Source organism: Microtus pennsylvanicus, chromosome 1 (assembly GCF_037038515.1).
Source record: "Microtus pennsylvanicus isolate mMicPen1 chromosome 1, mMicPen1.hap1, whole genome shotgun sequence".
NCBI classification, from domain to species: Eukaryota; Metazoa; Chordata; class Mammalia; order Rodentia; family Cricetidae; genus Microtus; species Microtus pennsylvanicus.
Genome location: NC_134579.1, coordinates 48,170,919 through 48,292,814, shown reverse-complemented (window position 1 = coordinate 48,292,814; position 121,896 = coordinate 48,170,919). Strand labels below are relative to the sequence as shown.

General features: G+C 42.8%; 1 protein-coding gene across 1 annotated transcript; it reads left to right on the top strand.

Annotated features, from left to right (window-relative positions):
* The first annotated feature begins 1,028 nt into the window (after positions 1-1,028).
* On the top strand, positions 1,029-60,763 carry Plcxd2 (phosphatidylinositol specific phospholipase C X domain containing 2). The gene is made up of 4 exons (XM_075963964.1): positions 1,029-1,775; positions 35,865-36,325; positions 43,942-44,183; positions 54,882-60,763. The coding sequence occupies exons 1-4, from the start codon at positions 1,613-1,615 to the stop codon at positions 55,036-55,038; spliced, it is 1,023 nt and encodes a 340-aa protein (XP_075820079.1). The 5' UTR covers positions 1,029-1,612; the 3' UTR covers positions 55,039-60,763.
* The last annotated feature ends 61,133 nt before the right edge of the window (positions 60,764-121,896 follow it).

Genomic DNA, 121,896 nt, shown 5'->3' with positions numbered 1-121,896 from the left:
CCCTCCTCGGTCTCCAGGGCCCTTCCTACCATCAAGGCCACCTCATTTTAAAATAAATTTGCCTGTTTGCAAATTACCAGTGCGATTCTTCTTTAACTGGCCAGATCCCTGGGATCCCCATCATGGAAGGAGTGAGGGGAAGCATTCACATTCAATCCGCTGAACTTCACATGGACATGCTCATAGATAAACACATACAAGAAATCTGCAAATGTAATATGAGTTCTAAGCAATCAGATCAGGTCATGGAATTCTGTACTACATTTAAGTACTATTTGAAGTGGGAACATTTCAGCCAGCAGAGAAATGGGTCTGTGCTCTACAGACCAGGTTAGGGGAAAGAGGTTAGGGAAATTTCAAAATGAGGTTTGCACAGACTGTCCCATGTGACCTGCCTCGGGCTTGTTTCATCCATTAGAAGGAAGTGTTTCAGCAACCCTTTCTGCTTTGTGGTAATACGGCGGAGAGCAGATGGGACAAGCAATTCAAAAGAAGGTTCCAAACATCGCAATTCAAATGTAAAGCACCATTTTTTGCCCCTCTGTAAAGTGGGAATAATGACACCGACGGGCTGCAAGCCGGCTGCGTAGGGGAACTGTCAGTTTGTAACGTCTCAAACACAAACCGTCCTTTGATAGCTCTCATCCAAATACCAGCCGCAGCACCTCTCTAGCTCTCCCGTTCCGGCTGCTTTCGTGGTTTGCGGAAAATGGAGTGCTTCCTGGGTAATTTTCACCACAGTGAGTGCAAGGCGGAGGGAAAGGGGAGAACTATTTGTGGTCGCCTCAAAGATCCAGCTGGAACGATCAATCTGAAGACAGCCGGCACAGTGCACATTTCCCCTTAGGGGACAGCAGGCCGCAGCTCAGCCAGTCCACACGCAAGGGGTCTGGAGTGGAGAAGGGAGGAGCTAACAGGCAGGGGAGGCGTGGGAGCGGGATGCAGGGGCGGGCCCCCAGAGCGTCGACCAATCATAGCGCACTCCGTCGACGGCCAATCACAGCTCGCCTAGCCGGGCAAATCTGCCCGGCAGTGCGGGGCGGGGCCGCCAGAGTCCCGGGGCCGCCGGTTACTCTTCAGAGAGCCTTTCAGGAAAGCACAGGGCAGGGGGCAGAGAAGCTGGGGAGACGGGTGGCAGGCAGGCCCAGCTTGTGTACTAGCCCAGCGACACCCACGGAAGCACCCGTGAACTAGAGATGGTGCAACCCGGGCGCGCACGTGTGTGCAGCCCTCTGGCATGTCTCTATGCCCTGTGGGCACCTGTCGTGTGAGTAGCTGCGGGTGTGGCTGTTCCTGGATGCCGTGAGTGTCAGTGAGGTTTGTGTGTCTTCGGGCCTGCCTCCCCCGTCTCCAGAGGGGGACTAAGAAGTTTAACTGAACAGGGACACTGAGGAGATTAAAGGAGTGGATCTCAGAGGCGAGGCGGAGAGGGTGGGGACTGCGGGCTCAGCGGGTAGGGAAGCACCTATTTAACCCTTCTCCCAGGCAGAAAAGCATCTTGAAAAGGCTGGCGTGACCCATGTGGCTCTGAAATGTCTAGAGAGCCCCGAGTGGTGATGATCACAGAGTGACTGGCTCAAGGCTGAGCCTGTCTAATTCGTGGACAAGAGGGATGCTAGCATTTAGAAAGGCCAGGAGGAAACTCAGGATGGGGACCATCTGCTCTCCCAATCCCAGCGGGACAAAGGCGGCCTCGGAGGTCTGCAATGCCGACTGGATGGCCTCGCTCCCCCCTCACCTCCACAACGTCCCTCTTTCCAATCTGGCAATCCCAGGTACTCATCTATAACTACTTGTTCACATTGTGTTTAATTCTGCCATTTTAGTGTTTGTTAATGGGCTGGGTTGTTTGCTGTTGTGTTGATAAAAACAATAATTGTCAGTGATCTCTTTTATTTCCAAATAAAAAACTTAACAGGAAGGTTAAGATTTAAAGAGGGGCAAGCAGACTGCATCACTAGCAAAAGGGACAGACGGAAGAAAGGTACACGGCACTGCTGTTTTGTTGTTTTTATTCTGTTTATACATACAGCCTTGATCTAAGAATGCTAACCTTCTTAAGACTGAGCCCCAGGTATGTGAAGGGCTCCTTGTCTTGAATCATTTAAGGAAATGGGGGGGGATCAAAGATGATGGATAAAAAGTCGTTAATAATCTTAGCTCTGGATCAAAATTGAAGCTGAAAAAATATATCTTTTCTTGTTTATCTGCCCTTGTGTGAAAAAAAAAGTCAGATAAATGTTCGAAAATAGGTTCAAACTCGGGGCTGGATATGAAGACACATAGTTTTGTGTTGGGAAAAGCCAGAAATAGAGGATGCAAGCTGTCCTCTCAGGCAGTCATTAGGTGTGATGAAGTGATGGTGTTTGAAGCTTTGTCTATATATACACAGGTGTCTGCCTGGCTGGTCTAGAACTGTAGCCTTGAAAATTACCTCTGCTCCTGCCGCATTCCCTGCCAGAGGCTTTACAGCTTGACTCTCGGGCAATTGCTTAATCTTTTCACTAAATGCATTGTTAGGGCATAGTTATCTTGGGAAGAATTTTGAGACCACACTGAGTTTGGCTTGATGAGATGAGCCCAGTCCTGTGATGCTGGCACTTAGAAGGGACTCGAGGAGCAAAGGATGGACCTGTTCTTTCTCTTTCCTGGACATGTAGCAGTTAAAGTTCACCTTTAGAGTGTAAGACAAACTCACAAGCATTCCCTGGATCGGTCTGCTGTTGTCTGCCTTAAAAGATGACCTCATGCCACCTCCGTCTGCTTTCTATGCACGGGGAAGAGGAATGCTGGCTGTGGATGCAGGTTTTGCTTGGCTCACCTCTTCTTTTGGAGCTCTTCCAGGATCTTTGTCCTCATGGGCCTTCGCTGCTGCTGAACAAGGGAAAGGTTGAAAAATCTTGTTACAGTTACGATCCCTTCTGTTTTACTGGCCCTTAACTACAGTTCCTTGGGAAATGCCAGATGGCCATGCTTTAGAACATGCCTTTTCCATGTTTAATTGATGCCTATGGAGTCATCTCCAAAACGATGCATGGGACACTTTTAACATGACTCATTTGCCTCTGGGCTCTTCCATGGAATTATTTCTTCTGTGTGATATGGCAGGTGGTTCATGTTTGCAAACAGAATGGCATCTTAGGCAGGTCCTAAATGACCCTGTCACTCAGCGCATGTCCAGGTAGGCTGACTTCCTTCTTCCTTGTACTTTGGACAGTTCAAACTGTAGCTCTACTGGGCTTGACTGTGCATTCCGACCGACTCTACAAAGAATCTACGTGTTAGTTCCTGCTCTATACTGTATTTCAGTTACTAGAATTGCCAGAGGAAACAGAATTCTTGAGAACCGCCACCATACTGGGAACTCAGTATTAGTTCTGTGAAGCACTCAGGGTTTGTTGACCCTACTTTGTGAAGCTAAGTGGAAAAAGAAAATAGTGCTCCCGACTCCCATAAACACGCCACATTTACTACCATGAGGTGTTTTCCCCCAGGAATGGAAGAAACATATGTAGGTAAGTCAGCTCAGAACAGGAAACTGAAACACTAAGTACTATCTGTGAACACTCCATCCCTCATTGCAGGTTATCTTTACTGTGCCCTGATTTTAATACGTCCTGGAGAGAGGCTGACGAGAAATTAAAATATATGGAAGGTGTTCAGGAAGGAGCCATCATCTGCCCCTTTATCTGCATTATTGCTAACTTCATCATAACCACCACAACCCCCAAAACATACACACTTTTTTTTTCTAGCCTTTCTTTGTAGCTTCTATGTAGCTTAGCCTAGCTTCAACCTTGATGGCCTCCTGTTCTGCCTTCCAAATTGCAGCCTTGGGCCACCATGCCTGGTAATAGCTACCCATTACTGAGTTCCACCCTGATATACCCACTGGCATACAGTACCTCAAATACTAATACTTCCCATGAAATCAATAGATATTAATAGCACCATTTTTGAAAAAGGAAATTAGGGGTTGGAGTGTGGCTCTGTTGGTAGAGTACTTGCCTAGCATGGATAAAGTCTGCAGCCTGATCCCTAGCAACATAGAAATGGGGCAGAGAACAAGCAGGAAGATTAGGAGTTCAAGGTCACCCCCTATCTATTGCATAGTGAGTTCGAAACCTGTCTCAAAAAAAAAGAAAGAAAGAAAGAAAGAAAGAAAGAAAGGAAGAAAGAAATTATCATCCCGAAAATTTACCTTTTTTTCCCCCATGTATGCTGAGTGGCAGAACTAGTATTTAGACGCTTATGTAATAAAAACACTTGCTCACTGCCTCAGTGCCCTTGAGGGGCCTCGGAAAGTACAGAGCAATAGAGATGGATTCTGGCTGGAAAGGCAGATTTCCCAGCCCATACTCTGCAGGATGGGAAAGGAAACTGGGTGGGCTTTTGTTGTTGTTGTTCATTTGTTTGCTTGTGACAATCTCGTGTAGCCTTGGCTGACCTGGGACTCCTGATCCTTCTGCCTCTCTCTCTCAAACGCCGGGGATGCCAGGCCTGTTGCACCACACCCAGCCTGAATTCACTGCTTCTCATCTGAGCAGTCATATATCAGTTTGAATGTGAGCTAGATGCAGAGGAAAGCTGTCTAGAGAGATGATAGATAGATAGATAGATAGATAGATAGATAGATAGATAGATACATACATACATACATACATACATACATACATACATACATAGATGGATACATAGAGACATAGATAGATACATAGATAGATACATAGATGGATAGAGACAGACAGACAGATAGATGATAGATTGAGAGATGAATAGAGGTAGATAGATAGACAGACAGAAGGATAGACAGACAGATTTGTTTGAATTGGAACCCAGTAAGACTGAAATTCAGAACTGATTCTTTGATCCCATGTGTCTGAATGCTGAGCCAGATCCATCAGGAGGGGGACATTAGAGGACAGCTTTCCTCTGTATCTAGCTCACATTCAAACTGATATATGACTGCTCAGATGAGAAGCAGTGAATTCAGGCTGGGTGTGGTGCAACAGGCCTACCATCCCCGGCGTTTGAGAAAGAGAGGCAGAAGGATCAGCAGCAGTGATATGGGAGAGGTCAGGGAACGGATGAGGGATCTGGTGATCATAGATCTGGATGGTTTTAATTGTGTCAGATGTGGGAACTGCTGCCTTGCCTAGGCATTGATGAGAGACCACACATGTGGCTGTGTGCTCTCAACAGAGCCCTGGTGGATTACTACTCTTCCGAAACTGTGAGCCCCACCTGTTAAGCCCCACGGTCACTCAAACACATTGAAATATCTCAGAGGAGAATCTCAGAGTTATTCTCATTCCCAACTGTATCTAGTCATTTGATCTCTACAAAGTAAAAGGTCTTAAAATTATAAATGCTACTTTTTAAAAATTAAAGTTTACTATACAAATACCTTCCTTGATGTTATTGACATTTTCTGAAAGGGAAAAGGTTTTTTTTTTCTTTTTCTTTTCTTTTTTTTTTTTTTTTGGTTTTTCGAGACAGGGTTTCTCTGTAGTTTTGGAGCCTGTCCTGGAACTAGCTCTTGTAGACCAGGCTGGACTCGAACTCACAGAGATCCACCTGCCTCTGCCTCCCAAGTGCTGGGATTAAAGGCGTGTGCCACCACTGCCCGGCTTTTCTTTCCTTTTTTAAGTATATAATGTATACTGTTTTTCTTTCCTTCTTTTTATTTTCTTTTTTTCTCTTTATAAACATGGTTTCACCCTGTAGCCCAGGCTGGCCTGGAGCTTACCAAAATCATCTTCTGCCTCCCTTCTGGTTGGGACTACAGTGTGAACCACCACACTTGGCTGTATACTGATTTTGAGTGAATTCATTTTCTCTGTGTATATTACTGCGCTACCTTTTTTTTCCTTTTTTTAAGTTTGTGTTGTTATTTAGTTTTTAACAATGTTCTTTCTCCTTTATTCAAGGTAAGATATTTGGTCTATTGGGAAGAGCCTTCTTGAGTTTAAAGGTCTTAGGTTGTGCTGTTGATTCTGACTCTGTGGTACAAAGTAGCAGTTTTCTACTTGTGATTAAGGGACTGGGTGTGGTGAGTCACGTTTATAATCCCAGAGTTTGAGAAGTTAAACAGGTGAATTGCTGCAAGCTCTAAGTCAGTCTGAACTACATAGTAAGTTTCAGGCCAGTCTGGGGTACAAAATGAGACTCATCTCAAAAAGTAAGCATATTAAGAAATATACTAAGTTCAATGAAATACTTAATCGTTTTCAGATTAAAGATTAATTTAGGGTTTGGGGTTCTTTTGTTTGTTTGTTTAGTTGGTTGGTTGGTTTGTTGTTGTCGTTTTTCAAGACAGGGCTTCTCTGTGAACCAGTCCTGGCTGTCCTGGAACTGGCTTTGTAGACCAGTTCTGAGCTGGAACTCACAGAGAACCACATGCCTCTGCCTCCCGAGTGCTGGGATTAAAGGTGTTGTGTTCACCACCACAATCCAGCTTGATTTAGGGTTTTTAAAACCTATTCTTTGTTAAAATAGAACTATTGGAAAGGATTGCTGAGTCCTTTTAGGTCTGAAGAACATTTTTTTATATCCCTTTAAAACCAGAAATTAATTTTGGTTTCAACAAGAACATAGTTGTTTAAAAGAAGCAGGATCCACTTTAGCCTCCTCATTTTCACCTCATTATATCCCGAGTGTATTTTAAGAAAACCCTACTTCTAAAGACGCTTATAACCCAGCAATGTCTAGCTACTTCTGAGGACCTCCCCACCATACACAGTTCAGAACAACCAGCGATAAACGTCAAAATAGATACAGAGGATGTGTCGCAGAGGCACACAGGATGGGCAGAGCATTCCCGTCTCGTATTCTCAGCTTTGTTGGGAAAATGGTATTTAAGAATTGGTCAGAGTGGGGTAGGGTAGCTCCACCCTCTGACTCCAGCCCCGGAGAGGCTGGGGTACCAGGAAGGTCTCTGTGGATGTGAGGCCACTCTGGGCCACAGAGTGAATTCTAAAATTCTAAGCCTGGGATAGGGAGAGAGAGAGAGAGAGAGAGAGAGAGAGAGAGAGAGAGAGAGAGAGAGAGAGAAGGTTAGTAAGTGGGTCAGGAAGAGACACTACTCGAAGATTAGGGCTGGGAAGGGGTAGGTCTCAATAAAATAGTCTAATTGAGCTACGTGATGGGGGAAGTGGATGGAGGCACCTCCTTCTTCCACCCCTATGGCCCTTGACAGTCCTGCCTTGTGAAGTTCTCACCGTGCTGTTTTTCCTACGGTCTGTGAATTCCTAAGGTCTGTGAATTAGTTGCTGGAAGTGTCTTTGTCTCCATTTATGACCCCAATTCAATGGAGTCAGCAGTAGAGGAGCAGACACTGGTGACTGGTGACTGAATAATTCAGAAGGCGGCAGAGGGAGAACGTCGGTGTCCGATTGATTGTCGTCATTTGCTGCTGTGTTGTGTTGGTCGTTTTTACTTTTAACGTTCTGAGACAAAGGGCTCACACTGTACCCCATGCCAGACTCGAACTCACTATATAGCCAAGTCTGACTTCCGTTTGAAGCTATCCTCCTGCCTCAGTCTCCAGAGCCCAGCTCCTTCTCCAGCGTGGTCAGAGCTAAACTGAATAGACCGCCTAGGTTTGCCTTTGGTGGAAAGCCACACCAGGCCATGTGGAAACTTTTGAACCCATTTCTTGTTGGTATGCACTGTATTCCTGAAGTCACAAGCACCCTAGCAAATGAAAATTCTAGGCCAAAGAGATGGATGGGAGAGTTAGAAAAGAAACAGGCTTTGGGCCCAGCACCCTTTCTGCTTTCCTTCTTCCCTTGCCAGCCTGGAGCGTCTCACCTTCCCGCTGCTGTCTCTCCCTGCTCTGGTTTCTCCGTCCCCTTGTCACCTTTCTCCCACTGACCTGGTCTGCCTCTGCCTTACCCACCTTCCTCGGGGCCATCCTGTCTTGGGTGACTGTGACAGTTCCAGTTTCCAGATGGCTCTGTTTTCTCGGGTTGCTGGCTTCTCTTGCTTCCTACCCTTGTGGGATCGTGTCCATTTCCATGAAGTTGAGCTAATGACCACTTGGTGATTTCCGTAACTCTCCTCCCTGTGGGTACACACTTTCTTCTCCCCTGGGTGACACAGAGATGAAGTCACTGGGGATGAGAGGGACCAGGATGAAGGGGTCATTGCTCAGATTTGGAAGTCACACCAAGTGTGGTGCATCTAAAAGAAATTCAGCGATCATTTCAAAAGTGGACAAGCAGACTGTGTAACAGCGTTGGGCTGATCCAGAGCTCTGAGTTAAACCCAGAACCCATCCATTCTTCTGGTAGACTTGAGGCTAAGGAAAAGCAAGGGCATAATCAAACCAAATAATGCTGATTCCATAATTAAAACATATAAGAAAAAAAGTGATTTCAGCAGGAATGCTTTTTGTTTGTTTGTTTTGTTTGTTTTTATAGTTCTGGAGAATGAACCCAGAACCTACACATGCAAATAGGCACTTGGCCACCAACCTGTCTCCCCAGCCATTTTTTCACTTCTTATTTGGAGAATGGGTCTCATTAGATTGCCCAGGCAGGCTTTGTTTAGACTCGCTATCTTCTCGCCCAGCATCCTGAGTAACTAGTGTCACAACCCTGTGCCACCAGTCTGGCTTTGTTTTCACTTTGGGTGGTCGTGGTGGAGACAGAGCAGCTTCAGCATCAGCACCTTCAACTAACAGTCTTCTCTCCCGAGATAATTCTTCACTTCCTGGATGCCTGTCCCAACATCACAGAACAGGGGCAAGAATTCAGCAATCTCCTGTATGTTAGAAGTGGGATCCCAGACAGTACCTGCAGTGCTGAAGACCTGCAGATCATAGCAACTGTAAGGAAGTGCATGCGTGGAGTGTGTGGGAAAGATCTCAACATTATCTCAATATTAAAGAACCTGAGAAAGGAAGCGCTTAAGTTTAAAGCCATACTGGGCTATGTAGCAAGACACTGTCTCCAAACACCAAAAGCCGAGAGGCTGTAACTGGTGGAACACTGGCCTAGCAGACACCAAGCCCCAGGTTTAGTGTCCAATAGCACCACAAAGTAATTATAAATAAAAATACATGCATACATACATACATACATACATGCATGCATGCACACAGGCAGGATTGTGAATTGGTTAATATAAGTACCCTGCCCCACTGCCTGAATTTACCCCTCCCAAGGACTGAAACCTTGATAAAAATATCCCACTTTATTTGCTGAAGGTGAGAAGTAAGTCATACGGTATGCCTTCTGGTACAAATAAATTCCATACAATTATTATTATGTGACTTTTTAAAGCCACTCACGAGATCCAAAGCCTGAGCCTAGAAGGAACAAGGAAAAAGGCCTGAGTTGCAATCTCTACCCTCAGGTAATTTACAGTCTAATTAAGGAGCCCACTATCCAATTAAACCCTGAGAGTCCCTCTGATCAGATTACCATAATTTGACAGGCCATGCCCCTAGGAGGGTTAGCCTTAGGAACAGGATGGAGGCCAATGGCTGCCTACCTGGGAACAGCAAGGGAGTCTTAAACACCACATAAACAACTGGTCAAGAGAGCTGGAAAAGTCTCCTTTAGCTATTGGCTCTGTCTTGTCCACCTATTCCTAACTCAGCTGCCAGACCTTGTCATCTGCCGACGTCCAAAGCCTGTGGGAAAGACTCTCTTGGACGAACCAGGCCATGTTTGAGGTGCTTCTCCTGTCACTCATTCCCTTAGCCCTCACCCTCCTTGACCCCGCAATATTGCTTCCTGTCCTGGCATGAAGTATTGCAGAGTGCGTTCCTGTGAACTTACCTTTCTTCGCTTACAGCCCCTGCCTCGTGACTGTAGAGTGCATACACCATCCACTCAAACAGATGCCTCAGCCTCCACACACCACCACGCATGCACTCCCCCACAGTTAACGCACAATTGCTATGATCTCGGCCTCCTCCTGAGAGGGTCCAAATTCTGATGTCTCTTACTGCTCATGCCTCATGAACATCCTGCTACCCTGCCCACCGACAGTTGCGGGGCTCTCTCCTGCATGCACCTCTGCCAGACATCCTTTGGAAGCGAGATTTGGTGTCTGACACATGCTTTGACCTGGTCTCTGCCAGGTGTGACAGATCACCCACCTCCACCTCTCTCCAGCCCCGAGGAGCTTCTGAGCACAGGCACAGTAAAGCCATATAGGTGATGTGCTTCAGCTTCCTGGAACTTTGCCTTTGGGAATGATCTCAAGCAACTCTACCGATTTTGACTCAGTTACAGCTTCAAATCAGGCCTCCCGAGATCAGTTATAGACATTATAACTCAAGGAACAAATTCAGGTGCTAGGACTCTATCACTAGATCTGTGTGTTTATAAATATGGCTAAGTAGGAGGCCAGCCATGTCCTCCTTGTCTCAATTGTGTTGTTAAAAGTTTCTGTGCTTTATGTTGCTAAACAGCCCTGCTAATCAAATAGTATGGGAGGAGTACCTTTGCAGATCTGCAGGGAACTCCAGGAGGAAACAACTTGGCTTACAGAGGCCAGCAGCGCTCTCTCAGTGTGACATCTAAGTCACGCAGTTCTTGAGACAGAGCCCCTCCTTTGTGAATACATTGTCTTCTGGGAACAGAAAATTTCTAAAAGAATAACTGTTGGTTTACATTCTCTGCTTGCTCTAGAATTTTGTGTGTGTGTGTGTGTGTGTGTGTGTGTGTTTGTGCGTGCGTGCGTGCGCCATGTGCGCGCAATCTTTATATTCTACCAGTATTTTTTCTGAACAGAAATTAAAATTAAAAAAAAAATAGAGCCAAGTAAGGTGGTCCGCACCAGTTGGAAGTCAGAAGTAGGTGGGTTGCTGCAGAGTTGAGGACAGCCTGGGCTACACAGTGAGGTCCAAGCCCGCAAAGATGAAAGAACGAGAGAATGAAGGAGCCCTTTGTACCCCATAAGTGTTCTGCAGCACAGCCATAGTCTGCAGTAATGGAGGAACTCAAATATTCAGGACTCTGTCAGACCTAGATGAATATTTTATGAACATGTATTATTTGAAGTCTTATGTTCTAATGCAATGTTCTTAAAGCGCGACTGGAAACGGGAAGAATGCCGATCAGAGTCAGGTGAAGACGGGAACTGCTCAGTCTTTCTTAGAGTTGAGTTTAGATCGAGCACAGAGAGTTTGTGTGGAGCCTCCCGAGTAGTAATGAGCATGCGCCATTAACTTGACTTGAAGTAGCAGCGTTTTTAACCATTTGTCTTTTCTGGTTCTCATTGGTTATATAGAAAAATATAACTCACTTAAAGGAAAGTCGTGAATTCACAGTATTTATCGTTGTGCCACATACTGTGGCATATCAGGCAGAATATTCTTCTCTCTATTCTTCATGAAATGATTATCTTACAAAAAAATCTAAAATTCCAACGTAACAGAGAAGAATACACAGAATCTATAGCACCCCGGAAGCTGGATCCCAGTCCTGTTCCCGGAAGGAAAGCAAGGCAGGAGATTGCCCATGGCTGGTGGAGCTGGGGTCAGGAACCATTACACACCTCAGAGCGTTCCTTCCAGAAACACTGCTCCTCACCAGCATCCTTGGCTTTGCCGCAAGATGTCAGGATCAGCCAGTATGAAACAGAGTTGAAGTTTACTTTGTTTTACTTTCTTATTTGGGTTGGGGTTGAGACAGACTGTAAACTCAGTGTACAGTTGAGGCTAGCCTTGAATTCCTGATCTTCCTTTTTCTGTCTTCCAAGTGCTGTGATTGAAGGAGGGGACCAAGAGTATGCCAATGTGCCCGACTGGGCTTTAGACTTTTGACGTAGACTAGAGTGTGCCAGTGTGCCCGGCTGGGCTTTAGACTTTTGACGTAGATTAGAGTGTGCTAGTGTGCCCAGCTGGGCTTTAGACTTTTGACGTAGACTAGAGTGTGCCAGTTAATAGGAAGAGAAGTGCTTAGGAAAAGAGTAAACATGGTCTTGATTGCAGGCATCTCTAGAAAGTCATAATTAAATGTCTTCACAATAGGCATGTACGTGATTTAGTGGCTCCTGAAGGTACATCGCAAAAGGTTTCAAGGACATTAAAAGAAATCATAGTGTGGTTTCTGGAATGTATTGGCGAAAATCACAACTGAGAAGGTAAGACTTGTTATTGCTATAAAGACAGGTTAGTTTACAAGTCTTGTTGGTGAAAAACATTCAAAATTACATGTTTATGTCTGGGAAAGGAGAAAGGCCCCACTCAAAAGTCATAAATGCTTAAGTATCTTTGGGGTCTATTTTAACTTCCCATCTGAAAAGGTCTACATATAAAAGGAACGTTGTGTAGACAACTTTTCCAGCAAATATCAAATATGCTGAAACTCTGAACCCTCAGCTACTAGGAAACTTCAGCCAGATTCTCCGATTTGAAGTCTCCTCTCTCTTGCTGAGTCCCTCAATCTTTCTTTTCTTATTACCCTACTTCAAGGTGACCTTTGAGTAGAAATAACAAACTGGAAGGTGTTGCAGGGAGAGGGAGGAGAGTCATGTGCAAGAGGAATTGAGGGACAGAAGATGATGATGACCTTGAAGAAACCTAGACAATCTGCTGTGATCAGAATAGATTTCATTTAAACGAAGGGATGGAGATGAGGCTGGAAAAGCAGGAAGAAGCAGGGTCCTAGGAACTTGGTATGGCATGCCGAAATTGAGCTCTGTGCTCAAGTCAGCCGCTGGAATTGATGGAAGACCACTGACTGCATTAGTACGAAATGAATCAAAATGACTCCTCTGCTGTTAGAGCTAGCTGGGCAGGGGGAGGGAGGGGAGAGAAAGAAAGAAGGAAAGGAAGGAAGGAGGGAGGGAGGGAAGAAAGGAAGGAAGGAAGAAGGGAAGGAAGGAAGGAAGGAAGGAAGGAAGGAAGGAAGGAAGGAAGGAAGGAAGGAAGGAAGGAAGGGGAGAGAGAGAGAGCAGAGAAAAGCAGCTTTGGCTTTGTTTCACTTACTATGTTCAATCCATCTGTTGATTACCTTCTGTACAGCAGGCTCTCTCCCAGACACTAGTAATCCCGTGACTATCAATAAGAGCATGGGCACTGCCTTCAAAGAGCTGGTTGAAGAAAAGCACATTTAATCAGCCCCTCACAGCATAATATGCATATAAGATAATAGGGGAGGCTCGGCTGCATCTGGAAGAGCATATGGCAAGGGCGTCCTAACAAGACCTGGGAGTTCAGAGAGGCCCATTGATGCACTGAAATAAATCATTATAGATGCATCTCAGTTGACAAAGGGGAAAGTATAGGGGTTGAGGTCATAAAGTACGTAGAGAACCAATAATCTGCGGTAGGGGCTTAACTTCTCCCTAACAAGAAGAATATGAAGGGGTCCTGGGGTTAGAGCTTAGTTGTGAGAACCCCGGAAAAGCACACACAATGCTCTAGTGTAGCTAGTGTGTAAGTAGAGCACAGTGGTCCAAATCTGTAGTCCCAGAACTCAAGAGGAGATCATCCTAGTCTCCATAGTGAGTATGGGGCCAGCAAAGGCTACCTGAGACTGTCTCAAGGAAGCAAACAGTGGGGTGAGGAGTGTACACGAAAATGTCAGCCCTGTGGTTCAAAAGCGCATGCTGCCTGCAGTTCAAAACGTATGGGAACAAGTGACAGCTGTAACCAAGGCACGTGTCAGGGGGTCATCCAAGCAGGAAGCAACCTGACCCAAGTGACAACGTGGACCACAGAAAGGGGACAGAAGCTGGAGACGCTTAGGAGGGAAACGTCAGCTGGACTTAGTGATTAGCCAGAAAGAGAAGCAGGTGTGAAGATGACCTGGATAGCGAGGAGGAGGAGGAGGAGGAAGAGGAAGAGGAGGAGGAATTCTCCAAATACCTGTTCTGGTGAGCCAGCAGCTGTGAGCATGGATGAGAAACCTGTTGAGCTTCAGGTAGGGGAGGGGCATTTCAGACTTGGTGTAGTGGAGATGATTTCAGAGCTAAGTCTTAACTGCACCTTTGGCCCATCTCCCTGTAGTCACCGAAGCTATTCTGTGCAATATCAGATGATTCAAGTTTTAAACTGCCATCCCTGTTTTGTTTTATTGCATTATTTTTTTGGAACAAATTCCTACACATTCCAGACTGGCCTTGAACTCTTTTTGCAACCAAGGATGATCCTCGGGGCTCCAGCTCTTGAGTGCCATGTGTCACCATGCTTAGTTTTATGCAGCCAGTGCTGGGGGTCGAACCCAGCGCTCCAAGGAATGTCATGAGAATGTTGTTACTGAGCCACATTCTTAGTGACCGCTCCTTTAGAGTATACAACTTTGTTTAGAATTTAACTAAGATTTTTACCTATTTTAAGAAATAAGTTCTGGATGTCAAGTCTCAGAGAGCTGGTTCTTTTGTGAGCTGATTGAGTCTTCTACCTGTTTTTCTTGGATCCAGTCATTTCCTGTTGAACTCTTGCCCCAACCACGCCTTTTGCAGCACTGAGGGTGGGAGTGGGTGGCAGTTGTCTCTGCACCGCACAAGCTTTCTGCAAGTGGAAACTGGGCTTGAGAAGGATCCCTTCTATGAGGGGTGACTCTCTTAAAGGTAGTGTCCTCTACTTGGAGGCAGAGTGGGACATATGTGAGCAGAACCGACGAGGATTTCTTTGAAGTGAGTTATTTAGACCAGCAGTGTTCCATCTGTAGCTCGCAACACCCCTTTGGGGGATCAAACAGCCTTCCACAGAGGCTGAATATCAGCTATCCTGCATTCACAGCATGACTCATAACAGTAGAAAAATGATAGTTATGCAGTAGTAATGAAATTAATTTTAGGTCAGGGGAGCACCACAGCCTGAGGAACTATAGTAAAGGGTCCCAGCATTAGGAAGGTGAGAACCACTGATTTTGACAGTGTTGATTTTGGATGAGTATCAGAGTCTACTGGACATTTGAAGACCAGGAAAATCTTTTGAAAGACAATAGACACCCATGCTTGTGGAAAGAGCTTTACCATGCCTCTCAGGGGTGATATTGGAACCCCTTAAACCTGGGATAATCAGGATATGGGGGCTGCATTGGAGACCATCTGGGATAATGACTCCCTGCGGAGTCACTGGGACAGAAGGGTTGGTACAATCTTTCTGTTTCTTAGAACAGCTCAGGCAAAGACTGTAGCCTTTGGAGTAGTGCCTGTGGCCAGGAAAGCTCTTCTTATGTGTGTTTTACAAATAAACATTTCATTTGAAAATCCTTTAGATCTAGGGAACACCCACGAAACCACTCCTTCCTATGACTTCCTTCCAGCCAGGCACTGGTAGGCCAGATCCCTGGGCTATGTCTCTTCATAGACAGCGGGGAGGCCTCTTGGCTTCTCCACACTTAAAAGCAATGTGTTGATGAAGGCCTTCTGTTTCCAGGTTTCGGCTTTACAGGTTGCTTTGGTGTATTGTGACTAATTATGAATTCAATAGGCAACTGATTAAAAATTAAATTGGCCACATGGCTCGCTCAGATTTTGCTGGCAGTTTGATGGTTATTATTAACACTGTCCCACATGGCTCATGAAAAATAATCAAACTGGAGAGTTGAAGTTTATCCCCTTAGACTGGCAATGAGGTATAATGATGTTCTTATTATTGGGAGACTCCTAAATGGTTCCCCTGATCCCAAGTCTTGGCTCTGTTGGTTATCTCTGACTATCCTAAGGATGCCTAGTCCTGTGTACAGCTACTCCACAAATGCTGCATTTCTCCAGGGACCTACTGGGCGTGTGACATACATGGGAGGCCCCAGGCGATGCTATGAGGAACTAACTCAGGAAATCTAGTCTCTAGGACTTTTCTTTTTAAATTGTTCACAGCGGATTTTTTTTTAATTATAGCTGCCATTTTTGTTATCCTTTCCGGTTTATTTTTATCCTCTATGTCTTCTGGCACATTCCTCTTCGTTGCCCTAGATAAACCAGAAGGACCAATGGCGATAAACAGAGCCAGGGGTAAACAGGTGTCTGAGGTCAAAAGGTAGCTAGAAGAAGCTCTCTCTGTAAGAGGAAAATGAACAGACCTAAGAGAGGTTTGCAAAAGGGTCAGGGGACCAAAGCTTACTGGTATTAAGCAGGGCTCTAAGCATCTGTCCCTTCAGGTAGTGTTTGCATGTCCTCTGTTTACGTGTACTCGGTACCTTAGAGAATAGAGAGATGGATGCATATTACACATGACCCTGTCTTGTCTGTCTTAGAGGTGAGAGATGAAGACAGACATGGAGATTCTTCCCACGCAGTGACCTCAGTCCACCAAGGATGTGCTCAGTACCAGCAGGGCACAGAGGGAAGAGAGGGCACTTAGCAGGACATCCTGGTGTCAGATGAATTGGGTCACATGGAAGTAATTAAGATGGAAAGGCCAGGTACAATAAAATAGCTTCCAAGAATGGTGAGGAATTTCCTAAGTGAGTCTTTTGCTGTAGTTTCTAACCATAAGGCTCATTTCTCACATACAGCTTTGTAAATTGCTCTATTTTCAGCTCAGACCACTGAAATAATTCAACATGCAAATTGATTTATTCATATCAAATTTGTAGAGATTAAATGCCTGGGTTGTGAGACAAAATACTTCTCTGTAAACACTGTCTTGTCCATGCAGGATGGCTCAAATTGATACATCAGAGCCATCCAGGACTGACATAGTATGAGGTCATCCTGGTACACATAGAAAGTTCCAGGCCAGCCCAACCTACAGAGTGAGAGCCTGTTCCCAAAAATCCAAACATGGAACATAATGAAAGTGATATAATCTGTCTTAGTCTCAGCACTGAATTAAGCCAAGAGATTCCAAACTTGAGGTCAATCTGGTCTACACTGTAACACTTTGTCTTATCTGTTTTCCATCCGAAACACCTGTCCTAAACACCACCATTTAAGAATATACGTTCATATTTATATGTTTTAAATATTTTTGTATCTTATGCTATTTTCTTATTATTTTAACTGCTATATAACAGTTGCACATATTTTCCAGGCACACTGTGATACTGTATACATGATGCTACATGTATACATTGTGTCCCTCTTTAGGAGTTTGAAGTTTTTTTGTTTCAGTTTTGTTAATTTGCCTGTGTACCTGTATATGTATGTGTTGGGGTGTGGGAGGGTTGTGTTTTTGTGTGTCTGTATGTATATGATATGTGTATGGGACTGTATGGGTCTCCACTGGCGTGTGGAGGTCAGAGGACCACTTCATGGAGTTGGTTCTCTCCTTCTACATTTATGAGGGTCTCAGGCATCAAATATAGCTTGCCCATATAGAAGGAGCTGCAGGCAGGCCTGCTTTTCATCCCGCCCGGCTCCTGCATGGTTAGCTTTGCCCCAGAAATAACAACACAGAAATTGTATTCATTTAAACACTGCCTGGCCCATTAGTTCCAGCCTCTTCTTAGCTAACTCTCACATCTTGACTAACCCATTTCTAATAATCTGTGTAGCACCACGAGGTGGCGGCTTACCGGGAAAGATTCAGCATGTCTGACCTGGCGACTGGCTTCTTGGCAACTGCCTCATTTCCTTCTTCCCAGCATTCTGTTTTGTCTACTTCGCCTATCTAAGCTGCTATCCTATCAAAGGCCAAGGCAGTCTCTTTATTAACCAATGAAAGTAACACATAGACAGATGACCCTCCCACATCATGCCCAGGCTTGCTTGACAAGCCCCTTTACCCAGAGCCAATCATTGGCCTATTTTTATTTGCCTGTAAAGAGGTACAGCAGCATCCATCATTCAAGGTGTAATGTCTGCTCCTAGTGCCTGTAGGTTTAGCAGCTACTTGACCTTTGAGTGAAAGCTTTGTCTTTCTGCGATGTAGGTTACCTGTCTGTCAAATGGAGGGAATTATAATATCTGGGCCAAGTTACACAATCCAGAAGCTTGCCTATACCCTGACAATGCAAGATTCCCTTTTGCCTGATAATTTGCTAAGATTCATAGAACGCACTGACAGCTGTGTGTTCCTGTTTACTGTTTGTTTCCATGCAAGCGTATAGGTTATCGTCAACTCAGGAAGGGTTCATAGAACTCAGTATAAAAAGATTCCAAATGTGTTACTTCCAGTTGCTCATTCCCTATGGGGTCGCAGACAGCATGACTTCCCCAGGATGGATACGTGACAGTTTATGAAGCATTGCCAGACACCTGGCCTCCTGTGCACACATGTGACCGGGCCACACAGCTGAGGTCAATATTTAACCCTTTCAAAATCCCATCTAAAGTCACATCCTTAGACTTTTCCATGAGACCACGGAACCGCTAGGGAATGCAGGTCAAGACTATACTTCCTAGTAAACTCAAATTCTTTTGTCTGTTTGTTAGGGAAACAAGGTTTTCTCGTAGCCTTGGTTGATCCAGAGCTGATGATATAGACCAGGTTGCTTCAGACTTGAAATAGCATGCTTCATGCCTCTACTTATAAATTCTGGGATTTGGGGATTTTTGTTTGTTTGAGACTGGCCTTGAACACCTGATCCCCCTGTCTCTACTTCCCAAGTGCTAATTGAATAGATACCACCATGTCTAGTTGGGTATGGCTAAACTCTTTACATAGAAAAAAATGAAGGATTTAATAAACAGGACACGTCTATAATCTCAGAAGTCAGGAGGCTGAAGCAGAGCTGTCACCATAAACCTGAGGCCATTCTGATCTATATAGTGAGCAGTAGGCCAGTCAGGGCTGCATAGCTGGACCACAGCTCAAAAGCCCTCAAAGATGAAATGAGAATTAAGTGCAGTGTAATAGAACACTATCTAGCACCAAAGAAATCTAATATTTTATATAGCTACTATGAACCATCCTTTCCGATTACCTCATTTTATACCTAATGGCATCGTGGATGCTCTACCAAATTCTAAGTGAGAGCCACAGTTCATATACATGTAAGCAATATCCAGCAGTTGGAACGAGGCCAGCAAACTCAGACTATGGCCAGTACTTCCAAAATCAATACCAGCTGGGCCAGAGGATGTCAAGCAAGGGCGCTTGCTTCCTGGTACAGTCCGCTACAGCATACCTTTGAGGAAGTGAGACCCAGGAGCAAGATTTGACTCCTAGAAGGATACAGAAGGAAGTAAATGAGAGTAATTAGAAACAGGGGCACAAGGCACCTTCAGGAACTAGGAAGGGGTGACATGGTGAGATGCAGAAGTGACAGGTGAAAGAGGTGGGGAAATCGGGTAGAAATGGAGTCCAGCCTGTTTAAAGAGGTGTCCAGCATTGGATTTGTTTGTATCCTATATGGAGTCAGACAGTTTAGGGCCTAAAGAAAACTCCCACAGTAAGTATGATCATTTTATGACCCCAGTCTGTGAATTGCTCTTTTCTCCACCCTCCCACCAACACCTCTGCTTCAGCTGGCTAGTGACAATTCATCCCGCAGGAACCGCCTCAGGAGTGACTCCTTCGTGTATCCCCACTACATGTGTACCCCTGGGACTGTTCCCTGTTTCTCTCTCTACCACACACATGCCATGTTTCATCATCCCAGTATATACTTGGTGTCTGCTTCAGAACAGGCATCTAATTAAAAAGGTGGCAGGAGAGAGAGACAGAGGAGGCGAGAGACACAGAATCCAGAAATATCGACAGAACTTAGGCATGAGGGATGAGGGTTTCTAGTTGTCGTAAGGAGAAACTAGGACAAGCAGAAAGCAGGCACCAATGCCTAGGATGTGAAAAAACTTGTAGCTACACTGCCAAGTCTTAAGAGGCTCAACACTTGATATAACGAGTATGAAAAGGCCAGCAGGAGGAGAGGGATAACTTACTTAGTAATACTAATATAAGATTAACTAGGACTCCTGCATTGGTTTCCTTGTCTTACATAAGCCTTGTTAAATACTTTCAACAGCTCAGTGATGGAGGTGCATTCTCCCCAATTTACACACTAATAAATTGAGACACAAAGGAATTAAACATATTGTCAAAAACAAGACTCTAGATATCAGTGGTAGAACTGTGAAAACTGACTCTTGTCAAATTTGTTTTACCACATCTAAATAAAAGGCTATTATGGAGCTGGCGTCTGAACCCTGTTGGGCTAAAACTTCAGTTCTTTTTGTTGGATGTAATGAAGGCTAATTTTCTTTTCATCTGGGACTGTCTGATTCCATGCCAGGCTTCTAAAGCACGCTACCATGATGTTGGTGATGTATGAAGGACCACCCACTGACCTGTTCTTCTGAACAAGTTGCATTTTTTTCCCCTTCTCGAAGATCAGACATCCAAGAGGCTTTTTATTGACTCAGAACAAAAACAGCCTGTCGGTTTAAGTACTCTGTGTAGTGATCAACAGCAAGGCTTCTGCAAAAAGAAACTTTCTGCACTAGACAGAATGAGCAGCATGAAGCATTAGCCAACTAGCTCTTTAGAGAGCCAGTCTTCAGGGATGAGATATGTTTGCGTTCACTTTCCCTGCTGAGGTGAGGGTACAGATTCACTATAATCCTACCATTTGGTGTAATTTAGACACTTCTTATTGGATTTCCCCTCCTCCTTTATTTGGGGACCAACCTTGATAAAAAAAAAAATACCTCTTGCCAGGTACTTTTACAGCAGATAAATGCTGCTAGTGTTTTTACTAGAGGTATGGGGATTTAGAAAATATTAGTAAAGAATATGAAGATGCGAATGAAATAATAAAACAGAGAAACGTATAGAATAGTATCGGGAGGGAGTTGCATTGAGGTAGAAGCATATCTACTTCCCTATTCTTGAAATACGCTCTGACTATTAGCTACACCTGCTGACAATGACCTTGAGAGAGCAGAACTCTCTGATCTAAATCTAGATGGGACCTTTGTTTGTTGAGGTAGAAGTACAATAACCTTGAAGGACTAGAGGTAAGTTCCAACTCTCCCACCTTGATCAATGTGGAAACAGGCTCACATTTTTGGGCCTCCACATCCTTCCATCCCGCAGAGCACTTGTCTTAGGATTTCATTCGCAGAATAGAAGGAAGACCCTGGCTGGTCTTGGAAGAGATCTGGATTTCATTTGTGGGGAGAAGGCAAGTGCAGGTATGAATATGGAGGCCTTCAGACCATAAGAGGGCTTGGGATCTTCTGGACCTGGAGTTACAGGTGGCTGTGAAAGGACCAATGTGAGTGTTAGGGAACCAAACTCAGTTCCCCAGAGCAAGTGAAATGCATGCATGTTCTTCATTGCTGAGCCAACTTTGTAGTCCCGTCAAAGGAATTCTGCCCTACCAACCCTGTGGAAGAGTCAACTAACTAGATGACTAGGAAGGAGCTGGTTTGGGGGTTTGGAGTCTCCCCTCCCCCCAGAGTATTAATGCCAGCCACAAAGCTGTGAGACAACAGCCTTTGGAATGAAGGGGAACAATCACAAATGTTAGGAATTGGATGGACCACCAGGGGAGGCGAGGTGCTGTCCAGCCATTGTCAACCAACATAAAGATACTCACTGCAGAGCTGTAGGAGGGGACAGATTTCTCCAGCAATTTACCCAGTTCTCAGATGAACCAAAAATAAATGCACACAGCCTTAGTTTCAGGTATGGTTTGCTGTTTTGCAAAGATGGTTAAGTTAAATCTATAAACGTGTTTTCTGTTTAAATATAGTTAGAAATAAATTAATGTAGCTTAAAATGTTTATTTGTGTTGATATGTGTACTTGTGCAACACGTATGCGTAACACATGTGTGCAGGTGTCCATGGAGACCAGAAAAGGACAGCATATCCTTTGTAACTAGAGTTACAGGGGTTTGTGGGCTGTTGGATGTGGGTGCTGGAAACTGAACCCAGCTCTTCTGCTAGAGCAGTAAGAATGCATAACAACCAAGCCATCTCTCCAGCCTCAAAACCTTGTCTTTGCAATGGCCAATAGAGCCCTAAATTTCTTACATGAACAGCTAATGAGTGGAAGTAGCCAACTCTTGAGAGAAGAGATGCTAAGGCTTATTCCTCAGCCGTCCTAAGTTTAGGAATGGGGAGGCTGAAGTCCAAGAAAAGCATTTGTGCCAAAACTGTGAGCTATGAAAGTCCCAGAAAATGTTTCTTTAACTGAGAGAAGGTTAGAGTGCCCTCATGTGTTCCTAAACAGAAATGTTTTCAGTTCTATCCTTTTTGTCCTTTTTTTTTTTTTTTTTTTTGCTTGTCAGGAGAGGATTTCTCTGTAGCTTTGGAGCCTGTCCTGGAACTATCTCTTGTAGACCAGGCTGGCCTTGAACTCACAGAAATTTGCCTGTTTCTGCCTCCCAAGTGCTGGCATTAAAGGCATGCACACCACCGACCACCCAACTTCTTTACAAAACTTTAAAAAGCTTTCATCTCTTCCTTGATCTTTCGGCACTTGGGTGAGGACTCAGCAGTAAAGGCAGGCCAAAGGATGTCACCAGATGTAAGTGAGCAGCATATTTGACTTGCTTAGATGCTCAGGCAACAGAAGCAACAGTGTCATCCCTATGATATCCTGGCGTAGCACCAATTATCAAGCCCTGGATCTGTCCCAGGCAGCCATTTGCAAACTTTGCATCTCTGAAGCCATGGCAAAGCCAGTCTGAGGCTCAGTTTCTTCACCTATAATAAACTTATGGAACCGCTGCCTTCAAGATTATGACAGAGCATAAATGATAGAAGCAACATGTCTAAGCCTGCCATTGGCTCAGGAGAAACTGAAAAAGTTTCTTTTCAAACCAGAGCCCGTGTGAGGGACCAGGGACAGGTTAGTGGTGAAGCCTGAGGTTCAAGCATTGCGGAAGTAACGTCTTTCTAGTCTTGACTACACGTTTTTCACAAGTACTGTGTGTGTATGAATGCCAGAGATGCTTTGACAAGCTATGTGGCCAAATACGTGATTTCTCCAAGATAAATTACTTTTCTTTTTCATTTTTCTTTTGTTGGTTGGTTTTTCGAGACGGGGTTTTTCCATGTAGTCCTAGCTGTCTAGGAACTTGCTCTGTAGATCAGGCTGCCCTTGAACTCACAGAGATGTGCTTGCCTCTGCCTCCCAAGTGCTGGGACTAAAGGTGTGCACCACCACCCAGCTAAATTACTTTTAAATAGGGAAATATGAGTGAAATTAGCCATGTGCCCTTTCCACAGATGGCAGCTTCCAGAGGTAGCATATACCTGATCTCTGGAACTAAGATCTGAGCAGCCAAAAAGACCCTAGAGGGCTGCCTTTATAGCCCAGTGGTAGAGCTTGCCTCATGGACCAAGACTCTGAGTTTCTTAGCACCACAAAATGAAAAAGAATAAGGAAAAGAGGCCTGCTATAAAATAAGATATTTGAAAACTGGATTTGATATCTGCCATTGATCAGTTCTTAAAGTTCTTACTCTGTTGATTAAGAAGCTGCTGGGCAGAGGTGGCTCATGCCTTTAATCCCAGCATTCAGGAGGCAGAGGCAAGAGGATCACTGTGAGTTCAAGGCCTGGTCTACAAAAGCTTGTTCCAGGACAGGACCCAAAGCTACAGAGAAACCCTGTCTTGAAAAACAAAACGAAAATCAATAAAAATCAGGGGGAAACAATAGTTGGGTGCGTTTATCCTTTTAGTTTATTTTTATTTCATTTATTTTATTTTTTATTTGTCTGTGACAAAAGCTTTCTCAGCTAAAGCGTTAGCAAAATTGCAGCAAACGAAGTCTTTTTAGCTCAATGAGCTCACAGCTATCCTTCTCAGATGTGTGGAAGGGAAATATCATTGTTTGTGATACAATGAGATCTGACCTTTAAATGTCAACACAGTACAGGGTCTGGCCATCTCTTCTGTATCTTCCTCCTGCCTATCAGAGCATTGAGGAAAGTGGTTTAATAGCATCTAAACTGAGAAAGGGTGGGGGTCAGAGGAACACCTCAGTAGAGCCTCTCTTTCCCTTGTATAACCAGGGAAGAGAGAAGGAAGTGTTCATCTGGTTCAGGGCTTCTAAATTTGTAGGCAGAGGCTGCTCGTTAGTTCCAAGCCTTTCAGACCTGAAATAATCATACAGAAACTATATTAGTGACAACACTACTTGGCCAATAACTTAGGCTTCTTATTAACTAACTCTTACATTTTAAATTATGCCATTCTTATTATTTTATATTTCACCCTGAGGTATCTGTCTCCTTTGGCAGCTACATGGCATCTCCCTGACTCTGCCTTCTTTTCTCCTCTATCTCTGCTTGGAATTCCTGCCTTGCTCTATTCTGCACTGCCATAGGCCCAAAGCAGCTTCTTTATTAACCAATAGTAATAAAACATATTCACCACATACAGAGGGAAATCCCACATCACATGAGGCTGAGGCATTTATTACTAATGGGAAGTTTCTCATCAGCTGCATCTGTGGGTGTGGAACCCCTGTTCCTATACCTCGAAAACCTGAAACAACTGCACTACCTCAGTATTCTTCAGGGCAGTGAGAAGCTTCCGATGGTCCTTCTCAGTGGTCAGAATTCTGTTGTCAGCTGCTGCAAAGAGGTCCCCTGCCTCATGCTTGGGCAAGTTAGTCGAACAATACATTTTCTTGGCATTGTGCTTACTTCAGTACTCTTCGTCCAATGTTGCTTCTGGTAGTTTCTTGTAACTTCCCACTTTCTCTTTGCGCATTTATGTTATACATTACATTTGTTCTTAGAGTGCTTCTTACGTCTCTATCAGTTGCTTATAATACATTGCTATCCTTTATATAATTAAGGTTTAAATTCCAGTATATCACAAAGAGAACTGTGAGCCTTTGAAGAGTCCGTTTTGACCAGAGGATCATTCTTCTTGCACGTTTCCCTGCATGTCTGCCCTGCCTGTGGCACTGCCGTCAATCTAAGCTAGATCTGCAGCTGCCCGAGGACTTTGGTTCCAATTCAACCAGCCAATGGTGTCGTCCCACAGAGCAAAGCTTCCGATAGATAGAGACCTCAGGCAGAGTTGGACTGAGACCCATGTGTGCTTCCAGACAGATTAATGTTTGGCCCCCCATGCACATGCTCATTTTCAAAGCCGTCTTTGCTTTATGAGAAAGGGAGATGTGAAATCATTGAAAGCTCTCCCCTGGGTCTCCTCTCTGAAGTTCTCTCCTCAGCCCCACAGACCTCTAGGATGTCCTCCCTAACCCTGACTCCCAGCATCCTCCGCTTCACTTCTCTGCTTTTGTCCGCTTCTTATCAGAGTGGATGAAGTCTTCCCAGTTTTCTTTCTCCCTCCACACGTGCCTATCCACCCCCCCCCCCATGCTGGCGTTGGTTATTTTAGCTATACATAGCAAATGGAAGATACCAGAGTTACCCAGAATCTTTGTGCTTGGAGGATTACAAATGAGTTGCTTTTCTTTATCACGTGTCTATATTCAAGGTTTTCTACGACTTTCCTCCTAAGTGTCTCATAAAATAGTGCTTTTTGTTTTGTCTTACCACTGTGCCCCATTTCATAAGGAGTCACTAGTGAAACCCTGCACCAACCAGCCCTAGGCTTACTTCAGTACCCTGGCCTCTTCTGTTGCTGCTCCACTGGTGTGCCTCTCCACATGGCCGGACCTAGAAACCCCAAACCCTACAGAGCTGACAGCTGTCACGAGTCAGGAAGATGCTGGAAAATGAAGTGGAATAGCCAGAGTCTCCAGAGGAAGTCAGGGCCTTACACACTAGGGCATCCAGCTGGTGCCCTCCGCAGGGTCTGCGATGCATCTGAGTCCTTGTTAGCACTTTAGTCTGAGAGTATAGGCACATGCTGAGGAGTGAGCACTTTCCAAATGGTTCTTCAACCCGAAGCTTAGCCTTGCTCACTAACTCCATACTGAGACATACTTGTTTAGTCATTTGTAAAACAGCAGTGTGTCCTTCAGACCTTAGAAAAACATTCAGAGCTTGGAATCAAAGGAGATTGCATAGAAACATTGGGGCCGGGAGCACAGGACTGATAACTGAACCTAGGACCTCATGTGTGCAAAGAGAGTGTTCGGCTAACTCTACATCCCCAACGCTGAGTGGGTACATATGCTTAATACTTAAACTTTAATATGTTTGAGTTTTGGAGGAATTTCTTTAAAACAATAGTCCCTTAAGCACTTTGAGTGAGATAATGTATTGGAGGACATGAACCTCCTCTTATGTCTTGCAGTTCTGGGGCTCAAATTCACAACCTTGTACCTGCTAAGGCAGGTACTTTATCACTGAGCCATTCTAGCCCTCTTAGATTTTAGAAACTGATTCTTATTAATAGCCTAGACTCACCTTGAATCTCAGACCCTCCTTCCCCAGCCTCCTGAATGCTTAGATCACAAGCACTTCCATCGCTCCCATCATGAGATATTTTTAATGGAAATTCCACATGGACACTGTCTTCCAGCCTCTGTTTGAATCAAGCATGAGCCCCAAGAAACCAAGCTATCAAAACTTCTGAAACTTGGCATTAGAACATCCATCTGAGCTAGTGTTCAGCTGAATCTCTCCTTTTCTGATTCCAGTTCCAGTTAGGGTCTATTCTTTTCTCCTTTAAGAGATGGAAGCAAACTACTTGTCAGTCTTTGGCTTAGACCCCAATGGCTTGTCTCTGCACAGTATGTCACTACGTTGTCTCTTACTGTTTACACAAAGCATCAGAAAGCCCAGCTTTGTCTTCATGGCTACCCAGAAGCCAATGACTGGCCATCAGTATCATGTGGCTGATGTAGCTTAGCTAAGATAAAGTATGAGCAAAACTTTTGGTCTTCTGTGTTTGGGCATTTTTAAGATTTCTTAATTTTGTTGGACTGGGACAGAAAGAGGTCCCTGTGGCTAAAATCTTATTAATTTTCCTAGGACGTATAACTTGTATGCTCCACATTTATTTTAGAAAAAAAACACTTGACATTCAGTTTAATTTTTGAAAGTTATCTGTAACCAGTGGGCTTTTTATATGGTTTGACGTGGAGTTTTGTTCAAGCTGCTTACATTACTGTGGCCTCATATGACAAGGTATAGATTAATAGTCGGGGAACGAACATCCAAATCACACATCACAGAAAGTAACATTCAGACTGAGGTAATATAGCTGAGCCCTAACTGAGTGCTGCAACTGGACCAGTCCGTCTTACTTGCAATAGAAATGATATGCTTCTGTTTTATTCTGGCTTTATGTTTGTTGTCCTGACCAAAAACAACTTAGGGGAGGAAAGGCTTTATTCCCTTCCCTCATTAAAGTGAAATCAAGCCAGGAACCCAAGCAGCTGGTCATACCCCATCCACAGTCAGGAGTAGAGAGAAGCAAATGGAAGATTTCTTGTTTGGTTGCTTGCTTGCTTGGACTACTTAGCTAGCTTTTTCTATCCCTACACAAGCCAGAGGGTCAGCCCTTGAAGTAATGCCACCCAGTAGGCTGAGTCAATTTAACAAGCAAGAGAAACTTTGACAGACTCATCCACAAGCCAGTCTGATCTAAGCAATACCTCAACTAAGACTCCCTTCATGAGCAATCCTAGTTTGTATTAAGTTGATGGTTAAAAGTAACCAGCACAAATTTCAGTAAGAATGCAGCTTTTACATGGAAAAATGTAACTTAGTTAAGTTCTCAAAAAAGAACTTAACTAAGATTGGCTTTGAAATACTGCTTGTAACGTATATATTCCTATACCTTACTTTTGTTGGTGTTAGTAAAAATACTTCCATGAAAGTGGATTTTACTTTAAGCCTTTTAACATATTTTCCCAACTGAAAGGGAGGTGGTTTCTCCCTCTTTGCATGAGGATTGGTTTTGTGTCTCTGTCATTCAGGATTGACCAATCTGAGTGTCCGTTCACAGACATATATGCAGACAGGGAGGTAACAGAGGCCATTAGATGTCAACTGACATATCAATATGCAAATATAACACTACAAAAATCTGATGAAAAAACACAAGATTTTTTAAAATTTGTTTTTCCATAGAATCACTTGAGGATGTCTAATTCCATCCAGCTAGAAGCAGAACATCCCTGGAGTTCTCAATAGCCTGCTTTCACACTGGGTTGTCAGTGTTTATTGACGACTGTTGACGTAAGAGCAGACTGGAGATCACTAATAAGTTTAGTTGGTTTTATAAGTTTAGTGCCGATTTGGGCTCAGATCATGTAATACTGTAATCTAAAGTGATTAGTTTTGTATATAATAAAAACTACATCACTTATACTTGACTTCCTCCCTCCCAGCTTGAAATATTAACCATTTAGAAGCTTGGCAGTTCTCCCACTATAAATATTTGCTGGAAACTCAATGATTTGGTTCTCAAATATAATTGGCAGAGAGAAAGCAATAAATAATGAGTAATGATGAATTTGAGCTGATTTTGTTGTCAGGGACCCCTCTCAGTGCTCACTTAGTCTTTGTAACAAACTAATGAGTGTTGCTAATGTCATTCCCATTTCACAGATGAGGAGACTAAGGCACACCATTCCTGTCACATAGCAAGTAAGCAACAGAGCCAGAATGATGAACGCAGGCATCATGTTACCATGTGGTTACTCTATATTACACTTACTCAGAGCTATGGCTGTTTTCCAAATTAGTTTTTATCATCCATCGCTTGTAAATATCTATGGCCTAAATTAAGAGCTTGTAAACTTTGGTCTTTGAGGTTGAATAGACATAAAAATGACTTATTCTTGGGAAAGATACCTGGGAATACTTTTAAAAAACTGAAGATGAGAGATTTAAATGGTTATCTATTATTATTCTGGAACAAGGGATGGAGGACATTATTTTCCATATAGGGTCTTCTGAGGGATGACCACTGGGAAAGGTTTCTGAAGGGACTGGGAGCATGCCCAATAAGAAAAAGTAAGACAGCCAAGGTGCTATCCAGACAAGCAGGGGTCTCAGTCTAGGGCAGTATTCCTCAGGATGCTCACAAGAGCCTCCTCACCATTGGTCTTTCTGAACATTTTGGTTCTGAACATGTAATTTTCAATACTAAAGCTCTGAAGAGATGGCCAATGAGTGAGAGCTTATACTGCTCTTGCAGAGGACCAAAATTCAATTCCTCACACCCATGTTGGCATCTCACAACTTCCTGTAACTCCAACTCCAGGGCATCCAATGTTCTATTCTGCTCTCCTTGAACACTGTCCACACATGGCCTACAGACACATAAACACAAAAAGACAAAAGTAAAATAGGTTTTTAAATTTAAAAAGTTAAGATTAATGTATATCTGCTTGTGTGCTACACATACAGCTGTGCTTTGAAATAGAGTAAGTTGTTGTTGTTGTTGTTGTTGTTGTTGTTGTTGACTGTTCTCACTCCCTCTAAGAACCAGTTCTTATGATGTTGGGACCTTGAGGCACACTATCTCCAAAAAGAATGGAGAAATCAGACCAAGGGAGGTAGGGCCAGTGAACCACCCAGAGGGCCTACTCAGCTTCAGAATTAGAGGGCTCCCAAAGGCAGAGTTGTGCCTATGGCAGGTGCGAGCAGAGAGGTTCCTAAATATATGAGGTCAGGAGCTCTTCATGTGGGTCACCATCCTTCTCTCCCTGTTGTGGCCCAGAGGTGTGAGTGTTGTAGGAGAAAGGCTGCTTGTTCGTCCCAGCTGCCCTGCTAGCTTAGTTCCAAAATAACCACACAGAAACTGTATTAATTAAAACACTGCTTGGCCATTTGCTCTAGCCTCTTGTTGGCTAACTCTCACATCTTGATTTAACCCATTTCTAGTAATCTGTATATCGCCATGTGGCAGAGGCTTACTGGAAAAGATTCAGCATGTCTGACTCTGGTGGCTCCATGGCAGCTCTCTGACTCTGCTTTCTTCCTCCCAGAATTCAGTTCCATCTTCTCCACCTACCTAAGTTTTGCCCTATTAGGCCAAGGCAGTTTCTTTACTCATTAAGCAATGAAAGCAACACATAGACAGAAGGATGATGAAATTCATCATCCTCCCAGCTTCCTCTTCCTCCATTCTTGCTTCTGTGTCTATAAGGAATGTCACTTTGTTCTGAAGGCCACTGTGGTACAATGTGATGTCTCACGGCAGACTGTGTTGTCTGGATCATTTATGTGTTATTTAGAATGTCTCAGGACATTCGCTTTAAATTCCTTTTAACTGAGCTCAGAAAATGACTAGTCCTCCAATCTGTGAGGACTAGGGAAGGGCAGTGCATTAACTAAACGCTGCTGGGTGCTCATCTGAGCTCTTGAATCCCCAAGAAACAATCAGCAGAAAGAAGGGAGCAGAGATCTGTGTTCCAGATAAGGAACACACTGGCTGTCTCCGGAACTCACACGGCCAGCTCATTTTCTTATTCCTAGCCTCTTAGATGATCCCGTCCAGCAATGCTGTCCTAGAGGGAGTAACCATGAGTCTGATGAAAGACACGGCCAGCCTTTCCCCCATTCCATTCTCTCTTCCTCCGTGACTTGGCTTGCTCCACTGTCTCTGTTGTGAACTCACACAGGCCATAACCAAACTTAAACCACCTATCCAGTCACCCCTAGAAAGCACAATAGTGAATGTCAGGCCTCCTGATAGCCTCTTCTCCCTAGTAAGCTGTAGCTATTCAGTTGGTCAAAGGGGACCTTCGTGGGTCAGTGACATAATAAACGAGGTATTCTTAGGTATAAGAAAGCCTAGCCACCAGAATAGTGCTTCAAGATTTGAAAGCATTCTAGGAACAACCTAAACATGTTAGGCAAGGATAATCTTACGTTCGTGGCAGTGAATGCCAAACCTGGGAATTCAACAGCATCATTTGGGGGGTTTTTGACCCCCACATCAAAGAGATTCTGAGTTGGTGTTTCTGGGGTGGAATTCTGGCGCTGGTACTTTTTAAAGCCCTGAGATTCTGCTATATGACCCAAACTGAGAATCACGGTTTACCTTTATAAACTAGCGTTACATATATGAAGGAGTCCCTGAAGGTATCATAAAGGGATTCAAACCACTCGAAGTGATAAGAATAAAAACCCCATGCAGACTGGATCATACTTCCAGGAGTTTAATAACAAGTGGTTTATTCCCAATGTATTTAAGACCAGTATAATTTGGAAAAAAAAAAAAAAACTTCCCTGATATAAGACAATCCCTGTCTCACAATGAAGTGTAATTACATTGAAACTCAACTCAGGGTATATGTCGTTTCTTCCAAGAAGATGGGTTCTGGAGATACACTAGCTGTACTAGCTTAAGGGCCTAAGGGCCTGGTCTTGGTCATACAGATAGCAGGAAGGCATTTGGGCTATTAGTTACATCTAGTCCTTGTTGTGGGAGGGAGCTGGGGGGAATGTCTGGCTATCAGGTCATTTAGATTACCTGCCACCTCCAGCCTTGGCTGTAAGAGCTTGGTACGGCCTGGACCAACAGGTCACCATGCTGTTTATCACTCCCTCTTCTCAGCTTTCTGGATGGAAGTGCAGGTTTTCAACTTTCCCATTGGAATGACTGTCCTGTGTGCTTGACATCCTGGTTTCTTCAGAGATCTGTGGGCGCAAGGACCTCTGTGCTATGCTCCCAACACATGTACGTTCCAGGGTTTCACATACATGAAGAGGAAAATGAAACATAAAGTGATGTGGTGTTATAAAATAAATAAGAAGAAATGATTATAAAATAACTATAAAACTAAAGAAATTGCAGACAACTAAATTTTTAGAACTAGGAGAAAAAAATCTTCATCTTTTAGAAATGACTCATGTATTTTTATTTTTATGTATATTTCTGTAAGCCTGCATGAATATGTGTGTGTGTGTGTGTGTGTGTGTGTGTGTGTGTGTGTGTGTGTGCAGGAGCCCGTGGAGGTCAGAAGACGATGTCTGCTTCCTTAGAACTGGAGCTGCAGGTAATTGTGAGCCACCATGTGGGAGCTGGGAACTGAACTCTGACTCTCTGCAAGAGCAGGAAGAGCGCTTCATAACTGAGTCATCTCTCCAGCCCCACCTCTCTCCTCTGTAAAGGCTAAAATTAGTCCTGGAAGGACAGACCATGAAGGAGGGACTCATTTATCCAAAGATTTTGCTATGCATTATGTAGTCCAGGTGGCATGAAACTGGTGGCATCCTCCTGCCTCTGCCTCCTGGGTACTGGGATTACAGGTGTGAGTTCTATGGTTCCAGTTTCCTGTGGAAGGCGCCACCTGGTGGTCTGAACACTCAACGAATGACTTATTTCTAAAGCCTACTGTTGATGTCACCCTCAGGAAGTATTTGTTAGTTCCCCCATTTCCCCACCTCCCTATCCCCTACAAAGTACTCTGGAACTTCTGCCAATAAAAAAATCGAGTCACAGGGACTTGGTGTTTGGGACTAGATTTAAAGTCTTTCCTCCCCCTAATCCCGTCCCCTTTGCCTGGCCAGATACCAGAACTTAACACTGTTTTCACTGTTATTTTATCCACTCTATGTTAACAAAAGTTTTCTGGGGTGGGGGGAACATAAGTAAAAAAAGCAAAAATATTGAAAATACGTCGTAATGGATGATGGTTGCTTTTGACTTCTGGGGACATAGGTGAGACAATCCCTGAAAAGCATTGGGCCGTCTACACCAACACCATACGCTGCAGACAACAGGTGGGGTGAAGGACAGAGCACTGGGTGTTTGGATGGTTGGGAGATTGAAACGAAGACAAAGAGTCAAAGGGAGACTGGCTGTTCTGCTGGCTCTCACTCCTGTGGGGTGGGCTTCTCTTTCTTCGGTGGAGTGGACTGGGAATGGTGTGCGTCCTGTGCAATCAGAAATGGCCCCTTGGGTCCCATGGCTGTCACATTTCTGCACAGTTCTCAGCTGAGCAAAACACTGGAGGTTGTTAGCACATCTCCCTGCGGAGCTAAAACTGGGCTCAGCACCAGCAAGCACACTCCAGAGGAGATTTGCCTGTCCTCCCTGCTTGGCTAACAGCTATTCCCTGGTGCCTGGGCAAGAATTAAGTTGACTGTGTGCCTTGCACTCTGTTATATGCTGTGTCCCAAACAGCTGGCTCATTAATGCAATTTAGAAGAAAGACAGAACTAGCTGTTCACCGTTATATCTACGGGATTTGTAATAAATCTCTCAATAAGGAGGTATAAAAATTCCCTGTTTCTGCACAGCCAAAGGAAGCAGAGCATTAAGCAGAACTCAGTGGGCCTCATTAGCTACAGGATCCAATGCAGAAGGCCCAGAGGGACTCGCCCCACATTCCTGTTAGCAATCGCTTCTCTTTAACCTGAAATATGCTGGGAATTTTCTCACTTGTGAAATTCGGTTCATCGAAAGGTTAACAAATGTACTGTTCCTTAATATTTGACTGAATCTCTTCCATGCTCCGGATGCAACAGACAAATAAAGCACCATTTCTGTCCTGTCTTTCTTTTGTTCACTCTTACTTCTGAGACATTGGGATAACGCCTGTAGAGGGTAATTCCCAGAAGAAGGAAATAATGTCACCAACTGTCTTTGGTTATTTTGTTACATGCATGTATGTGTATACGTATGTTCGTATGAAACAGTTGCTTTAGAATTCAGTCCCATAGAGAGCTGATGACAACGCGGTATGAATAAAAGCACCCAGGTGGGATAGTGAAGGACCAGGTTATCATAGAGAGTGAGGGCCTGCGGCCAGGTGTGATAGTCAAGGACCAGGTTATCATAGTTAGAGTGAGGGCCTGCGGTCAGAGGATTGCAGGCCTTGCTGGTCCCCAGCCTGGGTTCCAGGTTCAGTGAGAGTCTGTTGCAAGGTTCTGGCCTCTGTGCACACAAATAAGCAAATTTCTCCATCCCAACACACACACATGCATACATGCCGTGTATTTGTAAGCCTTGTGTTCTGTTTTTATGCCCTAGTCCTGGTGCCTTCTGGTTAAACACAAGGGCTAGCGAGTGCAATCACTTTTAAGGTTACTTTGTTTTGAACTTAAGATAAATTAGAATCAATTAAGTTTTTAAGGAAAGTCAGATTATAGAAGATCAAAATTATGGTTCCAGTCATACACAAATCAGTGTGAGATTAAGTACAGCTTTCTTTTATATAATAGCATTGCATAGTGAAAGACATGCACACATTGCTTAGAGATATATTCCTTTATATTGTATGTACTGTATTTTAAATAAATAGGAAGGGAGAGCCTATTTTACTAGTTCCATCAAAATATTTCAGGTGATTATACAAAACAATAGTGTACTGTGTATTTGAGACAGGTCCTAGAGATTTTCTGTTTTGGTGAACAGTACCGTTCTATACAGGCATTTTCATACATGTATATATAGTACACTGAGCACACACAGTCCCTGCCTCCTTATCCCCCCTTTCTCAGCCCTCCCCACATTAGTCTCTTTTGTCCTCCAATTCAGTTTTGTTTCTACTCTCATGTCCTGCATGCGTATTTCATGTGTTGAATTAAAATCTAGGAACCACAAACGAGAGAGAATGTGTTGAATGTATTTTGGAGACTGGCTTAATTCCCTTACTGTGACTATCGCTAGCGGGCCTTGTTTTCCTGCAGACGACGTAAGTTCATTCTTCCTTACGGCTGGAAGGTGACATGTTCACCACATGGCATCCACTATCCCTCTGCTGTTGGGCGCCTAGATCGGCTTTACGATGGTTGTGTACAGTGCTGCCGTGAACACTGTGACGTGTGTCTGTCGTGTGTTGACTTAAGGACCTTTGGGTAAAAAATATGGTGGCGTTGGGTCATATGGTAGATGTGTTTTGAGTTCTTTTGAGAAACTTCTTTCTGATTTCCATCATGGCTGTACCAAATATTGCTACAATAAAGGCACACAAAGGTTCTATTGTGTCTTTATACTTTTCCAGCCTCTCTTGCTGTTTTCTTAGTGGCTGTCATTCAGACTGGAACATGATGGAATCGCGATGTATTTCTAACTTGCTTTTCTCCGATGGCTAGTGAGCTTAAACGTTCTTCTGCTTATTGGCCATTTGCATTTCACTACTTGAGAGCTGTCTGCCATCTCGTTATTCTGCCAATCTGTGAGCATGAAAGGGCATTCTGTAGTTTAGTATTTTCTTCAGTTTTTCAGCGTTTTATATTTTTCAGTGTGAGCTCCCTTATTTCTTTCATCAGGTTCACTTTAAGGGTGCCTGTGTCCTTGTTTATTTTGAGGCTACTGTAAATATTCTTGTTTCCCTATTTCTTTCTCAAGATATTTGTTATTGGCATTAATATTATCTGTTAATATTATATACTGCCATTCTGCTGAGAAAAACTCTATCAGTCTAAGAATTTTCTAGCAGAACCGTTAGGGTGTTTTATGAACAAAATGACATCATCTGCAGATAAGGTTATTTTGGCTTTTCCCTTTCATATTCCTATACCTTTTATTTCCTTCTCAGTTACAGTGGGCCAGCTAAGACTTCAGAATAAGAGCTGCTCTCCATTTGGCGTAGCGGTGGCTGTGGGTTGCTGTAGACAGCCTTAACTGTGCTGAAACGTATTCTTCTAGTCCTGGTCTTTCCAGACTTTTATTATGATGGCATCGGGAATGATTATTATTCTTTACTGAAATGCCTGCCCCAACATTCCTGAGCTCAGCACAATGTTCCTATACCCTTCCACACTTCCACGGAATGAATACCAGGGACAAACAGTCTATGAGAAACACTTAAGCCTCCCCCTGTTCACGTCTATTGTCATAGCCTCTGGCTGCCATCTTTGTTTCTTCCAAAGGTTTGAGTTTATTTCCTGCAGAGTAGCTTCCCTGAAATGAAATTACTAGATCAAAATGCAATGAATATTTTAAAGCCCTGATTTCTAAGCATATTTCTAAAGAGCTTTCTAAAAAGTTATTAATTTACCTTACACTAGCAATATGTGAGAATTATGGTATTACCCTTGGCTTAACGAGCTGCTAATAAGACTGCATTACTTTCATTTTTGTTTATTTCATTCCCAGCAGGCCAGAAAGTTTTTGCAAGTGCTTATTTATAATGTATTTGCGCTCTTGTTTCTTATCTGTTGTCTTATCAGCTAAATAGTCTCAACTATGGTTTTCTCCCTTTATTGCTTTATCCAGGCTCCCATGATTCATTCAGTTACTGGGTAGATGAAAAGTCCCCCGTGGGGCCTGACCAAACCCAAGCTGTCAAACGCCTCGCCCGGATCTCCTTGGTAAAGAAGCTAATGAAGAAATGGTCTGTAACTCAGAACCTGACCTTCCGGGAGCAACTGGAAGCTGGGATCCGCTACTTTGACCTACGTGTGTCCTCCAAGCCAGGGGACACTGACCAGGAGATCTACTTCATCCATGGGCTCTTTGGCATCAAGGTTTGGGATGGACTGATGGAGATTGATGCGTTCCTCACTCAGCACCCTCAAGAGATCATCTTCCTGGATTTCAACCACTTCTATGCCATGGATGAGGCCCACCACAAATGCCTGGTTCTGCGGATCCAGGAGGCCTTTGGGAGCAAGCTGTGCCCAGCCTGCAGTGTGGAGAGCATGACGCTGCAAAGCCTGTGGGAGAAGAAGTGCCAGGTAAGAGCGGAGGAGTGATGTGCTTCTGAGAGCAAGAACTTAACTCTTTGCTCTCCTTAGGTTGCCACCTGCAAAATCGTTCAACCCAAGGGTTAGGGGCTGGAAGAATAGATTGGTGGAAGTATTGAGCATGTGTAGAATAGTACCTGGACTCTGGGGTAGCTTAGTGGGGCTGGTAGAAGTGGAATTAATGTTTGATGTCTTTGTTACTTTTTCATTGCTGTGATAAAACACCATGACCAAGGCAACTGATGGAAGAAAGCATTTAATTTGGCTCATGGATCCAAAGGGTTAGCGTCCATGACAGCAAAGCAAAGCAACAGCTAAGAGCTCCCATCTTGACCCACAATCATAAGACAGAGAGAGAAAGCACTGAGAATGGTACACATCTTCTGAAACCTGTAATCCAACCTTCAGTGAGCACTTCCTCCAGCAAGTCCACACATCCTAATCTGGCCCTAATATTTTCAGCAACTGAGGACCAAGAAGGCAATAGGAGCCTACATTAGTCATTCTTATTTTGACTACCACATTCCCCCTCCCTGGTCCTCCCTGGTGACTTGTAGCCACATCATAATGCAAATTGCATCTGATCCGAATTCAAAAGCCCCATAGTCTTTCACAGTCTCAACATTGTTTAAAAGTCTGAAGTCTCTTCTGCGACGCAATGCAATGTCTGAACTATAACCCCTGTGAAATCAAAAGTACAAGGCAAATTACATGCTTTCAACATGCAACAGCACAGAACCTACATGAAGTATTCCTAAAGGGAGGAAAGGAGGCCGGTGTAGTGAAGAAGTACTGAACTAAAGCAAGGCTAAAACCGAGGGGAAAAAACCGTTGACTCCTGTAGCTTCATGTCCAATGTCAAGGGACCTACATGGTTCTGCCCTTCCAGCTTTGCTGCTTGCAGAATACTTGTCTCTCTTGAGCTGGTTCCACTGCCTCCATGCAGCTCTCTTTGGCAGCCATCCTGTGACTCTGGCACCTCTAACACTTCTGTGTCTCTACCACAATCCCAGCTCTACTTCCTCAGCTTCGACCTCTCAGGGCCCCCATCCAGGGAGTCCCTCACCTGGTGCCAAAGTCAGTGGCTCTCCTTCCACATGGAGGAAGATTCCCTAACCCCTTCCACTGGCATCTTTCTTGACTCTAAAGCCAGAACCCCGGGGATGACAGCGCCAAGTCTGACTACCAACTTGGCACCCTGGAATCATATTTGTAGCAGCTTTGATCTGATGCTGCTATTCGGAGCAGAAGCTTCCTTTACATGAGTTGAAAGCTTATCTGGGTGAAGTCACACCCAGAAGGCTCCCCTCCCTTTACTCCACTTCAGATCAGGCCTCTCTTTAATCCTCTTATCTCTGTCAGCACAAGTCTTGGCTCCAACAGTAAATTTCTTGGTGCCCCTTTTCCTCTCTAAACTGTATTTTCTATTTCTCTTTGCGCCAGCTGCTCTTTTCCATTGTAGACCTGTAGAAGAATGATTATCATATTAGCGTGATAAGCACACGACAGAGTCAATATTAAGCTGTCTTGAAATCTCCCCTGCCAAGGAAATTATTTTATTGTCTTCTGTTTAGCCTCAAGAAAATGCACAGGATAAGGTCAAACAGCAGCCACATTCTTTACCAAAATACCAAAACTGGGGCTCTAGCCTAGTTGTTCATATTGTTTCCCTCTGAAACCTCTTGAGCTGAGACAAATGTTTCCACCAACTGGGGACCCAGTGAGCCTGTTGGGGGGCATTCTCATTCAGACCACCACACCTGCCAAATAAAGTTTCTCTGCACTCTAGTTGGCATCTAAATTTACTTGTAGTGCTTGGCTATTATCAGCCCAAGAGAAAACTGCGAAATAAGCCAGTTGTTCAGTAGAAAATCATTCCATCTGCTCTAAGGGCTTAGTATCCTATCCATGTTCCCCAGTAAAGATGGGATTCCAAGCCTACACCCCTGAGGAGCACTCAGTTAAACGATGGGCCCCAGATGCATTCCATTCTGATCCCAGAGCGTGGTAGCAGCAAACAAGAGCTTCAAAAAAACTGATTTGAACTTTCTCTGAGAAAAGCAAAAAGCACACATTCATTCAGAGTTGCTCCCTTTCTTTCAAACGTTGGAGAAGGACCTCAGGCCTTTACACATGCTAGGCAAGCGGCTCCGCCACGGTACAGCCCCATGCCTGGCCCTAAGAACAACTTGGGAAGGAAGTATTTTGGAAGGGCTACAGATCCCAACACCAGCATAAGGAGCAATATGTCCCCCCACAAGTGACTTTACCTCCAGCTCCGGAGCGGGTGGCTCAGGTGGGTCACTGGGGCATGTGAGCTTCCAGCTCAGCTAAGAGTATGTGAATCTCAGGTTCAGGGAGAGACTGTCTCACAGGAACAGGGGAAGAGTGAGTGACAGACGACTCTGGTGTTCTCCTCTGGCCTCAGTGTGCATGCACGGCTCAAATGTGTGTACACTCACAGGCAGGCACACACAGAGAGGCTCACATCTGTGTACACTCACAGACACACACACAGGCTCACATGTATATACACTCACAGGCACACACACACAGAGGCTCACATGTATATACATTCACAGGCACACACACACATGCATAAACAAATAGAAATTTTAAGAAGAAACATTTAACTCAAAGAAGTTTTGTGTTGGAAATAAGCTCAGCCATTTGTTTATAAACATTTGTCCTGCCACACCTATCTTTAATACTGTTCAGACTCATGGGTTTAATTTTGTTTATTTATTTCTTTGTCATGAAGTCTCACTATGTTGCAGCCCAGTCTTACCTGGAACTCTTGGAATACCAACCCAGTTTTATTAATACACCAGAATGTGCTGGATTAGCTTGCGTCATCTTCTCAACACTATGAGATAGGCATTTACCGTTTTGTATCCCTCACCCCCATCCCCACCTGAAGCTGAAGTCCAAACCCAGGGCCTTGTGCTTGCTATGCAAACACTGAGCTTAATCCCAAACCCAGAGATAGCCATTTTACCCCCCCCCCCATTTTACAGATGGGAAAATTGAGAAATGGAGGGTGAAGCAACATGCCCAGGAAGCCCTGTGGGTGGTGTGGCTCGGAACTCCTTCACTGGCTGGCTCCTCTCCAGTATTCCCAAAGCTCCTGCTACTCTCCGAGGATTTGCCAGGGGCCTTGATTTTCACAACTGCTTTCTGGTATTGTGAAACAAAAACACTTTCTTTTCATTAAGAACCTGTTCTCAAAGGGTCCCAGACTGTTCCCATTGAGAAAAGGAGGATGGCATTTGAATGTGGGGGTCAGATAAGGTTAAACTGAGGTCGGGTAACATTGTATAATTTGGTACACAGAAGATATACTCGACGGTTGGCAGATAGGAACAGGCAGGTCCCTGAAAGTTGTTAGTCTGCCAGTCTGGCTAAATATAGCTTTAGATTCATCAAGAGACTCTCTTTTCAAAAAAAAAAAAAAGAGGGTCCCGCACATAAAGGAACTTGCTTCCAACCCAGGACGCACATACAGGTAGAAATAGGAAAATGAACCCTGAACGTTGTCCTCTGACCTCTACATTAAAAAGGTGAAAGGCTATCAAGGAAAGAAACCCAACCTCAAACTCTAGGCTCCACACGTGTGCACACTCAAGCATGTGCACCTGCAAACAAGTACATATGCATGACACGCACGCACACACGTGCACGCACACGAACACACACACACACACACGCACACAAACACACACACCATGTACATACACACACACGCTGATTTAGCTGCATTATCCACTACAAACAGTCTTAAGGTTATGGGGAAAAGAGAGTAGAATGATATATCAGAAAAAGGGACAAGGTCTCCATTGAAATTCTGCGCCTCCCCCATTCCTGTTTCTCCGGTCATGTCTCTTTTTAACAGGAAACAAGAGCACTCAAAGACAGCCACCAGTCACTGGCCCCATGCTGGGCTCTGACACACTTGTGGTCAGGCTTTAAATATTCATTACATAATGAGCTGTCTTGCTCACCCCCCCCCCCCGTGTTTGGTGTTTTATTAGTGGAATTTAATGTCAGGAAGGGCTCTACCACCGCCCCAGTTCATGTACTCCACATGTAATTATGCCCCAGCTCCCAGATTCTGTCTGCATACTTTAGTAGATAAGGTTTTAAGGGCACGGAGAATTAGAGGATTTAGCCTACAGTTTCGGAGTATTTGGGATCTTAATGAGAAGGGAAGAAATACATAATTCTAGGAAAGTACAAAGCAATCAAGCTGGACGTGGTGGTGCACACCTGAACCCTCGGCACCTGGGCTGAGATAACAAGATTGCTCTGAGCTGGAGCTCTGTAGCAAGCTCCCAGTGGAATAGTAAGACTTGTCTCAAAAATCCCAAACGAAAAGGACAGTAAGATGGTTCATGGGTTAAAAGCACTTGTTATGAAAACCTCATGACCCAAGTTCAACCCCTGGAACTCATATTCGAAGGAGAGAACCAATTCCTGAAAGTTACATTCTGATGTCCACATGTGTGCCATGGTAGGCACACACCTGCAGATAATAATAAAAATAAGTCCTAAACATAATTTATCAATCCGTGATAACAATAAACAAAAAGGATCAATATGCAATTGCAGGATAAGATAGCATCTGTTTTTCCGTATGGTATGAAGAGAGGGGTTTTTGGTGTGTGGAAAAGTAGAGCACACGGGAACCTGCATCCCAGAGGCTCCCAGTCAAGCAACCTCTGCAGTGAGAAGAGGTTACCCAAAGGACTGTTCTTAAAGGAAATGAGATTCTCCATCTTAGTCTCAAGAGAAAAACTGAACATGAACTGCTACTGAGCTGGAGGGGAGAGGTTTCCAAGAAAAACAGCACAGGGCGATGGGGAGGGAGGTGGGGAGGGAAATGGGGAGGGGGGTGGGGCAGGAGATGGGGGGAGATGGGGAGGGAGGTGGGGAGGGAGATGGGGGAGATGGGGAGGGAGGTGGGGAGAGAAATGGGGAGGGAGGTGGGGAGGGAGATGGGGGGAGATGGGGAGGGAGTTGGGGAGAGAAATGGGGAGGGAGGTGGGGAGGGAGATGGGGGGAGATGGGGAGGGAGTTGGGGAGAGAAATGGGGAGGGAGGTGGGGAGGGAGATGGGGGGAGATCGGGAGGGAGTTGGGGAGGAAGATGGGGGAGATGGGGAGAGAAATGGGGAGTGAGTTGGGAAGGGAGATGGGAGAAGAGATGGGGAGAGATGCTCTTAAGCTCCATGAATGCCCCTACACCTGTATTCTGTAACCTTAGCCTTGGGGCTGGTCTGCCAGCCCCCCACTGTCAGGAGAGAATCCCAGGAAGCAACCATCAGATCAGACTTCCCAAGAAGCACACCCCACCCCCCAAAGAGGGAAGGACAGAAAACCCCTTTTGTGTCATTTGTACTGAAAACACATTTTCTGCCACAGAGTAAAGTTGTTACTGTCCTCTAGGGCACCTACCCAGGGGCAGATGTCTTGGGTACCACCTGCTGTGCCAATCCCAGGGCTGCCCAGTTTCCTGCCCACCTCCTGCCCCTAGCCCATTCTTCAGGGCAGCTCTCCTTGTGGGTGTCAGCCTTCCAAACCAGCTAGTTACAATGCCAGGAGGAAAATCTTTGGTTCTCCCCAGCAATCTGCTTACAGTGAGCCTGTGATTAACCTCATTAACACCACAGTCAGCATGCTGCTCAGCCTTACTCAGAACATTAAGAACCAGGAGGGTAGACATTACCCCGCTGGCAGCCCTCTGCCTGGCACTCCCTACCTCGGGGCCTTCAAAAGGTCAGTCACCGTCATCATCACCTGAACAGCTGGAAGTGAGAGGAGCAGATGGAATCCCTGCTCCTGGGTGCCTGCAGGACTACTCTGAAGATTACAGTCTACCGTAAACATGAGCTGGGCATTCCTCAGGGAAGAGCTCACCCGTGCCCCAAAGGGGAAAAATGCAGCTCTTCTAGAAAGCCATACAGCAGAACTCACAATTGGGACAATCAGAAGAGCAAGTCTGTTCCCCAGCTGCCTCCCAGAAACTAATTAATGCTATGGATACAGCTTGCTAATTATTTTCAAAATTACCACCATCTCGAGTGGCCCCGCTGGAGGCTCATGGCCTCTGTAAAGTCTTCCCTGATGCTAGTGGGGCATTGGTGCCTTCCCCTGGGAAGGGCAATTTCATCACAGCCAGGGCACACAATTGGAAATCTATTCACTCACAAATGAGTTCACACTGTTTATCTAAACTCCAAGAGCCAAGTGTCAATTCCATGAGCACAGAAGACATGATTTCTGGTACACATGATTTCTGTCCGGGATCTAGAGACTTCCCAGGGAGTATGAGATGGAATTTAATGAGCATGTGTCTGGTTGGTTAAGACAAACAGACAACCATAACAAAAAACTACAGGTTCACTTTTACTCACCTTGAGCTGAAGAGTCCGCGTGGCCACCAGTCACGCGTGCTGGCGGTAATATCCTACTTCTGCAGGCTTGGCCCTGCCTGTCAGTTATCGCAGTGATATAGCCATGTCAGGGTCTCTGCAGATTGTCTTAAAATACATTCATGCTTATCACTAACGCATAGTTAATGGAGATTATTAGACTCTATCAAAATAATTTGATGCATTTATCGTGAGGCTCTACATTCATTTCTTACAGATGTATTTGTCATATGAGTAGGTACAATTCCTTTATATTATGTCAGTTTCCTTTATAATGTTGTCTGTTTTGTGAATTTATCCGAGACAAACTGTGAGGAGGTGGCCTGTGCTTTTCCCACATGCACAGACAAAAAGGAAGTCATTCAATTAGACAGCAAGTTTTAAAAAATAATCAATAGGACCATTGAGATGGCTCAGTGGGTAAGGCATACCCCCAAGATGGATGACCTAAGTTAAATTCCTAGGTCCTATTTGAAGGTGAGAACTAATTCCCAAAAGTCACCACCCCATCCCTCTGCCACGTAAAAATAAACAAATACATAATAAAAAGAAAAATATGACCTGTGCAAAAGACAGCTCTCACTTCAAAGAGACTAAGAAATAGTTTGTTTGTGAACCAAATTGGAAAGGTCTTGGAACACAGACTCAGGTGGCCTGGAATAACATGTTCATTGTGGAAATGGTCACGTGTGATTTGATTAGCCTCGGAAGTAAAGAAAGTCATAAGGCAATGTATTAATCAACGTTGGTAGGTACCACAAATAGGTGGGTTATGGTGGGAGAAGGTACTATAGGTCTCACATGCAGTCAGTGGACCTTTCTGGTCTTGGAAGTTGGTGTTCTGCTATGAATACAGACCAAAGGTTTTAGCCCGTTGGTCAGAAGGATGGCAGGTCTGATACCCGTGTGCGCAGTGAATGGCTACTGAGAGAATCAAGGCTAGCACTAAACAACTCGACTCCAAACTTCAGCATTCTAGCTTCCCACAATCATGAGGTTATACTCTCTCATCCAGCTCCACAAAACCTTGCACAGAGAAGTGACTTTCCTTTATATTTCAGTTTACATGAACAATTCTGTTACTTCTGCGCATGTTTGTCCTCCTCTCTCCCCAACCCCCCATCCCCAGTATTCAGCTTTTATATGTTGGTGACCTTTATCTGCTCTGAACATTCCAGGTTCTCATTTTCTACCACTGTCCTTTCTACAAGCAATACCCATTCCTGTGGCCAGGAAAGAAAATTCCAGCACCCTGGGCAAATACCACAAGTGTGCAGAAACTGATCCTCTTCTTGGAGACCACCCTGAGTGAGCGAGCTCCACGTGGAGCCTTCCATGTCTCCCAGGCCATCCTCACCCCAAGAGTGAAGACCATTGCCCGAGGCCTGGTGGGGGGCCTCAAGAACACACTAGTTCACAGGTAAGAGGTGACTTCACCCCACAGGTAGGGGTTATGTTATTGTTTCATTGGTGGTGGTGGTGGTGGTTGGTTGATTGGTTGGTTTGGTTAGTTGACTGGTTGGTTGGTTGGTTGGCTGATTTGGTTGGTTTCCTGAGACAGTTCAGGCTGGCCTTGAACTCATAACCTACCCTTCTTTGCTTCCCTGATACTGGAACTATAGGTTCAAATGCCCAGCCTCTTCCGGCCTCCCACAGAAGCACAGACACGTGCACTTAAATGAATACACTTGCATGAACACACACACACACACACACACACACACACACACACATTTATCTTGATTTTATTCTAAACACACAACAGTAAAATTCTAGACTTTGAGAATTACAAAAACAAACAAACACAAAACTTATAAAGTATACTGTTGAAAGCTGTGGGTTCTAGGAGGAATTTCATGAGTAGTACCCAAAGAATCTTGGGACACTTTGCTAAAATGTTTGCATTATTCCATAAATACTCACTCTGATTTGATACCATGACAAACACTCTGAGTCAACGTCGCTGTGTGTTTACTTTATGATGCACACCCGTGGTCCTGTTACAGCCCGTGCAGTTGGCTGTTTAAGCAGTAAACAAGCTGCTGCACTCTGTGCTCGGGACTGAAAGCTGGTCCTTCGGGAATTGGTTCTTCTGTGGTGACTGTGAGTCTCGAGATCCATGCCACAGCCTCCAATACTCCCTTGAGACAGAATTAGGCTTGATATACAGTTAAGCAGGGATCTTGTAGTCATTTTGTATGAGATGATGTTCTTTGTCCTGGGCACCAGTGATTAATGGATAGAGGATGTCAAGAGAGTATATTACATGTCTATGCACGTGTGGGTATATGATGCAGGCTGCAGAAACTAATGTATTTGTGTCTTCGAAAAGTTATGTTCACAAGCATCTGTTTCGAGTTCTGGGTGGTGACTGCAGTTCAGCTAGTGAAAGCTTTGGCCAGTCACGTGGCCAGTCACATGGCCAGTCACATGGCCAGGTAATCTCATCTGGTTCTGAGTTTGGAGAGCACGGTTTCAGATACGAGTCATGTGCCTATTCAGTAGTTTAACAGGCAAACAGCAACTGTGCTCCTCCTCCCTGCCGAAGACTCCTGATAATGGCCACCATGGACATTCTTAGGCAGTTCTTCCTAGTCTCAACCAAATCAGCTGCATTCAGCACAAACAAAGAAATCTTTGGGCTGGCCATGGTGCTGCACACCCGCGATTCCCAGCACTTGGAAAGCTAAGGCAAGAGGGTTGTGAGTTCAAAGCCAGGAGAGGCTATGACTAGGATAAATGGGAATACTCTCTGGCGGGGATGTGGGGGGGGGCGGTGCGGGGGCAAGGGTGTGGTAGAGGTAGACAAGATCCCACTCTGGAGCCCAGGCTGGCTTCAAACTGACACTCTGCAATCCTCCTGCCTCAGTCTAAGAGTGTTGGGAATATAAATGTGAGCTACTATGTTTAACTAAAACAAAACGAAAGAAAAGAACAAAACAACCCCTTAAACCAGTGTGCTATCTCTTTAAAAGATCTGGACTCACAAACTCTCCTTTCCAAATATTGTACACTCATGTTCCCATTCCATTTCCCTCCTTCTTTTGGTAAATTTGCAGTTTACCACTATTTATTCATTCATTTGATAAACTTTGAAGTGTCAGGAGAAACGGAAAGAGTGCCTAGGAAGAGGCAGGTGTAGAGCCCTGGTGAGTCCTGTAGCCTTGGCTCTGTGGACAGTCTTCCAATAAAAATTAGCATGACCGTTTCTAGAGCAGTGTGATGACCGCCCCACTGCAAACCTGCGTGGGCAGCTGTTCTAAGGAAGTACTTCAGACTCAGGATAAAAGTCCTTTACTCTGAATAAAAGGTGCCTTTTGCAAATGATTGAATCTGATTCTTTTGGACAGCCTCTCAAAGAAGAGCAGGGGGACACTATCTAAGACACTTTTTGTCTTATGTAGGACAGTGTTATGCCTAGATCATGGAGTTCCCTCCAAAACTAACTAGGAGATTGAGTCCTGTATGTGTTAGGAATTTTTCCTAACGCGAGCTCTCTGCCGACGCAAAAATCCCAATCAAGCCGACTCATAACAAGACACATTAAAAAAATATCCAGGTTTAATGGGATTCCTGCGCTCTCAGGTGGCCCTGAGGGGGAACCTGGAAGCTGAGAAGGCCACCACCGAGAAGAGAGGAAAGAGATCATGAGGGGACCTTCATGGGAGCAGTTTAAGTAGATTGGGGGAGTGGTCAAGATTTTAACAGCTTGTCTTGACTCTCCTCTGTGGAGGGATCAAGGCTTGGCGGCACAGGGATGAAGCCTCCAAAGATAGAGGCCAGAGACCAGGACTTGGGACTTACAGTATGTAAAAGCAAAGAGCCTTTATTATTACATAAGTTTGCACACTTGGGCTCTTCATGTGTCTATTGTATTGGAGTGATCGGAGAGCCCTGACATCAATTATGGTTTGGTTTTTGTAGTGGCAAAGGTGGGGGTGAGGGATTGCTAAGGTTTAGCACCCCTGATTGGCTGACATTTGTCTAGGGGTGTCCTGGTGAAAAGCGATGGGTGTGTGTTGGCAGCTGTGTGTTTGAACGTTAGGAATTCCCTTTGGATGGTCTGTTCCTGGGTGGTGTTGTGGTAGTTGCAGTTTGTGGTCTTTCTTGGAACCAGGTATCGCCTTCGGGAAAACTACTGAGACTCAGGCTGCTATTGAGTTTGTCATGGCTGGGTCCTACATTAGTCCTCAGGGAAGCTAAGCGAGGCAGCCCAGCAGAGCTTCCAGGAACCAAGGGTCTGTGGGGACTTCTGGGTGTCAGCCAGTGTAGTGTGAGCACTGGTATGAGCACAGATGGTGCCTGTGCCCTGTTTCTTGGGGTCCCCTTGGAGCCCATGACTGAGTTAGTAGCCTGGATCTGGTCGGCTCACACTGGTTGTAGCTGTTAACCCACAATAGTGCTAGACTTTGTTGCTGCCTCAGTCTGGCTGCTCAAGAATCCCAGCCTCTCTATTTGTTGTAATGAAGATAGCATGAGCCCAAAGGCATGGTCTCCTTGCTGGTAGTGAGAATATCCCTTAAAGGAGTAGCCATGTTGGCTTCCCAGCCCTTTATGGTCATGGGAATATTAAGGGTATGATCCTACATCCCTGTGCCTACACATCAACTGGAAAGAGAAACGTGACCCTGGCCAGAAACCAAATGGCAGCAAATCACATGACTGTCCTTTCACCACAGAGTAATCGTAGGCTCTCCCTCCTGAGCGCCAGCACCCTACGAGGCTGTCCTACCTGACTAACTACACAGGGATCCATGTTGTCTAGTTGATCCTACTGATCCGCAGCTCAAACCTGGGGAAGACTGGGAGTGTCTTTCTACTACAGGAGGTAGTTTTCCTCAGTGGGAAGCTAATCCCCAATTCTCAGATGATCTTTGGACGTGAGATTCTGTTCACTGTGGTTCATCATTTTGGAAGGAAGCCACAAACATACATTGCCCATTTACATTGAACTTCTGGCGTAGTTTTGACTAGAAGAATCCTGAAGTTCGAACTTATAATACTCATAGTAATATGAAATACAGGTAAGTTTTGCCTAAGACTGAGGACCAAATGATCACTGAAACTCTGGAAGATGACAAGCTGAGTCAGGAGGCCTGGGGTTGAAGCTTATAGGATCCCTAAAGTATGTTCCCTCTTTACAAATCCTTGCATTAAAATTCTAATCCAGTCAGTTTGTAATTGTGCCCTCAAAAGGCAGAGGCAGACAGATCTTTGTAAATCTGAGGCCAGCCAGAGCTATATATAGTGAGCCCCTGTCTCAAATTGTAGCAAGTTTTCTTGTTAGACTTTATTGGGGGGCAGCTAGTCAGTCCCCCAGTTGTGACATGGAGACTTATTAATATGAAAGCTTGGCTCTTATAACTTAAATTAGCCTGAACCTATTAATTTATGTTCTGTCATGTGGCTTTTTACCTCTCTTTCATTCTGTATGTCTTCCTCCGCGTCTCATTGGCCTTTCTTGGGCACCTAGCTTCATCTGGAGTCCCCTCTCTCTCCAGAAGTCCCACCTGTTCTCTCCTGACTAGCTATTGGCCATCCAGCTTCCTATTAAACCAATCCAGAGGCACATCTTCACGCAGTGTAAACAAATAAATATACTGTAGCATCAAGTAGAATAAAACCCTAATCCTTTCTCCTTTGAATATGAGTTATTTGAAGAAATGGCCTTTTAAAGTGGTAATTAAGTTGAAAGGCCTTTAGGCCCAATCCCGCTGTGCCCACACTGAAGTCCAAAGGAAATGTAAACCAAGGGGAGACAATAGAAACTAAACAGGCCGCACCAGCCAGTAATCCTGAGACTTCAAGAGGCAACGGATAAGCAGACATTCAAGGTCACCTTGGGATATACTACGCTGTGTCCAAAAACAAACAAAGAGGTCCTAGAGGTCTGTGTAGGTACACTGAGAAAATACCACGGGGTGAGGGGCAGTGGAATTTGGGCAGGAGGAAATGACCTACAAGGCCTCAGATAAAGGCCACCCTGCAGGATCTTAATCTTGTGCTGACAGTCTCTAGAACAGGAGGGCGTAACTTCAGTTCTTTGAAATCACTAGTGTGTGTGTGTGTTGTTTCGGCACCCCAAGTGAATTAACACAGTCCCCCACGGGCAATGGGGTGACCCTGTACAAGTTCTTGAAATCTCTGGGTTGTGATTTGCTTCACCCCTGGGAAATCTGAAAATGCACGTGACGGTGACTGGTAAAGAAATGAGGTGGCCTCAAGGTCGAAGGGAAGTTTGAAGCCAGTGCTGCAGCCCATGGGATTGCTGTCAGCGGATACCTGGCCCAGCCGAGATCTGCAAAGTTCTCTGTTCCTGATCAGTGCCAGCGGGTTCCACGTTTCCCTTTACGTCAACCGGTTCATTTGATACTAGCCCTGGGCAAGCTTGACACACGCTACCCAAAGCTAACACAGACCTCTTTGTCCCTGGAGACCAGGGTTACATAGTTTTTCCCCAAAGCTCCGTTCATGCTCTTGGAATCCTCCAAAGTGTGGCTCTGGCTGCGATGGTGGCGGCGGTGGTGATGGTGGATCCAGGCTGTCGGGCATCATTTTCCCAGAATGACCAGCAGATGGCGTAGGATCTCCAAACATAGGCACTGACAAAGGCTGTTTTCAAATCGTGAATGTAGACAGGCTCACTACCATGTCCTTCATTTAGATTGCTGTGAATTATTGGTCTTTGTCTGTAACAGGGTTCTGTGTTTTTAGTTCCTCTTCTCAGCATTTTGTTGTGTGGATATAGTAAGGAATTTCTTACCCACACTCCTCAAATCTTTCTCTCTCTACTTTTTTACTCATTTGCTGAGGATCTCTTTTCCTTGGCCAAATACATAGCACATGCAGTAAGCGGGCATTTTTCTGAACACTTTCTGTGTATGTACTATTTTACTATCTTTCTGATGCACCCTGTCTCCCAGGGAAGTGGAGCAGAGGGACAAGCAATTTTAGTAAACTAAGTTCTTCAAGAGTCCCAGATAAAAATGAAGGACAATCGTGAGTCACAACCAGCTATTAAAATAAAAATGTAAGTTGATCTATAAGACATTTTTTTAAGTCCTTGGTAAAATGTAGATCCCCTCCCCTCCCCCCCCGAATAAGAGAAGAACTCAGTTTTTATCACCATAAGATGAAGGAAGAGGAGGTGGAAAATGCAGCCATAGTCTAAACATCACTTTAGAAGACCAAGAAAGGAATACACGCCATGGCAGAAGGGAGGGCAGCTTCAAAGGAGAATATAGACATGGGGCAAGTGGCAACCAGGGAGGGCATGAGTCACAGAAGAGAAGAGGCATCCATGTTAGTTAGAGAAATCCAACCCAAAGAATTCCCGGTCCCGCCATCAAATGTGAGCCGGTTTCCACCTTCCTTTGCTGGGGAGCATTTGGTGAGCAGAGCTGTGTTTACCAGGATGTAAGACAGTGAGTAGCCTTGGCTGCTCTCTTCTGCCCTTCTGTGGTTCTTCACATTTAGGTCACATTGGATTGAAAGTGTTGTTTACGTCACTGGCTCTGAGCCTCTGTCACATCGGAAGCCTTCTGTTTATAAAATAACCCCAGCAACTGTATTCGAGAGGCAGCTGATTAAATACTAGTCTGTTACAGGAGGCATGCACAGTACTGGGTTAACTCTCTGTGTGGAAAACAAACCCTGACCCTTACCTTATGCCTTTTGCAAAAATTGACTGCTGTCTTAGGGTTCCTGTCGCTGGGAAGAGACACAGGCCACAACCCCAGCAACTCTCGTAAAGAAAACATTTGATTGGGTGGCTCGCTTATAGTTTCAGAGGTTCAGCCCATTATCATCATGATAGGGAGCATGGCAGCTTACAGGCAGATACTGGGCAGTTTCTTGAGCATAGGAAACCTCAAAGCCAGCCCTCACAGTGACACACTTCATGTAACAAGGCCATGCCCCTACAATAAAGCCACGCCTCCTAATGGTGCTACTTTCTGAGATTATGGGGGTCAGTTGCATTCAAACTATTACACTGGCAATAGCTTTAGAAAGTAAAAGAAAGGAGAAGCCCCTGATGCTTTCAGAAAACAGGGGAGGACATCTTTGGGATCCAATTCCTTTATTTAGATTCTATGAACACCCCTACACACATGCACATACCCTAATAAGGACACAGCACTATTTTTTACATATTTTTAATTTTTTAAAACAATTTTTTCTCATTTTGCATACCAATCCTAGTTCCCACTCCCTCCCCTCTTCCTTCTCCTTCCACTTTTACCCCATTTCCCTCCCAATCCACTCCTCCGAGAGGGTAAGGTTTCCCATGGGGAGTTAACGATATCTGGCACCCAACTTTGAGGTAGGACCAAGGTACTCCCTCTATATCTAGGCTGAGCAAGGTATCCCTCCAAAGAGAATGGGCTCCAAAAAGTCAGGTCAAGCACTAGGAATAAATCCTGGTCCCACAGACTGCCTAAGCCACACAACTGTCACCCATATTCAGAGGGCCTAGTTTGGTCCTATGCAGGTTCCCCTGCTACCAGTCCAGCCAATCCCTCTAGACCAGGTCAGCTGTCTCTGTGGGTATCCCCATCATGGTCTTGACCCCTTTGTTCATATTCTCCCTTCTTCCTCTCTTCAAATGGACTCTGGGAGCTCAGCCCAGTGCTTAGCTGTGGATCTCAGCATCTGCTTCCATCATTTACTGAATGAAGGTTCTATGATGACAGTTAGGGTAGTCAGAAATCTGATTACAGCGGAAAGCCAGTTCAGGCACTCTCTCCGCTTTTGCTTAGGGTCTTAGCTGGGGTCATCCTTGTGGATTCCTGGGAACTTTCCTAGTGCCAGGTTTCTCGATAGCCCCATTCCTTGCTCTTCCTCTCTGCCCTTCTTCCATCTCAACTATCCTATTCCCTCATGTTCTCTACTCCCTTCCCTCCCCCCCCCAATTCCACCCCCACCCCCTGCCATGCTCCTGATTTTATCAGGAGATCTTGTCTATTTTCCCTTCCAAGGGCAATTCATGTTATGTCTCTCTTAGGGTTCTCCTTGTTCCCTAGCTTCTTTGGGGCTGTTGGCTGGCTTTATGTTCCTTTTATTATATTTAGATATGTTCCTTGTATTCCTGATCTCCCCAAGACCTTTGTTGGATTTTGACTAAGGCTTTTTCAGGCTCTAAGGAGATGATAATGTGGGTTTTTTTTTCTTTCAGTTTATTTATATGGTTGATTGCATTGACAGATTTTTGTGTGTTGAACCATCCCTGACTCTCTGGGATGAAGCCAACTTGATTATGGTGGATTTTTTTTGATACATTCTTATATTTGATTTACAAGCATGGTTTATTGAGTATTTTTACATCAATGTTTATGAGATCAGTCTGTAATTCTCGTTCTTAGTTGAGTCTTTGTGTGGTCTGAGTATCAGAGTGACTGTGGCCTAGTAAAAGGAGTTTGGCAATGTTCCTTCTATTCCTATTGTTTGAAACAATTTGAGAGTATAAGTATTAATTCTTCTTTAAAATTTTGGTAGGTAGAATTCTGAAACCATATGTCCCTGGGATTTTTTGTTTGTTTTTTTTTTTGTTTTAATTTTTTTTGGAAGACTTTTAATGACTGCCTTTATTTCCTTAGGGGTGATAGGTCTATTTAAATTATTTATCTGGCGTTGGTTTAATTTTGGTATATGGTATCTACTCAGAAAAATATCCATTTCTGATGTGGGAGTGTCATATATCCGTTGCTTTCATTGGTTAATTAATAAAGAAACTGCTTGGCCTGATAGGTTAGAACATAGGTGGGTGGAATAAACAGAACAGAATGCTGGGAGAAAGAGGAAGTGAGCTTAGACACTATGCTACTTTTCTCTGGGGCAGATGCGAAGAAGCTCCGACCCAAGATGGATGTAGGCTAGAATCTCCCTGGTAAGTCACCACCTCATGGTGCTACACACATTAATAGAAATGGGCCAGGCAGTGTTTATATGAATACAGTTTGTGTGTTATTATTTCGGGTATAAAGCTAGCTGGTGGCCAGAAGCCGGGCGGTGGAACACAGCCTGTAGCTCCTTCAACAGAATGGTGCCCAACGTGGGGCTCGAACCCACGAACCTGAGATTAAGAGTCTCATGCTCTACAGATTGTTTTTATCTTAGTTTTTTGGCTTTCTTTAAGAGATTTATTGATTTCTTCCATTTTCTTATTTTCCTCCATTTCCTTAAGAGAGCTTTTCATTTCTTCCTTAAGGGTCTCTATCATCTTCATAAAGTTATATTTAAAGTTGTTTTTTCCTGCTTCTGGATTAGAAGGTTCAGGTCTTGCTCTTGTAGGACCACTAGGTTCTGGTGTTGCCATTTTGTTCTGGAGGTTATTGAGTATGTTCTTGCATTGGTAGCGACCCATCTCTTCTTCTAATCAGTACAGGCAATGTCTTTGCCTTTTGGTCTAATCCTTGCAATTGGTGTCTGTGTCTTAGGTATCCTCTCTTGGACTGATGGTTGCAGCTGTCTGTGTCTCAGGAGCTGCTCTTGGTCTGTTCTGTGCAGTCTTTGTGTCTCAGAGAGCAGATGAGTTCTCAGGGGATGGGTGGGTTTGGGGGCAGAGAGGAACTTGTAGATTACAGGGTCTGATGGGGTGGTGCTGGAGCAGCCTGTCTGCAGGAGGCTTGCCAGACGACCAGCTAGCTAGGACAGGCGAGGTGGGTGGGAGAAGGGCCTGGGGTTTTGCCCAAGGGCTTATATAGCCTAGAGACTGGGCTGTCCAGGTGGGGGGGGGGGGGGCTAGTCACTCACATCTTGTCTGCGCTGTGCAGTAGCGGTCTGTGTCTCAGTGAGCCACTGAGGTCACAGGTGATGGGTGGGTTTGGAGTCAGAGTAGGACTTGTAGATTATGGGGTTCAAAGGACCACATCAATTTTTTTAAGAGAAAGAAAAATGATTAACAAATTACACTCCATCAAAAATTAAGGAATTCAATCCAATCAAAATATTTCATTGAGAATGTTAAAGGCAAGTTACAGGATAGAAGAAATATTTGCAAAATATTTCGTACAAAACGGTAGTATTTAGAATGTAAACATAATTTCTAAAACTCAACATTTAAAAGAACAAAGGGCAAATACTATCAAAACACATTGCATGAAAGTCTAGAGAACAAATGAAAATACAAAAAGAATATATGAAAATTAAATGGAAAAAATTGTCAAAGTGTTGGATAGGTATAAAGAAGGTACACAGTGGCCGTTAGACCTCCTGCTTCAACCTTCCATGTGCTTGGATTACAGGTATGAGTCCCCATACTTTATTTATAATAACGAGACTTCAAAACACTAGAGAGACCAATTTTTCGGGATAATATTAACTGTCCAGAGCTTTTCTTCTCTGTTGGTGGGACTGGCAGTTTCTTATAAAACTAAATATAAGTAAACCCTCTCACAGGCCAGTTTTGTCCCATGATTTTTATCCAAGAAAAATAAAATGATACCCATAAAAAGACTCATAGAAGAATGCCCATAATAGTTTATTCATAATTACCCAAAATTGAAAACAACTGGTGTATCTAACAATAAGAACATGGGTAAGCTATGTTGTAGTCATACAATGGGATAATATATGGAGCTATAAGAAAAAATGCAATTAATTACATGCACATTGACAGATTTAAGGGTTTTATATGTTTCTAAGTGGAGTATGTCAAAAATAGAAGCAACATTGACAGGAAGATAGTGATGCATGAATAGATATGTAACAAGCAAAATAGTAACATATTAGTGGTAAAAGATGGGGTAGATCCACTTACCACAACAGTTCTTTCAGTTTGCCATATATTTGAGATTTTTCATGAGGAATTCTAAAAACCTAACAACGAGAGGACTGTTGGACTTGGTATTGTGAATCCTGTCATTCTGGCTGTCTTTTGGATCTGTGAGTAGTTTCTTGCATAAGAGAAACCTTGGAAAGATAAGTTCTCAGGTGGGATGATAATTCCATATCCATATCCATGGGAATATAAGGCTTTTGTGAGTCTCACCTCAGGGAGTTGTGTGTTTCTGTTATACTTCCTGTAGTAAGAAAAACAAACATTTTATTTCCATTTCTGGAGTTGTCTAACGACTACTATCTCTCTGTTTTCTTTTCACCCAATACTTCCTCTATGTAGGAATCTCCCTGCCATCCTTGACTGGGTGAAGACTCAAAAGCCTGGAGCCATGGGTGTCAACATCATCACATCTGACTTCGTGGACCTGGTGGACTTTGCCACAACTGTGATTGAACTGAATGACCTTCTAGAGGACCAAGCTCTGACTAAATGTTGAATTAATGCTATGTTTAATTTCATGTTGAGATTGTTGATCTAAGGTAGGATTCTAGAGGGTTCCAGTTAGGATGGCTCACTCCCAGGCAGTCATGGTGAAGTGAGGAAGAGAAAGACACAGAGCCATTTGGATAGAACTCCCGGGATTTTCATGCATTTCCCCAAATGAGACTTTTAAAAACTTAAGTCTAAGGGAAGAGTGCGTATTTTATATGGCCAAGGTCAGGACCTACCTAGTGGCTTTTGGTCACAAATGGAAAAAGGAAGTATGGTTTCCAGGTTCCATGAGCTATGCAACATCTTAATCTAATCGTCCCAACTTCCTGTTATCTTCTGTGGGCATTTGCGCCTGTGTGAAGGCTACATTGGAAAGGCATTCCTGGCCAGAAGAATGGCAATGGCACATACAGGCACGGACCCCCCTCTGGGAGGTCTTTGTCATTAACCTAGAACTCTGAGGGGCTCCTAGGGAGACAAGCACAGGGCCCTCTCTTGAACTGTACAATATCACCACTTCTCTATGGGAGCAAGACGTGTTTATAATGTCACTCTTCAGCCACAGGCTGGCTCTGGAAGTGGTTCCCTTAATTCTTCATGTAAAAAGTACACACTACCCTTGGTTGGCATCAGAAATGTGTTTCCCTATCTGAAAGTATTGGTTCCTTTCATTTCCTTTTGGGCCCATTTTCCCATTTCCTTTTCTTTAAAATGAAAGGAACGGTGGTAGGGAATCTTTTGTGCGAGGGCCCAATAAGAGCTAAACATGCATGTGTGTTGCATGCCAGAATTCTTTGATTTAATCTTGTAGCTCTCTCCCCAAATGACTATCAGGCAAGCACCTGCATCATTTTGGCACTGTCCTATTTGTATGAGGTCTTCACGCAGATACCGGAATCCCATTTTATGGTGGTCTGCCTGGAGCCTGGTCTGCTGCGGGTCACAATGCTAAGCAGAAGTCTGATTGTTCGTTACACAAGGAGGCTGACACAGGACGTGTGGGACCGTGCAATGCATTACAGGAGCAAGCTCCAAGTGCGTTTGGAACTAATCTGCAACTCCATGCAAACAAGACTACCTCGGAGACATTTAGGGTGACTTGTAGATCGCCGAGTGAGAAAGAAAAGCAATGCTGGAACATTTCCACCTGTTTTTCCGTTTGATCTTTTTCCTGTGGATTGTTCTGCCAACCAAGCAGCACTGCATGAGAGCTTGGAAACTCAAGAGAAAAATTTTTTTTAATTGATAAGTGGTGTGTTTTTTTTATTGATAAGAGACCTCTTTCATTTCCTTTGCTTTGTACCTGTATTTATTCATTATTTATTCATAGAGTAAGTATCTGCAGTGCTTACTGCCTCAAGAGCACTCACACAGATGTTTACTGGACTTTTCCTACCCAGGACGGATGCTGCTGTGGTCTTCCACCCCTGCACTGGTTGGTGCACCTCAGGGCTGTGAATGACCTTGTTCTTTGCTGTAGATGTCCTACCCCACCCCCATCTTGATAAGGGTGGTGTATAGGTGTGGATGCGATCCAGGAAGCCACTGCCAAAGGCCTAGATGTAGACCGGGACAGAGGTGAAAGGGTCATGACAAACTACACAGGCATTTCTGTAGAGCATTGGCTAGGAATAACAGCCTAGAAGAAGCATGAGCATGTTTTGGTACCCCTCAGCCCTATCTGAGAATCCCTGAGGAGGTGTCCGATTCCCAGCTCCTAAGGAGGACTATAAAGAGGCAATCCTGAGTGGAGAGAATGCTGGACCCTGTCCGAGAAGTTCTCCTATCTCTACTTCGGTTTCCTAGTCAGAAGTGCATGCTTGCTCTAGTGGGGGTAATCTTGGGTGAGCTATTGAAAACACACGCATGCCCCTCACTGCTGATCATCTGGCCTTTTTTTCTTCCTAAAGTAATTTAGGCCTTGACTTTTTAATCTCCGTAGTTCATGGAGGCCACAGCACAAACACCTCTGGGAATACCTGCTTTAACTTCTCCTGTTCTTGCATACTAATCCCTCCCAGAGGAGGTTTCCAGAATGATCTTGTCAAATTTGATGGAGCCTTCTTTTCTGCACGGAGCTTCTTTAATGGCATTGGAATGTGTACCCTCATTATCTTAATTTTCCTCCAATTATGATACCGAGCCCCTCGGAGAAGCTCTGAAAACCTTGGCTTTTAGTTTTGTTTTTAATTATTGCATTTTGTTTGTTTGGTTTGGTTCGAATTCTCAATCCTTTACCAGGGACTAGATCATTCTCCATCCGTTAACCCTTTGTTACTTGGCAAAGAGGTACGAAGACAAAAATAAGAGGCATTCTGCTCTGTGTAATCGGAGCCTCAGCTTTGCCCAGGTGCTTGGTGCTATGTGGCTCAGTGTGACAGCAGGTATCTGCCCTGGATATGTGTTTCACTTTAAGGCTGTCGACTGTTCAGTGAATTTTTTACTTCATCCATTGTCTCGGTTCTGACATACATAGTTGTACTTCACTTCTGACGTCCACATGCACCTCCGTGTTTGCATGCATAACACAGAAACACAGCACACTTCCACGGCCACGTGCACAGGCCTCCTGCTCCTGTAGTGAGTGCACGTCCAAGCTCTTCCACGCTGCTTTAGGGGCTCAGCCTTGTTGATATGGGAAAGTCTGGGAGGTAGCAGGGAGAGGCTTATTCACAATCTTCCCTAGGAAGTACTCCAATCTCTGCCCTGAGACAAAAGCTTCTTATATGCTGTAAAGGCTGTGGCATGTATTCTGTTCCTTGACGACCAGGCAGAAACTTGGGTGAGCTGGACAGAATAGCAACAGAATATAGGCCCCATGTCTTATTCTGCAATAATGATCAGTAAGAATTCTGACCCAAACATATGACACGTTCTTGAAAATCCTGGGAATCATTCAGATCAAAATAAGGCTCTCAAAATGATTCAGAATCGATTTCAAGAGCAACTAGAATGCTGGTTTACTAACTTAGAATCTGGGCCCATTTTTATCTGATTCTCCGCACCATCCCAACACAGCCATATTTCCTTCATGGCCCAGACCTTTTTAGGTTTCTGTGGCTTGAAACTGTCTCAAAGCCTAAACCTATTGAAAGTTCCATGTATGTTATGGATAGAGACAATGTTCTCAGGACTGAACAGACAGCTCAGGGTGGACCTGATGGAAGGAACTGACGGGTGTTGAGGATGTGGTCTGATATCATGGCAGTCTTAGAAGTCACGCAAAAAAAAAAAAAATTCCTTGTATTTGCTGCTTGATATGCATCATTTCCTTTATTGCCAGGTCTAGACCCCTGATTTTTTTTTTAGAACATTTGATCTAGAATTCAAATCCAGGATTTTATTTACATGCAAAGAAAAGCACAAGATCTGAGCAGGGGCAATGACAAACCTTAAGAATCTCAGGCCTTTCATAATTTCATGTTCACATCTGAAAATTTATGTTTCTTTCCACGAAAGCAAGGAAATGCACATTGCAGCATTCTGAGGTGAAATGGAGCTTTCTGGTGTGTCGGGACAGCCGTGTGGGTTGTTTTCAGTCTTACCAGTAGGAAGTAATCCCAAAGAAACGTGATACAACCCAGTCATTAGCACACAGTGAAAGGTACGAAAGGTTGCTGCTTTTCTCTGAGAAGCAAAAGGGCTACAGAGTGACGTCATTACAGATGTTTTATGATGTACGTGACTGCCTATTAAGTTCTGGGAAGCAGAACAGAAGAATGAAAGGGTCACAGTCACGTGGTCTTTTCTCTTAGCTGAGCAACTGACCCGAGGCTAACCTGTCCTTTGTTCTTTCATCTTTAGTAACGTTGCCAATCTCAGTTTACTAGTTCATGGTGTATATAAGGTCCTAGGGCTTAGATGCCTTGCACTCTGGGCTGTACCTTTGCAAGGATTCTTCCCTCTGTACACATGTGCAGAGAATATGGTTGGGGTCATTGTCCAAGAGTGTGGTACAGCCTGATTGAACTTGACTATGTATTATACTTTCTGGAGTCTGAATAATGTGTGGGGCTCAAAGAAATATGCCAAAATGTATGTTGGCCCCTGAGAGGTGGGCTTTCTCAACATGTCAGCAGGAATCAATAGACACTGAGGATATCAGACATCAGAGCTGACAGGAAGCTCGTTTGGTACAGCATAGAAGAGCATGGATGTCCCTCTAAATCCCATCATCTTCTAGTACATCTTAACCTTCATCTGCAGATGCTTCCTGTAGGTGGTACCCTGGTTTCATGACACAATAGTGTCACCTTGGGACACAGGAGAGTGAACTGAATGAATAACAAGAAGTATTGACATAAACTTCCCCTTAATTCCAGATTGTTCTAATCAGCTCTTTACTGCCCCAAGAGACCTCCTATTTCCACAACCTTTGAATTCCCCAACTTCCTGCTACAAACCCTGGCACTAATGGCCATATGTCTGAGCTAGCCTAACTCGGAAACAACCCTACAGTGATGCTAATGATTTTTTTTTTAAAAAAAGAGCAAAGTTTTAGAAACTGTTAAAAATATTCTGAGATAAGGATATTCTGCTTTAGATAATGTGTTTTAGCATCCACTCTGGCAAACTTGTTCTTAGGATTTATCAAACCCATATTAAAACAAAATGATTTGAATAAACCACTTCCCTCCATTCTTTGGGGAAATTCAGAAGCATGGCTGTGAAGACAACTGCATCACCAGTCTAGAGGCATTTGCTGTCACTCTTCCGCATTCCCTTCATAGAGTGCTACTTCCTCCTATCTCCCAGCATTCCCATCATCTGCCAATGACGTCATCACAAGAGGCTGACAGAAGGTTTCCTCTGACTGTAGTGGTAGCTTTTTTTAGCTTTCTCAATTGCATCCTTCTGCCTCCTGCTTCCACCCAGTCCATAGAACTATGCTTAATTGGAGCCCTGAAGTTGGGACCAATACTTAATTCAGATAGCACAGGCTTGTTCTCAGTGCTAAGCCCACTACAAAGCACAGCACTTTGAAAAGTCACATAGGCCTTTGGCAGCTCTGTACAGTTGCAATGTCACACCTGTTTTCAGTTCATAGCACTAAGGACATGTCAGCTATTGACCTAGAGTATCAAGATGATAAATCTTAGATCATATTTTAGAAATAATATTACCTTGCTGCTACTAATTATTACCCCAGTCAGTATTCATAAGTATTAACTGCAGGTTGTGTATGCATTATTTGTATTGTGAATATACCAACTGTAACACTTAGCCCCTCCTGATCAGTAATTTAAAATCACAGAAATTGTCATAGTAAAAATAAGTCTTGGTCAGTTCAGATAATTCGTATATCTGATAAATACTGTAATGGAGACTGTGTTTTATCTTCTGTTACTTGATTTACACTGCAACGCATGTGGTTTGCTAAACTTAAGAAATAATAATCAGTTTTACCAATTTTAAGGTTAGGGATAAAATTGTGCATATATGCTGCTTGATACTCTGAAATGTATTTGTGGTTTGTCACCTTCATACATATGCCACTTGGCTTCTTTCCCTTTAGGAAATAATTGTTCAATTATATCTCTTTCTTCTTTCTTGTGACCTGGATTAAATCACATGATTCATCCTAAAATATTGTGATGCCACAATACCTCATTTTAACTGTGAAAAAAATGTTAATAGCTCTGATCATATGATGCATTTCCTTGTGTTGGATTTGAGCCACTTATCAAGGTTTAATCTTAGTAATAAACATGAATCTTTAATAGCCGTGATTCCTTGGTTTGAACGAGCGTGTTCTTACTGACCTACGTCTGCCTCTGTTTTAAAGAGCTGAAGAGTCGATATGAAGAAGACCGAGTGTGGAATGTGTTCGCAGCCATGTCTACAAGCCTCCTTCAAGCTTCTCCTTAGCACTTCAATTATTTCTGTTAAAGTTAGCAGAGACTTTAGTGACATCCAGAGTCTCACTGGATCACCATCCCTGGCTCACCCTAATTTGAATGATTGCTGAATGCAAAAATACTCAGCAATAACCTAGCCACACATACAATGAATAAATAAGAGTAATCTGCCATTTCTGCTGCAATGGAGATCACAGTATCTTCTTTTAATTACTTTTAATGGAATATCTAGGTCTACTTCATTTCCTTAAACCACTCCCCATTCTTTTTTTGCCTTATAAGTTTCAAAAAAATCCTTTTTATGAATTTAGCAGAGACCAATTTTAATTTGAGTAGTAATGCATCTCAACAAAACCAAATGTTGGAGCAAGCAATTAGGATTGATGATGTGTCTGTTAAAGCTACCTCTGCAGTTTAAGAACAATGCCAAAGTGGGATTTCTCTGCCTGTATTTAGGTGTTGCTTTAGGAAATCTGCCACACCAGCTCTGACCAACTGTCATGTGCACCGCGATCAGGGATTCCCACTTGTTTTTTAAAACTTGTATTTATGTATAATGTGTGAGTTGTACAAAATGCCATGTTTCAACACTCTAACCTCGTGTATGTGGAATTCTATGACCAGGCTCAAGTCAGTGAAAATGGGTATGATCTATGTGGTGTAAGTGCAGAGATACTTTTCTTCTTCTTCAACTTCTCAGCAAGTACTTCAGTGGAGACATTGCTCTGTGACAAAGAGGCTCTTGCTTTGAGGATGGACTCTGGAATACCTAACCACAGTTTAATTTCTCATGTTACTGCCAGGCTGTAAGCATAGCACATGCACAGACCTGGCTTTCTATATGAACTCCGTCGCCTCCCAACTGGAAGACCTTAGGCAAAGTGTGTATCTGGATCTCTATGTAGAGCTCCTGGTGCTGAGTAAACATGCAGCAGCTATGGCTGGGAGGCTCTGGCTTCGTACCTCTCCTCTCTGAATAGCACCCAAAACATGCCTGACAACACACGTGTTGACTGAATGATTTGTCAGGAACTCACCACCGAGACACAGAAGCAGTAACTTCAGACAGTGTGGTCCACTTATGGGAGCTTTGCAGCGAAAGGCCTAGATGGTGCTGCGAACCTCGACTTAGTTCATTCTCATTCTGCTCACACCCCGATTGTGGGGCAATCAATGGCAAAAAAAAAAAAAAAAATCAGTAGAGTATAAAGAAGATACTGAAGATAATGTCTAGGAAGTCATCATCATTTATATGTCTAGACTCAACCACCAGAAATGGTGATTATTTCTTAGTGTCTATCTTAGAAGGAGTCAGTGAAAATATGTTTTTGGGTGTATAGAAAGTTGTGAAATTCCTGCACCAAGTAAGTGTTCAGACAGTGGGATTCATACCACAGAGACATGCATGGCGATGTGGGTTAAAGGTGGCCATGCCCTTAAATAAAATAATTACCACCAATCATTCAGTAACTACAGTCAGTTAAGAGTGAAGTCATAGCTGAGTGAGGAAACGTTTTAACATATACAAAGAAAGAGGCAGCAGTATCTAGCTAATGGTCTGTACAACTTTGCTTGCATTGTATTATTTCGTGGTTGCCCTTTCTTTGTAAAAGCAGGTTTCCAATAAAGCTAGACACGTCCCTTTCAAGATAGACGTAAGCTTGTTAAAGAGCACGTTGTGGAGAAACTAGAGGGTTAATCTCCCTTTCTGACTCTTTCTAGGTTTCCTTGGGTGGGGCTGCAGCTGATGTTGCCACACACTCTACCCTAGAACTGAGTTAGGCAGCGCTCTTTCTTAGACACTCTTTGCCCAATAAGTACATATGTGGGCTACTATGTGAGAGAAAATCAGCTCTTCTTTTTGTCAGGAGGGAACTTCATGTCTTCTGTCCATCTTCCACATTTGCAACAATTCATACAGAGGGAGGAAAAGGTCTTTGTGTCAGTCACATCCATGGCCACACTGGGTAAATATTGAAGGCAGAGAGCAAATCCCACTCCTTCACCCTTGAAAATGATTCCCTTTCTGTGAATTCCTGCGGCGAAGATGCCTGAAAGTCCTAGGTATTTTAGTTTAAGTGTTATATTTTTCCCCAAATAGAATTCTTCCAACCAGCAGCTTGTTTTTGTTTTCCCCTCTGCAAATCTGTTCCCTGTGACCAAAGGTATGTTATTATTTTTAAGACTTGAAATCTTTCAGTCTCACAGAGGGTGAGATGTTGCCGTATAGGGACAGTCACCGTGTGCTTCAGACCTCACCCAGGATGGCCTGGGCAAGTGTCAGACCAGTGTGTTCTCACAGCTGGCTACAGTTGGGGTAGCATGGAGCTGGGAAGAACAGAGCATCATGTGATAGAAGGCTTGGGCTGTCAGGTGGCTTTACCCAAGGGACCAAGCATCTGAAGGGTGGGATTAATCCTGGAGAGAATGGTACTGAGAAGCGAAGTCCTTATTGCACGGGAGGCCACAGAACGCTATTCTTTGTTTAGCCTGAGAACTCCGCTTTTGTGGGATCTGAAGACATTTTTTTTTGCTTGGTATTCATTGGGTGTTCATTCAGTCTAGGCCCAGGAGACCTCATTTTACCCCTCTTCGAAGCACAGAAGGAGAAGACAGCAGACTGATTTCTGCTAAGGTCACCAGCCTTGTGAACTTACCGCACATCAGAGAACAGTGCAAGGGAGCTGAAATGCTGCAAAGTGATAAAAATAATGTACAGGGATCTTAGCTAAATGTGTGCTTCTTGATGGCAGAGAGGCCATCGCTTTCATTGGATTCTCAAAAGACAGTCTGTATTCCTGGGGCTAGAAGGATGGCTTGGTGGTTAAGGGTCTATAACTGCTCTTCCAGAGGATCCAAGTTTGCTTTCCAACATCCACGTTGGGTGAGACAGAGGCACCTGGAACTTCATCTCCTAGGAATTTGACTTCTTCTGGCCTCCGTGGGCACCAGCATTCACATGCACATACCCACTCACAGACACATACATATGCATTCCATTAAAACAACAGAATAAATCTTTTTTTTAAAAAAAAAAAAGGATCTATGACGCTAAGACGTTACAAACTATTGACTTCCAGTAGCTGTGAAATGAATTATCGCTTAAATTCTGCTAAGCAGATGAGTGTGGCTAATTTAGACTACCACTGGAAAAGCTTGTTCCTCCCTTTTATAAAGAATTAAGACTTGAGTTATGTCATTCAGTCTAGGTGCTCTGTTTTGGGAGGTAAAGTCAGAAAAGTCAGATGAAAAGACCATACTGAGTCTGAAGAGTCACACGGAATAGTCAGATGGCCTGTAGAAAGAGGGGAAGCAGGTTCGCTAGTAGACTGGGGGGCTTGGATGCCTTGTAACATCTGGATACCACCTCACCACAGAGGGAGGTAAATCAGAGCTCTCCAGGGAACATAGCTAGAAGGAAGGATGCAGAAGTCATGTGAGATAGAAAGTGTGGAGAGGAGATATAAAATGGAAACTTTTTATTTGTTTGCTTGTTTGTTTTTTCGAGACAGGGTTTCCCAGTAATGTGGAACCAGTCCTGGAACTCGCTCTGTAGACCAGGCTGCCCTCACACTCACAAAGATCCGCCTGCCTCTGCTTCCTGAGAGCTGGGATTAAAGGCATGTGCCACCACTGCCTAGCAAAAATGGAAATTTAATATGAATTTCTCTAATGTCCTCAAGTTGTTACACGACTTAGAGTTCAGGATTTTTGTTTGTTTGTTTTGGGTGTGTTAGGGGTGTTTTGTTTGTATATGTCTCCACACAATGTGTATGCCCAGTGCCTTCGGAGGCAAGAAGAGGGCACCGAATCCCCTGGAGCGGGAGTTACAGATGGTTGTTAGCAGCTGTGTGTGCTGGAAATCAAACCTGGGTCCTCTGAATGAGCAGTCCAGCTCTCTTAACTGCCAAGCCATCTCTCCAGCCCAGATTTACATTTCAAATTCAAGAGTTGTAAGACTTTAGATGTAGAAGGGGTGAAAGATACTCCCACTGAGAAACCAAACAAGCAAACCCTGATTAGCTAAAGTCCATGTTCTGTGTTTCTTCATGGTGTAGTTTTCCACCATTTCCAGCTGCCTCCCCAGACACCCTGGGTATGGGGAATAACCAGGGCAAGTGGTTACCTTTTCAGCAATTGGGGACTGGCTGAATAAGTGCGTGCCCTGCGGGGAGAGTGCTGAGACTCACTACTATTAAGCAAGGTGTGCACTAGCAATCCCCTCTTCCCACACAAGTTGCACCTAATTTAACAAAAACAACACAAATTCATTATCTTGAAGGTCTCAGGTCAAAGGTTGAAAATGAGCCGCTGAGGGCAGGTTCTGTCTCAGGGTCCTCAAGGAAGACCCACTTCTTTGTCAAGACCATGTCTACATTTATTGACTCGGGGGCTCCTTGTTCACCTTCCATGCTAGTGACAGAGCATTTTTAATATTTGGCTCTGCCTCTGGCATTACATAGCCTCTGATTTTGACCTCTTATGACTATGTAAGATTCCACTTAAGTAAACTATAATAATCTCCCATCTCAAGATCCTTATCTATGAGGCTCCACATTTTCCTAAAGACCTAGAAGCACTTGGCTGCTAGGAGATGGAGAGGCAGTTTCTTCAATGGGGCAGCCACTGGTAAGCTGTCTATGGTCCTATGAGTAACTCTAATTAAATTAATTGGAACATGAAACACACACACATACCACACTCACACACACACTCAACATAATCAAGTGTGAAAAGTCCATTTTTACCGTGTATGGTAACATATTCACAGGTTTTGGGAACCAGGCCTGGATATTCTCTGGAGATATTAGCCAGCCTATTTCAGACTATGTCAAGGGAAGATTAGTGCTGGCATTGCTTTCAGGGCAGATCCGGTCCTAATCCCAGTTTTAGCACAGCCTGCTGGTTGTGTGCCCATAGTCCTATTGGGTTTCTGCTTCTTCACCATAAAAAGGTGGTAAAATATATAGTAATGTATCTAACATATACTGCATCTTCAATACATACAGACCTATTTCTTCAAAGAATTGTAAGATGATTCTCAAAAAATAGTCAATAGAAGAAATTATATTACTAAATTGGAGGTTTAATAAAGGATCCCCCAAATTCCTTCCTGAAGCTGGTAAAATATGCTGGGTAAAGCTCTTCCTTCTCATGTAGATTATTCTCAAGGCCTCTTGTCCATAGACCCAGTGACAAGCTAATTGCTGTCTGCTTTCTGCCACCACCTCCCAGTCCTGCTCTCTGGTTCCGTCACCCAGCTCTGGTTGGATTTGTCGACCTGGTGTGTATTGATTGGTTAGATCTGCCGCCGAGACCAGCACAGACTCCTTCCTTCACATCTGTGCACACCTGACCGTAGGCATGTTGCTGCCTGTGACCAGTAAGGAAGGAGACAACGGGGACACACCGCATTCTAGTATGGGGAGCCTTGGAAGCCTGTGCTGATGCTTCTTGCCCCAGCCCTAGGTTCTTCAGCTGAGTGAGGAAGCTGGGAAAGGATCTGGATTGGAAGGCGGCAGCAGAGGTAGGTAACCTACCCAGTCATTGCTCCCTCTCTCAAGATCACAGCTCAAACGCCTCGCCTCACCTCATAGTTAGGATGTGTTGGACAATGGCCTGCTGAAAGGAGAGGTGGTGGATTTCAGTGTGTCACAGAATAACCAGTTACCTGTCCATTAACATATTCTCGAAAGCAAGCTGTAATTCCTTACATCTTCTCTCCTCTGTAAGTTGTTGGTTGTTCCATGTTTCAAGTTTTGCTGAGATTTATTTTTCTCTTTCATCATGGAATATTGTATTTGTAATTTATTGACAAGTTTTCACCAGCATAGCTCTTTGTTCCAGAACTTTGTTTACTTTCTTCTTACAAGATTACCAGAGGGGACGGTGCGTATATTTCTGAGGGATATCCTGTCCATTCAGAGGGCTATCAATGCCAAGTGACAGACTTTCTCAGAAATCCACATGCGTTTCCCTGTTTTGGAGCCTAAAGGGTTAAAAAGTCCTGACATTACTGGAGCAGAATCAAGTGTGTTTACCTAAGCTTATCACCAGGGCAGCCAGGTCAATCATTCACTGACTGTCCCCTACCTTTAAAGGAGACCACCAAAGTCCTAGTCTAACTGAGTCCCCCTAGAACACAAACGTGGTTATATAGAAGGTATGGTCTGAAGCCAGAGCCCATATGCTTTTGTTAACCCATAAATGACTTTATTCTTTCCGGAGTGGTAAGCACCCCAAGGCCCGTATCAGCTCAGTGATTCATTAACTCAGTAAGACTCACACAGAGACCTGATGCCTAGTTTCACCTCAAGGACAGGAGCCTGTGACTTTGCAGAGAACCTTGTCTGTCACTGCCCAGGAAAGATCGTGTAATGATCCTAAAAGATGTTAACTGATTCTCGGAAGAGAACAAGATTCTAGAGAAATAATGGGGAGGAGTAGAAATTTGAGGAACTTTATTTTTATCAAATAAAAACCACTCTTCTTCAGTCTGATGGTAACTCTGTTAGCTGCAGAAGGGGCACATGGCCATTGCACAGACCTGTAATGATTTCTACCTCTGACAATTATTAGTCAGGTGGTTAGTGGTAGGGAGGCCTAACTCTTCTGAACTCCATTTAGGGAACAGATTGGGCCACACACTAAACAAAGTAATATGTGATATTTATTTGGTCAATCATTTACGGCTACAAAGGGAATCCCCTCAGGTGAAGTTTGTGGCTCAAATTTTTAGTAGTCTTGATGGTTAATTAGAAGCAGGAACCAAAACCAATGCAGACATTAAAACCTGCTTGTGACTTGGAGAAAGCCTGGGCTACCTCCCGCGAATACCTTGGAGAATGATGAAGAACTGAACTCTGTGATGATGCCCTCCAAAATGTTAAATGCATCTCTAGCTGCAATCTCGAATGTGTCTGTGAATGGCATGCATGTGACAGAGGCAGGTTTGGAGACGGCAACTGCATCAGGGTATTCAAATATACTGGCTAGATTCACCCACAGTGCTGTAGGCTGCCTTCCAGGACTTCTTTGTCCTTTCTGCGTAGCATCTAGCTCATACTGGAAGGTCAGTGGGGGTAGATCTGGATTTTCTATACACTGGCTATTAGCAAGGGGGAGACTGTTGTTGAGAGTGAGTGACGTGGGGTAGGCACTGCCATTCCTTTGACATATTAGGAAGTCAGAACCATGGAAGTTAATTGAGTTTACCAGGGTGATGCTGTGGTCAGAGGCGGAGCCAGAATTGGACTCACTTCTGCCTGGTTCCTAATCTGTTGTCTTTCTGGTGAATCATAGACTTGAGCACACAGAATAGCCTAATCTAGAGAGCCAAGCCAGCAAGGTAAACAGTGTTCACCACAGATTCTGCTCTGACCCCTGCTTGTGCCCTCCCTGAGGCCAGTTGGGTGCCACTACAACCAAAAGGCACAAGCAGTGGACCACACACTTCTTTGATGGAGGTAAAGGAAGAAACAGGCAGGGAACAGAAGGAAATATGGCCTAGTGAACTCGGTTCATTCTGAGGTTAGGACTGAGCCCCATTCATTTCATTCCCTTCAAATCCATGGTCCCTATTATAAGTGGAGAACCAAAAGATGAAATGACACCACCACATCTCTGGGAACTCAGGAGTTTACCATCCCATCCGTTCCCACTAATGTCCACTCGCCTAAATACAAGGGATTTAGCAGAATGAAGCTTTAAGAAGGAACCATGAGCAATCCATTCTATCAAAGCTCCACCATCTCCAACTACTTGATGTTGGCTTGAAGTCTGAGAAGCTTGTTGTTTAAGAAATAATTGAGTAATCTACAGCAATAAGCCTTCCTTTGCCGTCCAATCCCAGGTTCTGCTAACTTCACATTTATCTTAAAAATGTTGTTAGCTGTCTGGCACAAATGGTAAAGCCTACACAATTCCCAGTATTTACACAATTAATGTAAAGACAAGTCATGGTACAATGTGGTCAGTTAAACATTGCTGAACAAAGGGTTTTTTTTTAAAAGCCAGCCTGCCCATGCACAACTCAAGATGTGCGCAAAGGCCTTACAAGTAGGGATTTGTATATGAATCACCATGTCCACCTCCTTAGTCAGTTGGCCCCACATGAACCTTACCCCTGTGCTATCATTCTTACCTAAAACATCAGAAGAAACAGTGAAAGCTGACGTAGGAGGCCAGTGTCTCAGAAGAATGAGCCACCAGTATCAAACATTAGATGAAGACTCTATAAAGTTCCATTTACTAATCTTGTTTATTAGCTCTCTTTTTTCCTTTTTTTCTTCCTTCCTTCCTTCCTTTCTTTCTTTTTTTCTTTCTTTCTTTCTTCATTTCTTTCTACTTTTGGTTTTTCAAGACAGGGTTTTTCTGTGTAGTTTTGAGACCAGGCAGGCTAGCCTCTCACACACAGAGATCTGCCTGCCTCTGCCTCCTGAGTGCTGGGATTAAAGGTGTGCGCCACCACCGTCCAGCCTATTAGTTCTAATAGAACAAACCTATCTAACTTGCCCACATTACAGATGCATGAACGTGAGGTAACCTTTGAGTTAGCATGTATCTGGTTCTGAAAGCCCATATTCTGTGCCACTACCCTGGGAAAGAAGTCTACACAATAGAAACAATGCTGGCGGAAAGGGGTGAAAAGTCCTTTTCAAAAGCATTTACTTGGCTCCTCAGAGATGCTGTCTATTCCCCTTCCTGGTCCTCCAGCTGATGCTTTTGACCCTGTAGAGGTAAAGAGCCCTCCCTTCAAGGAAAATGCCATGAAACAACCAGCAATGTCCAAAGATTGCTTTCTGATCCCTTTGAGAAGCTTTTTCTGTCCTTTGTCGCAAACACTCTTTGGTTTGATTATTTGGTTAATTTTTAATGAAATATAGAGGAAACGGTTTTTGTTTATTGTCATAGTATTTGTTTATAGTGTGGTGATGAGGGCTTTGGCAAATGACTTAGCATCCTTGACCCTCTAAAGATTTTTTACAAGTTGATTTCTGTGGTCACATTGGTCCTAGAGAAAACTCAGTTTCTTCAAAACTTTCTTTCTGGTGTGTTGGTTGTTTGATTTAATGTCATAACAACTACTTGAAATGAGCTCTGTGCGCAGGTTCTATCCTTTTAGATAAAAAATTTAAGGCCTGATCCCACTGAGAGATTTTCTCAGTCTCTCTTAATTAACAAGCCCCATGGGCACCTGGACCTCAAATTATTGTGTGTGTGTGTGTGTGTGTGTGTGTGTGTGTGTGTGTGTGTGTGTGTGTTACACAATGATTCTTCTAGATACTTAAGGACTCCAAATGGGAGCAGGGAAGCCTACAGCTATTTTCACCTGTGAAAAACTGCCAAATGATTGCACAATCTATTGTCAGGCTATAGAGACCCATTCAAACAGCAGTTCTCTTGCTTTTTGGCTAGAATTCTATCAGGTCAGAACTCTAATTGCTGTTACTCTAATTAGATTTTGTGGCGTAATGAAAACAAAGGCAGTAATTGTTACTTAACAAAATCTAAGGACCAAAGTCTTTGCCCTTGAGCAAAGTAAGACATCAACGAAGTTCATGCCAGAAATAAATAGATAGATAGATAGATAGATAGATAGATAGATAGATAATAGATAGATAGATAGATAGATAGATAGATAGATAGATAGATAGATAGATAAAAACACTATTTTCCAATCTGTGTTCCTTGAAGTAGCTTGTATTGTTAAGGGTGGGGGACCCACTAGTATATCTATGTAGTCATCTCCCAGTTGGCCTATCAACCAAACATATTCTCAGAGTTGCTGTGGGCCTTGGTTCAGGAGAATCAATAAGCTTGAGGTAAGCAGTAGAGAGAATGAAACTCCTATCCTGGCCCACAGCAACTTCAAAATTGTTGTCCTTCTGTCTCAAACTGCCAGATCAATTTTCTTTATAGGAACAGTAAATGGATTGCAGGTAAAAATAATAATTAATGATAATAATAAACAATGGCAGTTTTCCATAACTTGGAGAGTTTTTCAGAATGTAAAATGAAGATGGGATTTTCACAGAAGACCTCCATCTGTGTTTGAAGGGCAGGATTCAAACAGTTTTAAGTTTCACTCTACACTGTGATGACACTCATAAAATCCTCCCTTTTTTTATATAAAGCCAAAACGTTACCAAAAACACTTCTTGTAAAAATCCTAAGTAAGCCAGATGATCTCCTGTCACCCCTGGATTGCTGTTTTTGTGGGTGCATTTCTTAAGAAAAACCTTGGACAGTGCCTTTGGCTGGTTCTGCAATGAGTTTCTGTGGAATGAGGGTTTCATCCTTGGAGCCACTTTGTGGTGATCTTGTTTGGTGTCACTGAGTGAGCAGCTGAGAGCTTGTGGTTAGGATGCAAGCAGGTTGCCAGAGGAAAGGAAATTCAGAAACCGAGCAGAAGAGCTCGCCAGGAAGACAGTGCAGCAAGCTTCTTGACAGCCTAAGAAAACCTTGTACGAGTCTGCCAGCTCAAGAGCAATGACACCTCAAATTCAAACTCCTGGGTTTCACAGACTAACTTTTTCCTTGGTAGCAATCATGGATATAAGCAGAACTGATTCCCAGAACCTCAGGGGCCTCTATCGAAACTCATCGCGTCTTGCATCTGTCTGCAATAGGGAGATTCCTCACTGTCGACATACAGTGTATGATTGTGGTGGGAACTTGCCAGCTAACAGAAGCACTTGCGGCCGCCAAAGTCATCCTTATCCCAACTCCACCATTGTCTCTCTATCTGGGCTTGTGCTAAGACTTCTTTTGGGTGTCTAGGATTCACTATGTACTCAGATGTGTCTACTTGGATAATCATAAACATCTGTTGACAGGTTTTGCTAAGTTTGGCAACAGACACCTGTTAGATACTGTTTTTAAGAACCATTTTGCAGACCAGGTTTGGTGACATATGAATTTAACCCTAGTGTTAGGAGACAGAGGCAGGAGGATCTCTGTGGGTTGCAAAGGATACACAGTGAGATCCTCTCTTAAAAACAAAATGAAAACAAAAACAAAATTTGTTATCTATCACATGTAAGGGTTAAAGTTAACCCTTAAACAAAACCCCAGTCTCAGAGGGGTGTCTGTGGGGGTGTGTGATTTTAATCACTAATACAGTACCCTTGTATATTTTGGAATCTCAGCAAGTATTTGTGAGTTACATTAAAAAATAAAAAACCATGACTTTAGCAGAGAAAGTGATTTTTAAAAAGATATCGGAGCCAGACATGGTGACACATGCCTTTGTTTCCATCACTTTGGGGACAGAGCCAGGTGGATCTCTTTGAATCCTCTTTGAGGACAGCTTGGTGAACAGATTTTCAAGCCAGCCAGAGGTCCACAGTGAAGCTCTGTCCAAAAGAAGAGGAAGAGAAGATGGTTGGGGAGGCAGGAGGATGACAACGTTGGAAGGCCAGTAAGATGGCCCACTGCTATTTCGCCTCACTATAAACATCCCGTCTTAAGAAGGTTCTCTCCTAAATAGAAGGCTTTAAACTTGGAGGACGCTGCTACACAGCACAGCAACCACTGCTAAAGCCCATGCAAAAAACTTCTCGTCTATGCTCATGCACAAAACCCGGCTCAAAGAGGAAAGGGGGTGAGGCTAGAAGGGACCCTGGTTAGGACATAGGGCAAGAGAGGGAAAGTGACCAAATTACAGCATACAGATGCATGAAAATGTCATAATGAAACCCAGTAGATAGATAGATAGATAGATAGATAGATAGATAGATAGATAGATAGATAGATAGATAGATAGATAGATAGATAGATAGATAGATATACACACACACTAATATACACTAATAAAAAACTGGGTAAATACAGAAATTCTTTTTTTATTCACATTTTTTTATTTTAGAATTTAAAACATTCACTATAACAGTTCTCTTCCTTCACTCTGATTTTGTAATGAAATGGACATTTATCTATTGATCACAGCAAGGAGTCAAGAACTCAAACTATTAAGCAATCTAGGTAACTCTACCTGTCTTGTATTATATATGATTATTGTCTAATCATATATCATGTATCTATCTCTACCAATCAGGTGATGAAAGGCAATCTTACCTTTTCCCTAACTACTTTGAATAAACAGGGAGAAAGAAGCCAAGTGAAGAAAAAGTAGTGTTATCTTTTATCGTTTATGAACTGGACAGTTAATCTCCTCTCATTTATACAACCATGAGCTGTATCCAAGGCCAGGATTGTATTTTATTACTAACTAAATTTGTCCCCTGACAATTTCAGACATCTGTATAATGCATTCTGACTGTTCTCACTCCCCCTCCCAAACCTACAAATGCCACATCCTCCTATGGTCAGGTCTTTTTTTTTTTTTTGTGAGTCACTGAGTTTAACCAGGCCTGTTTGTGTGAACAAGGATTTAGAATTCTCCAATAGAACCCCATGGGCTAATATAACAACTATAATCAATGACTCACTACCCCAGAATCCCCAAGTAGCCATGAAGGAGAGATAGGCTCCTCTAAGCCTCTCTGAGACCCATGAGTGCCTGCTACTGACAGGCCCAGGCTGGTCAGATCCAGTGTGGACAGGATTCGCTGCTGCGAGCTGGCATTTGCAGGGCTGGGTCATGCCCAGGAGATGGCATTTTGCAGTTCTCCCTTCCACCTTCTAACTCTTACATTCTGTCTGCCTCCTGCTCCACAGTGTTCCCTGAGTCTGGGGAGAGAGCGCTCAGTTGTCCCTTATTCTAAGTACTCTGAGCAGCCACGAGTCTCCCCGCACCCCCTTAGGTTATAAGTGTAAGGGATTAGCAAGCGATTTGTCACCACGTTCACTGAGTTGAACAACTGTCTTCCTTAGGGCCTAAGTATCAGACACTGATTCCCTTCTACAGAGAAGGCAAGAAATCTAATCAGAGGGTGCTTGGTTGCCCAAGCAAGTATATGCTAATAAAATCTTTACATAAAGAAAACTCTGAGGGTCTGGAGAGCTGTCTCAGAGATTAAGAGCACTCACTGCTCTTACAGAGGACTCACATGGTGACTCAAAGCTACCCATAACTCCAGTTCCAGAAAAACCTATACCCTTTTCTGGCCTCTGCAGGCTCTGTCCGCACACGGTACACATGACTTCATGCAAGAATACAAATTCATATCAGTAAAACCAGTAAGTCAATTCCTATATCTTGCATGTGTAATTCTGAGCATGCCATGCACTGCGGAGGCTGGCATCTGTGTAAAGAAGGGACCACTCAGCTGTGAGATTGCCGTGAGCCACGCGTGCGTTCGCAACCAGCTGCAACCCTGGCAGAGATGCTGAGCTTTGTCTCACTTGTGGCACGGATGAGCGCTTCAGAAAGCTGTCATTTTCCCTTACTAAAGAAACAGCAGCTCTTACAGGTGACCCGACTTGCCGGAGGTTAAAGACACGTGGCAGAGAGTCAGATGGAACTTAGTGCCATTTGGAGGAGGGGGAGGGGGGTGTGAGCAAAAGGACCAGTATAGGTCTGATTCTTGCCTCCGCTGAGGAACTGAACAATAGCCAAGGGCTGAGGAAGTGTCTGCTCCGGATTCTGAGACCACCCTTGACCCGCTGCCCCTCCCTGAGCCCAGCCTACTGCCTCACCCAGCCTTACTCAGCCAGCTTCTTGCTGACTCACGCCTGAGCTCCTGTTCCTTCTTGTAAGCTCCATGAAAGGCTATTTGTGATGAAGCACAGCACATCAAGAAGTGAGAGCGAGAGCGTGAGAGATCTTCCCCGCGGGCCTGAGCTGGAAGGGCAGTTTGCTGTGGAGAGGTTCTGATTTCTCTCTTATGATCTGCAGAACCGAAGGGCGTGCTGATGACTGGTAGGGCTGTGACGTCCGTTCCAAGCACTGTGACTCCCCGCCCCCAGGGGGGAGGATTGTTTCATCCTGTGCTCCATTTCTCCTCCTAAAAAGGAAGGATTAATGCTTGCTCATTGAAATTAGTGGCTTGCTTTGCACGGGACGTCTCTGGGCAGCTTTCTTCCATACAGTGTGTGATGGTTAATACTGATTGATAATGAACACTGTGAATAAATACGCTGAAAATAAAATGGTTCTGTGATTAGTTTCTTTCCCTGTTGTTGTGATAAAATACCTGGACCAAAGTTACTGAAAGAGAGGAAAGGTTGTTTGGGGCAGTTTGAGTCTAGTCTATCATAGTAAGGGAGTTGGGGAAGGCAGGAATTCAAGAACAGTGGTCACATTGTATCCATAGTCAGGAAGCAGCAAAAGATGGACGTTAGTGCTCTAGTCTAGTCGTATACAGTGTTACTACTGTTATGGTAAAACACCATGAATAAAAGCAACTAGGGGAGGAAGTACTTTATTTGGCTTGTGCTTCCACATCATCGTTCATCACTGGAGGATGTCAGGACAGGAACATAAGCAGGGTAAGAACCTGGAGGCAGGAGCTGGTGCAGAAGCCAAGGAAGGGTGCTGCTTACTGGTTTGCTCCTTATGGCTTGTTCAATCTACTTTCTTATAGACCCCAGGACCACCAGCCCACGCATGGCACCACCCACAATGGGCTGGGCTCTTCCCCATCAATTACTAAGAAAATGCTCCAAAGGTTTGCCTATAGGCCAATCTCAATGGAGACGTTTTCTCGCTTAGGTTTCCTCCTAACAGATGGCTACAGCTCGTGTCATGTTGACTACATCCATCCAGCACAGCTCTCCTTCCTTGTGTTCAGTCTAAGACCCCATTCCAGAGAATGATGTCGCTCACAGTTAAGTTGGGTTTTCACTTAGCCTAATGTAGATAACCCCTCACAGGCATGTCAGAAGGCTTGTCCTGTTGAACAGATATTAATTATTTATCAATATTAACCATCACACATTGTATGGAAGAAACATCAAGGGAAGTCCTATTCAAAGAAAACCACTAGTTACTCTGAACACCAAGACTTGCTTTGAAATTCCAATAAAGAAAATGTGGCATTCCCATGGACCCACATTGGTTTAAATTAACTCTTCAAACGTATACTCCCACTGAAGGGCCACATTCTAAAGAGACTGAACAAGAGAGTAAGAAAAATATTATACATAGATGTTCTTATGTCTCAGAGGGATTTAGAGTCTATATCGCTGCCCATTTTTGTCCCATTTGGAAGGATATATATATCATATATATATATATACACACATATATGATATATATATTATATACACACATCCATACGTATTATAACTTTCTGGGGGAGGAGTCAATGTTATAAATTTCATGAGAAGAGTCTGTGTCTCACTTGTGGGATCATCAAGTGTCTTTATATAGAACCAAGAAAAGTCATACTGTCTTCCTACCTCAAAGCTTTCACTCCTTTCCTAATGTCTAATTGACTTCTTGGATGATTTCTCAGTATTGGCAACTCAATAAGTAATGTTTAGATGATACTGCCCGTAATGGTATTGGCTATAATCATGTTTAAGAACCTATAAAACAAACAATTGATCACCAAATGGCACTTTGATGGTTTATGTTCATCGTCCACTTGGCAGAATTTACCATCAAACACCCGGAATATGGGCCTCTAAGCAAGTCCTGGGGGGATTATCATAACATTAAGGTAGAAAGACTCACCCGGTGTGGGTGGTACCATGGACTGGGCAGGGAATCTGGGATTGTATAAAGATGGCAAGGGTAAGCTGGGCACTAGTATTTAGGCATGCACTGCCCTCTTCCTGACTGTGAGCATGAGACCATCTGCGTCAATCTCCTGGCGCTACAAGTCCCCTACCATAATCAACTGGAACTTGGAACCATGAGCTAAATAAACACTTTCTCCCTTGATCTGCCTTCATTGGGGTAGTTTATGACACAACAGGAAAGAAATTAATACAGCACTTCCAAGTTACTGATCATACGCACGCAACTAAAGCCCAAGGGAAAAGTGTAAGCATAGAATGCTACCTTGTACTGTCTCTTCATATGCTGAGAGTATCAGAATGGCTTCTGACCCAAGAGCATTGCGATCAAACTTTTCTCAAAACAGACCTCTATGCCTTAACACAGTTCCACCAAGTTTAAAAAGAAAAAGGCATGATGTGAAAATACAGTATACTTTCTTATTTATTTATTTATTTGGTTAATGACAAAAAACCAGCTGGAGTGGTCTTCTACAGTCAAGGAGTGTGCTGTTGCTTCTTAATTAAACTTAGCTTCTATTTTTGGCTGAATTATCTAACCTAGCTTGTTTTCTAGCACTGGAGAAAGGGTTCCATAGTATGAAGTAAATTGTATTCTAAATCCAGGTATGTTAGTACAAGCCTTTGATCCCAGCATTTGGGAGGCAGAGGCAGACAAATCTCTATGAATTTGAGATCAGCCTTATGAGTTCTAGGACAAAAAGATAAAGCAAAAAGCTATGTAGTGAGATGCTGTCTCAAATAGTGTATTCCGTTTTCCTGCTTCCAAAGGCCCTGATTACTCATTTATATAGCTGCCCATAACTTTCACTCAGCCCCTGATAACCAAGGAAGCCAGAGCCCATCTGTTTCTCCTCTCAATGACTAAGGCAAGAACAGCTTATCTAGTAGACATTTCTCAGAAGAAGCACAGCTCTTCCTTACGTTACCATTTACACTGCCTACTGGGCAAAAGTGTAAGAGACATCGTTTTAACCAGAAAGGCTTTTCATACCATAAATTTTCAAGTACTTGGGAACTCTTGAGTGTCTTCTATAGTTAAGTTGGAACTAAAATAATTTACACAGTGTGTGAATGTGTGTGTGTGTGTGTGTGTGTGTGTGTGTGTGTACTTTGATGGAAGGTATCTTAACTTGACAAAGACAGTAGAAAATTCTGCAAGAAAAATTGCACCAGGACTATTCCTGGATATGGGTTATATAAAGCCCAGATACTTGTTTAATGTCTGGAATTAATTAGGATCTGTTTAAAGGAATGGCCTTGAAGACATCTATTGATAGTATCCTCCGTGCTTTAAAATTGCTACAACATATTTTGATCATTTTTAGAAAAGTCCCACTCCAAGAACCTTTGGCATGTAAACAATTCCGCAGTGATAATCTAAATCCATCTCAGGGGTGGTTAACCATATGAACTTCAGATGTCTTCAGCAACTCATGGGATGCTCAGCCATATAGCCCATCACCATCTACCCAATTTTAGGTGACATTATCAACAAAATTAACTAATGGAATTTGAGGAGATTTATCCATGGAGACAGTGACATCAGTACCACTTGGTGGATTATGCACATAGCTGCACATATTCTTGACTCTCGTTTTTCGATGTATTCCAACCACGTCTGGTTTTGCTTAATCTTTGGCTGTTTTCCCTAAGTAGATTAACCGAGGTTACCATACATCCTCTTTCAAGTCCTAGCTGGTGAATCTCCAATAGTGGTGCTACCCTCCCTCAAACGCATTTGTATTGAAAGCCAGCACTCCCCCACGTCCACCCAGGCCAAGGTCATAACAGTGTGAGGAAACCAAATGTTTTCCTTTTTTTCTGGCTCAGATATAATAAGAAGGCATCTGCAGAGTGCCTGATGCATGTTGGACTATGTGCTGCGTGCAGATTCAAGATGAGTATTTATGTTAAAAAATGTTCTCAAAAAGGACATCCGGGTCTCATAGCACAGATAAACCAAAGAAACAATCATCACCGCATCATGCAAAGCTGTAAAGCCATCAGGGACTGAACACAGCACAGACAGGTTCCCAGTGGATGGATATTCAGGAAGATGGTTGGAGGAGCTGAGGTCTATGCAGTATGTCAAATAAAAAGAAGATTAGGAGTCACATCCTTCCCTTTTAAGAGCTCAGAATGGGAAGAAAATGCTGCTTCCTTTTAGGAATTTACCTAATTCTCCTAAAGTTACCAGAGTAGAGAGTTATGGTAGCTGTGGGTAGGGAGGCTTTGCTCCCTAGAGTGGAAAGGAAAGGAGGAAAGCCAGAGAGATGGTTTTAAAGAAAAAGTCAGAGAAACAAAGTGGAAGTGTTCCCTGAATTGTAGCATTAACTGAGAAACAGTTTCTCTAAGACCATGCCTTTCACATTCCCATTGGCCAGAGAGACCTTTGCTTGGTAGACAGTCCTGTTATAAACCTGACCTCTCCTCTGCTGTGCTTGAACTTCATTTATCCTGGAACAACGGTGAACAAACAGAACTGGAGAAATGGCAATGAGGGTGCCTGATAAACGAGACATATGGTTAGCCCACAGGGTGGTCCACCCGGAACGAAGCCTGATCATCCACACTAACTGGTAAATCCAATTTTGACCTAGAACACATTTTCAACAGTGTCAGTCAGAACGGTAAACTTCATGGCTTTCAAGCTGGACTATATGAATGACTTAGATGAACATTTATGGTCTGATTAAAAATTTTTATCACCTTAAATGGTGTTGATGTTTCCTAAAGTAGGACCAACAGATTGTTGAATTGTTCCCCCCTTTTTAGAAACAGATCGTACATCAAAATTTTAATGGAGCAACTCGCATGCAAGTTTTAATCTCTCATCCAGTTTGAAACAAAGAATATACGCAAAAGTTAATTAGGGTAGATTTGGCTATCTAAATGTTTAAAACTCCTTTTACAAATGCTATAAACATACATAAAAATAGAAATGGTGAACTAGGAAAGAATATTTGCCACACAAAGAGCAGTCAAAAACTGACTGCTTTAGAAGCAGTTAGACTGAGTGATTATTAACCCATGCCACTAAAGCCAGAGGTGGGAGGAAAAGTTGGGACTTGAGTGAACTGGAAAATCACACAGAAGAGAGGTGCATGACCCATGATCATGAATATATAGAACTGGCAATAAGATGCATACAAACTGAAATAAAAAGGTAGTGTTTCCCATTTATTAAACTGGAAAAAACCAATGAGTACTAAGAAGTATTAATGAGCATGTGACATTGCTGCTGGAGAAAATGTCAGTTGCTGCAATTTAGTCATTCAGGACACTGGCGAAGGAGATAGTTCATTGGGTAAAAGTACTCACTGAGTTTGATGGGGAGTCAAACAAAAAGCCAGATCCTGTGGCAGGCACCTGTAATCACAGCTCTCCTCCAGCAAGAGGGGAAGTGGAGAGAGGAGAATCACCCAGAAGCTCCCGGGTCAGGTTGGTCTGGAATACACAACATAAATGCAAGACAAGTTATTCTCCGACTGCTACCCCAGTGGTATGACTCGTGTATGTTTGTACTCATGCGAGCATACATACACATGTTAAATTAACATAATTAAAGGATACATTAAAACCTATAAAGATGTCTTAATGTGGATAAGTTTTGATTCAACAAGGGATGACACTGTTCCAAGACTTACCCAAGTAATCTATTTTCACCAACGAAGCTCTACCTCCTAGAATTTCTACAACATTCCAGAACTGGACTTCTCAGCTTGGAGCCAAGCATCCAAAACATATGAAGGTATTTCATATTCAATCCATAGTGACTTCAATTTTTGAGCTAGCAAGCTTCAACTAAGGAATAAAGAAGAAAGTAGGCTGTTTCCTAATTTTCTGAGAAATCGCCACACTGACATCCAAAGGGGTTGTACCAGCTTGCATTCCCACCAACAATACAGGAGTGTTCCATTTACCCTACAACCTCTCCAGCATAAGTGTTTTTGATCTTGGTCATTCTTACAGGTGTAAGATGGAATCTCAGAGTTGTTTTGATTTGCATTTCTCTGATGACTAAGGATGTCGAACATTTCCTTAAGTGTTTTTCAGCCATTTTAGATTCCTCTGTTGAGAGTTCTCTGTTTAGGTCTGTACTCCATTTTTTATTAGATTATTTGTTCTTTTGATGATCAATTTCTTAAGATCTTTGTATATTTTGGAGATAAGACCTCTGTCTGATGTGGGGTTGGGGAAGAACTTCTCCCATTCTATAGGCTGTCATTTTATCTTGTTGACTGTGTCCAATGTTTTACAGAAGCTTTTCCGTTTCAGGAGGTCCCATTTATTAATTGTTTCTCTCAGTGTCTGTGCTACTGTGGTTATATTTAGGAAGTGGTCTCCTGTGCCAATGCGTTCAAGTGTACTTCCCACTTTCTCTTCAATAAGGTTCAGTGTGGCTGGCTTTATGTTGAGGTCTTTGATCCATTTGGACTTGAGTTTTGTGTATGGTGATAGATATGGGTCTATTTTCATTCTTCTACAGGTTGATATCCAGTTATGCCAGCACCACTCGTTAAATATGCTTTCTTTTTTCCATTTGAAATTTTTTGCTTCTTTGTCAAAAACCAGGTGTCCAAAGGTGTGTGGATTAACATCCGGGTCTTCGATTCGGTTTCATTGGTCCTCTTGTCTGTTCTCATGACAATAACGGGCTGTTTTCAGAAGTGTAGCTCTGTAGTAGAGTTTGAAGTCAGGGATTGTGATGCCTCCAGAATTTCTTTTATTGTACAGGATTATTTTGGCTATCCTGTTTTTGTTTTTGTTTTTTTTTTTGATTTTCCATATGAAATTGAGGTCTGTTCTTTCGAGGTCTGTGAAGAATTTCTCTGGGATTTTGATGGGCATTGCATTGAATCTGTAGATTGCTTTTGGTAAGATTGCCATTTTTACTAAGTTACTTCTACCTACCCAAGAGCATGGGAGATCTTCTGGTGTCTCCTTAAAATTCTTTCTTCAAAGATTTAAAGTTCTTGTCATACAAGTCTTCCACTTGTTTGGTTACAGTTACTCTGAGATACTTTATGCTATTTGTAGCTATTGTGAAGGATGATGTTTCTTTGATTTCTTTCTTGGCCCATTTATCATCTGTGTAAAGGAGGGCTACTGATTTTTTTTAGTTAATCTTGTATCCTACATTACTGAAAGTGTTTATGAGTTGTAGAACTTGCTTAGTAAAATTTTTTGGGTCTCTTATGTAAACTATCATGTCATCAGCAAACAGCAAGAATTTGGCTTCTTTTTCGATTTGTACTCTCTGCCTGTCAGTATTGCCTGTCCTTGCTCCTGCCTCGCTATTGGATTCTCTTTATTAGACCAGAAGGTGTTTTAGACAGGAAAAGAATCACAGCTTCATAGAGTTAAACAAATTCAGCATAAACGAAAGTCACACACCTTAAAATAATATTTTCCAGCAACAAGCCCCTTTTCTTTAAAAAAAAAATTCACAAAACTCTAATTTGAGGATAATTTACAGATGGGCTATTTTAATCACTAACAATGTAAAATGTTTATTCCAAGTACTCTTAAAATATTGCTTACACTGTGATGATGCAAACCCAGAGACGTGCTTAACTCAAGGACCAAAGAGAATTTCTGGGAAATTCTTAGGCTCTCCAAAACAAATTTATGCAGAAACAAAGACACTCTTGTTATTAATGTATGAAAGGGGATATGGGTACATCTTTTTAAAAATGATTAATCACAGATCTGATAGAATGGCTCAGTGGATAAAGATGTTGCCAAACCAGATGACCTAAGTTTTATCCTAGGACCCAATGAGAAGGAGGGAACTGCCTCCAGCCAGTTGCCCTCTGACCTTCACATAGATGCTACAATCTCCATATGGTATTGTGGCATGCTCAAGCCTTGCTACACACACACACACACACGTATGCACGCACATGCGTGCGTGCATGTGTGTAATAAAAATTAATTGCAACTGTGGTTTGCTCTGCCTTGCACTAAATTACGTTTAGAAACATGATTCCCGTGCCTTACTAAGTCTGACGCTACGTTAGCCTGTTACAGAAACGCGGCCCCTGCTTGTTTTCATCTCCTTCACATTTACAATGTCCTGCAGGGTGGTGGTGTTAAATTTAATTTGTCAGTCTACATTTAATTTTACAAGAATCTGAATCACTCTGCTGAATAAGCAAAAATTGCCTGGCACGGGCTTTGGTGATTCAGATTGAGAAGTCACAGCTGAACTAAAAAAATATGCTGCCAGGAGTATTTCCCCTCATTTTTCTCCCTTGTAATGTTAGTGGTGCAAATGAAAGGACTGTTTTCCCTGTAACAATGGTGTCCTTGTTAGGAAGGGCTTTAAAACACCGCTCAGCTCTACTGACACCACCTAATTAAACGCTTACTAGAACAAAACTGCCAACAGTTCTAAATTCAAAGAATGCAACCCCATCTCGTGGCAGATAGTAAAGGTGATCTTCCCCCAGTGTGTAGCTTCATTCCCACGTCGGGAACCCTTGTCCATCGGCCATTTTCTTGCAGAGAAGCATCATTAATCTGTAAGACTTTCCACAATAGCGTATTATTTTCCTCAACAGAGGCTGCCATTGAGACTGCATATTATCAAGGCAGCTGTCCAATTAAGTTTTGACAAAGGATTAGGGAGTCATATGAGTCCCTAACAGCTGTGCCAGCTAGGATAAAGCAATGGCTCCCAGATCATATGTTTCTTGGGGTACAGAAGGAAACAATATATTCTTTACCCACACAGCAAGAAGTTAATATTTGAAGGGAAAATCAAATTAGACGCAAAACCTCCTTGAACTGAGTACAAGCATTGTGTGACTACAAATGGAGAATGAAGAAATATGAACTCTTACCCATGTTCTCAGGATGGCCACCATAGTCTCGGAGGCATGGTTAAAACATGCAAGAAAACTGAAAACTTCAATTTAAAAAAATGAAGCACTGAAAAAACACCACAGGGATGTAGCTTGGTAGTAGAGAGCTTGCCTAGTATGTGTGGGCCCTGAAAAGAGAGAGAGAGAGAGAGAGAGAGAGAGAGAGAGAGAGAGAGAGGAGCAGGGGAGTGGGGGAAGGTTGAAGAGAAAAGAGAAAATACAAGTGACTGTTAGTTCATGAGCTGTTCCATTATGTTGGCTGCTGTGGAAGTTTGAAAGCAAGAAACATAGGGGCCAGAGACTGAAGAAGAAAGGAACAAGCCGGGCGATGGTGGCGCACGCCTTTAATCCCAGCACTTGGGAGGCAGAGGTGGGCGGATCTCTGTGAGTTCGAGACCAGCCTGGTCTACAGAGCTAGTTCCAGGACAGGCTCCAAAGCCACAGAGAAACCCTGTCTTGAAAAACCAAAAAAAAAAAAAAAGAAAGAAAGAAAGGAACACATTAACAGCTCACAATGCCTCTAGGTATAGTAGGGCATGCCTTTAATTCTAGCAAGGTATTTGGGAGGCTGAGGCAGGCAGATCTCTGTGAGTTCAAAGTCAGCCTGGTCTATATAGCAAGTTTCAGGACAATGAAGTTCTCCAAAATCTTTATCTCCCCTGCTACCAAAAGATATATATATACATATATGAAATATATAAATATATATTATTATAAGTTAAGCAGTGATCTCAGCAAATAAAACATTAAACAAATACTAAACATTAGAAATAAATGCAGAGTAACAAAAGTTTGTGTGTTTGTGTATGTATATGTGAGCGTGTGTATATATTTGTATGTGCAAACAAAGACTTTTCATTCATTTCCTGGCTGTCCAGACCCAAATAATCACACAGAAACTATATTAGTTACAACACTATTTGGCCTATTAGCTCAGGCTTCTTATTAACTAACTATAACATCTTAAATGAGCCTATTTCTATTAATCTGTGTATCACCACAAGGCTGTAGCCTACCGGTAAGTTTCTGGGGTCTGTCTCCTTCAGCAGTGCATGGCGTATCTTTGGTTCCACCTTCTTTCTCTCTGTATTTTTGTTTGAACTTCCTGCCTAGCTGTTTTCTGTCCTGCTATAGGCCAAAGCAGCTTTTTTATTAACCAGTGGTAATGGAACATATTCACAGCATATAGAGAGAAATCCCACATAGAGCAAGTGCGTGTTTTTATGTATGTGTAAGTGTATGTGAGTGTGTATATGGATGTGTGTGTGCATATGTGTGTGTGGGGTGTGTGTGTGTGTGTGTGTGTGTGTGTGTGTGTGTGTGTGTGTGTAATTGGCAGAACAGACCAGGCGGGGGCCAGAGCTAAAGAGCTATCCCCCAGTTTTCTTACAAAATGAACCTTAGAGTGGTACCTTATATGGACTGCACTAAAGTATCGAAGCAAATAGCCAACTAAACTGTAACTCTGAAGCCTTCCTTGCCCCGGCATTACTGATTACCACCGCATGTTCAATTCATTTTGTAAAGCCTCTAACTGGAGACATGAACCGTGAATCTTGAGGAGTCCCCTGTGGGTTGTGTAGCAAGCATGAGTGAAAACACTCAGTGCCTGGGAAAATGTAAACCAAGGACATGGAGAGACTCCGCTGCAAGGAGGTGGGAGAAGCTCTCAGCTGCACCTCAGAGCACACAGCCTGACGCTTATTAGATTGTGGCGGACCTCTGTGAGCCCATGACAGAACGAATGCTTCACAGAGGAATTGTGAGCTGCCTTGGAGGACCTTGAAGAAAATCACTGAAAACCGGTTGAGCCCTGAACAAACCACAGAAACAAAAAACTACCGTATGGGGGATAATCTCACTGGTCAGTAGAGTGGAAGACTATCCCCCACTACCAAAGTGAGCTCTTAAGGCCCCTGTGCATTCCTCTTGTCTCTAGGGCTTTCTTTCTTCTTTTCTTTCTCTTTCTTCTTTCTCTTCCTTCCTTTCTTCTTTCCTTCCTTCCTTTCTTCATTCCTTTCTTTCTTTCTTTTTTCCTCCTTCCTTCCTTTCCTCCCCCTCCTGTGTGTATATATATGTGTGCGTATGTATATATATATGTGTGTGTGTGTATGTATATATGTATATATGTGTGTATATATACGCTTGTATGTTTTTAAAGAAAGAAATGTCTGTTGTCATATTCTAATGAAATTTTAAATTCTGACAATTTTCTCTCACAAATACCCCACTTTTAAAGTATTGGAGCCAGTAAAATGGTTCTGAAGATAAAGGCACTTATCCCTAAAACTATAACATGAGATTGAGCCCATGTGGTGGAGTCAACTATTGCAAATTGTTCTCTGACCTCCACACATGCAAGTACACACACACACACATGAGAAATAAATGTAAAAAATTAAGATATTGAATGTATGATGTAATTTTATAAGCATCAACTTATAAAATGTAAGTAAAATAATAGGTTTTTTATTAATGGTTTATTTCTTGAGTTACAGAGTGCATTTGTTTTAAATAGCAACAACAGAATCTATCAGAAATTCAAATTTTTATTAAATTGTTTTCAGTAAAATTTTCTAAAAGCTTTATGTTTGTTTCATTTGGCTTTGCTTGGGTTTTGTTCTTGGTATAACTTAAAGAACAGAGAGTTTGACATTTTCCATAGGATAAAATTGTTAATAAGGATGTCAATCACCTTGATAAAATGAAATCTTTTTGATAATTTGTTAGAAGATATACGTAGGCAGTAAGGTTTGCCTGCTAACAGTATTTCACCAATGTGAGGGCTGGGCCATTCTTAGTCTGTGAGCTTCAAATTCTTAGGGATAAATACATATATAATCATTATGATTTTTCACTTTAGTTTTTATGTGCATGGACATTTTGACTTAAAGCATATCCATACATAAATACTACTTACATGCCTGATGCCAAGGGAAGCCAGAAACGGGCATTGGATCCCCTGGAACAGAGGTTACAGATTATTGTGAACTGTCATATGGGTTCTAAAACTTGAACCTGAATCCTCTGGAAGAGTAGGCAGTGCTCTTAACTGCTGAGTCAGAGCCCTCTGTAATATTTTATGAAATAAAAGAAGGAAGGAAATGAACTTCTTTTCAGTGCTGATCAGAATACAAATGCAACCATAACACATTGTAAGCTTGGTAGCTTATATGCAAGAGAAGTTCATTGCTCCTAGCTCTGGAGGTTGAGAAGTCCACAGAGGAGATGGTGCATGTCTGGAGATTTATCTTCTCATGGTGTAGCAAGGCTAACTTGCTCTCTGGAATCTCTTTTATAAGGTACTAATGTATTCATGAGGGTCCCACCCTCATGACCAACCTAACTCCCAAAGGCTCCACATCTTAACACTCATGTTGTGGGTTCAGTTTCAATATTTGAATGTCAGGAGGACAAATTGCATATATGAGTCTGATACATCATATATCTAGTGATGTGTTCCCATGAGTATTTATTCAGTGTGCTTATTTACTGTTTTTACCAATTGTAGTTTAAGATAACAAAGAAATGCCATCTACTGAATCCAGCATTGGACTTTTTGCAAAAAAAATTTCATGCAGGTCTTTGAGGTGTTTTGAACCCAAATTTTTAAGTAAAAAAAAATAGTATCAAAGAAGCTAAGTAGCTTTCAGCGGTTAGAAACAGATGAAGCCAAATTTTGGACTTGGGTTTATTGCTGTCTAGAATTTTTATTTTTAATCATTGGACTATAGTTAAATGTCTCTCCAGAGTTTTTGTGGTTATTGTTGGTTTATGATGTAAAATGGCAACCGTATGCTATTTTCCAGACAGAGAACCTGGTTTCAAATAGGCAAGACAAAGGGAAGTCTCATGTGTTTAGTTTTTCTCTTTTCTTTGCCTCTAGAGTCAGTATGCACAAATGTGTGGGGGTGTGCTTGCACATGTGTGTGAACCTGAAGGAGCAAAGTCAATGGCCAGTGTCTTCCTCAGTCCCTCTCCACCCTATATGTTTTTTCAGCATGGCCCGGAGCTCACTGATTCATCTATGCAGGCTGACCAGCAAGCACTAGGATCCTCTTGTCCCTGCCTAGTCTCAGTCTTGGGTTCTTTCTATATTTTTAAGGTTATATTTTCAAACACATATTTGTGTATGTATCTTTGTGTATGTCACATATGTGATACCCTTGGGGCCCCAAAGACGGTATAATATCTAGTTGCAGGTGGTTGTGAGCCCCCGATATGGGTACTAAACGCATGTCTCCTACAACAGTAGAAAGTACTGCTGACACTTCTCTCCAGCCCCCAGTCTTGGGTTCTTGGTTGAACCCGAGCCATTAACTCTTCTACAAATGCCTCTCAAACCACAGGGTTCTCTCCGGTCCACACACATAGCTTATCTTGCCCGCATTTAAGTGATACTAACTCAGACTTACAGCGTTAGTCCTTGTCGTATGTCTGCGGTAAGTGAATAAGCCCAGATAGCAACTGGGAATGCTGAGCAAAACTCCCTGGCTATTCCAAAACAGTTTCTGTCAGCAGAAACCACGCTTGCATTTTGAACATTTTTATTTTACCTTATTTGGAAATTTACAAAATGGAATACAGAGATACTTCCCCGGAAAAAAAAAAGAGCTTAATGTTCACAAATATTTGTTGAGATAAAAAAAAAATAAAGCCCTGTTTTGAAGATGCTAAGAACAGGTCACATTAATAAGTACAATTTCCATTTTTCTGTCATAGCCAAGTAAAATTTCTTACTGTTTTTCAATGAAGAAAAGCACCATCTCCAATAACAATAACAAGGCTTTGGTAACAAACTCGCAAGTGGAGGGCTTTTATTGAAACATTTCCTCAGTTATTAAGAAGCAGATTTGTGAGGGGCCTGCAAGGACTCTCTTGCACTGGCCTCTGGAAAATAAGCTAAGAGTTAGAAAGTTTGAGCTGTTTTTCTTTCTGTGAGTGTGCGCAGTTTTTGTTCCCGTCATTGGAAGGAAGCCCTCAGAGATGATGAGGCCAAGAAGAATGCAGAGCTCGTGTCTGAGCCCTGTGACAAAGCAGTGACCCCGACTTTTCCCTGCTTCAGGTCCAGCTGTTTTAGCCTCTGAGAGGCCCCCTCATGAAGACCTGAAGTTGGGCCAGGATGCTGCCCGGAACCTTTCAAACTAAGCCTATGTTCATACTAATTTCACCCAGCTACTGTTCCCTTTGATGTAGAGCTAACTTATCTGACTCCTCCCTCCCCCACCCCATCCTTTCTGTGGCATAAAGGACAATTAGAGGCCCATCAACGCACACCGCGAATTGAACAAAGAGTCCCAGAACAGAAACGGGCTCTAGGCCCACACGGTGGGAGCAGGGTTCAGCTGGCTCGGCACACTTCCATTCAGAAGGGCCCAAACTCTGTTGATGAAATCTATCGTACAAGACAAGACGCGGGCAAATCCTTCGTCCTAAAAAGGGCAGAACTCAGAAGGGTAGAGTGGGGAGCATGAGTCACTGGCAGCTGTTGAGAACCTCAGCTAGCCTCTATTTTGGATTCAACTCTCCTTTATTTACCTCCAAGGCCAATTGACTGGCTCAAACCTAGACGGCTGAGGCCCGACTCAGCGTTTTGGACACCACAGACAAGAGCAGGACTAGGGGACCTTTCTAACAAGTTCTCAGGTGACATTGCTTAGAAATAGCACACTTCAGGCAGTACTTCAGAGAACCCAAAGCCAACTTATTTACATAAGAAGCCAGCAAGACTTTTTAAATATATATATATATATATATATATATATATATATATATATATATATATATACATATATATGTGGTTTTCCGTGATATTCAGAAAGGGGCACTGCTGACAGATGGGGTAAGATGTCATCACAAGGACAAACTTTATCCAACAAAAGACATCCCCACCTCGCCCGTCCTGGGGGAACCAGTTCATTGTGTAGGTAACAGGGTCCCGTTAGCTTTGAACTTGAAATCTCAGTCCACTGTCTAAGATGATGACTCTTCTCTAGTCAGCCACTTTTCTACTGGGCAGCTTTATCCATATGAAATTGGAAATGCAATACATCGCTCCTACCAGGGTGTCACACACATCAAATGAAATGGTTTACAAGCTTTAACGCAACGGCTCAACCGTAGTAAGGTTTTAACACACCCCCAACAATACGGATTACGTCATAATTAAATTGACAGTACTTTGATAGTGTTGTGTAGCCAACACATACTCAGCAAAGGTTAAGTTGTTATCCCATTTTCAGATTTAGAAACTGAGGCACTGAGGAGTTAAGTTCCTTAACTAAGGAGGTCTTAGGGAGTCTCTGAAGATGTACTCTTGGGGACTCCGTGGCCATCAGTGTCCTCCCCGACAATGTGATTGGAACCAGATCTAGATAACCCTCCCTCCCAAGAACCTGGCTGCATGCCTCAGGATAGAAGGCAGTATTATTTCGCCAGGCCTCCTGGAGTCTCTCTCAGCCCCTTCTGGCCACATACTGCTGTGTGCTGTTTGTGTCTGAAATGGAAAATTTCTGTAATACAATACCCAGCTCTGATCCCCACAGACTCTCAAATAATCCTATTTTTTTTTTCATTCTAATTCTTTGCTTTGGGTTAAAATATGACTTCATGTCCCAGCACTCTCAGCAGATTCAGAAACACCACAGAATTCAAACCTGTCTGGTTCTTAAGAGGTCTAAAGAATTAATTTTGCTTTTCTGGAAAGGGAGAGCAATGAACGAGGAAAGAGGAGAGAAACGGTTCCGGAGCCATTGCTCTGAGCACCTCTTCTTCATCCCCAGCACAGGGGAGATACTCAATCTCCAGCAACTCCCACCCCGTAGCCCAGAGAAAGTCAGGAAGCTGTAGCTGCCATTAACTTTAGGACCAATCCTGAAACGAGTGGTGGGCAATGGAAATCTCCGGAAGTCACTCACCTCCTATCGCCCTTCCTTTCTAGAAGATCAACTCTTCACGTTATGACGTGGTTCCAGCCCTGTCTGTCCCCTTCAGTGGACTCCAATATGTTAGCACTTCTTATTGGCCTGAAAAAATTTGAACTTGAGATCCTGGCCTAGTACCTAAAGTGGCAATACTTTTACAAGGCAGCTTCATCATTATAAGATCAGAAATGTGATACACCTGATCTCATTAGATTGTCATAAGTATCAAACGGAATCATGTTCGAGAAACTTTGTCACGGTGGTTCAAGCACAGTGCAGCTTTGATACATGCCAGCAGTAAGTACTACGTATTAATTAAACTAGCATTACATATCTGTGTGTATATGTATATATAGCCAGCACATAATTTTGTGCTCCACAACGTCTGAGGCTTTATACTCTTCATCTTTCTCTTGCTGCAAGAAAGGGAGTCAAGCTGGAATCTGATTTCATCTCCCCAGATTCCCACGTTAAAATTTTATCCCCCTCAATGCTGTAGTAGTAGCTGGTTTGTGCCCTTGTCACATAGATACACACTGAGCAGGCCTCTTCCGCTAGCCAGGAAAGAGACATCCTCATCAGTCTGCAAGCTTACAAGAGCCTTGACTTTAGACTTGCCATCCCCCAAACCTATGAGAAATAAAATTTCTGTTGCTTCTATGGTACCCATCTGGGATGTATCCTTATGACAACCCTGAACAAATCTGCTTAAGAAAATATAATGCCCTATAGACAGGAAGAAGACTGATCTTCTGGCAGTATAGCACTGGCATTGGACATACCTGAACTTGACCCTGATGCGACTTCTCAAGTTGCCTGGCCTTGCACAAGCTTTGGAATGTCTTTGAAATCCAGCGTTCTGTTTGCATAGTGGAGATAACAGAACCAACCTCATAGGGTTACAGGGAAGACATAGTGCAACAATGTTTGGAAAGTACTTGACTTCTGGTCTCTAGCCCAGAAATGGATTCTCCTCTGTGACAGAAAGTCCCCCTGACCCCACTGATCTACTCCATGGAACTGACTAGAATAATTGCAACATCTGGGATTCTTACCCAAAGCATTTTTCTCAGTAAGTAACAAAGTACAAGGGAAAACAGTCTAGCCCTTCGCATTTTTTGTTTCTTGTGTAAACTGTGCCTCCGTGTACAGTTTATAAATTGATGTGTGGTTATCGATTTAGGGACGAGGGTATCTTGGACCTAGATATCTTCAAGTTCAAAAGCAATTACACTTTTGTCCCCTGTAGCTAATAGATGCCACAATAGAATTTTGTCTGATGCCATAGGCAGCAGGATCATAGTGAACCCCCAACACACACGTTTCCATTTCCAGAAGGTTTAAAATTGTGTGCTGAGGCAGATGGCAGCACTCTGAATTCCAGGGAGCAGTTTGTTTCCGATTGTCATAAAACTGGGCTGCAGTGATTCCCTCAATAAAGGCACAGGCGTCCATGAGAGGGGCTTGGACCTCAAGGCAGGTCCGAGAATGGTACTTACACTTGGACCCTCACCTCCCATCCTTTGATGACTCAGACTTCCTTTACCCAGTCTTAATTTATCCTTGCTGAGTGAGAACATGCTAATCCCCCAATGATGTCATTCTAGAAGGAATTTCTCAGTCTCAGCTGCTGAGAGTTGAAAATCCTTCACAGGCCTCTCCTTTCCAGGGCCCAGAAGAGCATACATACCAGAGACACTCCTATCAAAGCTTGACTCCCAAGCAAGTTAGAATTTAGCCTTTTCTGCACAGCCATGAAGCACCCTTAGCCTTCAGGCTCATCCCACCACACCAATGTTTTGAAGGTTCTCAGTTCTGCTTAATGCGCTTCCTAAGAAGTGGGAGAAAGGAGTAAGGCTGCCATTCAAAATGCTGATGGGTAAGGGAGGTACCCAAGACACAGGTGTAGAAAGCTATGGAAAGTAGTGGCTTATGTAGAATACCCTGCCTTTCTTCCTGGTCACTGGTTCCTTCCAAATACAATTGCAAAAGTGATTTATAGCTAAAGTCCGTGTACAAAGTTATTTTTAAGTTGAGAAAATGAACCTCAGATGTCAGGGAGGAAACACACATCCAGAAATCACTTTTGTGTTAGTTGCCAATAAAGAGGAAAACTAATTTAATATCCAGTCTGTGCTATTTTAACTCTATCCCTTGGATATGAAGTTAAGACTTAAAAGCAAGGAGATACTAAGTTCTCTTCTCTGCTTCCTAAATCACTCTGTTGTGTTAGTCACCTTCAGACTTGAAGTGAAGACCAGAGCTAGCCAAAAGCCAGTGACTCTCCAGAAACTGAAGCTTGGGGAGAGGGGATTCCATTCTTTGAAACGAGAAGAGGTGAAGGAGGAAAAGGGAATGAATGAAGAAGAATACACTTTTATATTTCCTTGTTCCTCTTTCTTCCTCTCCACATGCAGATACCCTCTCACACACAAGCATAGATATGCTCTATACATATACTATCCCACATACATTCACAGATACCTTGTTATACACATGCACAGAAGTGCTCTACATATAAACCTCTCACACACATGCACAGATATGGTCTACACATACACCTTCTCACACACATGCACAGATATGTTCTACACATATACCTTCTCACACACATGCACAGATATGTTCTACACATATACCTTCTCACACACATGCACAGATATGTTCTACACATATACCCTCTCACACACATGCACAGATATGGTCTATACATATACCCTCTCACACACATGCACAGATATGTCCTACACATACACCCTCTCACACACATGCACAGATATGGTCTATACATATACCTTCTCACACACATGCACAGATATGTTCTACACATATACCTTCTCACACACATGCACAGATATGATCTACACATATACCTTCTCACACACATGCACAGATATGTTCTACACATATACCCTCTCACACACATGCACAGATATGTTCTACACATATACCCTCTCACACACATGCACAGATATGGTCTATACATATACCTTCTCACACACATGCACAGATATGTTCTACACATATACCTTCTCACACACATGCACAGATATGTTCTACACATATACCTTCTCACACACATGCACAGATATGTTCTACACATATACCTTCTCACACACATGCACAGATATGTTCTACACATATACCCTCTCACACACATGCACAGATATGGTCTACACATATACCCTCTCACACACATGCACAGATATGTTCTACACATATACCTTCTCACACACATGCACAGATATGTTCTACACATATACCTTCTCACACACATGCACAGATATGTTCTACACATATACCCTCTCACACACATGCACAGATATGGTCTATACTTACACCCTCTCACACACAGGCATGATGTGGGAGTGTCATATATCAATCTGTTGATTTCATTGGTTAAGCAATAAAGAAACTGCTGGGCCCTGATAGGTTAAAACATAAGTAGGAGGAGTAAACAGAACAGAATGCTGGGAGGAAGAGGAAGTGAGCTCAGAGAGAGACGCCATGCTCCCTGCTCCCGGGCACACGTGATGAAGCTCCGACCCAGGATGGACGTAGGCTAGAATCTCCCTGGTAAGCGCATCATGGGGTGCTACACACATGATTGGAAATGGGCTAGTCCAGGTGCGAGAGTTATCCGAGAAGAGGCTAGATATAATGGGTCAAGCAATGTTTAAAAGAATACACAGTGTCCATGTAATTATTTCAGGGTATAAGCTAGCCAGGCGGCCGGGGTGCTGGGGACGCAGCCCCGCCGGTCTTAATACTACACATGCACAGATATGTTTTACATATAAACCCTCCCACACATATGCACAGATATGCTCTGTACTTATACCCTCCCACATGCATTCACAGACACCTCTCATACACATGTGCAGATATACTTTGTGCATATATCTGTACATGTACAAAAAAGAAAAGGAATGAATGGGATGAGAGGATGGGATTATTACTTGTGAGCTATTTTTATAGATGATTTTCATTGATATAGATTCTTACATATTGATACAAATTCAAATTATATTTGTTATATCAAATATACTCCTATTTCTGTTTACAATATTGGTATGCAAAGTTGTTCTGTCATATTGTATGCATGCATGTTTCTACCTCTATTTAAGATATTTTGTATATTGTTGCAATTTTAGAATATATTTATCATATTGTACTATACATTTCTACTTCTGATCAAGATATTTATATATATTGTTTACACTTTGAGGTCAATGTCCTAATTTGCTGCACATTTGCTTAAAGATTGTTTAATTTTTTTAAATATGAAGTCTTAGTCTTTAAGTTATATAAGTATTGAGAATTAGAGGTCAATAGTCATACATGTTTGTGATACTTATAGTTAGACTAGTCAGGTTCTTTAGATGCATAGAGGTTGTATTACACATAGGTAGGTAATCTTCAAACTCTTCGAAGAACTGTAGAATGAATATGGCATTTAAATAACAGGATTCTGTTATCGTGAGACATGATTGCTCCTAGCAGTACTGATCTATTCCTGAAAGAGTATAAGGCACTGAAGATATTCCTCTTGGAGCTTATTTTCTGCTTGACAAAATTGGCCTTTGAGCAAAGAACTGCCCCTGCCTCAACTACTGACAAAATGCATTGTGTCCAACTGTATAAGCAAGATACAAGCAAAAATGACTGCCAAACATTGCCAAGACAGGGTAAGACAGCTTTTCAAATTTTCCTGCTTTTGAAAATGGTCTGTCAGATACTATAGGCCTTAGTCAAAGTTGGTTACCCCAACATTGTAAATAAGACTTTGGCTGATTGACCAGGTAGCCAGTTGTCTCTGTCATTTCTTGCATCTTTTGGAAGCTGCCTGATTGCATTTCCTATTAACTCAGATAATATTATTCCCTTCCTGGGTCTTTGATAGGGTTGAAGATTAGATAGTAATAGTTACTTTCCTCTCATGAATTAGCCAAGTTATTTTGAATATAAGACTTAGACTCCTTAGAATAGGCTAACTATTGAAACATTTAGCATATGTTTCTGTCAGGGAACAGCCTCTATGAAAATACCTCATGCCAGGGTAAAGGCATGGGGATTAGAAATATAGTAAAGAATATGGAGACACAAATAAAAATAATAAAACAAAAAAACATATAGGATAGTATCAGGAGGGTGCTTTTGTGAGTACTGAAAACTTGCCTGCATTTAATTTCCAACTGCTTAAAATATCCTGACCCCAAAGATAGGAGTAAGACAAAAGATAGCATTAACATGGTACAAAGAAATGAACATACCAAATGAAAGTCATGGGTTACATTCATATTTAAATATGCTGTTGCTAGAACAAAACAAGTCATGCTTACACCCTAGACCAAAATATTTCTGTAGGCAAACCACTCCCTGGAATGGAATAACATGGAATCCCATGTTATTTCCATAAAGGGAACTGGAACTTAGTTGGATCCTTAGACTTTTGCTTGAGGTAGGAACAAATCTATTTCTGGAGCACAGGGTCTGGCAATTGGCCACACCTGTTGACAATAACCTTGGGAGATCAGAACTCTCTGAACAGCTTGGTGGGGCCTTTGTTTGTGGTAAAAGCAGAATAACCTTGAAGGAACTAGAGACAAGTACCAACTCTCTGACTTTTGGCCTTTTTGGACCTCTACATGTTTCTTGTTTAATGTTGTTCATGCTGGTTGTAATTCTAATTTTTTAGGTAGGTTTTTGCCTCTTCTTTTCCTTGAACAATACTTGATATTTGTTCTTATTGTATATAGTTTTGTATTAGGCTTAGAATTCTCTTATTAGACAAAAGGGAAAGTTATGAGAACTCCTTCAGACAATAGCCTTTAAGATACTGGACCACTTTGGGCATAGCCTCATGTACTGTAAGTGCAAACAAAGAGCACGCACAGCCCTCTTTTCTGATGGATTCAGTTCCAGTTCCTAGTGTACACAGAGGAACATAGATTGCTATTCTTACTGTGAGCTTATCCTAAATAAATAAACCTTTGTCTTACTCCATTCCAGGATATTGTGGAACTCTTTGGTACTACTACATATACCCTCCCACATGCATTCACACACATGCACAGATATATACTCTACGTATACCCTCTCACACACATTCACAGACACCTGCTCTCACACATGCACAGATATACTCTGTACATATAACCTCCCACATACATTTATAGACACCCACTCACACATAAGAACAAATACTGTCTCACACACTTATGAATTTGCATAAACACACATATACTACAGAGGGGAAGAAGAGTAATCCCAAGTGTTAGGATAAAACTAAAATGGTGCCATTTTCTGAATGGCTGTTGCAGCAGCAGGCGACGAAGGCAGCCATTCCAGGCAGGGAACCATGTGGCGGGTGAAATTCAGAAACCTAATAGGCACACCATGCAAAATGAACTTGGATATTTATTTAGTGGGTTATGGAGGAGAAAGGAAAAGGGGGGAAGGGGAGAAGGGAGAAAAGCAGAGAGGCAGAGAGAGGGAGAGAAAGAGAAACAGAGTGAGGGAGAGAAGAAGTGGGAAGAAGAGAGAGAGGCAGAAACTGCCTCTTCTGAAGAGAACCAGAAAGGAAGGAAGTCAGGCTGGAAGTGGAAGAAAGATCTGCTTGCCTCAGCAGATGGGGGAGGGGAAGGAGTGGGCAGGGCTTGTTTCTTAAAGGGATAAGACAGACCATTACATTCCTATCTCTTTTTTATAATAAAAAGGCAGGAGGTTAGGCACAATAGGTTAAAGAAATTGGGACAGCAGATTCTCAAGATTACTTGTGGGCATCATCTTGGCAGGAGAACCTGAGAAAGCTGGTCATATCCTGGTATAGCTGGTCTCTTTGCTCCTGTCTGGTGTTTGCATTATGAAAATGTCTGGTGTCTTTTTTACCTGTTTACTGTATTGGCAGAACAGAGGACTAAGTTAAGTTTAGGAGAAAAAAAAATTTAGGACCATGGAATTGAGAGGGATGTTTCTGACTAGTTTAAGGTAGATCTTTTAATTTGGCTTCCTGGAACTCACAAGAATTTTTTGAGTTTGTGAAAATGTAAGTTTTAAGCAGCAGTATATTTATATCAGAATGACTGTGACAGATTTTTTTTGCATAATGAAAAAATATCTTTAAGACTATGAAAGGCAGTGTTATTCTTTCGGTCCCTGCCCTAACCCTGCCCACTCCTTTTTTACCTCTGACCTCCACTGCCATCTCTCTCTCTCTCCTTCTGTTTTCTCCCGGTGTACACACGGGGCTTTGCTCTCTCCTTCTTCTTCTTCTTCTTCTTCTTCTTCTTCTTCTTCTTCTTCTTCTTCTTCTTCTTCTTCTTCTTCTCTCTCTCTCTCTCTCTCTCTCTCTCTCTCTCTCTCTCTCTCTCTCCCTTTCTCTCTCTCTCTCTCTCTCTCCCTTAATAAATGTTTATGGCTATTTTCTGTGTTTATGTGTCTGTTACCTGCCGCCACCGCCCGTTCGGCATGTGCCCTCCCACTAGTGGGAAACTGTAGCCGCTTGTCGCATGGCGGGCTTTGCCAGCCCGCCTGGGGATCTTGCAGGGACTGACAACCGTCTCTGTCGGGCTAGCAGCTGCACCTCAAACATCTTAGAAACATCTTAGGAATAAGAGGCAGCATGAGAAAAAAATTTGTTAACTTGTATTTGTCCTCACACCTTAATAACTTGTACTTGTATTTTACTGAAATTTAGTGAGGTTGTCCTTTTAAACTGACAAAACCTTTCAACTGTCAAACAGATCTTTGAGAAGGATAAAATTTTACTTGAGGAGTTATTGATCAAAAAACTACAGATAACTTACTTGGTTGGCACCTAGAGCTACTCCTCATGGTCCTCCACAGGCACTGAGGGTCATATTTACCTTTTGCTGTTTAACAGAGTCTACCAGGCACCAGAAGATCCTTTGGGCTAAGGAATCTGTAGGAAGACAAGCCTACCTTGACCTGAGCAGCTAGGCTGTTGATTCTGGTAATTCTGTCCACTGTCTGGAGATCTTCAGTTTAGATGAAAGGCAGTTTTTCCCAGTGGTCGGAACTTGGCAGTTGAAGTGAATTGTGGATGGATGTTGTTTTGTGTTCATCTGTCTTCTGTCTTCTTTGGAGGAAATAGAGTACTGCTGCTAGGAGCCAACCTGTCTTTTTTTATTATGAAAAGTTTTTTAATAATTAAATATTTAAATGCCATATTTCCTAGATTTCTGAGTAATTGAAGGCTGTTTACTGGGTATAGATAAGTTATAGAATCTGCCTAGAGAGCTAGACCCAAGTTTGACTGTATTGGCTCACAACTTAACAGGTAAAGCAGTTTTGGATTAAAAGACTTAAAAGTACATACCAATTTAAAGCATGAAACTTATCACTTTGTAGTGTGGAATGAGATAAAATGAGCAAACAATTATAACATTTAACAGTAAACATGGGTGTATTTAAATTACACGTATGCACATACACACACAGAGTGAACAGGATTTGGGAAAAATGGGTGCTTTTGGTAAGCCCTACCAAAGGCATGCCACTGCACAAAATGCACAGCACTGAGAGAACAGGCAGGGAATACCTCAGTAAAGACGGTGAGAAATGGTCACCTGACCCAGCTCTTAGTTAAGATGGTGGGAAAGTTACCTGACCTCAGTTAAGATGGTCACCTGACCTCAGTCAAAATGGTGGTAGTCACATGTTGTATGGAGAAGCCACATTTTTTGAAACACGGGAGTTTTAGACATAATAACAAGAGAGACCTAGTGGTGTGACCCACCCTGTTGCCAAGCCGCCACACCACAAGCTGCACCACAGGCCATGGCAGAAAACAAAGACTGGAATTGAAAACAGCTGTCTCACGAATCTGACTAATATTGTCTGTTTTGTGGCATTAACAGTAGTGGTAGCAGGGATAGTTTGAGAAAACGTGGAGCTGATGGGACACTGGCAGAGCATTCACAGGTGGGTGGCTGATAGTTTGAGGGTTTATATCATAGCTGAAAACAGCGAACAAACACTGAAAGACCTATAGAAGAACATCTCTGGGTGAACAGGTGGGGTGTTAAAGCCTGACTGGCTCCAGTCTGGGCAACTTGAAAGCCAGAGGCTAGAGGCTGCCGTAAGCGGTCTCTTATGAGTGGTCCAAAAGAAAAGAAAAAGAAAAGAAGAAGAAGAAAGAAAAAATCCAAGGGACCCTCGGCCCCAAATTGAATGTACTGCACAGCATATGCAGTGTTAGCGCAGGAAAGACCAATCCAGTTAGTCTGGTCACATTTTTAGCTATGAGAAGCAACCAGAGATGAATGTCAGCAAAGGGCTCAACTGTAGCCGTGGAGGCTGTGGTTGGCTGACTGGAAGGGGAAAACTCACCACGGAAGCTGCTGGTGTGTGTAGAGGTTGGATTTAGGCAGATAGAATGCAGAGCTGTTGTGAAGAAAGCTGGTTCTGGAGCCCAGGGTTCCACGCATCCTTAGCTGGCCTGCCTGTGGGCGGGAAAGAACATGAGAGAGCCTGGCCTAGTCAGGAGCACCAAATGTTATGGTAAAACTAAAATGGTACCATTCTCTGAGTACCATACTCTGCAGTGGGCAGCAGGCCACGAGAACATGGTGGGCCATGAAGGCAGCCATCCCAGGCAGGGAGCCCTGTGATGGGTGAGAGACAGAGACCTATTAGGCATTCCATGCAGAGTGAGGTTGGATGTTTATTTTGTGGGTTGTGGAGGGGAAAGGCAAAGGGGAAAAGGAAAGAAGGGAGAAGAGCAGAGAGGCAGTTAGAGAAAGAGAAACACAGAGAGAGAGAGAGAGAGAGAGAGAGAGAGAGAGAGAGAGAGAGAGAGGAGGGGGAGGGGGGAAGTGGGGAGAAAGGAGAGAGTCAGAAGCTGCCTTTCCAGAGAGAGTCGGAAAGAAAGGAAGTCAGGCTGAAAGCAGAAGGAAGATCTGCTTGCCTCAGCAGACAGGGGAGGGATTGGGTGGAGCTTGTCTCTTAAAGGGACAAGACAGACATTACACCAAGTCTGAGCCCTGGAAGTCTTCTATTTGCTATGCTTACCATTTTCCTTATATTGTCACTTTCTGTAAGCTGAGGCTGATCATAATATTTTTCTCATAGCAAAGGTGTAGGATCAAATAAAACAACTATATATATATATATATATATATATATATATATATATATATATATTGTAAACCATAAAAAAGTAATTTAATAACGTGATTTATGGGGCTGGAGAGATGGCTCAGTAGTTAAGAACACTGACTACTCTTCCAGAGGTATTCCCAGGAACCACATGGTGACTCACACCTATCCATAGGAAGAATTAATGCCATCTTTTGGCATAAAGTCATACTTGCAGATAGAACACTCACATAAAATAAATAAAGAAATAAATCTTTAAAAAACTACCTTGGTTCAAGATCCTTCTTAAGAACCAAGTGAAAGCAGAGGACCTTTTCTGAAATTTCCATGTGTAAACACACATGTCTCACAGATAGTTTTAGAGGCGGTTCAGACCCTTTGTAGACCCCAGCTTAACACTTGCTCTCAAAGTGCTTATTTAATATCGAATACTCCACCCAGAAAAGTGTGCTATCATGCCATGAGATGCTTTAGAATAAGGCAGCTGTTTATCTGGTTAACCTTTACTGGACCATTGCTCGATAGCAGGGGCTACCTGGACACAGACATCCTTGGCTTCGAGAAGTTAATGGTCAAGAAGAACCAGGGCAAAGAGGCCTTCTCACGATGATGTCACCCAAGAAGTTTGCCTCACTTTGGCATCTGGCCTTCTGCCTGTCTCTCTCTCTGCTTGCTCTGGTCACAAAGGGCTTGAGAATGACAAGCGAAGAGCAGCTGTGTTCAACTTGGAATTCTTGAGTCTCCTGACCTGAATCCCTGCCATCAGTGGCAAGGCATCTGTAAACATCTGTTGTTTGCCATATCTCACTGCCCTTTGCAGATAGTTGCCATGAAATTGGCAAATCAAATGTATGATGACAAAGAATTTTGGAAAGGCATTTTCACTACGAGCAGAAGTCGCTTTTTTTTAATTTTCCTGGAATTCAGTTTCAAGCAAGTTGGACACAATCTAGAGGGCAAAAACATATTTTTGTTATTTGCAAACTCAGATAATAATCATGACTTCTGGGTTTAATTGTTGTAGAATTAAATGACAGAGTTTAAACGCACGGTGAAATCTCAACAGTCCTCATAATTTGCCCATCTCATTCTCCACAACTCTGCCTTTGCCACTGTCAGAGACCCATGGATGGCTCCTGATGGGAAATACTCCGTGGTTGACATTTCCTAAATCATTGTGTTATGGGGAGTGGGGGATGGCTACTAAGTTTCTACAGAAATAGTCAATTCAGTAACACCTCGGTGTTCATTTTTAAACTTTGTGGTTCAGTTTGAGATGAAGTGGATGACACACAGGAAACAGAAATTGATAAGCATTGATAGCATCTGGTAAAAACTGAGAATTGGAAGTTAATGAGGACAAGGAGAATTGATGGCAGATGATTGATCTTGTTTGGTATTTTTCAGAGAGCAATTATAAAAAAAGCAAAGTAGATAGTCTCAACTGGGGACAATGACCCCATATGAGGAAAAGCCTAGGGAAGCCATCGGTGTCACTACCACGTAATATCCAGGGTGACTGCCTAACAATGTTTTGGGTCATTTTCACAGAAAACTCCAGCAAGCAAACATAATTTTGCATGAACTTGAACTAGGAGCCATGTCCATAGAGGAACACTAAGGGATTTCAACATAAAGTCCTGTTAGGTGAACCTGGACTCAATGACTGGGTTACCAAACCCTAGTGTACCATAGAGTGCATCAAAATGAGGCTTACAAGTGCTTGTGGTGCACTCTGTAAACAGTGGGCTGATATAATGATGAGGTTGTACAGGAGAGAATTATAAGAAGACAACAGATTACAGTGTGGTCCTAAACCATCCACTAAAGAGCACTCATTTTCCGCAGACCAAGCACTACTCCGTGAATGATAACAGGCATATCAGGTACAAAAATGCAGGGAATGTAGGGAAACTGAGAGCTGGTCCCTCCATCAGCTGGTTAACCCTTCTGCCACGCCCTCTCAGGCTGCCACAAACATCAGAATCACTGCCACTGTGCAGGCGGTGTCAACAGGCTTATGTGCACAAAGGTTGGCAAGATGGCCTGGGATTTAAATGTCTTCTTGACCGCTCTCATCACACAAATCCACCCCCGAGCTTAGAGCTTGCTCTGCCCTGCCAGCTCTTTAGCATGGCCTTGCTAAGCCCACGTGCAAAGTCCGGAGAGACAATGCTTGGATTCACTTCTGGAATGCTTCCACATACCACCGAACCCACTCCCACTCTTACCTGCGCCCGAGGAAGAGATCCAGAAGGGCTCACGGAGCCCTCTGGCCATCAATGAGCAGTTTATAGAGTCTTTAATTAGGAGCCAATGAAAACAATGCTTTTAGTGAACCGCTGCCTCCCTTTAACCCCTGACCCACAGGCAGACACGTGGCAGTGAATGCTGCCAGATGGAATTGAGTCTGGAGATCCACACTTAACAGGACGTTATTTATGACCTAAGAGCAGTACTCATCCATTATCCCCTGGCTTGACTTGTGCTTAGTGTATGAGTGACCTCAGTCTTGAATGTGACTCCTTTGAGTTTGGATCAGGCCTAGCCTATGAAGGAGAGAGAGGACTTTGTCCCCTCCAAGTTCCCTTGCCAAGCCCAAGGACTGTGCAGAGAATGGGGAAGCCAGCCCAGATCATGAGGTAACACAAACTGTCTGAAAGGAAACCCAAAGTCCAAATAAACACTCTCATCTGGGTCCGGTACTTTGCTCAGCCCTGCCAACCAAGTATGTGTTTTCCCCATCAGAATGTTTCTTAGCTGCAGATCAAGCATGTGTTAATGTCTAATCCCAAACAACAGAACCAGAGCAGAGGTTATGGTAGCATGATAAAGAATGCTCGGCTTCATGGGTGTGTGTTTGAATTCCCCAACCTCAAGTTTCCCAGGCTGAAAAGTGCCCCTCTAAAAACAGTGTGCCAGGAGTCCCTTGCTCTCTGAATGTATAACATAGTCTATGGCCCGAAGTTTTAAAGAGCTGTTCTTTTGATTTGCTCTGTTTGGTTTTATCTTTACCCTGTATGATCTTTAACCAAACATTCAGTAAGTATTTGGGCAGATGGTTGAGAATTTGGAGCAATTCATTTAGTCTGAGCAAAGACTGAAAACACAGGGGCTGAGGAATTGGCTCTCAGGGTAGAGTGCTTGCTGCTTAAGTATGAAGGTCTGATGTTGAGCTCAATACCCATGTGTAAGCTGGGCATGGTGGTACATGGCTATAATCTCAGCACATTAGAGGTAGACATAACAGGGCTTGCTGGTCAATTAGTCTAGCCAAATCAGGGAGCTCCAGGCCCAGTGAGAGAGCCTGTCTCAAGAAAATAAGGCGAAGAACAGCTGAGGAAGACGCTAACATTGACCACACAGACAGATGCACACATGTGCACACACAGACTCCTAGTCCTGCAGGATTGAATATATCTCTGTGGCAATTGCAACAAGTATAGTAGCTACTTATGTCATGTGGATCAATGAACCCACAGAGATCTACTGTCGGATTTGAGTTATTTTACTTTGTTGTAGATCTTCATGTTGTTTTTAAAAATTCACGTTCCTTTTCAGTATTCTCACAAAATACTTTAAAGAAAGGGAAGGATCGTCATTAAGTGGAAAAGCTAGGTAATGAGAAAGACAGTCCAGAGCCACACAGCTGAAGATCTTTGGCTGTGTCCCAAGGTCCACGCCTCTGTGGAAGGTGCTTCCTCTGGGAAGGATTCTCATTACATCATCGATGTACTTTTCCAAATGTCAAACTCCCTGGGGTAGGAAATCTGCCTGGGGAAGCGTTTATCATCCCTCAGCAACCTAGTAGTCAGCTCTTGTAGAAGTTATTCTTTTTTATACCATTTTCCTGGTATGTATATGTGTGTATATACACGCGTGTGTGCGTGTGGATGTGTTGTACATGTGTGTGCGTACATGAGGGTACGTGTTTTCTCACCTTTCTCTTAAGATTACTAATTAGCAAAACACTGCAAATTTAATTTGACCTCTAATTTGCTACTATTCTAATGCAAATGTCAAGTCGATGTCCTTTGGGAAGCTATGTTTTTCAGGGTGTTTCTTTCAGAAACAATCCTTTTCTCTGAAGTATCTGCACAAACAAGCACACGTGCAATATGCAGTATGCCAGATTATAAAATTCTGGAAATACACTTGAAAATGCTGGATAATGTACACACTTCTTCCATTTACATCGTCCTAAGAAATATTACCGTGCCTGTTCTAGCAATGGACAAAAATGTATTCAAAGAAAATGACTTTCTAAATATTACATCAGAAGTAGAACCAGAAGCCAAAGGAGAAAGAGCCCTTCTCATCCCAGGACATGGTCAGATGTGCCTCTTTGCAGATGAGCGAACAGAAGCCAGTGTATGAACTTCCTTAGCCAACCATCTCTCCATATACAAGGCAGAGTGCCAGTGACAATGGGCCTCAACAGAGCAACCAGCCTAACAAAGCAGCTGTTGTTGGGGTGAGAAAAGACAGTGAGTCCGACAGCCTCAGGACATCCAGGGATGCTTCATTCAGCAGTGTTCAGCATTCTCTTTATTAATGGATGCTGTGGTCAGTTCACTCAGGGAAAACCGTTGGCATTGCAGCAATCCTGGGTTTTGAGAAAGAAGCTGCTGAGTTAGGTACACCTTGTTAATTTCCCAGGGAAGCTGTGAGAAAATTCCATGAGCTAGATGGTATTCATAATACAAACAGGCTGTCTTAGGTTTCTGACCTTCAGGATGGAGGTGTCAGCACTGCTGGTCCCTCCTGAGGGCTGCCTAGGAGATTATTCTTCTTAGCTCCGGTGTGGTTTGCCAGGGACCTTGGCTGTCTTAGGCTTGTAGATGTACCATCCCTGCAGTCCTTCATCTTTTTGAGTTAAAGCCACCATCTTAATGAGAACACTGTTTATGTGGAGTTAGAACTTCCCCCCATGACCTCATTTTATCTCAGAGACATCCTTTCCCCAAATAAGGCCAAAACCACAGGTATCAGGATTGGACTTCAGCATGCTTTGGGAGGATGTCCCCAGCTGCATCCCCAGCTTGCTTTTAATATTTGCATTTTGACAAACCATGGCTAGAATTAGCAACAGAATACTTTGCATACCCCAAAAGAAATCTTAAGAGCTGTACTGAAATGAAGGCTGTGACCTCTTTGGAAATTTATTGTCTTTTATACTGCGACCTTCCATCCATTCCCATTACTTAGAACAGGGATGACAGAGGACATGCAAGGGGCGTGTGAACATGAATGCCCACATGGACTTCAGGGACCCTTCAGGGGCTGTGAAATCACAGCAGTGTAAAATGCATGTGAGGAAAGATTTGGATCCTGACAGCCTCGACACCTAAAGCTTTGTCCCCAGGATGCTTCTCAGCTGTGTTCAGTGGTCCCTTTCATTCACGGCACTTTTGATGAAGCTCAAATGGCTTAGATGAAACCGTCAACCTCTCAGCAATCATGGATCCTGTGAAAGACGATGCTGTATCTCAGAAAATGTGTCATTTTTCCTAGGAGTCTGCTAAGAAAGCTCCGTAAACTGGATATCTTGAGCAATGCACATTTTAAACATGCGTTTTAAATAAGATCTGTGATGCTGAGATCGAAGGCAAAGTGTGTTTCTAGAATCTTGTGGTCTCTTCATCACTTGACATGGTACCCATGCCGTAGAAATGATCAAACCTATTTACTTGAATTTGGGCAGACAATGAGTCAGTGTATTCCTGTCTTTTTGAACTTCTTATCTGATAGAATGCCTCTACTAGACAGATATTCAATAAACTTTTGTTCATTATCTGGTTTTATCCACCAGAAGTTTAGCAAGCAAAAACTCTGTAGGAAATTACTGAGTGTTATTATAGGCTTAACATGGGACCAGACTGGCTGGGTTCCTTCCATGAGTTTATTCCTAATATCACAGGATAGCAAAATTTCTTCCCAAATGCTGCCAAGTCATGTCTTGAGTTGGAGATGTCTTTATACATTCTTCCCCCATGTTTGGAAAAGCTATGCTAAGAGAAAGTTCCAGGTAGAGGCCAAGCTGGCTGAACTGTTGAGAAATCTGTAATTGGTTTATTTGGTACCATCTAGCCAGGATATTGGATGAGTTACTGATGGCAGTGTTGCGAGGTATGGACTTCCCCACTGCAGCTCTCTGTGTGCAGAAACATCATAGACGAGAGAGACAGTGCCCAGGGTGTGCCTTCAAAAGAGACCTCCATGTTTTCCTCTCCTGCTGAGGGCTCTCTCATGAAAGGGATTCTCTCGGTAAAAGCAGTGAGATGTACCAGGAAGATGGATATGCTATGGGGACACATTTTACAGGACTATTTCCCCAGATCACTGTTAAGTTGCAGAGTCCCTCTCCAAGCTGAGACCCTTCCAGGCTTGAGAAATTGACAAAGTACGAAGAAGAAGAAATGATCCTGAGTCTTGATGCTGATGAACACAGAGTCTCCTAAAACTGAACGGGGATCAGACAGGAAGAGATTGGGGATACACACGTCAAGGGGCTTGGTGCATTTGCTCTTCAGTGCCGTCTGTCTGAGGGCGTGTTGGGATGAGGAATGTGAGAAGCGCAGCATCCTGAGAAAAGACCTCACTGCTGGTGCTTGGGTGCTTTGCAGGCTTTTCTTTGTTCTGTTTTCATCTTTCAATAAAATAAAATAAAGCTGACTTGAGATAATTTCAGTCATATGTGTATCCTAACACTGCACATTTTTTGTCTTGTGAAATTCCTGTGATTTCAAAGAACCCTGTCAATTTTCTAGGCCCCAAATTCATGGTGTTTTTAATTTAAACACAGGGTTCGGCAATCCTAGCCCTAAAAGAAATATTTTCGTGGTCCAGTTCTTTTATCAACTCCACATCTTGGGTGTGGTTTCATTGCCCAGCCCAGCATCCCTCTGTGCTGTTGAGAAACAAAACACACTGGCTGGGAAAATATTCTCAATAGACAAGAACCTTCTTTCATCTCACTTCAGGGTGCATAGTAGGGAATGGTTTGGGGAAAAAATAGGCTAAATTCAGATTTATATTTAATAGTGCTGTGTTTTAAAAAATGAGGGAGCAGGGTTGGGCAGATGGCTCATCCGTATGCTCTTGCAGAGATCCGAGGTTAAGTTTCTCACACTTGAATGACGGCTCACAGTCATCCATAGCTCCACTTCCAGGGGATCTGAGGCAGCCTGCTGACTTCCATGGCCTGCCTGCCATTTTATTAACTGTATGCTTGATCCACACACTTCAAAACAAGCCTTAAGAATCAAAGTCTGAACTATTTTGTTGGGCTTACTTCTCCCATGGATTGAAAAGGTGGCCAACTGTGGAAGAGAATTATGTAGAAAGAAACACAGATGAACGTTTAGGGTGTCTGGTGTCTTAGTTAGGGTTTTCTGGCTGTGAAGAGTCATCATGACCACAGCAACTCTTACCAAAAAAATTAATTGGGGCTTGCTTCCATTCAGAGATTTAGTTCATAATCATCATGGCAGGAAGTATGGCAGACATGGTAGCTGGAGAAGGAGTCCAGAGCTCTACATGTGAATAGGCAGACAGCAATAAGAGTGGGGGGGGGGAGACTTTACCCATTTAAAACTTCAAAGCTCACACCCACTGATACACTTCCTATAACAAGGCTACACCTATTTCAACAAGGCCATACTTCCTAATAGTGCCACTCACTAATGACCAAGCACTCAAATCTTTGAGCCTATGGGGCCATTTCTATTCAAATCACCATGTCTAGTGAATAAGAACTGAGACTGGGTATGGGCTGCACATGGGTGCTGCAGGTGAAGTCTTGAGATAGCCCAATGCCTCTGTGAGACTGGGGTTTGAAAACAATTGAATGGTATTCAGTTCAGGTGTTCTATGTTCACTTTTTTTTGATTAATTTTTTTTTATTGAGAAAAGGAAGAAAAAAAACCCAAGTTTCCACCTCCTCCCAGCCTCCCATTTCCCTCCCCCTCCTCCCACTCTTCTCCCCCTCCTCCCACTCTTCTCCCCCTCCTCCCACTCCTCTCCCCCTCCCTCTCCAGTCCAAAGAGCAGTCAGGGGTTCCCTGCCCTGTGGTAAGTCCTAGGTCCTCCCCCCTCCGTCCATATCTAGGAAGGTGAACATCCAAACTGGCTAGGCTCCCACAAAGCCAGCACATTAAGTAGGATCAAAACCCCATGCCATTGTCCTTGGCTTCTCATCAGCCCTCATTGTTCGCCATGTTCAGAGAGTCCGGTTTTATCCCATGCTTTTTCAGTCACAGTCCAGCTGGCCTTGGTGAGCTCCCAGTAGATCAGCCCCACTGTCTCCGTGGGTGGGTGCACCCCTCATGGTCCCGACTTCTTTGCTCATGTTCTCCCTCCTTCTTCTCCTCATTGGGATCTTGGGAGCTCAGTCCAGTGCTCCAGTGTGGGTCTCTGTCTCTATCTCCATCCATCACCAGATGAAGGTTCTATGATGATATGCAAGATATTCGTCAGTATTGCTCTAGGCTAGGGTCATTTCAGGTTCCCTATCCTCAGCTGCCCAAGGAACTAACTGGGGACCTCGGCTTGGGCTCCTGGGAGCCACTCTAGGTTCAAGTCTCTTGCCAACCCTAAGGTGGCTCCCTTAACTAAGAATTGTGCTTCCGTGCTCCCCTATCCAACCTTCCTTTATCCCAATTCTCTTCTTCAACTTGCACCTTTTAATAATACAATTCAACTCATGGGCCAAATCTCACTTAATTTGGAGGCTAAATAAAAAGGAATATATAGATGTATAATAATCATGAAACAAAAACTCAAAACCGAAGATAATGAAATGTTCACTTAAAAGCTGAATTAAAGAATAAATTTTAAATATGCTTTTCTCTCATAACTAAGTAAATAAAAGCATCCGCTTTGTTTTTTGCATTTTTCTACAATTGCTCATTTGGGAACTCATTTATATCTTATTGTTAAGTTGATGAGAGCTTAGATATTTACTGGGTTTCTGGACGTAAGCATTCATTCCTCAAAGAAACTCTAAATTCATTGTTTTGCTATAAACTTAGCCCTGGAGGATTCTCAGAGTGGTGGGTACAGGATCTGGAAAATATTTAGCTTCCCCCCCCCGAAGATATTGAGTTCCCCTCGAAAGTTCTGAGGACAACTGTTTCTCAGGCATCTCTGTGACAATACACATCCCTCCAGCTGATTTTGTGACTGCCTGGAGCAGGGAGGGAACTCTAGTAACCACTCTTTGAAAGTCCCTCCTATGGTAGAGGCTACATTCCTATACGGACCTCTAGGGAATTACCTATAAGAAGGAGTATGTATGGATTTGGGGATGACACTATTTTAATACATAAATTCTTTGAATAAATAGAGTTGAAATCGCTCTAAGTCTTTCCTTGTCAATTAAGTAGGACTGGAGAAGAAAGCAAATAGGAAAAGAGAAATGACAGAAAATCAAAATTATTAAAATGGAATCACTATTGCTTCCTAAATGGGTCGTGTCTTCTTATGTGACAATCTAGAATATATATATGCAGGATATAATTTGATGTTAATATTCAGATTAAAATTTAGGCTCACTATTTGTGGTATTTCTTTTCTCTTGTTTTGTAACAAATGACCATTTAGTCAGTCATTGGAAATCAGGGCAGTCCTCTTCCCGATGTGAATTTGTGAAAATGAAAACTCTAGAGATACTTTCATTTTGTTTGTCTTCCTTTCACTTTCCATCTTTGTATGATTTCTCTCAACTGATCTCTTTCCCTTCAAAACATACTAGCTTGGTATGCATCATACTCCCAATTCATTTGATACTGTCTATACAACACAATGGGAAAAAATTGTCAGACATATTATATTAGTTAATTGTCAAGTCCGGCCTAACTGGTTCGTACGTTCCTCAGAAGGAGAGTCAGGATGAGGAAAGCAGTAGACAGGAGACAGAAGATACAGTTGGGAGGGCTTCCAGTGAATGCTGTAACAAAAATTTATTACTCACAGTCCTTATACACCCCAATCAAAAGGGGAGGGCACAAGACTCCCATGATACAAAGAACAAGCAAGTATAATTACCTCTTTACATCTCAAAATACCTGGTAACCACACACTAAGTCAAACAACCTGTTGCCTGGCTTTTGAGGAGCAAAGCACTCAGTAGCCACACCTTTGGTCAAACATCCTGTTGTTTGTCCTTGAAGAGGTTTAAACTCTCTTACCTATAGTCAAGTTGGACTGGATTCAAAACTGTGGGCCCTCACATTGAATTTCATAAGATCCCAAGAAATGCATAACATTATCTACAGGACAAAACTGTGGCTACTAAAACTTCTAACTGGCTTTTCCATCTCTCTCCTAAAGAGGTAGCTGCTGCTGTGGCTCCTCTTTTCTCCCCCTGCCACTCTTTTCCTCTCTGTCTCTCTCTCTGCTTCTTTCCTTGTCTCTATTCTCCCTCCTTCTCTTCCCTTCTATAACCCACTAAATAAATATCCAACCTCAAAAAAAAAACCCTGATTCCAGATGGGAAACATGTGATTTCACCCTTTATATATGGTGCACATTCTTCTCTATTATTGTCTTCTCTTTTTCTGGCTTAATTAAACAGGCTTTTTAGTAAGTCCATAAAAACTAACAGACACCAGGAAATAGATGTTTTATGCATGGAAACTAAGTTTTGTCCCATAACTCAACTGACTTCCTATAATATGTGTGAGTATGAGTCTTCATTTGAAAAAAATGTAGATACTATTATTGGTTGATTGGAGTCCTGCCAATTTGAAATGACAACCCCTAGAACCTCACAATGCAACTGTCTTAGTTACTTTTCTATTGCTGTGAAGAAATGTCATGACAAAGACAACTTAGAGAAGAAACAGTTTACTGGGGCTTACAGTTTCAGGATGTCAGTCAGTGGCCATCTTGGATGGCAGCATGGCAGTAGGCAGGCAGGTTTGGCACTGGAGCAGTAGCCAAAAGCAAGACTGAGGCAGAGAGAGAGAGAGAGAGAGAGAGAGAGAGAGAGAGAGAGAGAGAGAGAACTGGGGATGACATGAGCTTTTAAAACCTCAAAGTCCACCCTCTGTGACATCCCTCCTCCAACAAGACCACACCTCCTAATCCTTCCCAAACAGTTCTACCAACTGGGGACCAGGTATTAAATAGTTGATCCTACAGTGAGCATACAGTGTGCTTTCCTGGGTCACAAGGACAGATGGTTTGAGTCCTGAATACAATGTGTTCCCTATCTTGCATGGGGAGGCTTCACTGTGATCTGAGTCCTGAACACAATGTGTTCTCCTGTGTTGCATGGGGAGACCTCACTGTGCTCTGGATTCTGAACATAGAATGTGAGCATTTTGCACTGAATGCCATCATGCCACACAATGTCAAGGGATACAGCCTGGAATACCCCAACTTGGATACTTTCATGTTATGATTTTCATGGGTTTTTGCTTGCTTGTTTGATTTTTTTCTATTTGTACGAAGTTTTCCAGTCCTAGAAAAATAGAATGGTTTTATTTCAGAAAGCAAATGCTTTGAGATCTTCCTACTATATCTCATCTAGTGTGCCTTTAGATTGATTGGGTTAGAAGGCCTTATTTTAAAAGTTGATTTTGGGTTGTTGGTTTGAGCTTTGTTTTTAGTAATAGTAAATGATTTTTGGCTTGGGATTAGAACAGATCCTAAAAGTTTCTGAGATGGTCAGAAGCCTACTTCTAATATTTTGTACTATTTATTTATTTATGCAAAGCAACAGACTCAGCATGATTGACCGTAAAACCAAAACACCAATCAACTCTGCAAAATGTTGAGATATAGCATCAAATATTCGACAAATCTTTAATTATTCATACCAAAATAAGTGAACACATTCATCTCATTAGTATGTAAGTTTGCCCTCATCATTGAAAACAGCAAAATTTTATCGGTATACAAAAGTTATTTTAAGACAAATATGTGATTTATTATCAATATAAGTTTGACTCATATATATATATATGCCTTGGATTATATAAAATATCTCAGACAAAAGGTGGTCATGGGTGGAAAAAGTTAAGAAGTCCTGCATTAGGCCACTCACACGGCTTCTCTTTTACTACTTTTAAAATAGCAAGGCTCTCAGTTTGAGCAATAGCCTGAAGACCTGGAAGTATGGGAAACTTGAGGTGTTGGTCCCTATTCTCAGAACCTTGGTTTAGAGCTAAGGGGAGGCATGCACTGGTGTCTAGATGATGCTGGTCCATGGACCACATGTTAATAATCATCGTTCTTTATAATGTATGCATGCTTCAACTTTTACTGGCATTTCTACAACCACTTAGACATTTCTAGAAAACTATTTGCAGGCTCAAATCCAACTCCTCAGTCATTATCGGTCATTGGCAATCCCATACGCTGGTCTATTTAGGATAATAACCCAATCAGCTGTTGCTGATGAGTGGCTGAATCATGCCGTCCAACATTTGCCTGTGTGTCATTCTCCCTTTTGCAGATTTTACATGTAGAACATCTGGAGACTCTAACGTGAATCTGGTTCACAAAAAGTGGACCCAAAAGTTTATTTATAAGTCAGGTAGTTGTTACAGTGAATTATTTGGTTTAAACTCCATGCTGTACATTAGTAGAAAGGCTAATAAATCCAGCCAAAGAGGTCAGATTAGACTAAATGTTTAGGGTTAAAACTTACATTGCTTTTTTTTTCTGGTGAAATCCCAATGAACTATTGTCATGGAATATTAGTTAAGATGTGTTACATTCATTTATGCTGTGGAACATTTGTTTAATGATGCAAAGATGTATTGCATTCTTTAATGTTGCATTTGTTTGACTCTGTGAAGCTGTGTTACTTTGCCTGTCTAAAACAACTGATTGATATAATAAAGAGCTGAATAGACAATAGCTAAACAGGAGAGATATAGGCAAGGCCACCAAGCAGAGAATATAAAGAAGAGAGAATTGTGAGAAGCAGGAGAAAAAGAAGAGAAGGATGCCAGGGGCCAGTCATCCAACCACACAGTCAGCTACAGAATAAGAAGGAAAGAAAGACATATAGAATAAAGAAAGGTAAAATCCCAGAGGCAAAATGTAGATGAGAAAATTTAAGTTAAGAAAAACTGACTAGAAACAAGCCAAGCAGGGACTGGGCATTCATAAGTAAGAATAAGTCTCCCTGTTATCTATTTGGGAACCAGTTGACAGATTCCCAAAGCTCAAAAAGGTAAAACAAAAACAAAAACAAAAACAAGCTACAAACTATGACATGCTTGCACCTTTGGAGATAGGCAGATGATCCAAATACACAGCTAAAATTAAAATAATGTTTCTCCAGTGAAACTCTCACCATCCAGCTTAGACTGGCCTTGAACTCATGATTTTCACACCAGCCTACCATGCTGAGATGAAATCCTAGATCTTGATAGGCATTTTCATATGTGAGTATATTATTTAGATGCTAGGATTTTTCTGTGAGACTTCATATGTAAGTTCCTTTACACTACACAATCTTGACTTTCTCCTGAGTTCAGTAAATACACATATTGTTGACGCTTAATAACCATTTAACCAAAGAGTGGATGATCATTGATATTTGTGCAGCATGCAGAATGTTTTCACTACCACTGTCACTTTCACCATTAGAAAATATGAATTTTCTTTTAAGTTAATTTTCAGCTTTTCGGACACAAATTTGCATCCTTGCCTCTTTCACAATGATGTCACCACTGAGAAAAGCCTATCTGGTAAAAATTCCAAAATATGATCTCTTGTGCAAAAGGCAGCTATTGATCATGGTAATCAAGTCTTTAAAATCTCCCTAGCTTGCTCTCTTTCTTCTCTCTTTAAACCCTAAAGCTGCTCCCAAGCCCACCTTCACACTCCACTGGGATTCTATTTCATACTGCTCCTTTTCCTTTTTTTTTTCCAAGTCTACATTAAACACCTCAAAAAAGAAGATTGCCAGGCAGTTGAAATATTCATATTTTGTCCCACTATTGAGCTTGATTTGGATATTTTATTCCCACCCTCATCCCAGGCTTCATTACAAGAGCCTGTTTCCTCTTTGGAAACTTGGCGCCCACTGACTTTTATCAAGTCATAGTTGAATCTTATTTTGTGGATATGCACAGAAAGATCAGGTCCATATAACTATTAAGAATGATCATAAGTTTTCCAAACAACATTTGGATTAAAAGCAAGAATTTTTCCTGCTTCCTATTAGGCAGATGCGTTCCTTTCTCCCCACATTTCCAACTCTCAGGATCTCAAGAACAATAAGTATAGTTTGGGAGGGAACAGTTTTCTTTTTAACTTTAAAAAGAATTCAGGGAACGATGCAAACTCTCCCTCAAGCCTTTGGGCACTCCATTTAGGTCCCATGATGAGCAGTTCACTTGGAGGATGAGATGCTAGAGATACAAGTAGAGGTGGTATTGATATGGACAAAGCAATCATCTAAATGCAACAAGTTATTTTGAATTTTATTTGCATCTTCCTTATTCCTAAGTTCTGTGTACTTTTCTACTATGTCAGCAAAGCCAAGGTCAAGACATGGAAGCAGGATAGGAAAGAAAATAAACTAAGCACAAACAGGAATGTTGTTATCTGCATCCATATGACAGAAATGCATGGCGGAAGCAGTGATCACTGTTATAGCTGGTAGCAAAGGCTCAGGTTAGAACAACCAAATAACTTCAGTTGTATATAGGGGTTCCTACTGAGAGGTAAACAACCAACCCTGAGATCCTGGGAGCTCGGTTACACCACAAATTTGTCTCATGGCTTTGCTTTCTCTGTTGTAAAAAGGAAAGACATGGTGGAAAAAGGAGAGATGCCTTGCACCAGACAGAAGCATCCCAAATACTGATCATTCTCAAAAGCTTAGACTTGAGTTTATGTTCCGAGTGTTTTCTGCCCATCTCTTCAGTTGGCAAAACAAACAAACAAAAACACACAAGTCTTCTCTGTCAGTTTAAACACATTTCTGCTCGAGAGCCTTCCCCAGCTCTCTCCAGGTTCCTTTAAGTTAAAGATGACTTGGTAGAGCTTACTTCTCTAGTACGCTGTATGCGTGCCAAGTTCTTACCCAGCTCAACTCCTGCTTAGAAATTACCTGTCTGTTCTGGCAAATTTCAGCAGGGCAGCATTTCTCTCTACATTCCTCATCATCTTGAGCAAGAGCTCAGTGCATAGGCGGTGATAAGACAGTTTTGATTTTATTCTGTTCTGAGAGGGAAAGAAAGGGTTTGGACTCTCTCTATACACAGTGTGACTGGGAACCTAGGTTCCCGGGAAGTATACACTTGCCCACCATGCTCTAGGCCCTGAACTCCACCCTCAGTACTCAAGACATTTGGTGCCTTTTAAAAAAAGGATTAAATGTATATATGTGTTTGTATAGTATAGCACTGTTTGAATTGGTATTTACAGACTGATATTTTTGTATTCCATTTTCTTTTTTGGTTTTGTTTTTTTTTTCTTCATACTTTACACTGCCTTTTTCTTCTCTGTTTTCAATTGCTATCCTGAAACAGAACTTTCTAAAATTCCACAGCTTCACATTTCTTAAATTTCTTGCTCGGCTTTATGTGTTTATTTCTAGAAACTGTGCTTACTGGAGTTCTAAAACTGGTGGCTCTAGTTTGAGGGTCGTGGGAAAATCCCAGCTGCTCCTAAAGAGATCCCTAGAGCCCTGCAATAGATGTGTGTGTTTATCACTTGTCTCGTTGCTGTGACAAACACCTGGCAGAGTCCGCTTAAGGAAGGAAAGGTTTATTTTGGCCCACAGCTCAAAGGGTCGTCCATTCTGGCAGAGAAGGGACGATGACAGGCATGTCCTTGACATTGCTGAGTCTGCAGTCAGGAAGAAGGGACTTATGTATTTTTAGATTTTACTAGCCTTTTCCTTTTGTGCAGTCTAGGACCCCAGCTATGGACTTGTGTTGCTCACAGTCAGACTGAGTCTTCCAATCTCATTTCAACATGCCCAGATGTTTGTCTTCAAGCAATTCTAAGTCCTGTGAGTCACTGTAGTCACTGTCAGATTGTGCCACCCCCTTTACCCTACAGCATGGAGGAGCCAACACAGTTTACTTGGAGCAAGCCTACTCACCCTCGCCGACCATCCAGGGAGGGAAACATAAACATAGGTAAAGAGCCCTTCTAATTTAGACAGCAATAGTCTTATTCTTGAACTCTAGCAAGATCACAGAGAGGATGTTAAATATTAAATAGCCAAGTAGTGACCCAAAAAATCTTGCCTTGATCGCCCAGGTGGGAATGTGCTTTGAAAAGGTGCAAGTAATGTCAACCCAAAACCCAACATCAGGTGAGCATCAAGGAGTTTGAGGAGCCAAGCCACAGAGAGGATGCAGCAATTCAGAGTATGTACTGAGTTCAGGGAATCCAGCATCCTCTTCTGGCTTCCAAAGGTACTATACTCATGTACACACACACACACACACACACACACACACACACACACTCATTTAAAAGTAAAAATAAAATATTTTTAAAAGGAGTTCCATTTCAACAAATCTCATGATGAATTTTAGATTCATTATTATCGAAATGAAAAGTTAATGGCCATAGAAAAGTTACATTGAGTAAATTTCAAAAAATTCTATGAGTATATTAAAGGTCCCCACTCAACGAACAATCTCCCTGGCATGTGAGAATCCTCACCCCGCCTGGTGTCATGTAGTTGATAATTTTAATGCTTTTCAAAAATGCCAAGATCATCAAAGTGGGAAGTAAAATATGCTGGTTAACAGAATCAAGATTAAAAAGTGAGAAATATTTTACCAGGCAATAAAAATAAAAGAGCCAACATTCCACGAATTCAAGATTAAGGCCATGTGTCCAAACAGTGACTTTTATTAGTCAAGTATCATTCATGCTAAATGTTTTAAAAATCAGAAAACACAAACAAGTAACTAGAATGGGAATGGCAGTATGGTAGTCATTAGGACAGTCTGCAGAAATTGCAAATTTCTGAGCTCATTATGGATAGCACTTCTTACTCCCTTTGAAGTACAACATGATCTTGTAATTTTTACTGAACAACAAAATAGTGGAAGAATCAAGTTCTGTGTACAAGTTGGCCTGCATTTTCCAGCAGTGAGAGAAGCTTCTGAGGCCCCATCTTCTGGGTCTCTAGCAGCCAGGGCCCCTCTTATAAACCATATTGGCAAATGTCACAAATTCTGTTTTTGTTGGATTTAGTAATTGAAATAGGGGACTAGTTGTCACTGCCACATAGTCTGACTCCTTTTGAGCAACAAAAAGCATTTCTCACCTTTTTAGAACATAGGTACTACCCATCCATCCATATGCATTATAACCTATAATAAATGTCATCCTGTACTTTGTGGCACATTGTTTCCATTCATTATATAATAAACTTATCTGTGTGTGTGTATATGTGTGTGTGTGTGTATTTGCATGTATGAGGTCACATGCTTGTGTGAGGTGTGCATGTGCTTGTAGGTAGACATGCTTGTGAGGGACTGAGGTTGATATTGGTTGTCTTTCTCAATCACACTCCACTTTATTATTGAGCCCAAGTCTCTTCCCTAACCTGAAGCTTATCAGTTCCAGCCAGTCCAGTGAGTCAGCATGGCCCTGGGATCCCATCGCTGCCTTTTAAGTGCTGGCAGTGCTGGACTTACAAGAAGCTCCTAAGTCAAGCTAGCTTTGCCATGAGTTGTGGACCTCACACTTGTGTAGCAAACATGGTTTCTACTGAGCCATCTCCCAAGCCCTGTAAATAGATTTTTTTTAAAGATTTGTTTATTAAGTATACAGTGTTCTGCCTCTATACATGCCTGCAGGCCAGAAGAGGGCACCAGATCTCATTACAGATGGTTGTGAGCCATCATGTGGTTGCTGGGAAGTGAACTCAGGACCTTTGGAAAAGGAGGCAGTGCTCTTAAGCACTGAGCCATCTCTCTAGCTCCCTGTAAACATATTTTTATAACGTCAGCTTCATAACTGAAAAGTCATAATGGTCCATTATTTAGACATGTTGACCATTAGTCAAACAATATCCAATTGTTAGAACTTTGCTTTTCCTATTTTTTAAATACAGTATAGGGTGATCTCTGTGATAAAACTCTGTGGATATATCTTTAATAATTCCCTTAGGATGAATCAGAAAAAGTGATATTTGGAGAACTAAGCGTATTGCCTTCTAAAGCTTTTACAGCATATATAAAAACTTACCAAAATAAGCAATACAAATGCATGGTCTCACCAACTGTCTATGAGAAAGTCTCGGGTTTTTTTTTCTCCAGAAACTTTAATAGAATATTATATTCGCTACTGTTTTCATTTCACCAAGATGACTTTGGAGGCACCTTTGGGAACTGGCTTGTTTGACTATTTTATTGTGTGTCTTCATTTTAAATCTTCATTTATGACTCATTTCTTTATGTTATTCATCCATCTTTCCCAGTATCCATGTAAAAAGCTAGGCACAAGCACATGTATTCCTGTTATCAATGCCATGGGAGGCAAAAACAGGAGTATTTTTGGCATGTGATTGTTGCCAAGTGGATTTGAGTTTCAGAGAACAACCAACCCTGTCTCAAGGGAATATAGTTCAGAGAGATGAAGCTGGACATCCAATGCCCTCTTCTGGTTTTTACTCATCCATGGGCATACACAAAAGGGCACACACATGATATAGATAGATGATAGATAGATAGATAGATAGATAGATAGATAGATAGATAGATATGTATACATACATATATAGATACATAAATAGACACACAAATAAAAAAACAAACAAACAAATAAAATAAGTAACTGGAACCTCTCTTCCCTGCCCCTCTAAAAATACCTAAAAAGATTTTGTCAGTGTGGCTGCTAACTGAAGTCAGGGCATATACTAGTCAAGTATCCTACCACTAAACTACACCCCCAACCTAACATGTAAAGTTTTGGAATTACCTAATACTGGACAAGAAGCAATTGGTTTAAAATAGCAAATAAATTAATGTAATTTAGGCTTCTTTGGCAAAAATCCAGGGCATACACACTAGAATAATTCCACTACCTTCTCTGTTTGATTACATCTACAATCAAATTGGGACATAATAACCTGGATGAGAGACAGAGACAGGCAACCAGAATAGAGATGGTTCTGGAAACCAGATCTCTTAAAAAAGGAATATTGTAGTTAGAAAAGAGATTTGTATTAACGCAGGGCTGAGGAGACCACTCAGAGAGCATAGTACTTGTTGGACAAGCATGAGGATCTGAGTTCAAGTCCCAAGAATCTGTGTAAAAGTCAGGTGCTTTTGCAACTCTAACCCCAGCACTAGAGGACGGAAGCAGGCAGATTCTAGGGGTTCACTGGTCCACCAGTCTAGTCAAAGCATCACCCACCAAAAGACTCCCTCTACTAGTGAGAGACCCTGTTTTAAAAATAAGGAGAGTCCGTTCAAAGATCTCACAGTTTGGCAGTGATGACTGCTTCAAAGACCTACAATTATCCTGCTATGTTATGATTGTCTTGGATATTTTCAGTGTATTGACAAGGATAGCTACCATCTAGTTCAGTCTCAGAACAAAGGTCTAGATGTTGCCAGAACTAATGGAGTCAGAGCCTGGTCTCTGGAGCCCTAACAAGCTAGACTGCCCTCCACAAGCCCAGCAATAAGCAAGTAATAGTGAAAATTTCAAACAAAAATAGAAACCAACTTATCCTTGTGGGGAAGAGGAACAAAGAGGTCACTGACTCCTCAAATCTGTCTCTGAGGGGTCCTGAGATGAGTGTATGTTTAAAGGCAAGAGATATACACAGCTAAGAAGGACTGGTCATGAGGAGTCTCTCTGTCCCTATCTGGGTCCCAGTTTCTCCTTCAAGATGATCTGACACGTGATCTAATCTATGTGAAAGGCAGGTTTTCCCACTGGCTGGCTCCAGACTTCAGTCCTTTTTTCTCCCAGCATGAGATTCCTGGAGAAATTCCAATTTCTCAGGAACCGTTGTTTGAACAGTCTGATAGTGCAAAGGTCTCTTTAGAACTAATCTTCATTCCTTCCAGGACAGTTACAAGAATGGTACTTCAGCATCTTTCTTCCTTTTCCTGGTGAGCACAATTCTTCCCTTTCAACTAGCGTTGCCTATTCGTCATATGAAGACACTCTGAACGCTGCCCCAAGGTTCAAAGCAGAGACCAACTCACAACTACTGATTTAAGGTGCTGAAGCCTCTGGAGGCCCAACTTGTAAAAGCATAAACATTCTCCATGGGCTCTTCCCGATGAATACTTTCTCAGGACATTTGTCATGGTGCCTGGCATACCTAAGATTTCCCAGAATCATCTGGAAATCAAACTTAAACAGATGCCCTTCCTGTCCTTTTGCTGCCTGTTCAGTCAGGACATTTTGTTTCGAGGGAGGATCAGTGACACATCTGTATAGGAGTCACCAGGTGTGTGAGTCAGTGATTTGGCAATGGAGGAGGGGATTATGTTATCTCCGCCTAACCTGCTCAGAGGAGGTTACTCATCATCTCCTTAGAGACTTAGGGAAAGATTCTCACATCATTCTGCTTTGGAGCACTTGCCCCCGGATTCCTATATTGTGAAATTCCAACTCTTGTTTCCTTAGAGACAACCTGGCAGGGTCTAAATCAGAGCAAATGAAGAGACAATACAGTACTTGACATAATGGAGCACTCCAAGATCCCCCACATCCCCCAACGCAGTTGTTTCTCCCACTCCTAAATTTCAAATACAAACATGTCAATGGATGGACAGGAACTCAAGAGAGGCAAGCACACTTACAGCCATTGTTTAAGTGGCCTTAGAGCCATGCTGAAACAGAGCTCAGAGCCCACACATCAGTCTCTAAATCTTTTATTTTGCAGTGGGTTTTAAGAACTTACTTTTTTTTTTTTTTAACAAGTTCCCAATGAGGCTTGAACTGGTGGCCTAGGGACCAAGCTCTGAGCACCACCACTCTGGGAGGTACTGAGATTCTGATGAATGCCTCCCTGTACGGGTCTTCCCTGCCATAGGATGGCTTCTGTATTTACTAGACGGCTCCCTGGTGAGCTCTATCAGAAACAGAAGGGTGCAGAGATAGAGTCCTCATTGAACCAAACGGAAAGATAAGAATACAATAGAGACTTTTGACTCAAGTTCTAAACCAACAGCATCCACTCTAGACTATTTCCTAGGGTTTGCTGAGGAGGTGCAGCTTGAAATTCCAGGACTTGAGAAACTGAGATAGGAGGATGGTGAGTTTGAAGCCTCCCTACGCAATATAACAAGACACGCGTGGTATGGTATAGTATACACATACATATGAATAAATAAAGTAATGCATTTGCATATATGGTATACAACATGCTGTTTTGATACATATGCACATAGTCAAATGATACACATACACATAGTTAAATTAGTCAAATAATTTATCTCTCATTGCTACCTGTGTAGCAGAAGAGCTTAAAATCT

Bases quoted from the DNA above. Each gene is read 5' to 3' on its own strand.
- Plcxd2 (XM_075963964.1), top strand. From the start codon at position 1,613: ATGCTAGCATTTAGAAAGGCCAGGAGGAAACTCAGGATGGGGACCATC. The intron at 36,326-43,941 runs GTAAGAGCGGAG...TGAACATTCCAG, and splicing joins TGTGGGAGAAGAAGTGCCAG to GTTCTCATTTTCTACCACTG. The intron at 44,184-54,881 runs GTAAGAGGTGAC...TCCTCTATGTAG, and splicing joins AAGAACACACTAGTTCACAG to GAATCTCCCTGCCATCCTTG.